This window comes from Culicoides brevitarsis, chromosome 1 (assembly GCF_036172545.1).
Source record: "Culicoides brevitarsis isolate CSIRO-B50_1 chromosome 1, AGI_CSIRO_Cbre_v1, whole genome shotgun sequence".
Taxonomy (NCBI): domain Eukaryota; kingdom Metazoa; phylum Arthropoda; class Insecta; order Diptera; family Ceratopogonidae; genus Culicoides; species Culicoides brevitarsis.
Window position 1 is genome coordinate 46,115,433 of NC_087085.1, and position 142,672 is coordinate 46,258,104.

The 142,672-nt window shown below is 30.7% G+C and overlaps 16 protein-coding genes across 24 annotated transcripts; 11 read left to right on the top strand and 5 right to left on the bottom strand.

Moving 5' to 3' along the window:
- Nucleotides 1-26,640: 26,640 nt before the first annotated feature.
- Nucleotides 26,641-48,302, top strand: LOC134837822 (protein unc-79 homolog). 4 transcript variants are annotated; one of them, XM_063853215.1, is made up of 18 exons: nt 26,641-26,976; nt 27,031-27,150; nt 27,214-27,375; nt 27,430-27,600; nt 27,661-27,936; nt 36,374-37,687; nt 37,754-37,899; nt 38,019-38,249; nt 38,403-38,550; nt 38,969-39,016; nt 39,756-39,835; nt 41,208-41,325; nt 41,386-41,570; nt 41,626-42,508; nt 42,567-42,638; nt 43,867-44,015; nt 44,077-44,192; nt 44,247-48,302. In XM_063853215.1, exons 1-18 carry the CDS (start codon nt 26,916-26,918, stop codon nt 48,187-48,189), a joined length of 8,223 nt encoding a protein of 2,740 aa, XP_063709285.1. In that variant the 5' UTR covers nt 26,641-26,915; the 3' UTR covers nt 48,190-48,302. The 4 variants fall into 4 exon arrangements, with proteins under 4 accessions (XP_063709285.1, XP_063709293.1, XP_063709300.1 ...); XM_063853223.1 differs by having other exon boundaries at nt 39,756-39,826; XM_063853230.1 differs by lacking the exon at nt 38,969-39,016.
- A 12-nt stretch (nt 48,303-48,314) lies between these two features.
- On the bottom strand, nt 48,315-49,548 carry LOC134837853 (DNA-directed RNA polymerase II subunit GRINL1A). The gene is made up of 2 exons (XM_063853249.1): nt 49,363-49,548; nt 48,315-49,302 (listed from the first exon to the last, which is right to left on the bottom strand). The coding sequence occupies exons 1-2, from the start codon at nt 49,512-49,514 to the stop codon at nt 48,357-48,359; spliced, it is 1,098 nt and encodes a 365-aa protein (XP_063709319.1). The 5' UTR covers nt 49,515-49,548; the 3' UTR covers nt 48,315-48,356.
- A 90-nt stretch (nt 49,549-49,638) lies between these two features.
- Nucleotides 49,639-51,555, bottom strand: LOC134831449 (cell division control protein 45 homolog). The gene is made up of 2 exons (XM_063845183.1): nt 51,101-51,555; nt 49,639-51,040 (listed from the first exon to the last, which is right to left on the bottom strand). Exons 1-2 carry the CDS (start codon nt 51,440-51,442, stop codon nt 49,700-49,702), a joined length of 1,683 nt encoding a protein of 560 aa, XP_063701253.1. The 5' UTR covers nt 51,443-51,555; the 3' UTR covers nt 49,639-49,699.
- Nucleotides 51,556-51,630: 75 nt separating this feature from the next.
- On the top strand, nt 51,631-52,623 carry LOC134827606 (cytochrome c oxidase assembly factor 7 homolog). Its single transcript, XM_063840330.1, has 2 exons — nt 51,631-51,860; nt 51,930-52,623. Exons 1-2 carry the CDS (start codon nt 51,761-51,763, stop codon nt 52,550-52,552), a joined length of 723 nt encoding a protein of 240 aa, XP_063696400.1. The 5' UTR covers nt 51,631-51,760; the 3' UTR covers nt 52,553-52,623.
- LOC134827585 (actin-related protein 10) lies at nt 52,614-53,848 on the bottom strand. Its single transcript, XM_063840306.1, has 2 exons — nt 53,720-53,848; nt 52,614-53,664 (listed from the first exon to the last, which is right to left on the bottom strand). Exons 1-2 carry the CDS (start codon nt 53,785-53,787, stop codon nt 52,614-52,616), a joined length of 1,119 nt encoding a protein of 372 aa, XP_063696376.1. The 5' UTR covers nt 53,788-53,848.
- Nucleotides 53,849-53,902: 54 nt separating this feature from the next.
- LOC134827596 (transcription initiation factor TFIID subunit 8) lies at nt 53,903-55,013 on the top strand. Its single transcript, XM_063840317.1, has 2 exons — nt 53,903-54,097; nt 54,157-55,013. Exons 1-2 carry the CDS (start codon nt 53,956-53,958, stop codon nt 54,930-54,932), a joined length of 918 nt encoding a protein of 305 aa, XP_063696387.1. The 5' UTR covers nt 53,903-53,955; the 3' UTR covers nt 54,933-55,013.
- A 478-nt stretch (nt 55,014-55,491) lies between these two features.
- On the top strand, nt 55,492-59,471 carry LOC134837912 (calcyphosin-like protein). Of its 2 annotated transcripts, none has more exons than XM_063853307.1 (5): nt 55,492-55,606; nt 58,503-58,780; nt 58,873-58,930; nt 59,004-59,098; nt 59,163-59,471. In XM_063853307.1, the coding sequence occupies exons 2-5, from the start codon at nt 58,503-58,505 to the stop codon at nt 59,377-59,379; spliced, it is 648 nt and encodes a 215-aa protein (XP_063709377.1). In that variant the 5' UTR covers nt 55,492-55,606; the 3' UTR covers nt 59,380-59,471. The 2 variants fall into 2 exon arrangements, with proteins under 2 accessions (XP_063709377.1, XP_063709376.1); XM_063853306.1 differs by lacking the exon at nt 55,492-55,606 and adding an exon at nt 57,882-58,118.
- A 989-nt stretch (nt 59,472-60,460) lies between these two features.
- On the top strand, nt 60,461-63,471 carry LOC134837940 (anoctamin-1-like). The gene is made up of 5 exons (XM_063853337.1): nt 60,461-60,848; nt 61,233-61,413; nt 61,468-61,861; nt 61,916-62,148; nt 62,205-63,471. Exons 1-5 carry the CDS (start codon nt 60,538-60,540, stop codon nt 63,465-63,467), a joined length of 2,382 nt encoding a protein of 793 aa, XP_063709407.1. The 5' UTR covers nt 60,461-60,537; the 3' UTR covers nt 63,468-63,471.
- Nucleotides 63,472-63,624: 153 nt separating this feature from the next.
- On the top strand, nt 63,625-64,607 carry LOC134837192 (vesicle transport through interaction with t-SNAREs homolog 1A-like). Its single transcript, XM_063852557.1, has 3 exons — nt 63,625-63,764; nt 63,830-63,888; nt 63,947-64,607. Exons 1-3 carry the CDS (start codon nt 63,674-63,676, stop codon nt 64,463-64,465), a joined length of 669 nt encoding a protein of 222 aa, XP_063708627.1. The 5' UTR covers nt 63,625-63,673; the 3' UTR covers nt 64,466-64,607.
- A 144-nt stretch (nt 64,608-64,751) lies between these two features.
- Nucleotides 64,752-71,896, top strand: LOC134837100 (anoctamin-1). 3 transcript variants are annotated; one of them, XM_063852417.1, is made up of 7 exons: nt 64,752-65,006; nt 66,115-66,581; nt 68,830-69,254; nt 69,313-69,484; nt 69,548-69,935; nt 69,990-70,243; nt 70,307-71,896. In XM_063852417.1, the coding sequence occupies exons 2-7, from the start codon at nt 66,162-66,164 to the stop codon at nt 71,696-71,698; spliced, it is 3,051 nt and encodes a 1,016-aa protein (XP_063708487.1). In that variant the 5' UTR covers nt 64,752-65,006; nt 66,115-66,161; the 3' UTR covers nt 71,699-71,896. The 3 variants fall into 3 exon arrangements, with proteins under 3 accessions (XP_063708487.1, XP_063708488.1, XP_063708489.1); XM_063852418.1 differs by having other exon boundaries at nt 66,115-66,461; XM_063852419.1 differs by lacking the exons at nt 64,752-65,006; nt 66,115-66,581 and adding an exon at nt 67,109-67,480.
- A 3,689-nt stretch (nt 71,897-75,585) lies between these two features.
- Nucleotides 75,586-78,372, top strand: LOC134838542 (SH3 domain-binding protein 5-like). Of its 2 annotated transcripts, XM_063854087.1 has the most exons (8): nt 75,586-75,715; nt 76,037-76,099; nt 76,163-76,231; nt 76,350-76,560; nt 76,628-76,766; nt 76,854-76,919; nt 77,018-77,923; nt 77,984-78,372. In XM_063854087.1, the coding sequence occupies exons 1-8, from the start codon at nt 75,674-75,676 to the stop codon at nt 78,105-78,107; spliced, it is 1,620 nt and encodes a 539-aa protein (XP_063710157.1). In that variant the 5' UTR covers nt 75,586-75,673; the 3' UTR covers nt 78,108-78,372. The 2 variants fall into 2 exon arrangements, with proteins under 2 accessions (XP_063710157.1, XP_063710158.1); XM_063854088.1 differs by lacking the exon at nt 76,854-76,919.
- A 6,336-nt stretch (nt 78,373-84,708) lies between these two features.
- Nucleotides 84,709-98,933, top strand: LOC134837941 (uncharacterized). The gene is made up of 4 exons (XM_063853338.1): nt 84,709-84,792; nt 96,814-97,051; nt 97,172-97,299; nt 97,365-98,933. The coding sequence occupies exons 1-4, from the start codon at nt 84,709-84,711 to the stop codon at nt 98,811-98,813; spliced, it is 1,899 nt and encodes a 632-aa protein (XP_063709408.1). The 3' UTR covers nt 98,814-98,933.
- Nucleotides 98,934-101,555: 2,622 nt separating this feature from the next.
- LOC134827379 (phospholipid-transporting ATPase ID) lies at nt 101,556-119,461 on the bottom strand. Its single transcript, XM_063839985.1, has 20 exons — nt 119,182-119,461; nt 115,082-115,629; nt 108,457-108,515; nt 108,174-108,386; nt 108,016-108,108; nt 107,502-107,945; nt 106,978-107,445; nt 106,045-106,521; nt 105,323-105,613; nt 104,980-105,153; nt 104,632-104,908; nt 104,401-104,553; nt 104,243-104,345; nt 103,198-103,499; nt 102,922-103,145; nt 102,790-102,859; nt 102,474-102,733; nt 102,164-102,412; nt 101,984-102,103; nt 101,556-101,923 (listed from the first exon to the last, which is right to left on the bottom strand). Exons 2-20 carry the CDS (start codon nt 115,332-115,334, stop codon nt 101,651-101,653), a joined length of 4,503 nt encoding a protein of 1,500 aa, XP_063696055.1. The 5' UTR covers nt 115,335-115,629; nt 119,182-119,461; the 3' UTR covers nt 101,556-101,650.
- Nucleotides 119,462-122,948: 3,487 nt separating this feature from the next.
- On the top strand, nt 122,949-134,024 carry LOC134837942 (fatty acid synthase-like). Its single transcript, XM_063853339.1, has 9 exons — nt 122,949-123,101; nt 125,127-125,235; nt 125,303-125,711; nt 125,768-127,585; nt 127,647-128,067; nt 128,130-129,404; nt 129,463-130,709; nt 130,773-132,532; nt 133,999-134,024. The coding sequence occupies exons 1-9, from the start codon at nt 122,949-122,951 to the stop codon at nt 134,022-134,024; spliced, it is 7,218 nt and encodes a 2,405-aa protein (XP_063709409.1).
- Nucleotides 134,025-135,727: 1,703 nt separating this feature from the next.
- Nucleotides 135,728-136,455, top strand: LOC134827394 (lipopolysaccharide-induced tumor necrosis factor-alpha factor homolog). Its single transcript, XM_063840009.1, has 2 exons — nt 135,728-136,201; nt 136,261-136,455. The coding sequence occupies exons 1-2, from the start codon at nt 135,819-135,821 to the stop codon at nt 136,364-136,366; spliced, it is 489 nt and encodes a 162-aa protein (XP_063696079.1). The 5' UTR covers nt 135,728-135,818; the 3' UTR covers nt 136,367-136,455.
- A 1,474-nt stretch (nt 136,456-137,929) lies between these two features.
- Nucleotides 137,930-138,694, bottom strand: LOC134827395 (lipopolysaccharide-induced tumor necrosis factor-alpha factor homolog). Of its 2 annotated transcripts, XM_063840011.1 has the most exons (4): nt 138,561-138,694; nt 138,352-138,490; nt 138,149-138,287; nt 137,930-138,092 (listed from the first exon to the last, which is right to left on the bottom strand). In XM_063840011.1, the coding sequence occupies exons 2-4, from the start codon at nt 138,470-138,472 to the stop codon at nt 137,993-137,995; spliced, it is 360 nt and encodes a 119-aa protein (XP_063696081.1). In that variant the 5' UTR covers nt 138,473-138,490; nt 138,561-138,694; the 3' UTR covers nt 137,930-137,992. The 2 variants fall into 2 exon arrangements, with proteins under 2 accessions (XP_063696081.1, XP_063696080.1); XM_063840010.1 differs by having other exon boundaries at nt 138,352-138,639.
- Between the last annotated feature and the right edge of the window lie 3,978 nt (nt 138,695-142,672).

The following is a 142,672-nucleotide window of genomic DNA, read 5'->3' on the forward strand; positions in this document are numbered from 1 at the left end:
TATTAATTTAAATTATAAAAGCATACGAACCTCGTCGCCATACAAATGTGCCTTTGAAAGATTTTGTATTTGCAATATGATGTTTTTCCATGCAAAAAATGCACACGTTCGTTCGATCAACAGGCTTCCGGAAATAGGAGGATAGATTTTTTTACCATAAAATATTCAAAGTGCTTGAAAGGTGCATCCATCTGCTGTTATTTGATCTGATTTTAGGCAAAAACTATATTTTGAGGAACATTCCGTGACACTGCCTTCGTGAAATGATGTTACTGCATTTTCGAACGACTCCAATACATTATTTGACGGAAGTAGAGCACATGCATGCACTTTGTATATTTGGATCTGTAATAAAAATAATAATAATAAATAATATTTTCGAAGCTACTTCTTTTGGGACATAAATTTTAATGATTTTCAGGAGAACAAACATGTCTTTTAGGAATAATAACAAACCAATGCAAGAAAACGCATTTCGTTAGACATAATTTAACCTTTAAATATGCACCCTAAACTAAATTAAACAACTTGTTTTTGTATTTTATGTTCGTTTTCGAGAGAATCTCAAACAACCAAAATTTTAAAAATATAATTTGTGGTCTAACTGAAGAGACACGACAACATGTTGCGATGCCATCATGTGTTTTGTTTACAGGTACACGCCATAAATGTGTTCCGGAACGTCAATTTGAGTTGGATTCACGGAAAAAATAAAGAGCAGAGTTTTGCAGATGGCACTTGACTTGTTGATCTCATTTATCGATTTGATTGAGTTATATAACGCAAGTGACACGAAACACATTTCGATTGGCAGGAAGAGTGACATTTTTATTATTATTGGGTCAACTGCAGTTAGAATATGGAACACATGTCTCTCCGCCTCTGTATGTGAAAATTTGCATATAGAACGTTTGTCAGAAAATGCAACGTGTTTTTGAATAAAAATTAGAAGGAAGCTTTTTTTGTAGAAAAGGCGCAAGATGAACATTGCTTCAAGACATCTGTTCATAATAATAATGCATCTGCCACACGACCATTCATCTTTCTTACAACAACAACAAAAAATACGCACTTTAGAAAAATATAAGGAGATCGAAGCACAAAACACATCATATTATCATCATATAATGCAGAAAGAACGAGAAAGACGAAAGAGAGAAGTAAAAGTAACAGCTTTTGTGTTTCTCTACGTATCTTTAGACATTAATAAGTTGTTTTGATCAAAATTAAGAAATATCATGATGGTTTGTTTGTACAAATAAATGGTGAGTTTAAGGATGATTTTTTAAAATTTATGATTTTTAGACCTGAATTTCTTCCTTTTCTCGCGACGTAACAGTAACATATTGTTAAAAGTCTCTCAATCACAAAGCTGTCTTTTTTAAACTTTTCAAGAACAAGATCAAGGCTAAATAAAAACAAATTTAAGTCATTAAATTATTTGTTTTTATGACTTGTTTTACAAAAAAACACGACGCTATGCATAATATTAATAACTTCTTTTTACTCGTTTTTCCAACAAAGTTAAAAAGGGAAGCAGGTGTAAAACTCACAAATACACACGAAGCAAGTGTTCGATCGATGTCAAAAATAAATTCGTTTTTGATGTAAAAACTTCGTTTCAACTCTTTTTTTTTTTAATTAACAAATTTCACATCCTTTTGACGAGCAATCGAAAATTTGAGTATTCAGTGCCCTCTGAACTTGCTCTGGTTTTATTTTTGTTGCAATTTTCGCAATTGTTTTGCTTTCATTCATTCACATGTTCATTGTTTGCATTGGTCAGTTTGCAATCTGTTCTCCGTTTTGCGCAACTTGTTTGCTTCGAGGGCTCTTGTCAAAAGTAATGGACAGTTGTTTCCGTTTTTTAGCCAACTTTTTCTTTTATTCACGAAACAGCGAGATAATAAAATGTCGGAGATAATAAGTTGAACTACTTTGTTACCGAAAATTAATCAATTAGACCATTTATGTCGTCGTCATCGAAGGACGTGATGCAACGAAGAATTTTGCATACTCGGAGTTTAACTTCATTAATTTTGCCAAATAGAGTCATAATCATACAACGCCGCTCATGAAAAACAAGTTTCGAGTGTTTGAATTGTCCTTTTTGACATATTTTATCAATTATTGAGAACTTTAAAGAGACAAAAAAAAAAGTTAATTTCGTAAAATTTACTTAATCGCATTTCAATTTTTGTTGATTTTTTTTTTTTAATATTTGAGGAACAAGTTTTTCTTGTTACTTTTTTTCGTAAGATTTTTGTCATAAAGTAATTTTTGTTCGATAGATCGAAAAATTAACTTCACAGACAATAAAACAAAGTTTTTGAAACTTTTTGAGGAACAAAAATGAAGTAAAAAAAGAAATTCGGCAGGTGAAAATTGACGATGAGAGACAAAGCTGCGTTAAATTTTAACAAAAAGTATTATTAAGTACGTAAGAGAACGACGACATGAGAAACATAAAACTATATTTTAGGGGATCAGGTGCATTTTTATTGTTTGTCTTCTCGTTCTATCGCTCGTACTCGTAATCCAATCGACTTTTTGGGCATGCAATCAATAATCGAGCGTAAAAACTTTTAATCTTAATGGAAGATTTTGATTTTTCAGACAGCGTTATGTGAAATGTCTTATTAGTGATGATTGCTCGTTCATTACAATTGAGATGTAAAAGAGAAATGCCTTAGATGAACATGATAAAAAAATTCTTGTAGGTCGCAAGAATTCGGGCTTCCCATGGAGAACAATTTGTAGCATCATAATAGTTTTTTCGTCTCGCTAATGTAACAACTTTCGTGGATCAAATCACTCATTTATTTAAACTGTAGTGTCGCGAGAACTTTATCATCGTCATCTAACATCGAACAAAAGAGACGTCAGAAAAGTCAAGTCATTCGTAGGTTTTTTTTTTGTGTTTTTTTCAAAGTTGACGGCGAACAAAAAAAAAAATAAAACACTGCATGCGCTTAAAGTATAATGATTACCCAAATAATAAAAGAAACTTTTCTCTTGTGTGTAAAAAAAAAGTTTTGTCGCTCATGTCGTCGTCTCCCCACATAAATTGTAACATCTCCATACATAAAAAAAGCCATACACAAAAACCGTGTCGTCTTTAATATATCATTTACTTGTCATCAATTCTGAGAAATGACAGAAGAACCTCTCTCTCTCACTTCTGCTGGACCTGTTTAAAGTCTTTTTTTGTGTGTCTGTGGACTGCAACATGATTTGTATCTTTGTATCACTTTTTATCATTTAAATCACACATAATAAAAGGAGACATAAGTGAAGTGAAAAGAAAAAAATGAGAAAAAAGCGTATACCTATGTTTTTCATCATCTCATTAAAAACAACGACATGAAGAATGACTGTGCGGTATGCTGTCATGTTTGTTTTTGAACTTTGTGTGTGCCTTATTTGCTGAGCACATCGTTTTTGTAACAATAAGTTTGTATCTTTTTTGTTTCAGCATGATGCAGTGACAAATTATGACAAATGAGCATCGATGCATCGATTTTGGATTTACACAAACAATGACTCAACGATCAAAAATATTACCCAAAAATCAAAATGCAAACCACAAACGCTTCACGGATATAAACAACATCAAAACCGCATTCAGTTCCGTTCTTTCTTCCCTTGTTTACTTTTTTTCTCCTAATTTCTTTGTTTATTTACGCTTTAGTCGCTGAACGAACGTTATCCTTCAAGTTCTGAAAAGAAACAAAAAACAAAACATTGGTCAGAATTTGTTAAAAGAATAAAATGACAACGAGTTCTATTGTTTCCCAAATGACATGACATGATCGTGAAAGGACTTTGATTAAAAACACAAGAAACATGCTTCAGTTCACTCTCACTTCTCACATTTGTAAACACATAAAAAAAAAAGAGTCTCGATGAAAAAAAATAATTTTCTTACGTGTGAGACGTGCAACAAAATAAATGATCGTAAAAATAGTGTGACGTGCCTCAAGCAATGGAGCAAACGTGCAACTAACATGAAGTAACACAAAAGTTGAGTGTGCAGTGCAAATCGGGCGATCGACGATCATGCTGTTAGTTTTATTGGATTAGATAATTAGTTAACAATTGAATGCATCTTTCTGCACGAAGTGTTCATAAAATTACGTGTAAACGAAATTTATACCATTAATGAGGTGATTTTTAATTAATAGAAGAAAAAAATGAAGACATGGAAGAGTGACCCGTTGTCTTGTCTCTGTTTTTGTTTCTGTGAGGTGTGTCAACTGTATGACATCATGTCACTCTCTCCCCGTGTTGTACATGCTTTGATGTTAATTTTGATTCACATAGAAGAAGTTTTTTTTTTGTCTGTTGATGTAAATCGCCAAACCGTGAAAGAAGACGGCAACTGAAATAATAGAAAAAAAACTACAGTAAAAAACAGTACACATTTACTTTTATGAATACAATAAATATTTGTGAAATATGATGGAGGAATTGTGTTATGGTCTGAAACACTCTTCGATAGTTCTATTCGTGTTCCTTATCACTAACTTCAACTTATTTCAAGGTAGCATAAAGTTCATTGCAAATTTGCGTTTTTATGATTTTTTGCACCTGATTTAGTATTTTAAACGCAGCAAGACAAACAGTTCAACAAACTTTTTTTTTTTTTTATTTGCCATCTTCATCAACTCTCAGATGAAAAAAATTTACAACTTCTTTTTTTTTCTCTTTTTCAGGTATCACACATGATGTTTCTTCATTATTATCATCCGTGTTATATTTATGTTTATTGTCATGCTAAAAATATTATTTATAACTTTGTTAAACCGTGCCTGAAATTATTCTCTCATGCGCGCACGATGCAAAAAAACGACAAAAAAACTAAACCTTAACTAATTAACATAATAAAGATTAAAAATTTCCTTGAAAATTGTTTTTTTTTCGTACATTGGTGCTTCTCTAAATGTTGTTTATGTTTAGTATCCTACTAAAAATGTCAATTCCTCATTATTCATAAACTTAAATAACTCCCAAGAAATAACAAACTTCATAATTTAAGTAAACGCACTATCTTGGAACACGGTTCACTTCTCACGAATTAATTTTACGAATTTCCTTCCATACTTTCTTATACAAGGCATACAAAAAAAAAACATTTTTTTATGATACAATGAATTTAATTAAAATTTTAGTGTGGTTGTTGTTGTTATTCGGATAATAATTCATAATTCGTTAGTAGGTTACCTGACGTTGCTTTACGAAAATATAATCCATTACATGTTGCATGGAAAATAATATATATTTAATAAATGCAACCAAACAAAGAGATTACTTACATAAAATTTAATGGCAACCGAAATGTTAATGTTTCCAAAAATACAACAATAAAGAAAATTTAAAAAAATATTTCGTGGGGAAAGAAGTAGCTGCTCATTATATTCCGCTAATTAATTTTTGAGAATGTCTTATTGCAAATTTGCAACTGAACTGGACTATTTGTTTAATAAAAAATAATATGATGTTTATGCAAGACACGTCATAATAAATATTAATTTGAGCCGAAAAAATGATACGTTTCACAAGTCAAATTAAAAATAAACTTTTACCGTTCTATTAAATACGAACGTAACGAGTGTATTGACCTAAACATCTTGTTTTGCCAATTAAAGTGCCGTCATGCTCGTAACTTTTATTGATCAAAAAAAATTTGTAACATCATTTATAACACTATTTCAACTGATATGTGTTAGAACAAAGGACTTCAACGTTGGAAAACGACGAACTTCACATCTGTCAAGATAAGTTTTGAATTAAAACATCATTAATTTTACACGGTCATTCAATAAAAACGACTATAATCGGGGATGATTTTTATTTGACAAATACATGACCATAAACATACCGCCCAAACAATCAATATTTTCTGATATAAAATTTATATTATTTAATGTTGTCCCATAATCGACGATGCACACAAAGGACTGTGACAGAATCTAATGAAAGGTGCTCGAAACGCGGCAAAATATTCTCACGAATTTGAAAAAAAAAGATAAAGTATGCTTCAAGTATGTGTTGAAGTCCCTCTTAAGATTTACGTTTTTTTTTTTTTTGTGTCATCAAAACGAATAAAATATAATAACAAACACGACAACAAAAACATCGGTCAACAATGAATGAAACTATTATGGCGTAAAACATTATTATAAAGCTATAAATAACGTCGTTGCAAGAAATTTTGCTTCCAATTCTATAGAAATATCGATTATAAGCCAAATGTATCAAAATATGAAGCAGCATCTTACGAAATATAATAAATAATAAAGAAAGCTTCTATGTACTTCATACTTCTATTGAAATCAATAACATAATTGATGACCCCTGCGACACTTAGGGTTGAAATTTTCCATTGTTACATTTCTTGTCGTTCATACATTTATGGATAGAGACAAAAACTGCATCAATTGCATTTCGTCCTTCAACAAAATTACACATTTCTGTCTATTGTATCTTATTTTTTGAACATCTTTCAATCGTTTCAAGACATTAAGTCACTCAACGCAATGAAAAATGATAAAATGCTCTTCACCCCGTGTCTTTAAGAGCTTGCACTTAAGATTTTCATTGAGAGACGAATATAATTAATCAATATCTTAACAGTTTAAGGGAGCTTGATTGATATGCGTCTCAACGAATCTACTCTTTAAAGAGATGGGGATGCATTTTTTTTTATTAATGACCTAAATCTCGATTTTTTTTTTTCAAAGATTTGTTTGAAGCTGTTTTGACTTAAAGATGAATTCTAATCCGATTATCTCCGTATTGTGTATGCAAAAACTGATGTTTTGAACTTTAATGATGATCCTTCGTCAAAACATTCGACATTCATTACAAAGGTCAGTCGAAAAAAAACTGTTAAATCTTCCTTCTATGAATAGATCTATTTCAAACCTACAAAAAAAAAATTAAAACGGAAATTAGTTTCGTTTTGAGGAGGAAGACAAAAAATTAAAGAAGTTCCTTGGGGTGTAATAAATAACGTCTTCAGTCAAGCGAGATTGTCGTCGTCGCACATCAGGGCATGTCACAGCTATAAAAACAAACAAATATTGTCAAATAACTAAAAAAATAAACTATTTCAAGTCCAAAATAGGCAGAGCATGATAAAATATTCATCTGTTGATCAAAAAAACTAAACAAATTCCTTTACTTACATTGCATCGGGCGATCAGGTAAGATAAAAGAATTGTTTAGTTCGAAACACATTTTGTATGGGAATTTCTATTTCACATTGTCATAAAAGCTCAAAAGAAGGATTAAAAATTTACATGCAACAAAAGCATGCGAAAGGGTTTCTTGTATTGTTATCATCAATTTTTTTAAAATTCATAAAAATTCTGACAATAATCACGTTTGACACGATCTACAAAAACACCTGGATCATAACTGTAAAAATTCCCTTGAAACTCAAAATTTATGAGTTTTAATAATTATTTTTTTCGAAAAGACATCAATTAAAAGTTGATAGAATCAGCAATTAAGGCAAATCACAAAACAGTTGAACAGCTACCGAGCTCGGTTTCGTTCACTTCTATTTCTTGCCATGGTTCATTACACTTCTGAACAATTACTTTTTTTGTTTTTTTTTGTGTTTTTTATACAGCTGTTGTGAAAATTTCATTTAATGAAATATTAACATTGTAAACACAACAGTTGAAAAAAAATGAAAGAGTTACTCAATAAAAATGCACAATTACAATCAATATGGCAACAGCACGACAATAAGTAATGACTCTTTTAATTAGAAAATTAAATTAGTTTTTAACAAGACAACCAAATCATACATTTTCATTGTTAATGGGGTTTATTGTTAAAAAGTTTTGTTTAAAAATGATTAAAAAAAAAGAAAAATTTAAAATTTGCGTAAATTTTGTCCTATTTTTACACAAAACTTTCAAAGAACTTCTTAAAAAAGATTATTATTACTTCTAATTAGTTCATTTTTTGACATAATAAGCTTAATTTACGAAAAATGGATCAAAACAGGTAAAATGTTCTAATTATTTAGGCAAATAAGATTTACCTTTAAAGATTAAAGTATTATAATGAGCAAGTAAATGGCAAAAGAAAGAAAATTAAAAACAATTATAATTAAATGGTTCACTAACCAAAGACACAACTGATCTTCAGTTCGTTCAGTGTAGTTATTATTGTGTATAAGCTTCAATGAGCACGCTTTATGATAAACTTTTTTTTCTTTCGCTCGCTCACTTGCCCTTATATAATAATAATAATATTTTTATGGCAGGTGTAACTTTGTTTTCACGTGCTTGCATTTTATATCGTTAATAAACATTATTGACACACATATGCCCAACATAATACTGCACTGTCGAGGTAACAATGTATGCAATTATTAGACTGTGGAATATCTTATCTGTCATTTTTTTACCCTTTTGGAAAAATTTAAGCGCACGACAGTGCATCGCAAGGTACGAAATATTATCGATAGTGCATGTGGGTTTAATTACCTTCGTTTATTTGTCGCGTGTGCTTCGTTATGTACTGTCAATCGATTAAATTTATTCCATGGCGAATGGTATATGAAACGATCGAGACAACAACGGTATGGCTTCTGATAAAATTACCTTTACTCGATTCATTTTGATAGGAGACAAAATTATAGGGGTCCTTTTTATGATGGTTGGTTTGACCTGAAAAAAAAATTAAATCAATTACAAATCAAGAACAGTTTGATTTTTTACGAAGTTTTTTGAATTCGTATTCAAAACATAAATTTATGTTTTTTTTTTAAACTTAAAGTAGGTATTGTTTTAATTAAAAAAAAATAAATTTTTAAATTTCATTCAGAAAAAGCAAAAAAAAATAGGTAAATTTTTAAATTTTATTCAGAAAAAGGAAAACAATTAAATTTTCAAAAAAAAAAAATAATAATAAAATAAATAAAAAATAAATAAATTTAAAAATTAAATTTTTTTCACTTTTTTCTGAATAAAATTTAATTTTTTTCCATATTTTTTTTTAATTTAAATTTTTTTTAAATTTAAAATAAGTAACTCAGTTCAATTCTCAGAACTCAAAAACAATCAACTTTTACGACTTTTCACATGTGTCGTAACTCCTCACGTATTAAAAATGTCGTTTTCGAAAGGATTGACATTGAACATCATAAAAGAAGCAGTTGTTGTGACACACAACGCATAAAAAAGTCTAAATTTATGATCTGGAAGATCCTTTTTACTTTACTTTTCTTCAATATGAGTAATAAAAAAAGATTCGATGCATGATGAAGATGATTCTTCTCCCAATAGTCATCATCTATTTTTGTTTCAAAGCATTGACAAAAAATAATTACATCTTTTAAAACATCTGTTCAAACGTTTTTTTTTTATTAAATTTTATTTTTAGTGATTTTCAGTGAATGAATGGAAATGCATGAAAAAACATATCATTAAAAAAGTTGCAGACTCACAAATTTTTAGAAGATTTTTTTAAAAATCACACCTGTAGAAAAAGTAAAAAAATGTTTAAAAAAGACAAAATTTTAAAAGAATTCAATATAAAATCAAAGACTAAAACCGCAATGGGAATAAATGCAAAAAAATCATTTATTTATAATTATAGAAAAAATTGTAGAAGAAGATGAATGAAGAATGAATTCCATCAGGGTCAGACATGGTCTGGCTTTTGTTTTATATAATTAAGTGTGTCGACGTGCGACGAGTTTTTGTCGACGAGTCTTGTTCGCGCGTGTTGTCTGAAAAAAGTGACATTGTCTGTTTGGTGCATTTAATGTAGAATATGAATGGTCATCTGTTTATTTTAACAAAAAATAATATTTCATCAAATCCATAATTTTTTTGATCAATCGCTGTTTATTTTTATTACTATTTTACATCTGTTTACATATTTTGATTGACACTTTCCTTTTCAACATTTCGTTCAATTGAGTCACATTACCCTTTTTGTTGGAGAAAACATATGCAATTTTGCTAATGAATACATCAAAAAATGTCATAAGTTTGCAGCAAAAAATCAATCCTTTCATTACATATGGATGAACATAAATTGTTCAATTTATACAAAAAAAAAAATGTTTGTACAATTGTTCAATATTTAAATATTATTATGTATGATAGTCGTAAATTGAATATTCAGCTGCTTTGATAAAATTATGAACGATCGACAGATGGATTTTATTCGTCAACTTTTTATATAATTTTTGTGTAAACATTTATAATCAATGCAACTGATCAAATCAAACACGAAGGAAATGTGACAACAATTTGAATAAATAAATTTAAAGATGTGTGAAACGAAAAATGATCGATCGCGTATGAAAATTTTTTGAATTTTACGATTTTTATAAAAATTATCCATAAAAATTATTTTCATTTTCTTATTTTTTTATAAACGAAGATAAATGACTCAAAGTTGTTACAATTAACAAAAATTCTGGCATAGAATTAATTTCCTTTTCAAATTTTTTTTTCATTATATAAAATAAAAATAATTAATTAAAAAAGCAGGAAGCTTGCTCTCTATTCATGTTATGGCGTTCTTGCATTAATACACATTCAGAGCATTAGAATGAAATTAAGTATTCATAGAAATTAAAAGACAGAACCATTTTATTCTAATTTGATAATAATAATAAAAAAAAGATGATTAATGGAATAGTTATGAAGCGTAAGTTATAAAATTTTAAGAATAATTAAGAAAAAATGTAACTTTTCTGTTTTCAATAGAAAGTTTTTTTTAAGAAACCTCTAATTAGCAGTTTATGTCGCCACAGAATTTGATATTTTCATACAAAAAAAATAATATAAAGATTGAATTTCTTATTAGTTTACTTGAAAACTACCCTTTTAACATGAAATAAGATGTCTGTAAGTTTAACCCTGAACTCAATTCGAATAAAAAAAACACATGTTCCCAATAAAACGTCACAAACCATATTTCACTTTAATTTTTCAAGAAAATGTTTGTTTATTTTTACTTTTGAGTAAGAAAAGTATGATGTATCAAGTCATGTTGAGAGTAATAAGAGATCGAAAAAGTATCTTTTTTACATGAAAAAACATAACTCTGACATAATTCGTCATTTAAAATCTAATTCGATTCCGTTTAGTGAGTGACTTATTGTATTTATTACGTTTTCATGACCTTTTTCTTTCATTTATACAATCATCATCGCTCCTCCTACTCTCACAGTATTTGCTTTTCTAAGCCACGAGTTCTATTTTTCATAAAGAACCTCTATACAAACACGAATGATGAAGACATCATGATTTAGCAGATAATCGATTAACTCATCTTTTTTCTGCTTGATTTGATGATTAAGATATTTTTCTTGCATGTAACAAGCACAACGACGAGCAACGAGCGACGACTTTTAAAAAATTTTAAATGGCATACGTCTAACTAACCAACTAAAAAAATCTATAAAAACCGAGCAGTTTATTTGTGTTTATTTGGTTGTCGTGCAAACCAATAGATACTTTTTTTTAACAGCAAATCGTGCTCAAACATCACATTTACCATTCATCAAACGTACGTTTTTTTCTTCGTTTTTATTTCATTTAATGATGACTATTTATTTTTAATGCTGTTAAATGAAATATTTTTCGTAGAGAGTTAGGTAGGTATGAAACACAAAATATTTTAAACTAATTTGTTTCATTTTATTTAATATTAAAACGTTTAAATTATAAAGGTACAAGATAAAAGAGGCGAAAATATCAAAAGCTGCACAGATTGAAGCGAGAAACGACTTGAAAAAAGGCTCTGAATTCCAAAACGTGTCAACATCACAAATTTTTACTTTGTTTCTGCACACAATCATTTAAGGCAGATTGGTAAATGGTTTCTACTGTGACATGATATTACTCCCAGTTTTTTTTTTCAACATTCAGGTAAAACACGTTAAAAATAATTTGAAATTCTCATGAATGGATGATGGAAAAAACAAAGCAAAAATGTACGTGACACTCATTTTTTATATTAAAATAACATTAAAATGAGCAGTATATATGAAAAAAATCATAGAATAATGAAGAAAAGAATTGAATAATTTGTTGAGTTATTTCAGTGTTGTTAACTTCAAATCTTTTATTACTCTCTTGTTGTTGTTGTTTGTGTCGACTGCGACGTTATTTACTGCTGATTTTTACTTCGAAACAGACAACGACTGAACTGACACGACAACGATACCAAATTGAAGAACAATTTCACGCTTATTCCTCATTTTATTTGAATATTAACAGTACCTCACATTATTTGATTACTCTTGCATGCAATATACTTTTTTTGTTTTACCCGTTTTTTTTATTGAAATTGAATGATTTCTAAACAAAAATTCAGTAAAAATCGATTTAAACGACACGTGATTGGAATTGTTGACGGTTTCCTGCACGTATTTTAAAAATGTGTGAAAAAATCGCGCCTAATGACTAATCGAATATTCATCTGTTACACAGGAAATTACAGCGTGAATTAATTATCCATCAATACGGTGATTTTTTCGGTAGAAAAAAAAACATGAAATTGAAATATTTCTCGGATTTCGAATCAACTGTGGGAAATATGCGATCAATGCTAAACCGTTTAAAAGGTCTTGAATTGTCTGATTTTTTGTTTTCTCTTCTCGTCTTATAACAACAACTATGCTCCATTCATCTCATTCCTAAAATGATGACAAAAATGTATGAGTTTGAGAAAAAAAAGAAGAAGTTTTAATTTCACCGAAAAATATGGTAGTCTAATTTGTGCGAGAGAAACAGTGACATGACACCAATACAATACCTTACACATCGCAGAAGAATTTGGTGCTGTTTTATTCTCTGTTGTTGTCGTTTTTTCCTCCTTCCTTCGCCTTGCACTGATGTTGCTGCTTGGGAGCTATATGACACACTGTAAAGATACACGAGAACATTTAAAATATTTTTATAGCTCAAATTATTTTCGCACAGACAGAACACTAATACGCGATGCTAAAACAAAAAAAAAACACCTCCAAAGACAAAGATGATGTTAATTTTTCTCTTCGCACATACGTTATGCACTTTTCAGGTATGTAGCTTCACGCAAAAGATCATCTCTTATTGTTTTTTATTGCTTTATCTCTTTTTTTATGCTCATGGAAAGATTTTTTTTGTCATGAATATTCATTCAGATTCAGAAAGACAAATTTGTCACAGGTTTCTAAAAATTGCGAAATAAAAATTTTTGTTTTACAGGTACAAATTAGTCAAGTTGTTCTTTTGGAGACGATGAAAGAAAATTTTAGATGGGAAACATTTGCTATGCGACTCTATTTCGTTACAAATTTCAAAAAAGACACAAAAAACATAAATAAGGGGGAAATCACACTTCTTAACGTATTTAATTTACTTCTCACTTAATTTCAAACACGCAAACATAAATGCCTTGCACGTGATAGTCATCAAATAACCGCGTATATCTCGCACTCGCCTTCATAGAGTTATTTTTCGAAGACATTCGACGTGAAAAAAAAAACTAAAACAAAATAACTACACACAGTGAGATAGTTATTATGGCAATTATGGTAGTGAAATCAAATACAACTTATTATTATGCTTGTGCCATTGATAGGTAAAATTGAATAAATTATTTCTCTCTCACTCCGAATCAGATTCAACTGTATTTGAGACATCGATAGGGTTTGGCTTTTTGTCCTACCCAACGAGTCTCTTGCTAATTTACACATATGTCTCAATACGCGATTAAAATGCGAGACAAGCCGTGGAATTTTTCTGTGTTGTATACATTTTTTTTCTCTCGCAGTCTGAAAAATTGACTGAAAAAGAGAATTATATCACGACTATACAATTTTCTATTGAAATAACATTTGATTACGGGAATTAAAATCGAAATGTCGCCCTAAATAATCCGATAATTTGAAAAAACGACACGAAACGAAACTTAAATTCTCACTCTTGTCAAATTCTTTGTCCATTTGAAACGATGTCGTAACGCCATCCTGCATTATCCAGATGGATTTGGAGCGTGCTAAGCGCATTACGTTGGACAATGCAATTAAAACGTTCTCAATTTTAAGGAATTCAATCGTAACTAATGAGACGGATATTCAAAAAGTCGCAAAAAATCTGAATTTTAAATTCACTTAAACACGCTTTCGCCCCCTTCTCGATAAATTAAATACAATAACAAACATTTCGTGCGTCGTTGTGGTTTTTATTATTTGAGAAGCAGTATCGGAAATTGTACATTTCCTTAAAACTCAACAACAAAAATTGCACAAAAGACATGACCAAACCACGCGCTTTATAGACAACAGCACGTTCCGTAGTTGTTGCTCCTCTTGCACTCGAACCAAATCGTGAGTTTTTGCTCAATTTGTTATAAATTTGGAATATTGTTTTGTTTTTCATGTTCAATAGTGCTCCTCAAATACTTTGTATGTTTGCATAAAAGCTAAATCATGTTAGTTTAAGGTTTGTAAAAATTGCACAAAATTCAGGGGTGTTCAATATACTTACGTGCTAATTGTTAAAATTTTGAGGGAGACTAAATCTATTGTTTAAATCACGCACTTATGGGACTTCAAAATACGATTTTTTTTTTGCATAATGAGAGTGCTTGAATGCACTAATTGAATGGTTTATGGTAAACTCTTAATCAAATTAAGGCATAATTTTATCAGATAACGATGTTTGTTTTTGTTCCTCGATGGCACTGTTTGTCTATGTTCTTTCGCAGTTGCTCGGGCATATAAAAACAAACATGATGTCCTTATCTAATGCAATAAATCTAATTAGTTTATTGTTATACATCATGATTATTACTATTTATTAATGTTTTATTGTACTTCAGCTACTGCAGTAGACTTTTTTTTTATTTAAATAAGCTTAGATAGAAGAACGGAAGCTTTTGTCGTTTAACGTTAACGTCTTTTCTGTTTTTGCTTATAAGACAATGTAAAAAGAGGAAAAAAGCATAATAAGATCATTATCATTAAAAGAAATATACAAGAGTACAATTTCACTTGTAACTTTTTTTTTTAGCTTGATTGGTAAGTAAGTTGTAGATATCTTTATAAACTTTTCATCGCGAATCGAAGAGAAACAATTTTTGTACAATTTTTCAAGAAATAATTAACGCAACATTGTCGCGTTTCAACAGACCAGACTACCATCATAATAATCATAATGTTGTCTGAATTATCGCCTTCTTCTTCGTCATTCCTCCCATACGCACACTCAATCTATATTTTGTTTATTTTATGACATATTTCTGGTAAACATTACTCGTCGTGTGTCTGCCTGAACGATATTGGATAGAAAAAGTATCTAAAAAGTTTGTTACTTGTGTGGTCCTTTTGCTTTATTTTTATCGTGCAGGAAGAAAAGACAAAATTTTTTTAGAGAGAAAGTAGTCATCTGTGTTTTAGAGATTCGATAAATGGAATTTGTTGAAATATTTAGTGAAATAAATTCATAAATTTTATTATTTAATGGATAATTATCGCTTTTGCTTATTCCTTCCTTTGTGTCAAATTTAGCCTTTAACCTATAAAAAACGGATGTTTCATATTTAATTACCGTATTGTTTAGCATTAACACATTTTACCCCAATTTTTCAGTCTATTACATAACGAGTGCACGCATATTGAAATCGAGGCACGTGAAGTCCGAAAACTTTTTTATTTATTAAAATAAAAAAAAATGAACAAAAACACAACTGGATAACAAAGGTGTTCGATGTCAAGGATAATAAATGACCGTATGGGGGTTAGATGAGTTATAGTGCTTTACCGTTATTGTTTCGAAACGTGAAATATCTAAAAAAAAAATTCATAAAATTGAAGTTTTTCTCAAGAAAAGAATCTTTGGCATTTTGTTTGACAAATAAATCGCGTCATGGTCGGTTGCTTGATTCATTGCGCCAAAACAATAAAAATAAATTATTTTATAACATGATGATAGTTTAACAAAAAAGACAGTAGAAATGACAAGAACATGATTAATTGACGCACTAAAATGAATAACAAAGTAGTTGACAGACTACTTTTTTGTTGGATGATTTTGGTGATTTAATGATCGCATTAGCTACGAACTTCTCGCGAAGAAAAAATGGAAGTCCTAAGTCACATATTCTTTTCTCATGTTTTGCTAATCACGTTAATTTATAAAAAATTTAACGAAAAAAGAAACATGAAGAATCAAGATTAACAAAATAAATATGATTATAGTGTTATCATAAAATAAAGTAGCGCAGTGCTATAATAATAATTACTTTATTCTTTTGTTTTGTGCATCTCATTATTTTTTTTCTTACTTTTTTTTATTATTTTCGTGTGCTTTTGTTTGCTTAACTTTTATGTCGTTATTTTTTTTTAAACGCATTAAACAAGAAAGAGATCCCTCTTTTTTATATTTAATTATTTACAGAATTTTGTTTTCTTAAGTAGTTACAAAGTTCCTTTTTTATTACTTCAGTACTTTTTATTGTTACACACAAAAAATTAATGTTGCGTTTCACATACACGATGAATCACAAAACCAACCAAAAAAAATATTATTTGATCATCAGAATCAAAGAAAGAAATAAAACGATTGTTGATAACTTTATCACGCAAATCGCCACAGAGACATACCAAAATAGGTCCTTTAAATTATATTTTTTTTGCTGTTTCACGATTTTTTTTATATTTGTGCTGAAACATGCAACTTTGACAATCAAACAGGGAAGACACAGAATTCATGTCATCAAAATGTTTTTTTTTATTTCGTCGTTATTGCTTTCGTGCAATGTCGTGCATTTACTAACAAAACAGACAATTTTTGTGTGATTTATGAATATTTTTGAATTCATGTCGCATTTTATTTTATCATCAAGTCGTCTTTTTTCGCATGAAAAAAATATAAAACTTTGGATAAAAACACAATTTTTTTTTGTTTCCTTTCGTTTTAATTATCAACTTTGTGCAAAAATTCTTTAAATGTTAATTCAATCCAAAAAAAACGACAAGGTAAAGTGTATAACGGAGAATTTTTTGTAAAAGACCTTGTAGTAAGTTTTTTGTCAGATTTTGGATGTTGGTCAACACAACACTGTAATTACTTAATTTCAGAGGAAAAAATATTTGGGCTTGATATAATAATTTATGCAGCTCCAATGATTAATATGTAAATTTTCGATACGTGTGTGACATAATTTGGCCAACAAATTTTACAAACTACTCTTATTTATCAGTCTTATGTAAGGTTGCATGTGCAAAGTCAGTGCATTAGGATTCAATAAATATCTAAACCAATAGAATTTGTAATTTTTTATTACACAGCAAGGCAAAAAAAAATAATTGTAATCACAGCGGTAATAAATAACCGTCACTGTTGTTGTAATGAGATAAATTTATCATTGCAATAATATCATAATAAAATAATAATAAAAAGTTGGTTCAATAGAAATAGCAAATGTTTGTGTATGCGAAACTACGGCAATAATATTAATAAATATAAAGGAAAATAAATATTTTATTTAAATTAATATCATTAAATAAAGAGAAAAAAAAATTAAAATAAGATTATTTGATCAAACTTATATTATCCGACGTTCGTTGACAATTTATGTGTGTAACGTCATGTGAGCGAGACTCAACATAACAACGAAATAGAACAAAACAAATAATAATTGCCGTGCTTCACAATGAACATATTTTCTTGATTGGATAGACGCACATCTTGCACGAAAATATTTCCGAAAGGTAATAAAATTTATTATAATAAAACTTTTTAATTACTTTACTTCATCATCATCTTCTTTCTTGTACAAGATGCTTTTAAAAGGAGGATCGAGGAATGCACCCGCACAATATTATCAATACATATCGGCAACATTGGTGGTCCGTTGATTAAAGTTTTGTTAACAGCTCTTCTTCTTCTTGTCTAGAATGTTTCTTTGGGTTTCCGACACACAACAAAAAAGTTCAACAAATCAAATTTCGGTTCGTGTGACGATTTTCACTGCGCTAAATGATGCAAAATTGAAATAAAAACACTTGTCACATCATTAAAAAGCCATACATTAATCAGTTACAGTTACTTACGATGCTTGCCATGCGATGTCTTTCAAGATAAAGTGCAGGCAAAAACATCGAGAGGAGAGAGATGAAAAAAAAAGAAGTACACATAAAATGAATTTTATATGCAAAATGTATCTATTTCGTCTCATGTTTTTCTTTTACTAACCTACTATTTATTTATATTTTTTCGTGTAAAAATATAATATAATAAATGCAACAATGAAAACGAGAACAAAAAAAAAAGAAAATGCGGTGACAGGAAATCAATGCTTTTTGTACGACTTTCGAACATTTATTTAAACATGACAATGGATTAGTTACCATTCACATTTTTTATGTCTGATACGAAGCTTATAGCGTGCTAACATTTTGCTCATGTCACTCGTAATTGCGAGGAAAATGTCCATTAACAAAGTTGCAATTTCATGACAAAAGAGATTTTCGTCGAAGATTCATCGATTTTCTCAAACTTTTTTTTTTATCATAACTGTAATATTTCCATTCGTCGAAAAAGAAGCGTTTGGGTGCATTGCCCTATTATTGCAAATTTCTTTTCCGTTTTTCAATTTATTTTGACAGTTTAACTATATAGATTGTCTATTGACTTTATGATTATGTTGTCGTTGTTAGTTACTGCTTGGTTGCTATTTACTTGCCATATAGAAATAGCTGAACATGCAATCCGTTTCATATCAAACAACATTGTAACGCACATTTTTTAAGGACATTAGCGAGGTTCTCTCTTGTTCCGGCATTTGCGGAATGTGTGCGATGATGTTTTTAGTCAATATAATCAACAAACTAATTCTCTGCGCTGTCTCATCATAAAAACTTTTGAAAGCATAAGTACGGGAAAAAAACTAGAAATATTTTTTGCAATTGAATGCTTAATTGATAGTAATGAAGCGTGTTATTGTCTTTTATTTTTCTGACTTGGGAGAATCTTGTGCGTGTGTTCTTTGACACAGGCATGGCATATTAGCGAAAAATGATCAAAGTAAAGTAAGTAATCAACATAAATACAAAATATTTACGACCGTAACATATTGTTCAATCAGCATCGTCGTAATTACTTTATTGCGATGCGATGTTTCGAAACACACAAGACACTATTGACGTGAGATGAGGACCACAGCGTTGCTTAAAAATGGCTTTTAATTACTCTCCGCATCTAACAAATGTTGTATTCTGTTATTGACAGCCGAATAGGGGTGAGTTGTGAACAAAAGGAAACGTTTAAACGATTAATCTAATTAAATTTTGATCATTTCTCAACAAATGACCCTTTCAATATGTTGTTCCTTTTTCGATCTCTTAATGTATATGTTGAGTTTGAAAATGTTTAGAGGGTTTCTAATGCGAGTGGCGACATAATGTTTAATCGCATGTTCCTAATCAATTAAACATCTACTGAAATATATCACGGGGTTTTTAATTAACTGTCGACTGTCTTTCATTTTTTTTTATTTAAGTATGTCATCTCTGTTCCCTTTTTTTCAATGCATTAAATTGAGTGTTTAACGGAATCCAATTGCATTGATATCACTTTCTTTCAATCAGTATTAAATCATTTTAACACCGCATTTATCACCCAACTCCATATATTTGTGAATAAATTTTGCACTTTACTCACATAAAACACATGCATGAGTCACATTCTTACTGCAGCAGGAGTTACCGCGCGCGCAATTACAATAATAAACGAGCTTTTTAAATAAAAGTGAACATAATTTACGTATTCGTCGTAACGATGATTGTTTTGCTCGCACATTTAAATATCAATTTTAAATTTATTTCTGAATTGATTTTTATTGAAAATGAATAAATTTCAATATTTACATTCGAGATTGACGGATTTTAAATAAAAAAAAATTAAAACAAAATTATGGGTTTTACGCTATAAATCGAAAAAAGGAAAAAAATCATTTTACCTCAATTCTGAAAATTGTGTCTAAATTAATAAAACAAATAAACGGTCTCTCGAGATGATTAATTGAGTAACAACAGATGAGCAAGCGCAACATAAACACCTGGAAGACGTAGCGTTAGAATTAATATTTTTAACAGCAAACAAGCAACAACACAGGAGATATTCTCTCGCAAAGTTGTAAAATTTCATGATCATGTACTTTCAATATTGCTTGATTAATTTTTAACAAGCCCGATACTGATTTAACAAATAATACGTGAATATAATAAAATACAAGCGCAGCAAAGTTTATTAATTAATAACTAATATATACGTGAAGTCATGCACTTTTGATTTGTTAGCCCGCCTAAAGTTCCTAATTAAAAAAGTTGCATGTTTACTTTCCAATACCAGCTAAAAACCATCTATTATCAAGTAGTTAACAGTGTTTCAAACGTGCAGTTTTGTTTTTTTGCCTTTGTTTTTCCTCAGCACATATAAAGACATTATCATTAACACAGACACTCTAATTACTGCGACACGATTTGACATAAATGATTTATTGTTTTATGTTCGAAATGTGTTCGAAGAAAAACGGATTGACCATAGGAAAAAGTTATGAATGTCGAGAAACCGTGTGAAACAAACACTTTCTTGTCTTGGATCAGTTCTAAAGTCTTCTTATCGGCTGTTATGAAACATTTTTTTTTTCAGCAAACATGACAAAAATCATGACTTGTTGCATATTAATTCGAAAATATGAACCAGTTTGTTAAATGTTGTCCTTATTGGCAGCAACTAAGCAAACATAACAGAAATTTCATAATAATTATTATTATAATTAAATTAAATATCGATACTATTTTGCTTTATTTAAAGTTATTCAATAAATTTAGTGAAATAAGTGAACAAGTGCACGCAATCCCACGACTCCGTGATATCATCAGGCAACCTGCTGTGCGCTAAAAGTGTTAAAACATTTGCAAGTTTTGATTTTTTTTTTCGTTCAGAAAACAAAAAACTCATTCTTGTCCTACTTCTGATGTAAAAGAGTCAAAAAGGGGGTAAACGATATCAACAATTCGGTTCCATTGACTGAAGAAAGTCATCTACCGGAACATCTTCTTCATATTGCACAACAATATTAAGCGCATTAACGAATTATAAATGTGTAAGAGGAAGAAAAAAGAAGCAAAACAGGTTCTTGTCTTCGTTTTATTATTATTATATCTCTTTTTTTTTATACATTATGAGTAAATAAAATAGATCTGGTTGTTCGATGGTTGAATGTCTGTTGTAATGAATGCATTTTATGTGATTTTAATAACATACACGACAACGTTTGCATATAAAAAAATGCAATTTTACCATCACCATTATATTAAACGTAAAGAGTTGTTAAATATTTAATGGGGTTTCTTTGAAAAAAGAAAGAAAAATCAGTGACTGGCATCCGTTAGACGATATCCATCTTCTTCAGTTCATCATAAAATCATAAAAAAGTGACGAACTTTAAAAAAATTTGAGAGATTATCATAAATATTGAAGAAGAGTAATAAATGTAAAGTTCTGCTTCTTATTTTTTTTTTTGTAGCAACAAACGACGGAAAAACACAATCGTACCATAAAACAATTATATTATTTTTGTATCAAGAACAATAAAAGTATATGATGGCAATTCAAATTAATATTTGAAGTTTGTTGGCTTCTAATTTTTTAAACAATTTTCTTAAGTCATAAAGATCTGGTTTCATTTCTCGTCGTCACTCATTATCATTTCTCTCTTACGATCTTCGATAATAATTAATTAATGAATACTTTCGAATTGTTAAAGAAAAAAAGAATAAAAATGAGAAGACAGGCACCAAATTAATTACATCTTGTTCACCATCTATTAAACGATTTCCTTTAACTCCGGTGTCTGTTTTATTAAATTATTTAAAGGGTCTGTTTTTTTCTGTTAGATAATTGTACTTATTAAAATCCCGCCGCCGCCGTGTTTGGGATAAAAATCCGAAGGTTCAATGACTTATTTGTTCAATTTCGAATCGTAGGTACCAAAAGAATGCTCTCTGGAATTCTTTTTATTTACCAAAAAAATATTTCTTATGTCAACAATAGTCAATCTGTTATGCTAAACAAGGTAATTTTCGAGACAATTGGTCCTCATATGTGTATATACCATGATTTGCATATATTAAAAGTAGGTGACTATTTAAAAATGATGCTTTGTGATACAAAGTTGCTTATTGTTTGGAATGTTTTGGCGTTAAATGGAATGTTTAGTACATGATGGTTTCAAAAATTTGACAAATAAACATCTTCTTCGGGTAAAGGAGGAAAATAAAAATGAATAACCATGTGTGGCATCAAAAAAAAGACGTCGCCTAATACGTGCTTGAACATTATTTTTATAAAACAATACATGAATCGGAAGAAAATTGTTATTTTTTTATGAGCACGTGCTGTCGTTAAATGTCTTTTGAGTTTTGTGAGAATTCATGAGGACTTCCGAATAATGCGTTTCTGTGGGTGATTTGAGAAAGAGATAAGAGGCGATCTCGAGCTTCGGTGGTCTAAAATTCAACTTACTGAATTCCTAAAAGAAATAAAAATAAAGGAAAACAAAAGTTTTAAAAGGTAGTTTGTTGCATGATTGCAACCAACCAATAAATTAGCAGTCATGTATTTGGCAACCTTAAAAATTTTCAGAGTACTCTATCATTATTTGCGTTAATAAATAATCAATCGGTTCATAAATTTAAATAAAATCACGATTGTAACACCCTTTTACCAACAAATCAAATGGTTAACTGGACTTGTGCGAATCAATATTTTCCTGTCTTGCTACTCTGTCGAAGTAGTAGTTAATAAGTAATAAAAGCGATCGCAGTGAGAATAACTATTAGCGATAAAAGCAAAATATAGACAGTAGAACGTGATCCTACTTTTTGTTGTTGTTCGTCGATTCACTTTTCAGATTCATGCTCTTAATAATTTTCTATTTTTATTTTAATAATATTAAACAAAAAAAAAGTTGTATCATGACGCAAGCAGAAAAAATCATCTTCCTCGTATTATCTGCGAGTGAACAGAGGAGGTGTTTTTTAATAAATAGTAGTTTTAACTACTTGTTCGTGTTGTGGGCTTCGAGTACGTTTCTTCTGCTTCATCGCCAACATTTCATTATAGTTTTGTAAAAAAAAAAAGTAAGACAACGAAAAAATGCTCCGTACATTTGAATGGCGAGATAAATAATAATAAAATTATGATTTATGCGTCTTGTTAACACACACATAAATAGAGCATTAATAAATGTTGAAATGGTCTATAATAAAAACGTCAAAATCAATAAATACGGAGCCTTTCTTTTTTTTCGCTTACCACGATCCAGAAATCGATCGTGAATTCTGAAGATTTCTATTTAAAAAATTGATTTAATAGCAATTAATGCTCAAACTATTAACTTTCCGTATCTTTCCTATCCGTTTCTTTGTTTTTTTTTCGGCGGTTCAATTGTCGGTTCAAATTCAAATGATGGAAAGTTTCAGAACTTTTCTGTTTGTTGCCGACAGCTCGTGACTCCTGCAAGATGTTAACTAATAATGATGCATTAATGACCTCCGTTTATCTCCGTTGTTTGGATAGCAATCCATTGTGTTCCATTTTAATGTTAAATGTTTACTAATTAGCGCCATGCGATGCCATTAAAGCGCCGTTTTTCATTGTCTACGTGTTTACCTCCGAAATTGGATGCGTTATTTGTTGATTTTCATGGTAAATATTGAACGAGTTTGCGGTACATAAATCAAAAGTTGTGTCGCACGAAAAGTCATTCGAGCAACTCATTTGATTGATTATACTTTTTAATTCGTATTTTTGCATGTTGTTGAGTTAACGTTGTGTAAAAAAGAAAAGCGAGAGATAAAAAAATAAACAAAATAATTAACAACACTCGCATTCATACGTTGTCTCGTTTGTTAATCTCGCAATCTCTTGTCTTAATATTATAATTAAATTAACTTCTTGTGTGTCGCTCAATGAATGACATTGCTTTAGTTATTGTGCACGGTGCACCAATTTCTGCGCTGCTTTAATTAAGTGAAATTATTTAACTTTTTTTTTTATTCAGTTTGACAATCGCGCATTCAGATCAGCAACAGCGGCAATGATCTTGTAGCTTCGGGTAATTATAAGGCGATAATTTTATGCTAGAAGCTCTTTAATTTGTTTCTTTTCTTATGACAGTTTTATTTAATTATCTGTGCAAGTGAAAACGGAGTAAAAGTCAAGCCCGTGTTTTTAATCTTTTTACTTTATAATTATGTTGATCAATTAGCAAACACTAACATTTTAATTAACAGATAATATGACCAAAGGGCGATTTTTTCATGATTGTTATTTTTCTTTAATTTTTATTTTCAATCGTTACTTCTCATTAAAATACGTGGAATTAATTAACACTTTGTCACATTATCAAACATTTTAATAGACATCAAGATGCTCTTTCTTCCTTGCTTTAAGTGAAGTAGACACATTTATTCATTGTTCATTGATGTAAAAACGTGACACAAAAGAAAAGAAGTGAAGGTGTAAACTGCATCATGTCATGTGAATTAGATATCAAAGAGCGACATCAACATTGCCGACACAGTGCATTTCTAACGAAAGGAAATATCCTTTCACAAAAATATTCGGGCAGATCAAAGAACTTTTTATCAAAAAAAAAAAAAGTTCGCAGGTACCGTAAAATGTCTCAAAAATGCAAAAACCACAAAAATCATTCATCGGTTGATCCACAAAATTTTAACAACTAAATTATTTTTATCCGACTTTTCATGTCTTGACGAGACTTTATTATTATGAATTGAACATCTCTTATTACATATTTTTTTTTTATCTAAAAGAAACTTCCGCTGTCTGAATGTACTTTACAATGTATAATAAAACCGCAAAACAATTGATTTTTTTTAATGCGAAAAGAAAGTAAAGAATCGCAAAGAAATCGACGAAGCTCACAAACTCAGAGGTACTTATTTAAAAAAAATATTTTTTAACGGTTGTCGTCTAATAACATCAATCAATAGAATCGACACAAATAAAAAAGTTATTTAGTCAGCTGATGCATTTTATTTACGGCGATACTTTTAACGCGTGACTTAATTGAATAATGATACTCTCCGTTGATTGACGAAGGCTAAGACACGTAAAAAAAAGACACACATGCCGACTGTCTGTTCCGTTTCTTCCTTTTCAACCCTTTGTACACAAACATTCAACCACGAAAAAAGTCATGTGTTGTCGTTTTTTATTATCCTTTTATTACTCAATAGTTTCTAATCCTCTGTATATCGATAAAACTAAACAACAAAGGAAGGATGTTAAGAAAAAAAATAATTTTTTATGTCTTGATAGAAAAAAAAAGTTGTTTTAAAATAAGTTTTTTTTGACAATTAAAAAACAACAGAAAACCACAAAAGGGGTGAAAAGCCAAGCAAATGGCAAAACTTCAAAAAAAAAAAAGTTTTTATTGCTTGCTTATAAAAAAGTTTCATACAGCTGTAACTTCTAAATTATAATAAAAAAAGACAAAAAAAAGGATATTCAATAAAAAATAAACAACCCACTAACAACCATTAAAAACGATGAGCTACAAAAAAACGTCATTTTCTTGTTTATGATACGATACGCTCATTAGTTTGACGTAATTTTAATTACAAAACTGAATGCAATGCACCTGACCTTTACATTCGTGAGACATTTTCAGAAGGTCGTAAAATTTGTTAAGGAAAGAGTTAAGAGAGACATTGACAAATGATTACAATTGAAATGCACAAAACTTGTTACATTTATGCATTGCAATTCAAGGAGGTCTTCTATTAAGTTAAAAGTGAAGTTTGTCATTTCATAGAACGAATTCGTTAATGTATGAATGCAATTTATAGAAAAAGTTCTTTTTGCATCCTTTTTACGCTGATTTTAAATGCAATGATGCGTCGGATTGCAAATGCAAAAATTATTAATTTTTTTCTGTCTACCATTCATTCAGGTTAATCGGCATTTGAATGATGACTCGTATTTTTTTTCTCAACTCAAGAAGTAGTGTGCTTTCAATTTTCCATTCATTAACTTTTGTTAAATCATTCATATCATTAGGTCTGAATAAAAAAGAGAAATAAATAATATGAGATTCCTTATCTGAACTGAGATTTTATGATCGATGCAGAAATAAAAAAAAACGAGTTACAATGTCTGTTCATACAAACACAAAACGGGGCATGACATCAAATTAATTACACACCTCATTAAGATAAAGAAAGAACGAGCACTTTGCAGTGTAACGAATGGACAAAAGTATTCCCACACGTAATGATAAGGCAAAAGATTCAATTATTCCATTTCAATCAAGTGCGAGAGAACAAATTGAGAGATTTTTTTTTATCAAATTGAACTGAAATGAACAAAAACATTCCCCTATTGCTTTGTTTACATCGGCGCAATGAGCTATAGCGCATAATTTGGCGACTTGTTGATATTGTTTACAATCCTTATCAGTCACCTGTTGCTTTCATAACAAACACTTGTTGCTTTTCCGAGCAGCTGATAACGTTCATTATCGATTTTCACACAGCTGATGAAAATTTTCACTCAGAGACGGACATCTTGGAAAAGTTGAAATTCCATCACAGAGAGAAAAATTCGAAAAGGTCTCTTATAAAACGAAAAATTCAATGAAAATGGGTTAAAAAGTGAAAAAGTGTCTCAAATATTAAGGAAATGATGAAGAATGAAAGAAATTCATCAAAATATAAAGAAAATTGACTTAAAAAAATTTTCTCACGACACACCCTACATAAAAGAGATTACATAACAAAAGAAAAATTTAAAAAAAGCCTCGAATAAAGCAATTAACAGTATTAAAAGTGCCAAAAACGATTAAATATGAATATGACAGGAAGTTTCAAAGTTCAACTAATCAATATGGGCACACGAGCAGCAGCTTGTAAGTATTTTTAATATGAAAATTGAACTCACCTGATCGAAGATTTTTTTTCAGTTCAAGCTAAATTACGTTCTCTCCATGACTTTCATCTCCGACTCTTACACAACGTTGTTCCTCCGCCATCAGGACTTGATATCGCAAATACCCTAAAATATTTTTCACAGACATTAATGAGTAAGAAAATTTTAGGAAAATTTTTAAAAAAGAAAAATGTAAAAAAAAACTTCTCTTTTTTAGCTGTTTTGAAAGATGTTCCGAATTCTCCTCTTTCGATCATCAAAGACCCAACAATGGATCACATGCGTATGAGCGGATATCCAAATTTAGAATATTCGAATCTCTATAATGCTCTTGCTATGTTGTTAGATGTTGCGCCAAGTATTCAATATGGAGTGCAAAGTAAGTTTTGTAAAATAAAAATAAAAAATTAAATTTTAATTTTTTGTCTTTTAGCATTTGGAAAAGCTGTTTTACAGTGCTTTGGATGCATTTTGCCCTTTTTAGACAAAGATTTGATTGATAACTTACCATATTTGTGCGCATCAGCAATTTCTGTGCTTCCTCCGGCATTACATCAGGACATTGTAAATTCGCTCTGTTATTACATTTTGCCGTTTACGATAAGTAAGTTTTTCTGAAATAAAAAAAAAAATCAATTTTAATGAATATAACTAAATTTTGTAGCACGTCAAAGTGAAGACGATCAAGAATCACAAGCAAGCCAATCTGTAGCTGCTGTTATCATGTTGATATTTCAATATTCGAACAATCCAGCACATCATTGTCAACTTCTTGAATGCCTCATGACTCTTAAACACAATGTTGCCAAAGACTTGTTATGCGTTATTGCTTATGGAACATCAAGTTCAAGATCAGCAGCAGCAAAATTACTATTTTACTATTGGCCTCCTTTTAACACAGATTTGTTCGATAGAAAAGTTCTATTGTGCAAGTATACAAGTAAGTTTTGTTATTTTTTAAACTTTTTACAAAAAAATTAATAAATATTCATTCTAAAGTTGATTTTCATTGATATCTGATCGATTTTTGATGAAATAAAAAAAAGTACGATTTTATCATATGAGGAGCAGAAATCGTACTTTTTTTCTCAAGTCAATTTTCAACCAACTTTTGATGGGTTTCAAAGCTAAAAGTTAATAAATATTCATTCTAAAGTTGATTTTCATTGATATCTGATCGATTTTTGACGAAATAAAAAAAAGTACGATTTTACCATATGAGGAGCAAAAATCGTACTTTTTTTCTCACGTCAATTTTCAACCAACTTTTGATGGGTTTCAAAGCTAAAAGTTAATAAATATTCATTCTAAAGTTCATTTCCATTGATATCTGATCGATTTTTGATGAAATAAAAAAAAGTACGATTTTATCATATGAGGAGCAAAAATCGTACTTTTTTTCTCAAGTCAATTTTCAACCAACTTTTGATGGGTTTTAAAGCTAAAAGTTAATAAATATTCATTCTAAAGTTGATTTTCATTGATATCTGATCGATTTTTGACGAAATAAAAAAAAGTACGATTTTACCATATGAGGAGCAAAAATCGTACTTTTTTTCTTCACGTCAATTTTCAACCAACTTTTGATGGGTTTCAAAGCTAAAAGTTAATAAATATTCATTCTAAAGTTCATTTCCATTGATATCTGATCGATTTTTGATGAAATAAAAAAAAGTACGATTTTATCATATGAGGAGCAAAAATCGTACTTTTTTTCTCAAGTCAATTTTCAACCAACTTTTGATGGGTTTCAAAGCTAAAAGTTAATAAATATTCATTCTAAAGTTGATTTTCATTGATATCTGATCGATTTTTGATGAAATAAAAAAAGTACGATTTTATCATATGAGGAGCAGAAATCGTACTTTTTTTTTCAAGTCACTTTTCAACCAATTTTTGATGGGTTTCAAAGCTAAAAGTTAATAAATATGCATTTTGAAGATGATTTGCATTCAAATCTCCTCGATTTTTGAAGACATAAAAAAAACAACGATTTTATCACATAAGGAGCAAAAATAGTACTTTTTTTCTCAAGTCACTTTTCAACCAATTTTTGATGGGTTTCAAAGCTAAAAGTTAATAAATATTCATTCTAAAGTTGATTTTCATTGATATCTGATCGATTTTTGATGAAATAAAAAAAAACGATTTTTTCATATGAGGAGCAAAAACCGTTGTTTTTTTCTCACGTCAAGTTTCAACCCATTTTTGATGGATTTCAAAGCTAAAAGTTAATAAATAAACATTCTAAAGTTGATTTCCATTGATATCTGCTCAATTTTTAATGAAATAAAAAAAAACAACGATTTTTTCATATGAGGAGCAAAAACCGTTGTTTTTTTCTCACGTCAAGTTTCAACCCATTTTTGATGGATTTCAAAACTGAAATTGAATAAATATTCATTCTGAAGATAATTTCCATGCAAATCTCTTCGATTTTTGAAGAAATAAAAAAAAAAGGTTTTTTCATATGAGGAGCAAAAACCGTTGTTTTTTTCTCACGTCAAGTTTCAACCCATTTTTGATGGATTTTAAAGCTAAAAGTTAATAAATATTCATTCTGAAGTTGATTCCCATTGATATCTGATCGATTTTTGAAGAAATAAAAAAACAACGATTTTATCATATGAGGAGCAAAAATCGTACTTTTTTCTCAAGTCACTTTTCAACCAATTTTTGATGGGTTTCAAAGCTAAAATTTAATAAATATTCATTCTAAAGTTGATTTCCATTTTTGATGAAATAAAAAAAAGTACGATTTTATCATATGAGGAGCAAAAATCGTACTTTTTTTCTCAAGTCAATTTTCAACCAACTTTTGATGGGTTTCAAAGCTTAAATTTAATAAATATTCATTCTAAAGTTGATTTCCATTGATATCTGATCGATTTTTGATGAAATAAAAAAAAGTACGATTTTATCATATGAGGAGCAGAAATCGTACTTTTTTTCTCAAGTCAATTTTCAACCAACTTTTGATGGGTTTAAAAGCTAAAAGTTAATAAGTATTCATTCTAAAGTTGATTTTCATTGATATCTGATCGATTTTTGACGAAATAAAAAAAAAGTACGATTTTACCATATGAGGAGCAAAAATCGTACTTTTTTTCTCAAGTCAATTTTCAACCAACTTTTGATGGGTTTCAAAGCTAAAAGTTAATAACAAATTCATTCTAAAGTCGATTTTCATTGCTATCTGATCGATTTTTGATGAAATAAAAAGAGTACGATTTTATCATTTCGTACAAAAATCGTACTTTTTTTCTCAAGTCAATTTTCAACCAACTTTTGATGGGTTTCAAAGCTAAAATTTAATAAATATTCATTCTAAAGTCAATTTCCATTGCTATCTGATCGATTTTTGATGAAATAAAAAAAAGTACGATTTTATCATATGAGGAGCAAAAATCGTACTTTTTTTCTCAAGTCAATTTTCAACCAACTTTTGATGGGTTTCAAAGCTAAAATTTAATAAATATTCATTCTAAAGTCAATTTCCATTGCTATCTGATCGATTTTTGATGAAATAAAAAAAGTACGATTTTATCATATGAGGAGCAGAAATCGTACTTTTTTTTTCAAGTCACTTTTCAACCAATTTTTGATGGGTTTCAAAGCTAAAAGTTAATAAATATGCATTTTGAAGATGATTTCCATTCAAATCTCCTCGATTTTTGAAGACATAAAAAAAACAACGATTTTATCACATAAGGAGCAAAAATCGTACTTTTTTTCTCAAGTCACTTTTCAACCAATTTTTGATGGGTTTCAAAGCTAAAAGTTAATAAATATTCATTCTAAAGTTGATTTTCATTGATATCTGATCGATTTTTGATGAAATAAAAAAAAACGATTTTTTCATATGAGGAGCAAAAACCGTTGTTTTTTTCTCACGTCAAGTTTCAACCCATTTTTGATGGATTTCAAAGCTAAAAGTTAATAAATAAACATTCTAAAGTTGATTTCCATTGATATCTGCTCGATTTTTAATGAAATAAAAAAAACAACGATTTTTTCATATGAGGAGCAAAAACCGTTGTTTTTTTCTCACGTCAAGTTTCAACCCATTTTTGATGGATTTCAAAGCTGAAATTGAATAAATATTCATTCTGAAGATAATTTCCATGCAAATCTCTTCGATTTTTGAAGAAATAAAAAAAAACGATTTTTTCATATGAGGAGCAAAAACCGTTGTTTTTTTCTCACGTCAAGTTTCAACCCATTTTTGATGGATTTTAAAGCTAAAAGTTAATAAATATTCATTCTGAAGATGATTTCCATGCATATCTCCTCGATTTTTGAAGAAATAAAAAAAAACGATTTTTTCATATGAGGAGCAAAAACCGTTGTTTTTTTCTCACGTCAAGTTTCAACCCATTTTTGATGGATTTCAAAGCTGAAATTGAATAAATATTCATTCTGAAGATAATTTCCATGCAAATCTCTTCGATTTTTGAAGAAATAAAAAAAAACGATTTTTTCATATGAGGAGCAAAAACCGTTGTTTTTTTCTCACGTCAAGTTTCAACCCATTTTTGATGGATTTTAAAGCTAAAAGTTAATAAATATTCATTCTGAAGTTGATTCCCATTGATATCTGATCGATTTTTGAAGAAATAAAAAAAACAACGATTTTATCATATGAGGAGCAAAAATCGTACTTTTTTCTCAAGTCACTTTTCAACCAATTTTTGATGGGTTTCAAAGCTAAAATTTAATAAATATGCATTCTAAAGTTGATTCCCATTAATATCTGATCGATTTTTGATGAAATAAAAAAAAGTACGATTTTATCATATGAGGAGCAAAAATCGTACTTTTTTTCTCAAGTCAATTTTCAACCAACTTTTGATGGGTTTCAAAGCTAAAATTCTAAATTATCATATGAGGAGCAAAAATCGTACTTTTTTTCTCAAGTCAATTTTCAACCAACTTTTGATGGGTTTCAAAGCTAAAAGTTAATAAATATTCATTCTAAAGTTGATTTTCATTGATATCTGATCGATTTTTGACGAAATAAAAAAAAGTACGATTTTACCATATGAGGAGCAAAAATCGTACTTTTTTTCTCACGTCAATTTTCAATCAACTTTTGATGGGTTTCAAAGCTAAAAGTTAATAACAAATTCATTCTAAAGTCGATTTTCATTGCTATCTGATCGATTTTTGATGAAATAAAAAGAGTACGATTTTATCATATGAGGAGCAAAAATCGTACTTTTTTTCTCAAGTCAATTTTCAACAAACTTTTGATGGGTTTCAAAGCTAAAATTTAATAAATATTCATTCTAAAGTTGATTTCCATTGCTATCTGATCGATTTTTGATGAAATAAAAAAAAGTACGATTTTATCATATGAGGAGCAAAAATCGTACTTTTTTTTTCAAGTCAATTTTCAACCAACTTTTGATGGGTTTCAAAGCTAAAATTTAATAAATATTCATTCTAAAGTTGATTTCCATTGCTATCTGATCGATTTTTGATGAAATAAAAAAAAGTACGATTTTATCATATGAGGAGCAAAAATCGTACTTTTTTTTCAAGTCAATTTTCAACCAACTTTTGATGGGTTTCAAAGCTAAAAGTTAATAAATATTCATTCTAAAGTCAATTTCCATTGCTATCTGATCGATTTTTGATGTTGATTTTATCATTGGAGCAGAAATCGTATCTGATCGATTTTTGAAAAGTTAATAAATATGCATTTTGAAGAATAAAAAAAAGTACGATTTTATCATATGAGGAGCAAAAATCGTACTTTTTTTCTCAAGTCAATTTTCAACCAACTTTTGATGGGTTTCAAAGCTAAAATTTAATAAATATTCATTCTAAAGTCGATTTCCATTGCTATCTGATCGATTTTTGATGAAATAAAAAAAACAACGATTTTATCATATGAGGAGCAAAAATCGTACTTTTTTCTCAAGTCAATTTTTAACCAACTTTTGATGGGTTTCAAAGCTAAAATTTAATAAATATTCATTCTAAAGTTGATTTCCATTGCTATCTGATCGATTTTTGATGAAATAAAAAAAAGTACGATTTTATCATATGAGGAGCAAAAATCGTACTTTTTTTCTCAAGTCAATTTTCAACCAACTTTTGATGGGTTTCAAAGCTAAAATTTAATAAATATTCATTCTAAAGTCAATTTCCATTGCTATCTGATCGATTTTTGATGAAATAAAAAAAGTACGATTTTATCATATGAGGAGCAAAAATCGTACTTTTTTTCTCAAGTCAATTTTCAACCAACTTTTGATGGGTTTCAAAGCTAAAAGTTAATAAATATTCATTCTAAAGTTGATTTTCATTGATATCTGATCGATTTTTGATGAAATAAAAAAAAAACGATTTTATCATATGAGGAGCAAAAATCGTACTTTTTTTCTCAAGTCAATTTTCAACCAACTTTTGATGGGTTTCAAAGCTAAAAGTTAATAAATATTCATTCTAAAGTTGATTTTCATTGATATCTGATCGATTTTTGATGAAATAAAAAAAAGTACGATTTTATCATATGAGGAGCAAAAATCGTACTTTTTTTCTCAAGTCAATTTTCAACCAACTTTTGATGGGTTTCAAAGCTAAAATTTAATAAATATTCATTCTAAAGTTGATTTCCATTGCTATCTGATCGATTTTTGATGAAATAAAAAAAAGTACGATTTTATCATATGAGGAGCAAAAATCGTACTTTTTTTCTCAAGTCAATTTTCAACCAACTTTTGATGGGTTTCAAAGCTAAAATTTAATAAATATTCATTCTAAAGTTGATTTCCATTGCTATCTGATCGATTTTTGATGAAATAAAAAAAAGTACGATTTTATCATATGAGGAGCAAAAATCGTACTTTTTTTCTCAAGTCAATTTTCAACCAACTTTTGATGGGTTTCAAAGCTAAAAGTTAATAAATATTCATTCTAAAGTTGATTTTCATTGATATCTGATCGATTTTTGATGAAATAAAAAAAAGTACGATTTTATCATATGAGGAGCAAAAATCGTACTTTTTTTTCAAGTCAATTTTCAACCAACTTTTGATGGGTTTCAAAGCTAAAATTTAATAAATATTCATTCTAAAGTTGATTTTCATTGATATCTGATCGATTTTTGATGAAATAAAAAAAAGTACGATTTTATCATATGAGGAGCAAAAATCGTACTTTTTTTCTCAAGTCAATTTTCAACCAACTTTTGATGGGTTTCAAAGCTAAAATTTAATAAATATTCATTCTAAAGTTGATTTTCATTGCTATCTGATCGATTTTTGATGAAATAAAAAAAAGTACGATTTTATCATATGAGGAGCAAAAATCGTACTTTTTTTCTCAAGTCAATTTTCAACCAACTTTTGATGGGTTTCAAAGCTAAAAGTTAATAAATATTCATTCTAAAGTTGATTTTCATTGATATCTGATCGATTTTTGATGAAATAAAAAAAAGTACGATTTTATCATATGAGGAGCAAAAATCGTACTTTTTTTCTCAAGTCAATTTTCAACCAACTTTTGATGGGTTTCAAAGCTAAAAGTTAATAAATATTCATTCTAAAGTTGATTTTCATTGCTATCTGATCGATTTTTGATGAAATAAAAAAAAGTACGATTTTATCATATGAGGAGCAAAAATCGTACTTTTTTTCTCAAGTTAATTTTCAACCAACTTTTGATGGGTTTCAAAGCTAAAATTTAATAAATATTCATTCTAAAGTCAATTTCCATTGCTATCTGATCGATTTTTGATGAAATAAAAAAAGTACGATTTTATCATATGAGGAGCAAAAATCGTACTTTTTTTCTCAAGTCACTTTTCAACCAATTTTTGATGGGTTTTAAAGCTAAAATTTAATAAATATTCATTCTAAAGTTGATTTTCATTGATATCTGATCGATTTTTGATGAAATAAAAAAAGTACGATTTTATCATATGAGGAGCAAAAATCGTACTTTTTTTCTCAAGTCAATTTTCAACCAACTTTTGATGGGTTTCAAAGCTAAAAGTTAATAAATATTCATTCTAAAGTTGATTTTCATTGATATCTGATCGATTTTTGATGAAATAAAAAAAAGTACGATTTTATCATATGAGGAGCAAAAATCGTACTTTTTTTCTCAAGTCAATTTTCAACCAACTTTTGATGGGTTTCAAAGCTAAAAGTTAATAAATATTCATTCTAAAGTTGATTTTCATTGATATCTGATCGATTTTTGATGAAATAAAAAAAAGTACGATTTTATCATATGAGGAGCAAAAATCGTACTTTTTTTCTCAAGTCAATTTTCAACCAACTTTTGATGGGTTTCAAAGCTAAAATTTAATAAATATTCATTCTAAAGTCAATTTCCATTGCTATCTGATCGATTTTTGATGAAATAAAAAAAAGTACGATTTTATCATATGAGGAGCAAAAATCGTACTTTTTTTCTCAAGTCAATTTTCAACCAACTTTTGATGGGTTTTAAAGCTAAAAGTTAATAAATATTCATTCTAAAGTCGATTTTCATTGCTATCTGATCGATTTTTGATGAAATAAAAAAAGTACGATTTTATCATATGAGGAGCAAAAATCGTACTTTTTTTCTCAAGTCAATTTTCAACCAACTTTTGATGGGTTTCAAAGCTAAAATTTAATAAATATTCATTCTAAAGTCAATTTCCATTGCTATCTGATCGATTTTTGATGAAATAAAAAAAGTACGATTTTATCATATGAGGAGCAGAAATCGTACTTTTTTCTCAAGTCACTTTTTAACCAATTTTTGATGGGTTTCAAAGCTAAAAGTTAATAAATATGCATTTTGAAGATGATTTCCATTCAAATCTCCTCGATTTTTGAAGATATAAAAAAACAACGATTTTATCATATAAGGAGCAAAAATCGTACTTTTTTTCTCAAGTCAATTTTCAACCAACTTTTGATGGGTTTCAAAGCTAAAATTCTAAATTATCATATGAGGAGCAAAAATCGTACTTTTTTTCTCAAGTCAATTTTCAACCAACTTTTGATGGGTTTTAAAGCTAAAATTTAATAAATATTCATTCTAAAGTTGATTTCCATTGATATCTGATAGATTTTTGATGAAATAAAAAAAAGTACGATTTTATCATATGAGGAGCAAAAATTGTACTTTTTTTCTCAAGTCAATTTTCAACCAATTTTTGATGGGTTTTAAAGCTAAAAGTTAATAAAAATTCATTCTGAAGTTGATTTCCATTGATATCTGATCGATTTTTGATCAAATAAAAAAAAATTTTGGGGCACAGCGTTATTGACACACACACACACACAGACGACAAGTCGAATTTAATACCGCATTTTTTCTTCGAAATGCGATAAAAATAATTTATTAAAATTTTGCTTACCTTCTTTCAGATGATTTGATACCGTTTGTATGTCAACGTGATCAATGTCCAAACGCAGGAAATGCAGAAGCAGCAAAAGTTTGTTACGATCATCGAACATCCATTCTTTATGCATCAGATACGCCTCCTCCATTGTATCTTTGTATCGAATGTGCGAACGAAATTCATCGCGAACACTCAGATTTGACTTTTGGCGATTTGCTCCATCCAATGCAACAAGTTTCCATGATTTGTGAAAACAAGAATTGTCGTGCAACGGAAAAACAAGCAATTTCCATTTGTTTCGCGCAAGAATGTGCAAGTTACAATGGCAATCATCCAATTCGTTACTGTGCACAATGTCACGGAAATCGACACAACAATCGACGAGGAGGAGATCATATTGTTCACAAATCATTGCCCTCTGCATGGTTAATGGATCCTGAAATGCAAACGTACATGATTGAATCTGTAATTAGTCTTTTGCGAGAAGCCAAACCTTTGAGTTTAGATTTCCAAAAAGATTCGACAATTGATTCGAAACAATCTGTTGGAAATGCACCGCAAGATAACATTTCGCTTGAAGAACGTCAACAATTAGGGCGATATGGAATTTGGCTTCTCGTAGGGCGATGTACGCCAACATCCGAAACTCCCATCGAAATATTGGGACGACTTTTGTCAATGCTTTTCCATTGGTTTCACATTACAGCATATTCGTACGATGGACCCGCAGAGAGCAATATTGAAAAATTGAAAATGGATCATGTCTGTGGATGGTTGAGAGATATCAGTAAAAATCATTATAAAGATTTCATTGCATGTCTCTTACCTCATCCGCCCGAATATTCGAGAGTTGGAGGGCATTGGGATACTCTTGCTTCTCGAACGTCACATTTGCGTGAAGGTCTTCAACGATTGATTTGTTTAGTGCCCTATGAAGTCATTACACAAGATATTTGGGATGTTGTTATGCCGCATTGGATGGAAGCTATCACAAATGATGTCCCTGAAAAAGAATTGGGAGAGTTGAAAATCGTATTAAATAAAATTTTGGATCATGATATGTCACCTTTGGGCTTTGATGCGCAAGCTATGTACAATTTCGTGCGCATACGCTTCGAAAAAACAACGGCAAAAGTGCAACAACAAGCATTACATTGGCTTCAAATACTTTCGAAATTGGAAATTCTTATCCCGTTGCCTCAATTGTTTTCCATGTTTGGAGATGGCGTGCGAATAATGAAAGTTGGCGTTCAACATGAACTCAGGAAAGATGGAAGACATCATCAAAAAGTGAGAGATAACGAATTAGTTCCCCCAATGCCTCGAAGAAGTTCAATATGTAAATATAAAATATAACTCACGTGTAATTATAAATTTTTTTCAATTAAAATTACTTTTTTTACAGCTCCTGTCGTCGAAGATGATTCTGGAAATACATCTGCTATTTCTGATGATGAAGCGCCTGCAGCTTCAAGAAATAACGAATTTTCGAGCGATTCAGAGCACAATTTAACGTGTTGCATTTTGATGCTTGATATTCTTCTGAAGCAGGTAATTTAATCCCTAACAGACATAAATTACCCTAATAGATTTTAACATAACCTAAAAAAACAAAATATTTTAATATAACCTCAAAATTTAAAATTTTCTTTACCTTTTGTTTGTTTTAGATGGAGCTTCAAGATGTTGAGCAACACATGGGCATTAGCACAACAGTTTGCGAAAACGTTTGTCGCTTACTCAAATGCATGGTAACTGCGGCACGCGTTGGTTTGGGCTCCCATGTTTGTGCTCTGAAAGTCTCCGAATGCGGATATTGCGAAGCATCTGTAATGTGGCATCAATTATCGGCAAAATTAGTGCAATTCATGGCTCCTGAAGCGCCTGTTCGCCCGCCGGATGTAAGAAAGCCAATTGGTAATGTAAAACAAGAGTAAATTTTATTTCACGTATCATTTTTTCCCCATATCCGATTGCCCGATTGTTCTTGATGTTTTCCCCGAAAATGCAATACTACAAAAAAATGCACTTTCCATCACGTAACCATCACACAGCCTCCTCTCGAAGAGACAATTATAGAGGATGAAAAAACAGCACGAAAAAGTCCGCCTGAAACGGAAAAGGAAAATAAACGTGACAAAGATATGCAATCTCTTGCAATGGCACCCCTTCCTATCCCCATGGGTATTGGTGGTTTAGCAGGTAAAATTTCTGTTTCTTGCATGCATTCACAGTTGTGTATAAAAAAAATAGCACTCAGATCAAACGTTTTTTCTTTTTATATGAATCACAATGATTTAGTTTTTCTCAATGTTTTTGTTATACTTTTTTCTTTTCATTTTGAGAGAAATTAATGAAAATCTAAGTACCTAACGAAAACGAAACTTTGGAGATTATATTTTTTCTAACTGTCTAAAAAATAACTTTTTTTCTTCTTTCCATTTTTGTGCCTTTCTACTAAACCACGCTCGCTATCCACTACCTGTGTTATGTAATGTTTAAATTGTTTAAAAATAACCATAAATATCTGAAAAAAAATAATTATAAATAAAACACTTTTACTTCAATATATCAAAAAAATACAAACCAAAATAAAAACACAAAAATTACAAAAAAAAAGTCATTTCTTCGGTTCTTGATGATATCGGAAAAATAATGATTATGACAGGTGATTATCATTCCATGCCTCTTTTTCTGTTGACACTCAAAACTAAAAATTATGGAATGAAAGAAACGTTAAACAATTTTATTATAGTAGATTTGCTTATTTTTTGAATCTCGTTAATAATAAATATATTTATTGAAATTGTTAATTTTAGTTTGTACACAAACTCAAAAGTTTGCACAAAACATAAAAAAACATACATAAACAGATCAACACGAAGCAATCAATGAAACAAAGACACAAACACTTAACACAGTTTTAGTAGATAGTAAAGATTCGCTCACTAAGCTTACGCACTTACACTTTTCTATTGTTTCGCGAATGAATGATCGCCTAATGAAGAAATTGCACTCAACTCTTTCGCTTTTGTTTGAATGCCATTAATTTTTTTTTTTGCTTCTCTTCTTTGACCTTTTTGTCGTCTACTTATCGTTATCGTTTCGTAAAAATATAATTAACTATCGCATCCTTTAATATATTTATTATCATATCTCAATTTTAATGGAGACGCATTGATCAATGTGTTAAATAAAAAATCAATCAAAAAAACAGGTAAAATTCGGATCCTTTGATTGTTGCGTCTTCCAAAGTTGCCGATGTAAATAACGCTAAATTTCTTTTTGTTTTGTTCCATTCATCAATAATCCTAATGATCTTTGTTAACTTTTTTCTATAAAACTAAAATATTTTTTTTCTCATCCTTTTTTTTATCTCTCACTAATGAAAAAAACTATTCACACAGGACCAATGCCTCTTGCTGTCCCGCAACCTGAACAACACTCGATCGGAGGAGTTTTGGTACATATGCCTCACGTATGTTCTGTATGTATTTGTTCGCAATGACGCCAATTTCGAAACACATATATATTCATACAATTTTTTCTACTTATCAAGAGAAATTTGCTACTTTTTACTGCTTTCAAAAAAATATATATTTCCATTGATTGGCAAACATTTCTTCCTTTTAGCTGAATTTTCTTACTTTTTTGCTAATTACCGCTTTTTTCTATAATATACTATAAACGAAAATACATCACATATATATGTGTTAAAAATTTATGAAAAATATTGGCTTGCAGATCATTAAAAGTTGATTTTTGAGTTAAAAAAATTTTTAATGATAAAGTTATATCGAAAATAAAAATTTAAAAATTGTTTTCTATGTAACTTCAAAAGTAGAATATCTAAATTATTTACACATTTCAACTTGATTTGAAGACAAAATCATATCTATCTAAAAATGATCAATAATTTCAAGTTTTCCTATCTAAAACTGTCTCTATAAAGATTTTTCATCTATCTAAAAAACAATACACAAATCAACACGTTTCCTATTAATCTGTAAAAACAATCACACTGATATATGACTCTTGTCTTTCATTTCGAAACATCGACTTTTTTTTTGAAAAAAAATCTAAAAAAAAAATCACAAAAATATATAAACAGATGTCTGAACAAGGACGTGAAAAGGAAATTGCCCGTTTTATTTATGCGACAGACGAGGTATTTTGTTCAATTTTAATTGATTTTTAACTTATGGTTGTTAATTGTTTTCAAATATTATTAATACAATTGATTGTTTGATCCCTGATTTCGACTTTCTTTTAGTAACTTTTTTTTAAACGAATTTCTGAGTCCTGTCCGTCGTTCTTTCTGTGTCATGTAATCTTATACATGAGTGTAAATGTAATATAAATATATCTTGCTATTAATTTATATTCCTTGTTATATGTTGTGTACAGCAAACTTCACCTTTTTATATACTTTTACGATCATGTTGAATATGAATCAATGTTCTTCTCTTACTAAACGCAATGCCTGAAAGACAATTTTCAGTCAAAAAAGATTTGAGTTTTTTTACGATTTTTGTTATTTGGTTTTAGTTTTTGTCTGATTTGGTATTTTAACCTTTTACTTCCTTCACGTCATCTTTCTGCGAACTACAAATAAAGAAATCTTTACATATTAAAACAATATCATGCATCCAAATATTGCATTCAATTCAACATATTATGCACACTTACTTCAGTAAATATATATATTTTGATTTTGCTAGCATAAACTTTATAATTTTTGATGTTTCCCTAAAAGTATAAAAGTAATGAATAATGATTGTATGTCTATGTAAAGTACTTGTCGATCACATAAAAACCAAACTACCTCATTTTAATGCGAAATTTCTCTTCAAAATTAGATTATGACAGCTACAGTTGAAACTGTAGCAGAGCCTCTTGACTTGGCTGCTATCATGCCTTCGGAAAACGTCGTATCAGCAATTGCGAGAAGTGTAACGTTGACAGATACGGATGTTGGTAAGAATTTTCATAATTTTTTTTTGAAATTTTTTTTATAAAAAAAATTAATTTTTACAGCAACAGCAACTGCTTCAGTAGCAAGACCACAAATCATTGGAGATTCAGCTGAAACAATTGACGGAGTGCCCGAAGATGAAGAATTAGAAGATGGAGAAGAGTTTTGGCAAACATCCGTTGGAAGATTCAAATTTTCAATTGATCAACTTCCGCAGCCATTGCAATATATTCATCAACTATTGACAGTAAGTTTTTTGTTTTACATCTAAAAAATGTAAAATAAAATAATTTTTTTTTTAGGAAATTTCAAATATCGACAAACCTGATATTTTGTACTATATGCTACAATGTTTGAATGTTCTCGTGTTACATGGCGATGCTTTGACAAAAGCTGCTCGAGATCATCGCGGGTTCTTCATTTGGTGTCAAGAGAACTTGTTGATAAAAAGTCTTTGGGGCTTATGTAACTCTCAACATTCGCATATTTGTGAAGTTAGTGTCCCGTTATTACTTCACGCAATCACTTTACCATTGGGATCTGATGTCTTTTGGCGCATTATTAATGATGCTTTCAATGATTCGGATTGGCGTGTTCGTTTTCAATCTGTTGAAAGAGTCACCGTTATTGCGAGATTTATGGATTCGACTCCTTTGAGATCAGAAGTTGGTTTACAAGCATCATTGGCAGCTGCTTTTTGTCACTTGATTGCAAGCGTTGATGATATAAATGTTCAAGTAGCACAACGAGCAACGCTTTATATTGGAACAATACATGATAGTGCAATTCACAAGTTGTTGTATTGTTTGGAGTCGCAATTCGATATGTTTATTGTTGATCGTCCTGTTGTTCTTCAGTCGATCTATCAATTGCATAATCTGTTGTGTGATCGAAAAATATTGACTTGGGAGTTTTTCTTGAATCGTTTCGACACACTTTTTGTCGAAGCACAAATTAGTTTGGAAAAAACGGGAGAATTGTCGTATTTGAGAGATTTGAGAAATTCTGAAAATGGAAGTGAGTTTTTGTCAACAAAAATTAACAAAGCACGTGAAGCATTGAACCAAAGTGATTCGAGCGGAAGTATGACAAAAACGTTGAGTGCATCATTTGGCGGAAAATATCCATATAAACGAACGATGTCAGCTCCCGCAACGATTATTCCGAGACAAGAATCAAAAATTGGTTAGATTTTTTTAAATTTGAATTTGATGAATGAAATATTAATAAATTTTCGTTACAGAAAAGGAAAAAACGTATGCCCGTCAACAATCAGCTCCGATATTGAAACGCAAAAGTTCGCGCTTTGGCTTGGGTCAGTTAATAGCAGGATCTAATCATATAACTTCTACTGCATCTATCGCTTCATCTCATCACGATCCGCATCATTCTCATGCACCATCTCATTCACATCATCTCACAGTCAATCCCAATAATCATCCTTCCCAACCGAATTCCCCGCGTATCGGAAAACCCTCCTTTTTCGATACATTTTCACATCCAAGCACACCTTCACAACAAAACATTAACGAGGCATTTCGACTCGCTGGACAAGCTAATTCAACAGGTAAGTGCATGAAAAAATTTTTTTTTCTTTTCGTACACAACTCAACACACACATTTTTCATCCAAAAATTGTACTAAAGTAGAATTAGAAATTTTCGTAACCTTTGTAAAAGTATTTTCAGGTGCTTTGTGATGGAGAACTCGTATCTTCCGACATTTCTCGTTCTATCTCTCCTCATTTTCGTTCTTTTAAAAACCAAAATTTCTTCAACATTTTCTTTTATACTATCGTATTTGGCTTTTAGTGTTTTGATTTCCAATTTTTATTTTTTGTAGAAAAACATTTCTGAAAACAATTCTGATTTCGCTTTAATTTCAAAGAACACTTCAATTTCAACTACATTAAAAAATAAATTTTAAAAAATTTTGAATTTTTCAAAAAATTATACTTTTGACATTCAAAACTATCAAATAGACATTAAAAAAATTTTCCGATTGTAATTTAAAAATTTACGTATTTTTTACGTATTTTTTTACGTAAAAAATCCGTATTTTTTCCTTATTTTTATATAAAAATTATTTAGTTTCAAAAAAATTTTTTTTTTATTTTTCAACTGCATATATGTCGACATAAATGATTAAAATTTTTAGGTCAACATGTAAATGTGAAAACATTAAAAAATTATAATTCTATGATAAATAAGGCGGAAAAAGAAAAGTTTTTGGAAAATATTTAGAGACCAAAAATATGTTTTATGTTACAAAAATTTGATAATTTTATTGTTTGGTAATATATTAAAAGAAGTCCTGATACGAACAATTTGACTTTGTCAATCCAATGTAAATATCTGGTATGTTAACATAAGATGGAGTTATATTAATTTTTTTTGCACGTATTTAGTAGAATCATCATTCTGTAGATAACACACAAACAGAATTAAATTTGAAACTTTTTACCAAAGTTTTAAATTTTTGAAATTATTATTAAAAATATTGTCTAAATTTTTTTATTATTTTTTTTTTCTGTCTTATTATAGAAAGTCATTTTCACTCAATAGGCGGAGGATTGGATGAAATTAACGCAATGAACGTTATTTATCGCATAATTGATATTGAAGAATCAGATAAGGAGACAATCCATCTTCTTGTCTTTCTTTTGATGCAATTTATGTCACGATCTGATTTGGTAAAAAATTTTTGAATTTTCTTATCAAAATTTTTTTTTAAATAAAAAATAATTTTTACAGGCCTATCCTACTGATGAGAAACCAAAATGTAAAATTCAAGCAATAGTATTGAAACATCTTTATCTGTTGTTAGGATACACAGAAAAATCTTTTCATACAATTCCATTGAAACTTCGGTAAGAAAAAAAAATCTTTAATTTTCAAGATTCATGATTTTTAAATTTTTTTAGATGCTCGGCGGTATTTAATGCTTTTCTATCAAACTTACCGCAAGTACTTGATCAAAACTCTACAATGGGTATGATGATGGTACCAACAATAATTCAAGTTCTCTTATTTGCTCCAAGTCCTTGCAATCAAGTCGGAGGAGGAATGGAATCTATGCACAATATTTCTCTGACATACTCTTTGTGGTATTTAGAGCCTCATGCTCGTCGAAATTGGTTAATGTCGATTCTCGTCATTCTTTACAAATACAATTACGTCATTCCGCCGTTACTTGAACCAATGCAGAATGCAGTTCGTATCATAATGAATTCGATCGAAGCACAATTTCACGTTTGTCGTCGAATTCCAGCGACAGTTATGATGGATTTTCCATCGTCTCGTTCACGTGATTTAAGTCAACCTTCATTAGGTCCCGATATAAATGATGAAAAAGACGAAAAATCAAGTCCTCCAGCAAGCCCAATGCCTGAAGCAAGTAGCGCAAGTGCTGCACAACTCAAAGCAAATGCCGCGAAAAAAGCTTTCAAGAAGTACAACGATTCAAGTTTAGAAAATGACGAAACTGAATCGGAGCTCGTTGCAATTCCCGAAAGCGAATCAGATAGTACGCTTGCAGGACATAGTGCGGGAACATCTTTCGATGATACGACAAATTTCGAAGAAGTTTGTACTCCATTGCGACTCGAACAAATTCCGAAAAATAAAAATCTCGCACATGAAGGAGGAAATTACAAAATTCACGATAAAGGAGAAGATCGTGTCGAAGTAAATCGTAAAGTTACAAAGTTGAGTGCTCATAGCAAAAGTGTTGATTTGACAGATAGGAAGATTAACATCACGACAAGTTCAACAACTGTCGAAGCGATCGTTCAAACAACAGTTCAAACGAAATGCAGTGTTCAAGAAGGCATGCGAATGATGGTTTCGTCAGCTTTGATGCCCGATAAGGCAACTGTTAACCCTCCAGCGAACGTACAAAAGGCAGTTGTTGTAACACAATCGACAAAAACAAGTCCAAAAGAACCTACATCGATGACAAATATGATGGCAAGTATTGCACAAAATCAGGCAAAAGCATTTGGAGCATTTGCCGGATCAATTGAGAAGAAACCAAGCGTTGATATGTCATCAACATCTTCATCGTCGATTAGTTCAGAAGAAAAGAAAGAAAAACCAAGAGCATTAGTTAGTCCAACTCAACAACAACCATGGCAAGATCATCGAGGATCGAGTTCTCCGCGTCATTTGGGAAGACAAAAACGAGTAATTGATCCAACTGTTCCCATATCATCAACTATTGTTCCGTCATCATCTACAGAAGGAGAACAATTCAAAGTTGTTACGTCAAAACCTCCTCACAAGAAGAGTTTTAAAAATGTTGAACGCACAAATTACGGATCTCCCGAAAGTCCTCTTTCTAAAATGGATATAATGAGTCCTCCAACTTCTTCAGGCGATGTTACTGAAACACTCATGTCTCCCAAAAGCATTGCATCTTTGGAAATTCCAACACAAGAGAGACTTCTTCCCATTGGATCAGGCAAAGATAATATCGCAACTTTAGCTGATCGTGTTCGTGAAGCTCTCGTCATACCCGATATTAGTCATTTGCGTCAAGATAGTACGGAGAAATCTGAAAGTACGACAAGCCCAAAGGAAGATATTACGCCAACAAGTCGAGGAACATCGCCTCGACGTTTGAAAAAGCAATTTGCATTGCACGAATCTCCGCCAAATGTAGGACATTCAGATGATGTTCATTCAACTCTCGTTAAATCCGTGACACATGACATCAAAGTCGAAAAACACAATGGAAGTATTAAAGGATCTCGTCAACGTTTGCGAAAAGTAGGTCCTTTTGCAATTGGATCACAAACAATCCCCGATTCGAAAGCTCGTTACGCTGGATCATGGGCGCCACAAAACAAAGACGATTCTGACATGGAAGATGAAGCGCCTGCAAGTAACATTATGAATGAAATCAAACAAAGTACATTACGTGTTGGCGAAGATACCGTTTGCGATCGTTGTATGGAGTGCGGAGCAATTAAGGAAATTTACACTGACGAAGAAATGGGATTATTTTTAATTACAATTGGAACATTCATTCATCGTGAACCTGCAATAGCAGCTCCGTATCTTCCTGATATTTTGCAAATTGTATCAAAAGTCGCATTACATGTTCCCTTCCCATGGCAAAGCGAAAGTTTAACACACTTACCCGGAAATTCACAATTAGTAGCTTATCAATTTATAAGATGTGTTTTGCATCAACTCGCTCCCAATGGAGTATTTTATCAAATATTCTTGACTCAAGCAAACGAAAATGTTCGTAAAAAGTTTTATCGAAGTGTAGCACAAGCATTATTGGATTTTGCTGATTTGAATACATCGAGTCCCGTACATTTCTTATGCGAATCTTTGAATACACGAAAAAATCTTCCTGTCGATGTTTTGCCCGTTATTATTCGAAATTTGTCAGAATATTTGCACGCTGTTCCAAATGATAGTGTCGGAGCGAATATGTGGGTACAAGCTGTTCAGGGTATCGAAGGATTATATCGACGAATTTTGTTAATTTTGCCGAGTTTGGATGATGCTGAGTATTTATTGACAATTATGATATCCATTTTGAAAGTACCCGGATTGAATAAGAATGTTTTGGATCCTTTCTCAAAAGTATTGAGCTTTTCCATTCAGAATTTGACGTTGAAGCATAAAACGTTGCATGATTTGTGCATATTGAATACACGAGCATTCACGAAAGATCGTGATAAATTCCAACTTTGTCGACAAATCGTCTTTGAATTAGTACAAGCGCTGAAATTCAAAACGAGTATTCCTGATTCGAATCTCTTGTTGATGGTAGGAATGGTTTTACAAGATGCTGGAGGCGCATTACCTCCTAATTTCGCAGAAGGTTTACCTGATGAGCCTCCAACTTATTCGAATTACATGGCAGAAAATATGCGTCAATATTTGGGCGATGTAATGGAGTTTTTAACAGATTTCCATACCTTGAGCAAAATAAAGAATTTCAAAACTGTCGCACAAACAACAGGTTTAAGCGAAGACACAATTGGAGGATGTTTGAAAGGAGCAATTGCACAATATTTGGCTTTAGAAATGTCGAGAGGAAATTCTCGTGATAATCGAGCAATTTCGCGATATCTTCCATGGTTGTATAATGCTCCATCATCATTACAACAAGGTCCCAAAGAGTTCACAGAATGTGTTGGGCATATGCGTATCATCTCATGGCTTTTAATGGGATCATTAACGCATACCGCATTAACGCAACACAAAGGAGGACATACAACAATCCATGGAGCAGCAGTTCATTATCACGGGCAAACTTATGCAACGCCTGTTCCGCAAGAAGCAAGTTGTCACATTGCTGATCACATTCAAGTCATTTTTGCGGGATTTGCTGAACAATCAAAGACATCCGTTTTGCACATGTCTTCGTTCTTCCATGTCTTTACACTTTGTCAATTATGGACTGTGTATTTGGAGCAAATAGCAAATGCCTCGTCGCCCGCAAGTGAAGCACATAATATCACAATGTCGATTCTGTTTGAGTTTTGGGCAAAAGTTACGCCATGTATCTTGCAACTTATTTCAACGGCAAAATCTGAAATGGTGAATCGTCTCTCAGAAATGGTAAATTTGCACTTTTTGAGTATGTTGGAAGCTTTGATGGAAACACGATCGACTATTTTGAGCAAACTTTTGCCAATGTGGGGTCCGATTCTTACATCAAATACGCCATTGTCAGGAACACTTTTGGTTAGATTACAAACAGTTCGCGATATGGCTCCTAATTTGGAAGAAGCAGATCAAACTGTTTCAGATGCTCTCTTGAAATGGTTACAACGATTACAATTCAAAATGGGGCAAATCGAGTTACAATCATCGACAGCAACGCAATTTTACTCCATTTAAACGGACATAATGATAATCCAAAAAACATATTTATGAATGTTAGAAGACGATTTTTGTCTAAAAAAAAATAGAAAATGTTATTAACAAATTTGATGAAATTTAACCAAATAAAAGATGTCTATTATAAAAACATTTTTTTTTATTTAGTACGTTTCACGATTTCTTTTTTATGAGCTTCCTTCGACAACATAAATAACGCCTCCTTTGTCTTCTGGTTCGTCATGCACTTCATCGTCGCTATTGAACTCTTGTTCGCTATCAGATTCTTCATTCGGATCTCGATAATCACTGAAAAACGGAGCATCGTTGACCAAATTATCGACTAACATTCTATCTCTTGCCCGTATTTCACGTTGAGCAAGACGTTCTTTCGCTTGTTCCTCTTGTACTTTTTTCACATGTTCAATTTGTTGTCGTTGAACGTCAATAGATTCCTCGAGAGTTAATGTTTTGACGCCTCCATGTTTCAATAAGGGAGGCGTTGCTGCAGTTGGCTCCCAATTTCTTTGAACTTTACGTGTTTTTTCCCTCTCCGGATTATGAACATCTGATTTTGTCGTTCTGCTTGGCAGAAATTTCGTCCGAGGACTTTTAGATTTATCGTGTTCGATGTTACACAAGTATATGGCATGAGGTTCTAAAATTTCAGCAACTTTGTTGAGTTCATTGTCGTCACTTACGATTTTATCATCCATTTTTTGAAGGATTTTTTGGAAACGATTTTTATTTTTGATACCAACAACTTCGACAACTGCAGGTTTTTCCTCATTTTTGAATGATTCAATTTCCTTTAGATCTTCTTCAGTTATGAGAGGCTCTTCCGGAGGAATTACTTTGACAATTTTTTCCGCTTCATTTGATTTTGCGATGATTTTCAACGGGTCGTCTTCTTGTTCATCATCGCTATCGACTGTAACTTCGGGCTTATCAAGTCTCGTATCTTTTGTCCATTCGAGATTTTTGAGTGCTTTTTGACCAATTGACGCAATATTCAATTTGGAGAATTGCTCAGCAGCTTTATCGATTTCATTACGATTGTCCAATTCAGCTTTTACTTTGGCGAAATATTCTCGAATCTTTTGACCTTTATCGGGAAGTTTGTCAAGTTTCGATCTAAAAGAGAGAAAAATGTTTTAACAATTAAGAAAAGAATGAAAACAAAAAAAAACTTACTGATTTTTTAACAACTTTTCTTCCCGCTCATAAATTTCAAGTAACTCGACTTTGCTGATCTTCTTGAGATCCTTTCGATATGATTTGCCTTCTGAGTGTGATGGAAGTCCCGGTTGATTCGTTAAACGATTAATTCGTGATAAATTGTGCATTTTCTTTGAGAAAATTGAAAAAACCGACTCTTGCGAAATTGTAAACAATGGAGGAAAGTGACATAAAATTTTGAATTTCATTGTGAAATCCAGTTACGAGTTTTGAAAAAATTATCCGTTTAACATACAATTGAACACTAATTTTTATTCTTATTCTATTTCATGCGCTTACAGAATCATGATTTCTAACTTAATACAACTGTTAGGGCGTCTAAAAACTTTGTTTGATCATTTTGTCGAATTTGTATAATTGATTCTTCGAAAGAGTCTTGTGAAATCATGACTCGACTCTTATTTGCCGCTTCCTCAAATGCTCTGCCAAACAAATTTCGCGCATCTAAACTAACGGGAGGAACGCCAACCATGAGACACAATCCTCGTTCAGCATCAAGAACAGATGAAAGCACAAGAGGTAGTTGAATTGCTCTTCGATTCCTTGAGACAGCGACATATGCGCGTAATACAAATTTCGCCAACATCGTGATACCATAAGGGCATGAAAAGAAGCTATTTTCCTCTTGCAAAATGTAGTACAGAAATGGACCAGCCGATTTAACTTGATGCATATCGAGGCACGATTGCAATTGCTTTACAATAACGTTCAACATCTGTTTTGCTTTGTTAATGCCTGTTTCGAGGAGTGGTTTACTCAAACGACTTAACGAGTCAAATGTCTCGAGAAAACACTGTTCAGGTGACTTTTCCTTCGAAATTGATTCTAATGAGGCAATCATTGAATAAACGTAATCTGCAGCAGAAAAACGATTTCTGTATCCATATTGGAGTGTAAAAGATCCGTAAATCAAGTCAGGCATCCCATATTTATCTGCAAGACCTTCCAACATTTTGTAAAATTCCTTTCGCAACGTCAAATCCATACTGCTGAAAGATTGTCGAGCTTGAACCAATGGCAAACCCATTTCAACAAGTAATTCGTTCATTCGTTTTTCGCCGCGTGCAGTCCAAAGTTTCAATTGACACGCAGGATACATGGAGTGTTTGAGCGAATCCTGAACATTCCAATGTCGATATAGAGCGAGATGCAAATCATTTTCATATAAAATTTTAACAGTTGTGTGTACAGATTGATCACTCGTTCGATTCATGAGACGCGAACAATGAGCTTGAATTTTAGCACTTTCGAGTGTGTACGTTGCGCTTTCGATTTTTCCCAAGATAAGTTGTTCTGTTGCTCCGACAATCGCAAACCAAAGCAAATCCATCGATTCTTTGCACAATTTCCATGCGAGTTCATATAGAGTGAGTGCTGTGCTTCTGCCATAATAGTTATATTGTGTGTATTGAAACATCACTTCGTCACGTTTTTGCTCCCATTTTCGACGAGCACGACGTTTGAGAGCTTGTCTTTCGATACGTTCCATTCGAGTTTCGCCTTCTTGTTCGCTATCTGATCCATTTTCTTGTCCCGAATCGTCATCTTGTTCTTCTTCTGTCTCTGAATCTTGAAAAATCTCCTCGAATTCGGGAATTCTGTCGTCTTCGTCAGCAGTACCAATTATTTGAACCTTTAAATTAAATGAAAAAATTGAAATTTTTTGACTTTTAAGGAAATTTTTAACTTTTACCTGTCCATTACTGTAAACATTACAAACGTTATAAGGTCTGTGGCTGTCACACACATAAAACACAACATCTTCGTCGGGCTGTAAAACATCTACTAAATCAATGCCGCCTCCGCAATTGACCAACAACACATGTTTCACGTCATTGCGATGCTCGTTGAAGGCTCGCTCAAGACCCGATCTTCCCATTACGGGTATCAACGAGTACAGCATATTGTCAAACTTGAACAGGGTTATGAGTATCTTACTCGCACAAATCGCATCCAAGTCATAATTCACAATTAATAAAATACGTTTTCCGATTAAAAGTTTGTAGAAGTCGTCATGAAGGTTCTCGATAAACATCTTGGTCACTGTTTGGATATACTTTTACTCTTTTTCTCTTATTCTGGACATGAAATTTAGCCTTTTTCTACTCTAGATGAACTCTCCTTTGTTATTGATGGACTCTGTTTCGCGCTATTTCTCGAGTCCCTTCATAAATTATCCAGTTCACAATTGAAAAGTTTGACAATCAGCTGGTTGGTGAGACGAATGATTGTTTAATGGGTCGACAAATGTGAATTTTGTGAATTGAATAACCACAATAAGGACAAAAATACGGATTAATTACATCATAATATCGTATTTACTCAAAGACATTCACTGAAACACGTCGAAAAGATGGCATATAACTTGAAAGAAGAAGGAGAAGTCAAAGAATATCTCGATAACTTGGGCACGGAATATCGATTTGGTTGTTTTAGCGAAAAAAATCCTGAAGGTACATTTGTCTTCTTATCAATTTTTTCACTTTTTAACAAACTTTTACAAAATATCATCATTTTTGCAGTGTGTCATCTTCTCGGCGACTTTCTTGAAGCCATCAAAAAGGATTTCGACAAAGCTTCCAAAGTGTACAAATCCAATTGCGACGATTACAATTATGGAAAATCGTGCCTCAAATTTGGGCATTACAGTTTTCTCGCCAAAGGAAAAGCATCGACAAAAAGTGATCCGGTTCAAGCATTGAAATACTATGAGAAAGGATGTGATTTAAAAGTTTCGGAATCGTGTTTGAATTCTGGATTGTTATTGATTTCAAAAAATCGGCCATCAACTATGGAGCGTGATGTTCCAAGATCCTTAGAATACCTGTCGAAAAGTTGCGATTTGGATAATGCACTTGGATGTTATTATCTCTCGGGCATGTACATTTCGGGCGTGAAGAAAACTGAAGATGTAACGGAAAACGATTACATTATCCCGAAAAATATGGAAAAGGCGTTTGTTCTTGCACAGAAAGCATGTAATTTGGGAAATATGTATGCTTGTGCAAATGTGAGTCAGATGTATGCGAAGGGCGATGGAACGGCAAAAGATGAAACATTATCGGCAAAGTACAAAAATATGGCATTGGAAATGCAAGAAGAACTGAAGAGACAACAAACGTTACAGTTCCAACAGGGACTTTAGACACCCTGAAAAAGCTTAGTTTTATTATATAGTAAATTGGTTGACGATTAAATGCATTAAATTACGCTGCACGTGCTTCTTCTTCATAAAAGTTTGTCCAATCAGGCAATTTTCTTGTCTTCAAGTACGTTTCTTTCGACAACCCGTTTTGATTGAGCAAATCTGTGTTTCCGTAAATTGCTCCGCCTAACCATCCCGTGAAATTTGGCTGCGAAATTCCATTGTGAAATTTGAACTCTTTGATTGGCAATTTATCCTTATAGAGGTCGGATTGCACGAGTTCAAGTAATTCGTGTTTCAAACGATCTGCTAATCCCATTATCATGCTACTTCCTCCAATAATGAAAATATTTTGTGCCAACTCGCGTCGCATATCAATTGGGCATTTGAGAATCGAATCGAGAATGATGTAAGGTAATCCAAGATGATCTTCGTCTTCAGGAAAGATAACTTCAAATGCTGTTTCTCTCAAAACTCCCGGAATTTTGATGATTTCTTCTCCTTTTATTGGATAATCTACATCTGGGCATGCAGTTGGAGGGCTTTTTTCACGATATTTGCGAGAACGTTGTAAATTTGTGACAAAACATAAACGAACTTTTACATCTTCGATCACTTTTGGAGTCAAATGTTCCTCTTTAATACCATTTAATATCAATTGTCCTTTTATTTCATCGTGAACAGCTTCTGCTCCCAATGCTTGTGCTTGCCAAGCGTTTAAAACTTGAACGCCGCTAAAAACAGGAATTACTACAGATTCTTTGTAACCAATATCTACGACGAGTGCTGTGTCAATTGCCAACGTCGACAAAGCAGCCAAATGCAAGGGAACGAAAAAAATACTGTTGACTTCGAAATGACAATAAAGAGCTTTTGCAAATGTTTCACGAACAATTGTGGGACAGAGAATCGATTCTACCATCACAACTTTCTTCTCTTTCGGATTCACAAGAATGTATTTGAAAAAGAGTTTCTGAATGAAAGTGATAACTTGCTCATAAAACTCTTTTGAATCCTGATATTCGAATAAATCTTTCGTACTTCCATCGCTCAAGTTTTCAACTCTTGTTGGAATGATGAATCTTGGGGCGGATTCTGCAGCGAAACCAATTCTAAAATGAAAAATATTAAAAAAAGATTTTAAAGAAGCAATTTCTTAAAACTTACTTTGTGTAAGCATTTCCTATCTCCAAAACGATCGCCTTTTCCTGTAATGCTGTGTCGAAAAGAGGCATTTTTATTTTTTAATTTAGAGAATTTTTCACCAACAACAACAAAAACTGTTCGGTGATGATGTCACATTTTGTTATTTATCATTTTCAGCCGACTCATTTGAAGTTGCGTGAACGAACCCAAATTGAAAATCATAACAAACAAATTTCGTGAAAGAAAATTGCGTGAAAATGGAAGTTACGCCGCCCGTAACGGGAGGAAATCCTCGCCGGAAGATTCTTCAAATGGCTGTGTCAACAATTTTATTGGAATCGGGTTTTGATGCTGTTGATCGTGATGCTCTTGAGACATTGACAGAAATGTTACAAAGCTGTAAGTAAAAATTTTATGTTTTTTTTCGAAATTTTTTTATAATTTTAATATTTTTTCAGTATTGGTTGAAATTGGTCATTCAGCTCGTTGTTTTTATGAACTCTCAGGAAGAATTGAACCTGTTATTGGCGATATTGTTGTATCTCTCGTGAATATGGGCATCAAATTAGATGGCATCGAGTCTTATGGGAAACGAGAGAAGCGTCATATGATTCCGACGCCTCAACAAGCAACACAAACAAAGCCTTTAAGCATTTTACAAGCAGGTCAAAAACAACCTCATCCAAGTCATATACCGAATCACTTGCCCGAACTCCCCGATCCTCATGCTTACATTCGAACACCGACATATAAACAACCCATTACCGAATATGAGGCAATTCGCGAAAAAGCCGCAAACCAAAAACGCGATATCGAAAAAGCACTTACAAAATTCCTCGCAAAAACGGGCGATACACATTCATTGTTCGAAACGGAAGATAATTTGTTCCCCTTGATAGCGCCGAAACCCGCATTTCCAACGTACATGGCAGCTCTAAATCCAACAGATCAAGTATTCGATTTCGAAGAATTGGAATATTACTATCAAGTTGCGAATCGAAAGGAAGACATTACGGATACGAATGAGGAGGAAATGGAAGGCGAAGGAAGCGACAATGAGACAGATCATAATATAAGCAAAGATGAAATTGACGAGAAAAAGCCTGTTAAAGAAGAAGAAAATCTCGCGACGAAAGAAGAATCAAATAGCGGGCACGATAGATCTCATTCAATTGATAATCCGTATTTGAAAGCAGCTTCAATGCCACACAAACTCAAAAATGAGCACACGTAGAGCAAATTTTCTCAAGAATCAGGTTAAGTCAATAAAAAAATTATATTTTTTAAGAGGCAAAAAACATCGTTTCACTTGAATTACTTCGAATATTAACGAATTTTATTGTAAATTCGATACATTGATCTTCATAAGATTTATAGATGCTTCCGACACGAGTTCTAACATGTAATAAATGAATAATTATTTCAACGAAATTCATGAAAAAATTACTATTGGTGAAACATTACATTAAATGATATGATTATTATTTATCTAATGACAATTATTGCTCTACATAAATTATAAACAAGCCTTCGAAACGTGTGTGATAAAAAGCATTGGCATTGTTTGAGTTCATGCGTATTGATACGTTGTCTTATAACATTAGTCTGTCTCGTTTTACACATATTCTTATGAATACTTTGAAAAATTGTCTCCGCAAATGTCCATTTATTTATTTATCTTGTAGGAAAATGTATGAAAATACTGAGAGTACCTGTATATCATTGAGTATCGTGTGTTTTTTTGTATTCGTGTGTCATTCGAGCTGAGTAAAATTTTTCTCAGTTCAGTTTAAGTTGTCGGTTGAATCAGACGAGGCGGAAAAAAATTAAACCGTAATATCTCTCCAAATAATAAAAAAAAAATAATTTTATACAAAAACTGTGAATTAATTAAAAATTTAATATAAAGTAAGTGTTAATTGATCAACGAAACCGAATTTCAGACAAAAAATTTTTTTAAAAAAATATGAGTCATATACGATAATTTTTTTCAATTGCTTATCTACTGTAAAGTGAATCATTTTTAATGGAATTGCATGATAACCTAATGGAAACTCTCACAGATTTAATGTTCAAACATGAATTTTTCATTTCAAAATTTTCAAGTTAGTTTCTCTTATGTGACACGAACTCAACTCAGAAATGCTAATTGCATGATGTAATGAAAATGTGAAATGAAGCATTAAATTTAACGTTTTTTTTTTGTTTTCAGGGTGTGTTTTATGGGTTTTCATTTTTGTTTTAATTTGCTTATCTCTGATGGGAAATCTTGTTTTATAATGGAAAAAGGTAGAGCAACTTGAAAATGACTTCTTCCGTTGAATAATGTACCTCGTATTTCCTTTTCAATTTTGGATTATTTAATTATTTTTGAATAAATTGACTTCAGGATTTCTTCAAACACTTATACAGTTACAAAATATTTGGTGACATGAAAAAAAGTTACAACAATTATATTTAGGTAATCAAATACCAATCAAAGATAGTGCTGATAGCTTATTTTGGGTATAATTATCCTAAATAGAGTGTCTAACAACCAAAACAAATTGAAACAAAATTTTGAATGTCGATCTATTCAATTAAACATTTTTTCATGTGTCACACTAATATAAATATTTTAGCTTTAATTATTCTTAGCCTTATAAAAAAGTCATATTTCTCATAAAAATTTAATTATATCGTTAGGATTTCTTCAGAAAGGAAAATCAATTGTAATGAATCGACTGATTTAATATAATGTGAAGTAATTTTATATGTCACATTATATAGAAGGACTTCAAACAGCGACAGTAAGTGCGTTAAAGTGTATTATGTTGCTGACTTGCTTTATAGATAATTAGATTCAAAAGTACTGCATTGAATTATGTCTTTAAAAAGTACCTCGTTGTCATTTGGAAAGAAGCCAAATTTCAAGTTATGCTCCAAAAATAGGATTCAAGTCACGTAAGATTTTTTTTCGCAATTTGTCATTTAAACAAAACTTAAAACATAAAGTTTCAAACAAAAATTTAAAAAAAATGCAAAAGTTTATTGATTATTATATTTTTTTTCCGCACATATATAAAAAAAATCCAGATTCTTTAAAAATTTAAAGATGATTTTGCAAAAAAAAAAAAGTTGGTTACGATAAGAAAATTTTAAATTAAAATTAAAAGAAATCTGTTGAATTTGTACAAAAAACATGCATGTTGAATATTTTCATACGATAAAAATATAGGTACATAAGCATTGAAAAAGTAGGTCACAAATGAACCTAATTACAACACGGAAAAATAATTCTATGAAAAAATCAGGAACGAAATAGTGAAAGTTTGAGATAAGTGAATATAATTAACTTGCATATCATAACATCTTTTCGTACAAAAAATTATAAAATAAAAATCATGTTTTATTTCCAATTTCCTTCATTTATGCACTTTTGTAAGGATACGTAACAATTATAGTTCATCAGTGCAGTTCACGAAGGTTTAAAAGAGTCTGAATGGATTATTAAATGTTCGTGTGTGCGTTTTCCCGACACACATATAACCCATTTAAAGAAGCAGTTGTGTTAAAAAATAATAATAATAAACACAGTCATTAGTGAGGAGTTGTATATTGATTTCCTGTCGTGCTCCTTCAATAAAAACTTTTTCGATAAAATGATGGAGTGTGCTTTTAATGTTTGGTCGGCTTTTGAACCGAAATTACACATGAATTGTTTATAGATTTATTGTGACAATCCAAAAGTAGGGCGTTTGTTAAGTTAGTTCCCTATGCATGAGGAAGCAATCAAACTAATTTTCATCGCATTGAATAAAATTAAACGTTATCATGCATAGTATCATAAACGTACAAAGGATATGTTATCGACTAACTCTTTAAAATCAATGAAATTTTTCAATATTGAACAAAACAAAAAAAAAACACTTACCTTAATTTATTTATTTTTTTGAGGATTCTTATTCGGAGTCTTCACTTTCACTTTGTACGTTTGTATTTTTCATTCACAGAATTTAATACCCAAACGAGGCTCCATAGCTGAAAGAAAAAAAAACATTTGTTTGTACACTTTTTTACAATCTAGCTCGTTTCATTCATTTCAGTCATGATTAAACTTTGAACAAGTTCGCGCGTTATTTTTTTCGATAAAAAATTTTAATTCACTGTTTTAATAGTTTTTCCTACATTGTGATAATAAAACGATAAAATGTATTTCCTTAAAGTGTTTTCACTTTTGACGAAATTAAAAATCACAAGAAAATACTTGAACAATCAAAATCTCACTTGAACTAAACCAAAAACTTTTTTCATAAAAGTGATGAAATTTAAAAGTGACGTCAATTAGATAAATAATTAACATTTTGATAGCAAAAGTAATTGAAGAGTCATGCATAGACAACCGCTGATGAGACATTATAACAGGCGAATACCATTGCAGGTGAAGAAAGGCGTAATTTTCTGTCTGTTGAGTTACAAAAAAAAGCAAAAGTTGAGATCGTGTCTAATTCTGATAACAAAGTGATGGCATTAACTGTCAATTATTTACAGTTTAAATCGCGTGAAAGTTTGTTTGATTGTCTGAAATCGATTGCATGAGACAATTGATGGATTTTTCAAAATCTCGCTTGATATTACAAAGTCAATAATTTTTTATCGATTTTTTTTTTCTTGAACCCACACACACACACACAAATACTGATAAAAGGATTTCCGGCGAAGGTCGTTTCCTTCATATGGATGACTTTCATGATTTTTGATATTTCGTGTTCGTGACTTTCCCTTGTTTCATCCTTTTGATAAATTGTTTTTATTTTGCTTACAGATGGCAAATCGACCAACAAGTGCAATGTCTCGCCATGAATGTGACATGATAAGCAAAGCGAATCGCGCAGTTCAATCGGGACAAATTACGGATCCCATCGATAAATTACGTCAACTTTGTTTAGCACGCGGCGCAGGAGGAATTTTAGGTTTGGGTCGTTGTTTTCGACGCATGGATGATGATGGTAACAAACAATTGAATTTGGAGGAATTTACCAAAGGTCTTCAAGACTCGGGACTTCCTATCGACGATTCTGAAGCAGCAGAAATGTTTTCGAGGTATTTATTAATTTAGTACAAACATCATGTAAACAAATGTATAACAACAACCTAATGAATAATTTCTTTCACACGCGCCTTGACCTCAATAGATTCGATAAAGATGGAAGCGGCGGCATTGACATGACGGAGTTCTTAGTTGCAATTAGAGTATCGATTGTTCTGAAAAACATTAATTATTCACGTGAATTTATTTATTAATCAGATGTTTTCTATTTTGCAGCCAAGCATGTCGCAATCCCGCAAAAATATCGTCGATCAAGCATTTAAAAAGTTGGATAAAACAGGCGATGGATACATCACATTAGATGATTTGAAGTAATTTTTTTTTTCTTTTAACACAAAATTTTAAGAAAATTAACTTTAATTTTATTCCCTTCAGAAACGTTTATTCCGTTCGAAGTCATCCGAAATACCAAAGCGGCGAAATGACGGAAGAGCAAATTTTGAACAAGTTTTTGGGAAATTTCGAAGAAGGCGGCGTTGTTGATGGAAAAGTTACAGAAGAGGAATTCAATAATTATTATTCAGCTATTAGTGCCTCCATCGATCATGATGCTTACTTCGATTTGATGATGCGACAATCGTACAAGTTGTAAATGAAGCTGTGAGAATCCTCGAGAAGAGAGACGATATATTGCACAAAATTTTTTATTCACGTTCCTTTCACACCGTTTTCTAAAGTAAATAACGAAAATTAATGAACAAGTTTTGAAAATCAAACTGCCTAAGAGTGTGACAATTGTATCCAATGAATGTTAAATGTGTCAGATTATAAAATATTTTTCTGTATAGGGTTTAAAATTGCACACTCGTAGACCCAAAGATTAATTGTTACATAAAATTAATGCTAAAAAAAATTTAACGTACTTAAAATATGAAAAATTATTAATAAATTTTTAAAATTAACAAAGAAAAGTTTTAATTTAGTAAAAAGTATCAGGCGTTTCCATCGAGAAACTCTCAAAATTATGACGTCGCAGAATTCTCATGCTCTTACAAATGAAATTAGCATACTGACAAAACTTCAAACGAATCTCCTCACAACTTCACGTTGGGCACTATATAATATATTGAACAGGTATTTAATAAATAACAAATATTGGTCGTTGGACAAAATATAGGTATATCGTAGATGTAAGAGATAATCGTGCGTGGTTGATCTTGAATCGATGAGGTAATTTCTGTTGACTTAACAAAGATTCTCTTTTCCATTCATATTCACACATTCAGTCGCGAATCAGCATCCAATGAATCGGGAGCTTCCGTAGTTTTAACTGATAATAAAATTAATAGTTTTAAGATCTGAACTGAAATATGGCAAAATATCGTCAAAAAAGTTGTCAGTTGTGCGAAGAGCCTAACTGTGATGGAAATGTAAGTTTAAAAAATTCAAAGGGAAGCAGTAAATTTTTAGAAATATTAACCAGTTGTCACTGAAAAAAAGAAACTTTTGAACGAATGATTAATTCATTGTTATTTTTAGTCATACTCTTCTAATCGGTCTACATTTACTCTATACGTCATTATCAAGTTTCGATTCAAAACTTCTTTTTTTTCTTCCCTCTTCTCTTCTCTTACTTAATTCTCTCGAATGTCATGAATCAACGTATCTCATTTCAAAACAAATGCCGGTCTCTCAACAATTTTTTATTTTGAAGATTCTCCGTTCCTTTTTGGATGGTCAACGACAAGTAGATTTTGTTCTGGCATATCCCAAAAGCAGCTTAAATGAAAAACATCGACAGAAACGAGAAATGTTTTGTCAAAACCTCGAGTTGGAAGGACTTGAACTCGAACATGATTCGTCCCACGCAATGCAGCAATTTATAAAAATTCATGTTCCACAAAATGTGCTTATACGGTTTTGTGAAATTTTGAAGTTTCGTATGCCAATTCGGGAGAAATACTTGAGCGAAGTGAAACGAAAAAAGAAAAAAATCAGTTTATGGGATCAGTTTAAGGCATGGATGTTGAGTCCATTTGAATGTGTCGAATTGCAAACGAATCTCAAGCCCGGAACAGAGTTTAAGGTTTATCATGAGTTCGAGAGACAAAAGGAATTTTTGTAAGTTATAATTTTTTTTATTAAAATTGAATAATTTTGTTATTTTTTTCTCAAAAATAATTTTTAAAAAAATTAATTTTGATATTTTGTTAATTTTTTCTTGAAAAAAAAAATTAAAAATTAGTTTGAAATTTTTTTGTTACCTAATTTTTTCTTGAAAAAAATATTTTTTAAAATTAATTTGTAATTTTTTTTTGTTATTTTTTTCTTAAAAATAATTTTCAAAAAAATTAATTTTGATATTTTTGTTAATTTTTTGTTGAAAATATTTTTTTAAAATGAATTTGGAAATTTTTTTTTTTTTTTTTTTCTTACAAAAAAAAAAAAATTTTTTTTTAAATTAATTTGAATTTTTGTTAATTTTTTTTTAAAAAACCTTTTTAGATTCGACATGAACGATCCAAAATTTTTCACACAATCTGTTCGTATATCCGTTGTTTCGTACATTCTTGAAAGGACTCGATTCACGGGAATTTTAGATGTTTCGAATTTATCTCGAAATGTTGTTGGTATTGAAAAACTTTTGCAAGATAAAGTTTTTAGAGCTGCTTTTCCATTACATGATGTAAGTAATTTATTTGCAATTTTTAGATGAAAATTTCATAAAATTTATTTTCAGGGCGATACTTCCGAGCATAGGAGTAAACGTCATTTGTTATTAAAAGAATGGGCTTCCATTAAGCATTGGATGCGATATCAACCCCTTGATGAAGTTAAGGAATATTTTGGTGCTCAAATCGCTCTTTATTTCGCATGGATCGGATATTATTGCCAAATGTTAATTGTTCCTTCAATTTTTGGCATTATTTGTGTTTTGTATGGGCTTTCAACGATGTTCAGTAATCAAATAAGCAAGGAGATTTGTTCTGCTAATAATACAATTGTTGTATGCCCGCAATGCGATGAACAGTGTGATTATTGGAAATTAGATGAAACTTGCTTGTATTCTCGATTGAAAAATATGTTTGACAATAAGTTGACTGTAATATTTGCCATTTTCATGTCTGTTTGGGGTAAGTATAAAATTTATCAAATTGAAATTTTTTTCACGAAGCATATTTTTTTAGCGACTGTATATCTTGAACTATGGAAACGATACAGTGCAAGACTCGTTCATAATTGGGGACTTTCTAATTATACAAAACGAGGAGAACATCCTCGCCCGCAATATCTTTCACGATTGAAAAATGTCAAGAAAATCGAAGTAAATGTTGAAACTTTGATGAAGGAACCAAAATTGTCGTATTGGAAGTCAAGATTTCCTCGTTACTTTTTGAGTTATACAACAATTATCCTATTGGTAAGAAAATTTTATGTTACAAAAGCTAAAATTTCATTTTTTTAATTTTTTTTTAGATAATTTTGTCTTTAATTGCAATGGGCAGTATCATAGTTTTTCGCATGGCAGCAATTAAAGCTCAACATTTCTACGATAAGAAACGTTCGATGACACAACAATCGCTTTTCCTTCCAATAACAACTGCCATAATTGATTTAGTCGTTATTACAATGCTCAATTACGCTTACAAATATCTTGCCATAGTTCTGACCAACTTGGAGTTGAAAAGAACGCAAATCGAGTACGACGAAAGTGTCTCGATAAAAATTTATTTGTTCCAATTCGTCAATTATTACAGCTCGATGTTCTACATTTCTTTCATCAAAGGAAAGCTCATTGGATATCCCGCGAAATACAATCGAATCTTCGGTTTGAGACAAGAAGAATGCAATCCGGGAGGATGTATGACTGAATTGTGCATCGAATTAGCTGTTTTAATGATAGGCAAACAAGTTATCAACACTGTGATGGAAAATATGATCCCATTTATAAGAAAAACTTACAACAAAATTGCTTTGCGAGCTCAAAAATCGAAGAAACGCTTTTCAGTTATAACGCCAACTTTGACACACACCCAATGGGAAGAAGATTACGCATTACTGAAATGGGATTCGCAATACATCTACAAAGAACATTTGGAGCTCGTCATTCAATTTGGATTTGTGATGCTTTTTATCGTTGCATTTCCGCTTTCGCCGTTACTTGCATTGATCAACAACGTTTTTGAAATGCGTTTGGATGCCAAAAAGTATCTTCTCCATTTCCGTCGTCCCGTACCAAAACGCGTAAAGGATATCGGACATTGGAATAACATTCTCCAATTGATTTGTCGCATGTCAGTCATAACAAACGCCATATTAATCGCATTTTCTTCAGATTTCATACCTCAAATGGTATACCAACAATTTCACAGTCACTCAACAAGTTACTTGAATTTCACGTACGCTGCCTTCAATGTGACAGATTTTCAAGAAGGATCTGCTCCTCTAACAACACAATTCAGTAATTTGGAAATTTGTCATTACGAGAGCTTCCGAAATGGACCAAATGTTGATCCGAAGTATAAAAAATCCTTAATTTATTGGCAAATTTTGGCTGTGAGAGTAATTTTTGTTGTTCTCTATACGAATCTTGTATCAACAGTTCGATTAATTGTGAATTGGTTGATACCCAAAGTGCCTGATGATGTGAAAAAAGATCAAAAATGGGGAGAAAACTTGATAAGTACGATTGTAATGAATCAAGGAGTAGAAATGGTTGATTTAGGAAATAATAATTAAATAATTGCTCAATAAACGAAATTTTTTAACGTCTGAAGAAACATGTTTTTTTTCAAATTCTCGTATGGAAGAATGGAAATTTCTTTGAGGTGAGTTTCATTTTTATGAAATACTCTGAAAATGAACGTGCCAAATTGTTTTGTTTTGACAAATGCATTTTCTGGAAAAAGTATTGCAACATTAGTTATTGAATTAAAACAATCAAAATGGGATTAATTGACGATTATGAGCAACAATATTCACAGCTAACGGCAGAAGCAACTGCTCTAATTGGTAGATTATCTGTAGCGAGCGGAGGTAAGAAGAAAATTCGAATAATATGGTAGAAAAAAAATTAAAAATTTTGTTTTTTTTTTCTTCAGGAGACAAACGCCAATTAATACAAAATATTGATACACTTTTACAAGAAGCTGGAGAGACAGTAAGTTTTCTAAAAATGAGTAAAAAACATAAATTTTCAAATAAAATTTCATTTGTAGCTTGAACAGATCGGTTTGGAGATTCGTGATTCTGATCCGGGAGCTCGTCCCGGGTTAACATACAAACTCAATTGTTATAATGCCGAATTGAAACGACTGCAGAACGAATTTACCATGGCAAAGTCAAATAAGAACACGGTAAACGCGGGATTCGATGACGACGAATACGATGATGTGAATGTCACGGAAGACCAAAAACGACGATTGCTCGATAATTCTGAGCGATTGGAGCGTTCAGGCAATCAACTTACGAATGCGTATCGCATTGCTGTTGAAACTGAGGAAATTGGCAATAGTGTTTTACGCGATTTGGAAAACCAAAGAGAAACCTTGACACGAGCTCGAGGCAGACTAAGAGATACAGATGCCGAACTCGGAAGATCCGGAAGACTTTTAAACACGATGATAATGAGACACATGCGAGATAAATTCGTGTTGATTGGCATCGGAGCAGTTTTCTTGTTGGTCATTTGCGTGAGCGTTTATTTCTCGTTCACGAAAAAAGAGAAAACGCATTAAAAGGGTTTTATGTTATGCCAGCATTTGCTTCGTTTTGATGTAAATTTATACGAATTATTCCTGTCTGTAATATAATATATCGATAATTGGCTATACCTAAACAAAATGATGATAATAATAAACGCAGATATTCAATATTCTATTCCGAACCCGTCTTTTTTTTCCAAAACCATCAACAGAAAATGTTGAAAATGGAATGTATGAAGGCTACTCATTCATCTTTTTTTTTTGCTTTCGTGTAGAAGGCAATTCAGTCTACATCATACTTTTCAGCGTAATAGTCATATGAAATAAGTTAATTCTACGAGTAACAATTGATTAGTTCAACCCCATAATTTTTACTGAAATAAAACCGGAAAAAGATTCTGAAATAGAAGAAAAACGAGTTACAAGAAATATTGAATTGAATGATTTGTGATAAAATACATTTAAAATGGCAAAAGTAATCTAATGAACAGATGTGAAAAGTAGAAAAATATTTTAGGATTAAAAAGTACTTTAGACAAATCACTGCAGAATTATTTTTTTATTGAATTAACAGGTAGGTTGTCGCTGAATATTGTATCTGACACGAAACAGGGCATCTGTATCAACCTCATCTCTGTACAAATAAATATTGATGAGATAATAAATACGTCTGTATTGACATTTTTTACCACACAAACAAAAAAGTGATTAAGCTAGACAATTGACATGCTTCAATGAAGGTACGACAATTTATGAGGTTGCTATTCGAATTGGGTGATAAGTTTTTCCATCCATGACAAAACCTTAATTATCAAAGTGTGTCTACTTCAGTTCAATGAACTATAATTTCTGAAAAATTAAAAAAAAAAGTTAAATTTTTAGAACAATTCCATGTGAAATACAAAAAAAAAATACAGTGTGCGAAACGAGAAGATCATAAAAAGTGATGACTTCACTGTTTACGCTTATTTTAGTCGAAACAAGGCAAGAATATGAATAAACACAAAGTTCAACAACGTATATGATATTTACCGAAAGACCTACTATTCTACGCGTGAATGTCAGTCGTCGTATCAGAAATTGAATGGAATACACGAAAAAAAAATCTCTCCAGTTTGAATAAATTTTATAACTTTTTGCCTACGACCGACATTCGTTTGTTAGCATTGCCGGTTTTTGTAGACAGTAACCGGCGTTAATCATCACAACAAACGATACACTTATATACAATAGAAAAATAGCTCACACATGCATTGAGGTAATATCAAATACAATATTGTTATGTGAACTTTGCGGGCGAACATGTATTTGAATAAATTAAAATGTTTTAGTTACTTTCTGTGCATTTCGTGATGTTTTTTTTTATGAGTGTGTGGCATGTCATAAATTGTGAAGTAAAAACGGAAAATAAACAGGAAGATGTTTGAACAGTGTTTATGACAACAGGCTAGACAAAATTTTCTCTTCTTGATAAAAAATAATCTTGAATTTGCTCAAGAATTTTGTCATAAAAAATAGCAATAAAATAATCAGACAAAAAATGTTTTAAGAAAATTACTTAAAATCGATTATTATACTCATCAGACAGTAACTAAACTACCTCATAAATAATATATTGACTCGTGTACATACTCAAATTACCTGATGTCTAACGATATTTTATTCTTTTTTTACTGTTCCAGAAACCCTCTTAATATATTTTCAAAGTAAACATCAAGTTACCATCATCATGTCGAGTGACACCGATAGAGATAGCATTTACCTCGATACATTGAGTATGCAGTCAGGAAGTACAAATTACAACAATCGAAAATCAATAGCTTTATCCCAACAAACGATTTATCATTCAACTGAAGACCTTCCGAGCACTGTTGCTGCCTCCGCAACTCTCAAGGGATACAACAATGACTTTTTTCTTGACTCACAAAAATTTCACAGCGACATTGGTTTGAATGATTTCGAGGAATTGGATAGCGGAGATGTGCCGTTACGAGGAACGAGACCCCGAAGCGAAATTTTACAGGAAGAGGTCTCTGCTTTACTACTTGATAGTAATAATTGTTCCAACAGCATACATTCATTACCTACGACTAAAAACAAACAAACAAAAACGAAACAAATCGTAACATATAATGAATGGAAATCTAGGGTAAAACCTGCTTTACTTTATCATGTGTTTAATTTTACGATATTTTTCTTCCTTTAACAATATTTTTGTTTCTTCTTTTGTTTTTCTATCATATATCACAGCTTTTCTCTTTCCAATGGGCTTTTTGGCTTTTATTGCTTAATTCATGTTTTTTCCTAAAAAAAATTATTTTATTATGTTTTTCTGTCAAAATAGCCTTGTAAGCAAAATATTACAGACGATAAGAGCGCCGAAAAATGTTTTTCGTTTTTTTTATGTGTCGCGAAAATGACACTTGAACGGTTTCAGAATCAATATTTATGCGAAACAAGATATTTATTTACATTTATCGTCAAGAAAGGCTTTGACGCGATGACGCAAGATGATTTTCTTTGATTTACGGATGTTTTTGAGGTGCGGTGTCATTTTATTAACATATATTTTATTAGATGTTAAAAATGGCACGAATCCTTCCTATGACAAAGACAAAAGTCTTCTAATGAATAAATAACAAATAAACTTTATTTTTGCAAATATTTGCACTATTGATAAAACACCGGTAGAAAATGTCTCTTCAGACGAGTAATAAAAATTGTATATCTCTACATGCTCATCGTTTTATCGCTCACACTCAGTCTTTTTGCTGAGTATAATATTTTATTTATTTAAACACTTTTCACTGCCTCAGTGTGAATATCAGTTTAGTTTAAAAAGAGCGGTTGACGTGTAAAGACAGTTTTCCCAAACGATACGCGACGAATATTCTCTGGATAAAAATAAAATAGTAAAAATCGCAGACAAATTTCAATGAAAAGCGAATCTCTCGCGAATTATCCGTAAAAACGATGAATGGCAATGGAAAAGTTATGGATTCAACAAGAATTTGCTTTTTGTGTCGTGTGCCAGGATGCAAGGAAAAAGTTAGTTAAAGAGTTCATTAAACTATATGTTTTGCATTTTTCGTGTCAATTTTATAAGTTCATAAAGATTCATGAACAGACAAAGTGTCTTCCAAAAATAACCCACAGAAATTTTTTAAACAAAAAAAAAATATCAGTGTCATTAAAAAAATTCAAAAATTTTATTTTTCACGCGACGACATAAATTCGAAGAATACTCATAAGGTCCTCGACTTGAATTTTATTAAGAAAAAAAAAAAGTTCAAAAAGAACGTGTGCAAATAATCATTCAATTTTCAGAACTACGCAAAACTTGGCTGTCACGAAATATTAAGAAAGATCATTATTTTTGTGGTTAATGTTCGGGAAATTCTCTAAAAATAAATGACAAAACAAGAGGTCAATATGTGTGTTGACGAAAATGATAATTAAATTTTGTTTTTTTTTTAATATCGGAGAATTTTGTGAGTCACTATTTTCTTTGCAGTAATAAATTAAAATATAAAAACTTTTTTACGGAGAATATGATCGTTAATCTTACAATGAAAATTTTGTTAATCCGTGTTAATATATCTTTCTGAAGAAAAATTTTGTTTTCTTTAAATTCAACAAAAAAAATAAAGTTCGCGGAAACAAAAAAAAATTAAACAAGGGTCAAATTCAAACAAATTATGTATTACAACAGATTGATGATTATTATTAAAAGTAAAATAAAAATAAATATTGAGTCATAAATGATCGTGAATAGTAAAATAACGACCTTGTCTCGTAAAAAAACTTTAAAACTGGTATTTTAAATTGTTTGTTTATTTATTTATATCGTAATATCATGAGAAATTTGCCATGTTCGATCGTTACTGACGACGAAAATTCCAATAGGAATTTTTTACTGCAGTCCTTTAATTGTTTTTTAATGAAGATCGTCTGTTTTACGATGTTTACATTGTTTTATCTGTATTTGTTTCTTTATTTTTTTATTCCTAAATGCACTTTTTATATTTCTTACTTTGTTATTTCTTTATCATTTTTATTTGTTTTGAAAGGTTTTACCTATACAATATCCAATTTCACATTTTTTTGCACGTCACATCGTAGAATGGGATTTTGTCACTATTCAGCAGTTATCAAGTTCTAATTATAAGTTATTTACAACATCATTTCAAAATGCCAACTTAAACTGTTGGATGATTGAAATGATAATCAACATGTAAATATTTAATATATTATGAAGTAACTGCGAAACACATGTTTTACACACATTCACAATACAATTTTACAGTTTTACTCACTTCACATGTTCAATTAATTTGCACACAAATTACTCCGTTGATAATTTTCCTATAATGCATTTTTTTTCTTTATTACTTTAGGTTTGGCGCACCTTTACCGATGGCGAGCGAAATGTAGATTTTGTTCTGTCGTATCCCGCAATTCCGTTGTCGCCCGGAAAAGAAAATGCAAATGAAGCAGCTGACGAGAAACGCCAATTGTTTTGTGCCAACCTTGAAAAGGAAGGACTCGAACTTGAGTACGAGAAGACACAATCGATTCATTTTGTGAAAATTCACGCGCCGAAACATGTTTTGTGCAAATACGCCGAATTGCTCAAATGGGAAATGCCAATTAAAAGGTCTCTATGGAAAAAGGAAGATGTTGATTATAATGAATATCGCTTACTGACAAACATGAAATCGTTCTTTGGAAGACCTTTTAGATTTGTGAAATTAGATCCTGTTAAATTTCCTCACAGACCGAAGGAAATGTATCACGAATTCTCAAGAGATAAGGACTATTTGTAAGTTTACTTTTAAATTTAACGACATTTAAATATAAATATTTACCTTTTTTCATAGATTTGATATTGATGATAAAGATTTCTTTACACAAGATGTTAGAATAGCAGTTGTTAGTTTCATATTAGAAAGATGCGCATTTACAGATGAGCCTGAATCGTCAAATGCTTGTGTTGGAATACAAAAACTTTTAGATGATAAAATTTACAAAGGAGCTTATCCATTGCATGATGTATGTTTTAACTAAAAATTTCAAAATTTTAAAAAATATTATCAAAAATTATTTTTTTTTCAGGGAGATCCCAACGACGTAAAAAGCAAACGTGGATTATTGCTTGCTGAATGGGCTTCAATTAGTAAATGGATACGACATCAACCATTAACAGAAATTAAGGAATACTTTGGAGCTCATATTGCTTTGTACTTTGCTTGGTTAGGATTTTATACTCACATGTTGATTCCTGCATCGATATTTGGCATCATTGTCGTATTATTTGGCTTATCAACGATGTTCAGCAACAATTTTAGCAAGGAAATTTGTTCAGAAAATAGAATTATGTGTCCGCAGTGCGATCGTAAATGTGATTATTGGAATTTCAATGAAACTTGTGTGTATTCAAGATTGAGCAACCTTTTTGATAATCAACTGACGTTTGTATGGGCAGTTTTTATGTCGATTTGGGGTAATTTTTTTAAATTTAATATTAAGAAATTTTTTAATAAAATGTATTTTTTAGCAACTTTGTATTTGGAATTATGGCAACGATATTCAGCAAGTTTGATTCATTCATGGGGACTCACAAATTATACAAAGAAAACGGAGCCTCCTCGACCTCAATATTTAGCTCGTTTAAAAAACTTCAAAGATCAGTTTATGAAAAATCGTATACAACAAAATGTCGAAGGAGGAGCTGTGCTTGAACCTGCTGTTCCTTTTTGGAGATTCAAATTTCCACGCTATCTAGTCAGTTATTCAATCATATTTTTATTTGTAAGTTTTTTTTAAATTAATGCAAAAAAATAATTTTTAAGAATTTTTTTAAATTTTTTTTAGATTTGTCTCGCTGTATCTGCTGTATTTGGTGTTATTCTTTACCGCATGTCTCTGAATACAGCTCAAAATATTTATGGCAATCAAGATTCAATGACGTATAAAATAACAGTGTTACCCGTAACTGCAGCTTGCATCAATTTGTTCGTCATTACTGTTTTGAATTACGTTTACGATTATTTGGCGGTTATTCTCACAAACATGGAAATGAAGAGAACACAAGCAGAATTTGACGAGAGTTTATCGTTGAAAATTTATCTTTTCCAATTCATCAATTATTACAGTTCGATTTTCTACATTGCCTTCATTAAAGGTAAATTTCCCGGATATCCAGCGAAATACAATCGCATCTTTGGATTGCGACAAGAAGAATGCAATGCGGGTAATTGCATGTTTGAATTGTGTATCCAACTTGTAATTATAATGGTTGGCAAGCAAATCATGAATTCCGTGATGGAAATGACACTCCCCATATTGACAAAAACATTGACGAACATTTGGAATCACATTGGAGTTCGACGCACATGGTCTGACACAGATGTCAATATTCGTACTCACAACCAATGGACTGAAGACTACAAACTCTTGCCATGGCAGTTTATGTCAATGTTCAGCGAATACTTGGAGATGGTAATTCAATATGGATTTATCACGTTATTCGTTGTTGCTTTTCCGCTTGCCCCATTTTTCGCTTTGCTGAATAACGTTTTTGAGATGCGATTGGATGCGAAGAAATTCCTTCTGTACTATCGTCGTGCTGTTCCGAAACGAGTTCGAGATATTGGTTCATGGTATGGCATTATGCAAGTGATTTGTCGTCTCTCAGTAATGTCAAATGCCTTCATTATTGCATTTTCCTCAAATTTCATACCTGAATTGGTATACTCGATTTACGTCAAAAAAGAATTAATTGAACCAAGTTACTTGAATTTTACATTGGCTCGATTTGATGTAAATGACTTTGAAGAAAAAGCAGCTCCTTTGAATTCATCGTTTGAAAATGTCACGATATGTCATTACACGGAATTCAGAAATCCGCCAGAAGTTGATCCCAAATATAAGAAAAATCAAGTTTATTGGCATGTGCTTGCTGCGAGATTAGCTTTTATTGTTGTCTTTCAAAATGTCGTCGGTTTGGTACAATTGCTCGTTGATACTCTAATTCCTGATGTCCCGAGAAGAATACGAGAAAGAATCAAGCGTGAAGATTATTTGTTAAGTCACGTCATTTTGGATGAAGAAAAGCGGCGATATAAGAAAGATGCGTACACGGGAGCGGGAAAGAAAATTATGAATGTCCTTACAAACATTCAAAATGGAAAAGGCATTCGAAAAAGGTCGCAACAACACCAAAGTCAGGAACGAATACACGAGCACGTCGAGAGAGTTGTATGAAACGTAATTCTGAAAGATACGTTACTTTAGAGAAATTTTTTAATTTGAATTTATTTATATGTGTAAGTGTAAAAAGTATAAGGCTAAACTATGTGTTAGATGTCACTAACAAGTAAATGCAGCTAAATGTGAAAATATTCGTGAAATAAAGTGCCTTTTTATGAAAACTTTCTTTTTTTTAATATTCCAAAATTTCACTTCTACTATGTTGCACGAAAACTCTTCCCAAATCAGTTTCAATATATGTTTCTGAATCCAGAAAACTAAATTCTGTTTGAGTTACCATCGCTACCATGAAATCTTTTAGAGGATCGTTAGCTCTTAAATTTACCATGACTTCAAGTTTTTCATATGGAAAATTATTTTTCTTGACAAAAATTTTAACTTCGTTAAACGTCTCGTCCGTGATCAAATGTTGAGAGTCTTCGCCAACGATCTCCATCAAATCTGCATGTAACTGACATTGACTCTTTTTGCTTTTTACTTCAATGGTTTTTTCATCATCGTTTTGTTGCTCAATGCTTACAGTTGCATTACACAATCCCAAAGGAAGATTTGTTTCAAAATTTTCTACTGATTCGTTCAAATTCGTCAATGCACTATAATCTCTCAATATGTGTTTCATGAGATCATACACGTATCTCACGCCTTTGTTCTCCCAACCATCAGGCACAAATATCTTCAAAATTTGTTGTTTCTCCTTGTCGAATTCAACCAAAAATGATCCTTCAAGATTTCCTTTGTTATTCAAATTTCCATATTGATAAGATCTCGCAAATTCAGCTACAAAAACATCATTTGCCACAGACAAATGCAATTCTCCTTCAAAAACGACGTCAACAGGAGGAACTACTTTTCCACGAAAATTAAAAGCTGAAAAATGTTGATCCTTAACATGAAACACGTATTTTTTGCCATTTTCGAAATATGCTGTTATGTTATGAATTAAAACAACAAATAAAAGTGTTTGAAAGATTTTCATCTTTATAGCAAGAAGTACGAAATAAAACTGAATAAAATTATTTTGCATGAGCTTCTCTTATCACATTTCAGAAAATAGAACAAAAACAATTTTTTATTTTGAAGGTCAACTTTTGAATTACGAAAAGATAATCGTTTATTCTGTACTTTTGTGTAAATCGAGAATCTCCTCGTTGGTCATCGTCAAAACTTTTTTCGTATCTACTAATTTAATAGTAACGTCTCCCGTCATTTCAATCAATTCGTCATCTTGAGGTAATCGAATCGCCAAATTAATTTCAACTTGAACGGGATTATTCTTCTTATATGAGATTTTTATTTTGTTGTAACTTGAATCGTCAATTTCAGCATCTCCCAATATACGATGCTCGTCATCAGTGTAAGTGCAACGATCTTTTGTACTGAATGCTTGAATGGATTTTTTGTCTTTAGTAATTTCGGCTTCACACTGTCCTAATGACATATAAACGCTTTGTTTTGTATTCTTCTTTTTGTTTGCAACGAATTTTGTGATATCACTCCTGTCTGTTAATACAGCTTTCATCATTGCATGTGCGTGTAAAATTTCATCTTTGCCCCATGATGATGGAAAGGAAAGACTTTTAATTCGTGATTCATTCATAACAACTGAAAATGGTTTTTTAAGTTCATCATTTTTCGATTCTTGTACGATAATGTTGTAAAATTGGCAATGAAACGTATTTGCGCTTTCCTTTTGTACTCGTAAGTCAGCGTCGAAAGTAACAGTTTTTGTGTTGTTAGAACCAGCTTCATACGTTATATGGAGATCATATGTCATATCGTTTTGAAAGTTGAATACATTTCCATATGAAACCCCAAAAAGGGATATGATTAACAAAAAATGAAGATTTCTGAACATCTTCTAAAATATATCACTGCTAATAAGGAATAAATTAAAAAAAATTAAATTAAAGGAAATTTTTGAAAATTACCAATTAATTTCTTTGAAACTATCAGATACGATCTTCACGAAAAATGAAACTAAAATGTATCTAATATCGTTTTGAGACTAATTTATATTTAATGCAATACGAAAAATAAGTAAAGACGTCAATTTAAACAACTGTATTTTTTTCTACGCGTAATTGGGTTTTTGATTTTTTGCAATAATATTTTTAATTATACATATCATTTTTTCCGCTACTATTTTTGTCAACAATCATAGTTTTTATAAAAATCATGCAAAATTAAAAATTTCACCCAATCTTTTCGAAATTATAGATTCTGAACTGATACATCAAAAATTTATAAAAATATTTTTTGAAAATATTAAATTATTAAAATTTTTAAACTTTTCACTTTCACTGTTTCAACACAAATTTAAAATTCAACATAAGCAAATTCAACGTTATCAATTTTTGAACATAAAAGTCAATGTTTTCTTATTATTTTTCAAGGTCACTTTTTATAATTAAATTTGTAGATAACAGTTCAAATACATAATCTATTCCATATTTTTATGTAAATCAAGAATTTCGTCTTTAGTAATTGTCGAAGTTTTCATTCCCTCAATTTTTGTTTCAATTTCTTTTGTATACTCCAATTTGACTGTAAGTTCTGCTACATTGTCGATCATTTCTCCATCATCGCCTTCGGGTAATCGAAGCACTAATTTAATATAAAGTTCAACGGGAATATCCGAGTTATAAGAGATTTTTACTTCGGCGTTACTTGAATCTTCAACCATATCTATATAATGTCTCAGAATGCGTCGTTCTTCCTCAGTAAATTCGCAATTATCTTTCGTACTAACGGCTTGAATCGTAAATAATTTTTCGTTTTGTTTTATTGTTGAAAAAGTACTTATATTAGCCATACATTGTCCTAATGGCATTGTAACATTTTGTTTTGTTTTGAAGTTCTCCTCATCAAAAAATTTCGTTAGATCACTTCTGTCTATCAATACTCCTTTTACCATTCCATGCACGTGTAAAATCTCTTCCGTGCCCCATGTTGATGGATATACAAGACTTCCGATGCGTGTTTCGTTCATAACAATTGCAAATGGCTTTAAAATTTCATCATTTCCTGATTCAGGCACGTTAATATTGCTAAATTGACAATGAAACTCGTTTTCGCCTTCTTTCTGTACTTGCAAATCTGTCTCGAAAATCAGATTTTTTGATAAAATTCCGGTCGCGTTGTTTCCCGCAAAATATGTTAAATGGAAATCATATTCCAAATCGTTTTGAATGTTGAAGGGATTTCCATAAGAAGCTCTTAAAAGGGCGATGATAATTAAAAAATGTAGAATTTTGAGCATCTTTGACGTCTATTTTTAAACAAGATTCTTCGTAAACTGAAATGAAAACAGAGATTACCAGATTTATTTATATGAAGGTTATCAAATTTAGCGAGGTTGATGTCATGCGACGTAAAATTTTGCAGAAATAACAAAGAACACACCTTCGAGACGGGATTGAAAAAAATCTAAAAATGATAAATCTGTTTTTTAATCTGTCATTGTTTGATCGAAGTTTAAAACATTTTTTGCAAAAAAACCTGTTAACGGCATTTTTTCTATTGGCGACTTGTTTTTCCATCACTCAATAAAAGGTGAATTCATCTTCCATTTTGTTCATGAAAAATGAAACATACATCATCACATATGTTTTTCCGTATGTTTCACTCGCCTCGTCAGCATGACATCTGTGTAAACATTCGTCAGTGAGTTGTTCATTTTCTTTGCATTAACATCATTGGTAACAACTTTACTGCAAGAAAATGCGAAAAATAAGTAAATATTTCCTTTACGCAACAAGAAAAATGTAAAAATAAAAGCAAAGTTTCTCTATGTTCCGTTCTCAAAATGTAAAAGTGCAATAATAATTTAAAATTAAAACAGAAATGAAGCAATAATTTGTAGAAAGTATTATTATTAGCAAAACAAAAGAAAGTTGGCACTAAATTTATTATTAAATATTTACAATTTACGAGTAAAAAAACAAAGCAACAATAAACACACAAAATAAGATGTCTGTTGATAGCACTGGCGGAGTTGATCCACGAATTAAGGTAATGAAGTGTTAAAAATGATTTCATCTTTTACACACAACACAAACCAGTTGACTCTCTTCTGCTAAATATTTATCGTGAAAAAAATAGAGAAGATATTTTATGTGTTCGCTCATGTGATATCGACTGGATCGATATTGCTTGATTGATTGTCTTCGAGATACGACAGATAAGGAAAAATAGTTTTAATTTTTTATACTTACTTCTTTTTTTTCATGTTCTGCTTCCTTATGTAATAACTCCAATGTTGACAACAATGTCCTTTTCTTGTTGATTCATCGTTCGCCCACACATCCATTAAACGCAAACAACGTTCTGCAGATTGAATTGGAAAGATTAAACACAGCAACGGAGACTATTAATCAATATGAGATACAAGTAGATGTAAGTTCAGCGTACGAACCATCGAAGGATTAATTTTTTTTTAATTTGAAACCGTTTTCACAGGAAGCTCGACGTGAATTCCATGCATTGTTGAAGGAGAGCATTGACAAGATAAAGCAATCAGCTACGAAGGTTTGTATACATTTCATATTGAACGATGATAACAATTTTATTATTATTTTGTTATTATCATAGCGTTACACAATATATAAGAGCTAATATTACTTAACATAAATTTTTATATTTTTAGATAGGAAATGCGATTGAAATTGCAAAACCATATTATGAAGCTCGTCTTTACTGCAATCAGGTTGGAAAGGAAGTTCTTGAAGCGCAGGCGACATATGACAAGAGCAAATCTACGTTAGCAGCAGCAAAGGAAATGGTCAATTTGGCGGAACAGGGTTTAGGAGAGAAAAATACGCTTGATGTTGCTTGTCAGGAGATGCTCAGTCATGCAAGTAAGAATTAAAAATTAAATTTGATTTTTGAAAAAATATAAATTAATTTTTTTTTTTGTTTGAATAGCATCGAGAGTCAACGAATCACAAGCAGAATGTACAGAAGCAAGAAATAATCTGAAAATGTGTGAATTGAAGCAAGATGTCGCAAATACGAGAGTCACAAAGTTACAAACGCAATTGAAAGGAGCAATAAGAGCTTCGAGGTAAAAATATTTGTGGAAAATTTAGTTTTGAGCACCATTTGAGTTGATTTTGCATGGATTTTTGTTATAAATAGTTTTATTTTTTAGTTTTCGAATGCGCCGTTACCTTCTTTTAATGAACATTGTTGCGTATCAGCACGAATTATTGTTTTTGTAAGTTTTGGTTTTATTTTTTTTTTTAATGATTTTTTGAAACACAAAAAAGTTTTTTGTTTTAAGAATGATTTTTTTGATAATTTTCATTTTTTTAGACCGTATTACGAAACTCGAGCTAATTGCAATGGATTGTTGAAGGCACAAAAAGCAAAAATACTCGAAATGGAATCAAAAATTCTGAATGCCAAAATGACATATAATGAAGCTTTAAAGAACCTCGAAGAAATATCCGAAGAAATTCATCGTTTGCGTGAAGAGACAAAAACTAAGTTAGAAGAGTATGATTCGAGTAAAAAGCCATTAATAGCAAAAAATAAAGAAAATGCGCCATCGCTCAATGACAAACAGGAATTATCTAGTCAAATAAATTCCACAGATGAGTACCTTGAATTCCCGCCAAAGTTAAGTTTGAAAAGTAGCCCGATAAAGCAGCAAATTATGGATAAGCATGAATGTCCCCATTTATTACGTGACTTTGATTTTGGAAGAGCATCAACTGCAGCAACAGTATCTTCAGCAACGAGCTCTCCCAACAAATATGGCTGTGATCGTACATTTAGACAAGATGATAGTGACGGAGAGATGTTTTCGCCGAGCCAAACAGACATGACAAATCTCTCTGACATCGAGCATTGGACCGAAATTCGTTTATCGCATTCGAATAGCAATACAAGTACTGAACATTCCGCCGTCGAGGATATTCAATCGCCCGTGAGCAATTACTCTGAAACGTCTTCCGAACGTTCTGACAACGCACGAAGGAAAGTTATTACAAAAGTGATACGATACGATGAGGATCTTGTTGACAAGGAACCCAAAAAGGCAGAAGGATTGTCATCTTGGTTATCGAGATCAAGTTTCAAAGCTGAAGGAAGACGTCAAAGCTTCGATTTGCTACTCGACAATACAAAAGAAATATTTTCGGGTATCACAAAAACATTGGAGCGACGAAATAGTGAATCCGAAATGACAGTTAATAACGATTTCTTCAGTTTTGGAAAGTAAGATTTTTTTTATTTCTTTAAAATTTCAATATAATACACAAAAATTTTTCTTTTTAGACAAGCTTTAACTGACGAGCAAGTTGAAAACTTACAACTTGATGCTGAGCATCCTGAACTCGAACAAGGTTTTAAACTATCGACTTCGAAACACAAAATGTTGGACATATCTAAATCGAAATAATTGATGTCTAAAACTGATATTGACGTTACATTCGACAAACGTATAAATATATTTATTAATCGTGTAGACAAAGGCAGCTATTTTGTATTATTAATTTTGGTCTAAATTTGCCTTAATAGGGGAATCAGATATCAAAAAGGAGTCCAATTTTATCGAATTTCGTGTGTTATTGGAAAGACAAAAAAGTAACTATTTTACACTTTAAGATATTTTAAATCAAATTCAATGCTATACTTGTGCAATAAATTACAACAATAATTTTTAAGTGCTTCGCAGTTATTTAGTCTAGTTTTAGTCAAAAGTTGGCTTGTGTCCAAAAAAAAACTTGATTTTTGTGAGAAAAAAATATTCTTGTTACAACGAGTGACTTGAGACAAACTTATTGATTCAAATGTCAAGGTCATCGTAAGAATTTTTTTGGGAGAGGTTTTTTATAGAAAGGGAAGATGAAATATTTAAGAAAAGAAAACTATATATTTAAATAAACCAAAAAATAGTAAAATATTGACAAACACACAAAACAGTTGTTAGTAGGTTTTAATCTTATGCAATTTTGGAAAAATATGACACAATAAACAAAATATTAAAAGCAAAAATAAAATAAATGAAGATGTTACCAATATTAAACGAGCTTTTCTTTCAATATTTATAATTATTCTGTTACAGGAAGCGTTATTCTCACCGTAATTGATTGATTTAATTAAAGAGTAGTTTAATTAGCACTTACCGATTCTTCCTTTAACAATCACTCGAGCAATTATTTGTTTCAATCACTCTTCTCTTTTGAACAAAGCCTCAAGTTGCAAACAATACACCATATATCGACCTACTCGCAAACCTTGAGTCAATATTGACACCATTGTTTTCCATTTTCTTTCATTAGAACCAACGATTAAATATTTGCCAAGAGAGTCAAATCGATATTGACACTACTTCGCTCGATTATATAACGTAAACAGTTCAGATTCGGATCAAAGCAACTCGTGTGAGATCGACAACGTGACTCGAAATACTTCCCGATGATGTCGACAAAACGCAAGAAGTGTTTCTGTGCCAAAATGATAATGATTGGGTTTCATCTCTTGCAACGACGACATGGTTTTAATTGATTTTGATGCGAACGCCTCCTACTGCATTGCCGTAAATTATCAGTTGTAGGCAAATATCACGAATTAAAGAGGCAAATGATGGTTTGTTTGTTGTCGTCGTTACTTGAGACGTTTTGAAAGGAGATTAAAGTGAGATTAAAGTAGCAAATTATGCTGTTAGTAATATTTGTACCAACAGTACAAGGACAGTATTTTACCATTTAAACATCTTTTTTTTGTATTCATCAAAGGTAAGTGCTGTCATTACAAGAAGAATTACATTTCACAAAAGACAATTATTTATACTATAATTATTTTATAAGATGTGTAAATTGCGTTTTATTTAAAGTTTTATGTTAAGTCGCGCAAATTTATAGCTTTTATTCATTGAGTTACAATCTCAACCTGCAACATATTGTCAAACTGTCATCGACTCACACAATAAATAACGTTAGAGAATAATTTATTAGCTGAATTAAACTAAAAATTCAAGTGCACGAAAAAAACAAAATATTTCTTCTTCATAATTCGAACCAATAAATCAATCAAAAAGCCACGTTTATAGAGCAATTATTCAAATAAATTCGTTGACCTTCAACATTTACTTCTTTTTTGGCAATACAAGCATCATATTTGAATATGGGTAATAACTTGTCAACAGGTAGAGACAAATTTCCTAAACTCGTGCAAAATTTTTGTCTGCACAAAGGCGAGGTTTTTTTTCATGTATTGAAAAATTTCTAATTTCCTATATTTTTTTTTGGTTCACACGCGTGTCCTTCACCTTCGTCATACTTTCGAGTAAATATTATTGTAAAAATATATTTAATTTAATTATAAACTGCGTGATTGAATTTTATTTATTGTTATACTATCAAAAAGCAAAGTTGTAAGGAAGTGAAAAAAAATGTTTTTATCATTTTTAACTTTTATATATATTTTGTTAACCTTTATGCTTGCACACAAATAAATTTGTCCAACATTCCAGAATTTTAAATAATAAAATATTCATGTAATTCATGATCTTAACCTCGTAGACAAATTATGCAAGCAGAAGCCTTGATATCTATGCTTCAATATTTGTAACTGTTTTTCAATTGTTGAATTTTTGATTTAAAGCGTCGTAAAAATGCGATTGTCATAAAAAATGTTCGTGATTACTTCTCTCACTTATTCGATCAAGATATATTTTTCAACTCTCATTGTTTTGAATGATTTGAAAGAAGATCCTTAACATAAAATGCCTTAATTGAATAAAATCTCGTTGAAACATCTTGCCTGAAGTTTTGTGACGACATAACAAAATATGTATTAAATTAATGTAAATATACTAAATGCATCTAAACATCCTCCCACACATCATAAATATCAAGTTCCCTGCATAATATTTTAATTTGTGTCGATGTGATGCGTCTCTAAATTAAAATATTCAAAACAAAATGTTTGTTTAGAGACTTTAAAACAATCCATAGAGCTCGTGTTGTTCTTAATGATGCTTGAAGTTGAGAATATTTATGCAAATTTGAGGACCATTGAATATCGACACAGAGAATGAAGCGCCAAAAGATTGACAGAAAGATAAAAAAAAACTTTTGTTTGACTTTGAAACTCATAATTCATTCCGTCGCCTCATTTAAAGACACAATTTTTGTTTCAAATTTGTTCTGAGAGCAATTTGATCGAATTATTTCCTCAAAGGTCAATGATTGGATTGCCATTAGTATTAATTTTTTTAATGAGTCGTTAAGATAATCGAATTGCCATTGAATTTCTCACATGATTTGCATTTTACCTGACAAAAATGGACTTGAGTACATCAAATTGGTCATATGTACGTGAGTTACTTTATTTGTATATATTATTAATAATTTTATTTTACACGAAAAGGTAGCACCTACATTCATAATTTCGCAATTTTCTTTGCAAGACGCCCATCTATGATTTTTTTCGTTTGTTTTTGCTTTGTACATATTTTGAGCACACGCCATATACAGAAATTTAGATATTAAATGCAAATTTTTGCACAAATTTATCGTCTTCGATGCCAAAATTGGTTGTTACATTTATAATATCGGAGAAAGGTGATCAACCTTGATGACTGAATTTGGCACGGAATTAATGATGAGACGCCTTCGAATGCATTTAGAATACGTGTCACAAGAACTTTACTCATAATATCTCGCCAAATTTTCATTTAAGAAATATCTCGGAATTCTAACGTAGCTTGAACGACCATAACTTCTGTCGTAACGACGTCGAGGAGAAACTATTTCTGCCATGGGAACACGGAAAAGCTCAGGTTCGACGCGTTGTTGTCTTCTGTGACGTCGAGATTCAACAAGTCTCGCCAAACGTGGATTTATTTCCAACGGAGGATACATTTGTTCAAACATCGGAGCAACAAGACGACTTTTTTTGTAACGCGCTTTTGGAGTTGATGTTGCATATGTTTCCTTGAATCGGGAACTCGACAGAGGCTTTTTGTACGGTGAAAATGGAATATTGTCTTCTAACACGTAAACAGGTCTCGGTTCTTCAACACGATTTTGTCGCTGAAAATTTCTTCGTCTTCGTTCAAAATACCTTCGACGAGGAGAATCCAAAGCAGCATCTTGACGATCAGCAATTTCCTGAAAAAATAATTGCAATTGTGGATCAATTTCTTGTCTGTGTCGAAGAGAAACCATTTTTTTCAATTTAAATCACAAAAATTTATCTTTTTCAATGAAAAAAAAGTGACAAAATACTCCAAAGCCTCCTATCATAAACGAAAAATTCCGTATACGAATAAAAACTTACGAACATGAATTCGCCAGTTTACATCAAGTTTACTCAATGGTACGTACCTCGGTTTACAGCAACACACGAAAAAAGTCATCCCGCAGCTTTGTACGCTAAATATATGCAACAATTTACTATTTTTATTGTTTAGCATTTCATACTGCATATGTTTAAGGCGAATTCAACTATTCATACGGCACGAACGTAGATGCAGATGATTTTATTTTATGAACGAAAGAGCGGGCGGTAAGTTGTTCAGTTTAGGATAGATCTTCAATTGAATCGGTTCGGTTTTTTTTTCTCTTGCGCGATTTTTTTTTATTTTTAAATTTTAAAGTTAATGTGAAAAAGAGTAAGTTATAAAAAATTCTTGAAGGAGGAAATTTAATTCTATGGGGGTGTACCATTTAAAAGAGAGATTAAAATTAAATATGCAAGAAAAATAAAATTTAAATTAAAATAATAATTTGAGACGAATAAAAAAAATATAAAATTAAGTGCAAATATTTTACTGCAAGTTCAATGTGGGAGCAGCTTTAAAAGTGAATAATAATTTCAACTTCAAAAAAATATTTTTTGAATGGTTGAGTGTTAAAAGTCAACAATTTGAAAACTATGAAAGAGTGTGCCCAACAAATTTTGCAATAAATAAAAATTTTACTTTCGACAAATTTCTTATCTTTTTCACCCAAAAACTAAATTCAAATCCTTGACCATGATAAAAAAAAATGACAAAATGCAATTCATCACTTTTAATGACCGATAAGTATGTATCGATCGAACGAAATTGGATTAAAATAATAATAAATTCATCTTTGGATAAATCCGTTTTTTTATAAAAAATATTGGATTTCATGCAACTTTTAAAAAATATTCAGAAACTGTTAAAATCACACGTTTTTATGTTTTTTTCTTTATTTCATAACATCACGGCGATTTAATGTCCGCCAAAGCAACATCTGTATCTCACTCCAACTGTGCAAAAATATTTTTGTTTTTATGATTATTATTGCCTATAAAGTTATTGTGATCGCACAATTAAGTTATCCATCATTTTGATATGGCGCTAAAGTGTTATGGGAGTGACATTTAGATGAATATTATAACACTGATGACCATTTCTCATAATGACGAACGAGGTGAAAGTTTAAATTTTGGGTAAATTTCATAAAATTCGTTTTTGGCTTGATTAATTTTATAACAGCTTCTATATTAAGCAACTGTTATAAAAAATTATATAAGATAAAATGCGCAAAATTTTTTTATGAATGTTATAGAAAGAATATTTTAAAATAAAATTTTTATAAAAAAAAATCTCGTCAATCAAATTTTAAAGGTTTTTAAGTTCGTTCGTAATACAAATCGTGACAGCTAATTATTTTACGAAATGTGGGAGGACATGCGTTACTTTTTATGAGCGGATGATTCTAAACTTCTATATAGAAAAGATGACGACATCTTTTTACATGTACTTTAAAATATATTTTTTTCTACGTTTTAACAGTTCATTTCATGACATTGCTTTTAGGATTGAATATCAATCAAGTTGACGCCTTTCTTACCTTAGTTATCATAATAAATTATTTTTTAAGTTTAAAAAAGTTCAAATTATTTTCAAAGCAAGTTATTTTAATGATTATAATCAATTTCAAGCGTATAAGATTCATCCTTGATATTGGCCCAGATTTTACTTTTACTTTTGTCAACACTTCCAAATCGATAAAAATTGTTTTTTAAACCTGAAAATCGCCCATTTTATGTAAATCAACCGTCATTTTTTTATTTATTTTTTTGCATGTCGCAGATGTTCAAATGATATGTAAAGATGCATGAGAACGAATTTAAATTATTGTTATTGATGATTTTTGATGTTGTCATTATCATAAAGCTTAAACTTGAACTTGAAATGAGGATGAGCCATGTAAAAATTACGTAAAAGCTGCTTATCGCAAGTTTGAATAAAATTTCCTTAAGAAATTACCGGAAAATTTATTTTACAAATCTCCGACATCCTGTTCTCATACGTGTTTTTAATCTAGTTATATGGCGCTTGACGTGTTGAATATTTTATTCATTCGACCAAACAAAACGTAATTTACATAATTTGAGCAATAATAATAATAACAATAACGTTGAATGATATTTCGTGTTTGTATTTTTTTTTCGTTATTATTTCATGAACGTAAGAGAGTCAATCTCCTTTAAATTTTACAAAATAATCTAAATAAAACCACAAGTTCATATTTATTTGCTACTGTTATTATTATTTTATTAATTTATTCATTCAATTTTTATATATGTTTGTCTTTTCCTCATATTTATGGGAAATTCGCAAATCAAGCCCTTGTATCTTGAATGCAAATTTGCGTTGTTAGACAATAACACTTTCGACAGTTTGTTATTCTGAATTATTTACTATTTCGTCATTACTTCACTTGTGTATGTAGTAATTACTTTGCTTTACTTACTTCAATCACATGGCAATTGTTTTGTCTCTAACACCCAACGTAATGCGGAATAATAAGTCAATGCACACTCTTTCGAAATTTTTTGGACTTGCTGATTAAAATATTAAGAAACACTTTAAGAATAATTGCACAAAATACTTTAAAAAAATTATTTCAGTACTTTATACAGATAAAAACGTCATCGTGTCAATATTTGCAGACAGAATTGTAAATAAATCATTGTAAAAAGAAGAAAAAAAAATAAAACACAATAAAAGAAGAATTATGAAACAAAAATTGTCCTTTGGCCTTTGTTGGCTGTTAATATTAACACTTGATGCAGCAATTGGATTACCGCAGCCAAGAGACGTAAGTATACTTGATCTGCTATTCTTTAAAAAATTAATATGAAATATAGGATAATTTCGAGTGAATTTATTAGTTATTATATATTGAGGTGAAGTACAATCAATTTTCGAGTTGTTGTTTATGAAAAAAACGATAAATTTGAAGTGATTATTATGAATATTTGCGTTGATGAAAGATGGTTAAAGGCCGTTTTTGAATGAAACGTGATTCATCTCCTGTGACGGCATATTTTTTGTGCGATACAACAAAAAATATTCTTCAAGTAATTAAATAATAGTAACATACAATGTTCATGTTATTTGTTTTTGTTATAAAAGTCATGCAAAATTTCGTTTAAAATGCCAAAAGGTAACATGGGTTCATAATTTGATAATTATATCACAAGTTTTTTTTTGTTATACTTTCCATGAAAAGGAAATCCTTTGTTTTGCTCTAATTGTCACGTTCGATTAAACTTGAGATGAAGATTGTATCAAGCTCGCACAAACATAATTTATCAAAGCAATTGACGGTGACATGCGAACACGCAAAATTATTGCACTTAAAAAAAATTACACAATGATACATTTTATTATCGCGGACAATAAATATTGGAGTATTTCGCGCGCTCATTGTTACAAGAATTAAAATTATATAATATGAAATGTGCTGTAATAATATTTGGAAAATTAAGACGAATTGTTTGTTTAGTTTCCATCATCATTAATATTTTTTTTGTAAATACCTGCTGAGTTAAGATGTGCGTTAAATGTCAAAAAGATGATTTATTAGCATAATTTTGCATAGAAGCACTTACCAACTAATTAACCTCATGTAATAAAATTACTCGCGAGTAAAGTACTTTACTTTCTTCACACTTGAAACAATTTCCGTTTATAATTATTAATAGTTTTCAACAATAACTCTTCATTTTACATTGTGAATTTTAAATTTTTAATAATTTTTTTTATAAACTTCCAATTTTTTTGACGAATAAAATTCTATAAAAATTTAAAAAATCCAAAAATGAAAAAAAAATTAAAAATCAATTAATAAAAATATATGAAATAAAATTAAAAAAAAAATAAATAAATAAAAATAAAAATTAAAAAAAAAATTTTTTTTTAATTTAATTTTTTTCATTTCAATGATGAAAAATAAAAGTAGAAAAGTATTATAAAAAATTTACAAATCACTCTGTATTTTAATCCAAACGGAAGATTTATTGTCATTTTATAAGATAAACGATCATAATTGCGTTTTGAATGCACTTTAAAACAATGCGCGTGATGAATATGACATAATAATATAGTGACCAACACAGTTTCACTTTTCTTTGAATATATTATGTTGATCATATAAAACATCGCGTATCTCGTCAGAACAATGAACTAAGATTGTAACAAATGTTTATTGTGAGATCAAGATGATGCCGGCTTATATCTTTATTAACAGTCTTTTATATAGATGTTTGTCTTATTGTTTTTTTTTTATTTGACGTTAAAGAAGGTTAAAATGTAGGTCGAAACTTATATTAAGCGATTTCTCACGTGGTTGAAAATAAAAGATGCAACATCAAATGCAATAAATTTTTTGATAGAAAATATCTTCTAATGTTGCTAAAAGGCAAGAATGAATGTCAAGGCAATTCTAATTTTGAAACATTGTTTAAAAACAAATAAGTATGAATTGTTAAACGTATTCAAACATTATCTGCATAATTACAACATAATAGTCAAACATCCTCTGCACACGATTCTCTGTCGCACGACCAAAAACGATGACAGACTTTACAGTGTGAAATATTGTTTACCTTACATGATGTTGTTTGATGACTCAACGTATGTGATGTTGCTTCTCAATACATAACGAACTTGAAAAAATTCAAATTGCAAGTTAGATGTCGGATGTAACAATCGCTTAAATAGAAAATGGACTACAGGTTGCAAAGGTGTTCCTCATTAAAATTACAGATGAAATGACGCGTTTAAGGGATCGTTGATATCAGCTAAACAACCAAAGAAAGTTCGATCAGTCACGATTTCATTAATTGCCTAAAATATTTAAAATAAAATAAATAAGGAAACAACAATTAATGAAAATTATACAATTACCATTTTTGGCAAACACAAATCACGTGCGATGTTCTTATTATTTTTTTTTTTTCAAAAAGTGTTGACCTCGCAGTTTCTACTTCTTAATTACATTTTTCACGACTTCCAATGATCTCGGTCCGAAACAAAAGTAAAAGTGTATCGCTGTGCCGTGTCGAACATATTGTATCAATAATATTTGATTGATGTCTACCGTTTAGACACGTTTTTAAATTGCGCTCGTCAAGATGACTCTATTGTGTCAAGCATTGGATGCCATTCAAGGTCCAATATGTCATTAAAAAAAACTCAAAATAAATACACGAGAAAATTAATGAAAACGACAGAATTTTTGCTACTTAATGTCGTTTTTTTTTGTTCATCATAATATTTATTGACTTGAGTTGAATGGAATTTACGAATGCCGAGAGTTTATTGTACTCTTTTAATTTTGCTTTTGTTAGAAAATTGGATTTTCGTGACGAAACTGTCATTGCATGCCAAAAGCGCATTCTGTTTTAATTATTATTCTTAATGACAAACTTCTGATAAGTTGAAATATTTTTAAAAACTTTTTTTTTTAAAGTAAATCTCAGTTTTATTTCATTTATTTGCACAACAAAACAAATTTCATTGTATTTCATCGTCACATTTTTGTTGAAGATGGCGCATAGATAATCTACTCATTGTACGAAGTAGTTGCTTTTAAATGCAACTGTGTCATAGTTACATTAGATGATTAATGCCAGTGAGGTCGCCTATTCTCACAGTTAACAAAAATAAATATAAAATGAATTCAAATGAGAGATCTTGTCTATTCACTTTTTCAGCTTTTTTGAGATATCTTACTCTTCTCATCGCGGGTCAATTAATTAAAGGTGTAACAATAAATTTAGTTTTTATATACTTATACGAGAGTTCAGTGTGCATCGTCAAAAAAGTATCATAGACATGTCACGAAAACGAGCATATTTTCTCACATGCATGTCTAATTGCACCTACATGTTTGAATTCCGCAAGTTAGACGTGCCTCTAACAATAAATTTTGTGTAACATTGTAGTAAAAATATTGTCACGTTAAAAAAGGTTTTTAAAGGATAAATTGAGATTTTGTTAGAATCATCAGCTCGAGTCTTATTGAGTATTCCATGCCATTCATGATCATTTTGCTCGTTTTAAAGGTGCGCAGACAGAATCACTTTTGCTTTTATAACAATTTATGTTTCACGGAAAACCTGTATGGACACACAAAAAGATACAGTAGTTGCTCGTCTTACCCATAAAATGTATACTCTGATTCACAAAAATATTTATTTTTGCCTCACAGCAAGAAGATGAAGTCGGAGAAGAGAATGAAATACTTTGCAATAAATACATAAATTCACGATTACTGTTATATTTTGTTATTGTTGTTGTTGTTGTTATTGCATAACATTAAAATTTAAATATTTTTCAATAAATGATTCTGCATCTGAAAGATGTTCAAGTCAGAATCGTCTTGAATTCAATACAAAATGAAGAAGAAACTTTGTTGAATATCTCTTCGAAACTGGTTTTTTGTATTTCGTCGTCATATTCTTAACCTTACACTTTTGTTGTAATAAAAGGTAAAATTTACACAGAAAATAATAATTCATCACATGATGATTTATGGAGCGAGAAAAAAATCGAATATTTTTTATTGTTATTAATTTAAATATGAATTTTATGCAGAAAACCCACTGCGAAGATTTTTTGATATCGTTTTAATGAAGTTGTTGTTTCCTTGTCACGTCGTGAGACATCAAGAATTATCGCCATGTAACTTGTTAGTAGCTCATTGATTTACTGTCGATTTATTATTTTCTTTTCTTTTCATGCGATGCGACAACGATTGAATGCACAAAATACTTAATAACATCAATAATCGATATTGCATAAGACCTTTAATCCTCTTTTGAATACTAAAGCGATATGGCGTGCGATTCTCATTTCATTTTATGATATCAATTTCGTTACATTGTTAAGCTGCGGAAAGCAAGCAATAAACTTCGACACGAAACAATAACGATATCGAGACGAAAAATGGAGTGAGAGAAGGAAAGAAAGATTTTGCCGTAAAACGACAACAAACAATAAAAAATGAGACACCTACAGACTGTGTCGACATTTAGCCATTTACGAAAGGCAGGAATCTTAAATCTTCCGTAATGTCCGTATCACGACGACGACGCGTTTTTTTTTCGAAAGTAGTTCAACGGACTAATAAACCAGAAATAAAACTAAAAATTTTGAATGGAGTGCGCAAATCTAAACAAATAGTAATTAACATAAAAGTTGCATAACATCAAGATTCTGCATCAGCAAAATCATTAATTTTCATAATTGAATTCAAAATTGTTCAGTTAATACAAGTTCACATCGCAATTATGAATGTTTGAAACATATTTTTGTGATGTCGTTGCCCCGTTCGTTAATGTGTCAGTAGTCTACGCTTAACATTTGACACAGTTTTTTTTCACGACATTATTTGTTAATGTTTGGTACTCACGCGCGAGATGAATGATGTGTTTTTTGTTTTGGTTTCTGTGTGGGCTTAACATTTCTTAAAAAAATTTTTGGTCATTATACTAAAAATGTATCGCATGTTTCATTCATAAGAAACAGAACAATTAATAGTGCATATCACTTTTTTCTATTTTTGATGTTTTTGTTTTGGTTGAACAAACTTTTTAAATTTATTTTTTTTTTAGAACTAAAAAAGTAAAATTCTTAAAAAATTGTTAAAATTTAATGAAAGAAACAATAAATCACAATTAAAGAAACAAAAAAAAAAATAAATGCGAAAAATGGACTTGATCCATAGATACAACACGTGATGAACCAAATAATGGATGAGAAATTGTATCATCATCGCTGCCCGTCGTTTTTGTTGTTGTTATTATTATTTTTCTTGTGTATTTATAAATAAATCTCTTATTTTGCAACGAATTTTATACAATATTGTTGAAATTTTTTATTTAAATTTTACATGCTTTTATTGTTATTTGTTGGTCTTTTTGCTGCCTTCAAAAAAGACGACTGTAATTCATCTGGATGAACGATGATATAATTCCATCAGTAGTTAAACTATATAAAATGTAAATCAGCGCTCTTAAAAATACATTTCTTTTATGGCTTTTTAACGATGTTTGTGTGGCCCTATGAAACTATGAAAGATCTCAATGATCGATCAAGAGACGAACGAGCGTTTTATGTTAATATGGCATAATTTCCGATAATTTTTTTCATCTTATTTTCTCTATGAAACAATTCAATTTAGCAGATTACCTTAAATATTTGTATTTTAGCGAAATCAGATTGTTTCAACAAAGGTGAAAAGTCATTTGGGAAGTCGAAGGTGAAAGTTATGTATCATCATATTACTCGATCGTGCACAATATCGGTTGTTGTTGTTTGTTTGTATTTTTGAATTTTCCGTTCATGAAGTTATAGGATGACGATTTGCTCAAAAGTAATCGATGGACCTGCAATTGAAAAAGAATAAAAAACTTTAAGGCATCCTATTTTAGAAAAGAAATATAAACTAAAGATGAATTTATATATTTTATCTATTCGATATCTTGACTTCCTCGTTGAAAATTGAATAAGATACAGATGCAATCCAAAACCTGTAACAAATCAACAACTCTTTCGCTTGCTTGCTTGTGCAGAACGATGTTCTGATCGTAAATAATACAATTATGCAACAAAAACTTGTTTTTTTTTGTCACGGCACGTCATCCAGAGGTGTTTGCTTTTAATTACAAAAATGAACTTTAAAAGGTTGTGCGAATCTTCTTCTCTTAATTACAATTTTCTCATTCCATATCACTTTACCCTTGAAAAAAATTATGTTTTGCCATCCTTCAGATCAATTTGTTTCGTTTCAATCAAGCAAGGTTTTCGGACAAGAAGAAGAAGCACGCATGTCACACTTTTTGGTTTTAATGAAGAAGAACCATCTCTGATTTGCGATGTGTTTTTAATTGGATTTTAATTTTCCATTAAAATTAATCATCCCAAATGAGGTTTAATGATGAACGGAAATATAAGATGATCGTTAAACATAAAATTCATAACATAGGTCATTTTACGAGCGAAATGTCAACATTCCAAAAAAGCCTTTCCTTCACATTCCAACAATAATAATTTCAGTTTTAAAATATCGAAACGACTTTTGTCTCACCCAAATGCTTAATTTTGCACAATATTTACATGAACATATAAAACAAAGCAATGTAATGTGATGGTGAATGGTTTTTTTTCTTCTCTCGTTTTATATTCTCGTACAAAAAAAAAATGGCAAAAGTCTCGATACGTCGATTAACTAAATTTACAAAAAAGTTGTTATAAAGACATCTTTAAGGAAATATGTTAATCTTCACGTTTCTACTGTTTCTGTTTACCAAAAAATATGATGTTGAGACGAAAACACAACCTTGTCTTCCATATTAGGCGAGAAATCACATGAGGGCGTTCAAAAAATGTTTTTTTTTGGTTCATTGACTTGATATTTTAAAGTGTTGCAAAAAAAAATGCAATGTGATGAAACATGTGTTCGAAATACATTTTATACGATGCTCGACTAGACTATAAAAATAATAAAAACAGACAGAAACCAATATATTTGTGTAGCAAGAATGAGGTTACGATTAACACGATTATTTACTATCGTTTCCATTTGTTCTTCGTTGCTTGTTGATGATGATGTCGTTGTTACAAATAATTTGCGCTTACATTCATGCGGTTGCAATTTCCGTACTTCTTTAAAAAAATACATTTTTCTGGAAAAAAAATAAAATTAAATGGTAAACATGAGAGATCGAATGTTATCTGAAATCTTTTGGCATGCAATCTAAATAAACATGTTTTTTTTTGTGGTAAAAAAAATTAAAAAAAAAAATCAGAACCAATCAATTGATTTTCAATAACATTTTATTACATTATGAATAATGTTGCAGTTTGTTATACAAATTTATCGAAGTTGACGATCTTGAGCAATATTTTTGATGCAATTACAACCAGTTTACACGAAGATGGCAAATGTGACATTTGTCACAAATTTGCTAAATTACATTCACAAAAATATTTAAGCATATTAAAAGTTATTTTGACGCCTTAATCTACTTCTGTTTATTTTTTCACATTGAAACCAAACAAACATTGACCATTTAAATGCCAATAATATTTTTATAAAGTACAATAAAACAACGAGACAGACAATAAATTTTAACTTCACATCTGAGTCAAGGGGAGTTTTTTATGAAGCTCATCTTACTATATTCGTCATAATATTGATGAATTTGTAAAAGACACTTGTTGACGCCTACATGCCGGACAACAAAGAGAAAGGATGATACAATCCACGCATTTTTCTAACAAAAGTGTAACACTTGCATTTGATATTTCTTCATTTTTACACTTTGCTCATGAATATTTTTTTTTAACTTTATTTATTACCGCAAGTCAATCTCATCAATAAATAACTCTTCAATATTTCGCTATAATTGCAGCTCAAACGCCATTTGTGGATTCCAAGACTCATTTACTTCATTAATCAATTTGAAAAAAAAAGTTAACTATTATCGTTTACACACTCCCCGATTAATGTCAAGTTTACGTACTTTTTTGCACATCATCATACCTAAAAAATTATATTTATCTGGGTCATATTTTAATATTAGACCCAAAAGTTCAGAAATAACATTTTAAAGCGATAAATTAGAGAGAAACAAAACGGCGTGTCGTGTGACTTGAGTTCATTAATCTCTTTGTATTTTTTAGTTTTCATCATAGTCGACGTGTTTATTTACAATTTCAATTATTGCTAAATTTTAAACCTGACTTTAATTACGTTAATTTTTTGTGTTTGAAATCTTTATTTTTCATACAAGAAGGGTAATGATGGCCTTAATGTATGAGAAATTTTATTTTTTTTATTAGATTAATTCCAACAATTTCAAACAATGGGCGTGAGATTGATCTTCTTTTTTTCCATTTAATTCACTCAACACATTGCAATTTTGCATTGAATGACGTCTTAAATTTCTTTAATAATCAATTAACCTTGTCTGATGAAACAAAACAATTTCTTCAAGACAAAAACATTTAAAATTTGTAATCTCAATAAGTGTGACTCAAGGTTAGAGTTGAAAATATTAAAATTGTCATCATTAAATATAATTTTTTTTCATACCTACCAAAAAAATAATTTTGACATTTAAATAAATGTAAAATGACATAATTACCCTTATTAATCTCTTAATCATGATAATTTGATGGGATTCATGTCATATTTATGTTTTGAGTACAACAAAAATATTAAAGAAAATTTTGAGTTACAAGTTTATTCGTTGAAAGAGAACAGGAAACATTTTGTATTAACCGCAATCTACTTGAATAATCTCACACTTGTTGTTTTGAAATTTAAATAGTGTGAATGCAGTTGCACATGCTTCAATTGCAAAATCATCTTTAATTACATAGTTTTGTTTATTTAAATGAAAATTCCAATCGAGTATTATTCTATCGCATTTCAAGAGGGAAAAACTTAATTGATGACTAAACTTAACATTTTTTTTGTAACTTGAGGCTTACATTTGATTTATTCAGCATTTGATGTAAGTTTATTTAAATTATCCTGTGACAAATGTTTCAATGCTTCAATAAAACATTAGAATTTACAACTTTTATTTTCAAAATTGTCATAAAAATACGTTGAAAAGGCAAACATGTCTCCTTACTAAGATCAAGGTTATTTGTACTCTCGGAACTGAAATCGATGAGGCATTATATTACAATAAATAAGCAATAATTTTAAATTAATTACTACTTTCAGCGATTACTCTATTATTAGAAGCAATAATCTAACTGTTGTAATTAACGTTAGTTAGGATGAGTAATTTATTGCATCTTATGTCACATCGAATGAAACATAAGAATACGAAATTGAAAAAACGTTTAAAATAACTTTAAATTTTAACTCACGTCGCTATGAAAAAATTTGCGTGTTTGCATAAATTTGAAATTTTTCAACAATGTAAAAAAAAAATTGAATGACCTTCAACTTTTTTTGATGATTTTTTGCGTGTGTTTGATTTTCACAAAAGCGTTGAGATGCACCTGAGCAATGTATACCAAAAAATAAAAAAAAAAGTAGAGCACTTTTTTATGAATCATTGACCTTCACAAGCCCCCGTTATTTCACAACCTCCTTTGTCTTTATCGATTTTCGCTCCTATTGTTGTAGACTATTGACATACAGTTATTTGGAAATTTCAAAACGCGAATAATTTTTTCCCTTTTTGGTCATCTTTTTGTTCGCGTCGCTCTACTGTGCGTCGCTATGAAAAAATAAATTTAGCGCGCCCGTTAATTTTGACGATGATGCAGAAGTTTAGATGAACCAAAGGTAATTATTGCGGTTCAAGGCCCATGCCGGAAGATGAAAAAAAGAAGAAAAAAAAATCCATTATACAACAGACGAGGAAGCGTTCATTTGTCACTTTCATCCACGAAGCTTCGACACCTTTTAAAGAACGCATAATTTGATGAGCACGAAATCATCTAATAGAACAACAAACATTTCTTAAATAACTTCCAGATATGGCTTGACACATTATGTTACCAAACAAAAGTCCGAGCGTATCGCATTTCAAGGTTTGACTCACGTTTCGTATTTTTTTTTTTTATTTACTTACAGTTTTGTATTGAAAGCGTTCTATTGTTCGACGCTGCGATTCACTCAACAAAATATTCCTTGTTTAGTCCATAAAAAAGTGTATCTATGACATAACAATAGCACCATAATCATGTTTACATTATGCCATGCTTGGTAACAGATCATGAAACAGTTTCGTGAAAGATCAGTAGATTTTTATTTGAGTTGTAAATCTTCCTTTAGGCAAGATATTCGAAGAGTAATTATATTTTGCAGTTGAAGCTACTTTAGATGCAAGACATTCTAATTACTAACATTCAATTAGTTAATGTTCTGAGTTAATATCAATTATCGTCTCCCTTGAAGCAACTTTAATTAACTATTTCAATTTATCAGGAACAAAGGGACAGAAAGATAAATCTCGAACATTTATGATTTACAAGAAAAATATGTAAAAATTTTATTTAGACATAAGCCATGACCTTTTGTTCGCTCAGTACTCAATCCCTTAGGTATCTTGTCTCGTATTTTATTCGTTTTTATTATAAAAATAAATGTTGTAAATACACTTGTTCGTTATTTGCATACAAACTATATGTCGAGTTGTTTTCAATTTTTTTTTACATGACTCGACTTGATTGTCACCGCAATTTGTCTTTTTATGGCTATTTAGATTTCTGCAGAATAAAAGGTTAAAAATGAGTTTGCATGTTTTATTGTGTGTTCTATCTGAAAAAAAAAATTAAAAGGAGTGAAAGACATTCATTAAAATTGATTGAGAGAGCTTCGTGGGATGAAATTACAGTTGACTTACAAGAATTTTTCTGTAATGGCAAATAGGAAACATTAACATTAATGTTCTTTCAGAAGAGTCCGTGGGTAGTAATTACATGCATTTAACATTTCCAGATTGTTCACATGTTGAAAAACAGACAGCAACATACCCCTTGAGATGTGAAAAAGGCTCTTAACTCGAAAAAAATCGACAAAATAGATTCATGGAGACACTAAACATGAAATATAGACTTGACACAACTCATTGTTCTATGGCATAACTTGTTACGTGTGTTGGCTTATGCTAAATTTACATTGATGTAACTGACAACAACCGAACAATATTCCGACAAATTCAACAAAATTCAGATATTTCACCTTTAGGGTATTAATTATGAGTCTTGTGTGTGTGTAATAACCTAATTCACATTAAAAATGCACTTTTATGGAAATACTTCGTTGTTACATACGTGCTAACATAAGTTTATAAATATTCTGTTAATGTCTCTTGTAAATGTAAATGATTCAATTTCTTGTGTGAATTTGCTTTGTCTAGATTTTCAATTCTATTGTTTCTGACTTCGGAGTGTTTTATGGAAAATACATCAGGAAGTAATAAAGTCTTCTATAAAAAAAAAACAACTTTTTTTTAATCGAAATTGAAGTTTAATTGACGACCTGAGGCGAAAATTTGTCATCAAATTGCATATTTGTCAATTTAGAGAATATGCAAGAATGAGTACAGTAATTAATCATTTTGCAAAAATGTAAAGAATGATGTAATTTAGTACTTAACGAATTGCATATCTTATTATTTTGCTGAAAACCTTGTGCCTTATGGTCTTAATGAAATGCATATTTGTGGTGAAAATATCAATAATATAGCCATAAATCGTTAACATTGTATTCGAACATTTATCATTTTACGTGTTTTTATGATGAGTTTTATGCCAAACTTACGAAGTATATGTTCAATAATGTTCAACTTTGTTTTTGGTGCATGCCTATTTTGTGATATCTTTCAAAATTTCAAAAAACTGTGCAATTTTTGATTTTGCATAATTTTTTTTTTTTTTTTTGAAATACAAAATTATTCTTTAATTGTCTATTGTATAGTTGAGATTTTGAAGATTGAAAATTTATCATATAAAAATATGTAAAAAATACGTAAAAAATACGTAAAAATTACGTAAAAAAATACGTAAAAAATACGTAAAAAAATACAAAATTTTCTTTGAATGCTATCTGATAGTTTTGATACATGTACTGATACATAAATCTAACTTTAAAAAAAATTTTTTTTTTTTATTTTTTAAATTATTAATTTTTTAAATAATTTATGTGCTTAAAATTGACATCCGAAATAAAAATACAAATATATACAACAATTTGAATTTGCATGTAAATTCAAGTTATTTTTACCTCACATTGATTTATGAACCAATTTCAAATTTTAATCGATTTTTATGATGAATAATTTATATTTAATTGCAGGATCGATTACGAAATTTCCCGAGAACGAAGTTTTCGTGTGTTGGTCGACCAGCGGGATATTACGCCGATATCGAAACGGGATGTCAACTTTATCACATGTGCGATGGACAAGGAAGGCAGTTTACTAACATTTGCCCGAATGCGACATTATTTCAACAACGAATGCTCATTTGCGATCATTGGTATATGGTCGATTGTGACAGAGCTGAAAGTAATTATGATGCTAATTTATTAATAGGTGGGTTGGTGCATTACATGGTATGGCGATTTAACTTGGAAAAGAAACCTAACATCAATGCTTGTTTATGTTTTTTGATATTTTTAAGAATTTTTTTGATAACTTTTCTTTTTAACATAGGTCAACGTGATTTGCCATTCGTTACTGAAGAAGAACGTTTTCATGAAATTCGAACTCCAAGACCTGATATTTTAGATAGGCCTTATGCTCCTGATTATTCAGGAGAATCTTTCCGAAAGAATTTTAAGGTAAATATATTTTTTTTTTTTCAAATTTTTTAATATGATTAATTTTTCATTTTCCTTTTTAATAGAATCCTTTCCCATCGCCTCAAAACAGCATTGATCCAATTCCTCAATTGAGACAACCAAAACCTTTCAGTGTTCCGAATCAAGATATCTTTCTTGAAAGCGAGTCGAGTCACGGAGCAAAACCTGTACATGTACAAGCCTCGAACATAATCGATGACATCAAGAAAACCATCAAAGAGAATAATGTTGAACAAACTTTGACAACAGCTGAATCGCGTACAGATTCAAAAGGTTTAACATCTGTAACATCAGAAAATCCAAAAGCGATTGTTCCTCCATCAAAATACTATTCGCCGCCGTTTTTGGAGCCCATTTACAATCGTGAATACACAGAAGAGAATAACAAAATTGCGCGAACACCCGCAGATCAATCTACTCGACGAACATATCCAACAACAACCAAATCGCCCTATGATAAATATGATTTTAGTGCATTCGATAGTATTTTGAAAGCTGTTCGAAAGGGAAATCGAGAAGATTATGATTTTTCAAAATACATCCGAAACAAAGACGGAACATTAACTCCTCGAAGAACAACTCAATCGAAAGTTATGAGCAAAAATTCAGGATTTCAAGCAACAACGAAGAAAAATAATTTGTTCGCTGTAACACAAGCTCCTGTCAGATCAACACAAACAAAACAACGTCCTCCAATAATTCAGAATCCTTCTGGATTTGTTCAAAGTACGGTATTACCAACAACAACGACACAAAGGACGACAACAAGAGCATCGACAACAACGACGAGAAAACCAATTTCAACGACAACGACAAGACGATCAACAACTCGACGCCCTGTTTCAACGACGATACGAGCTATTGTCGCAAAACCTCAACTTTCGAGTATATCTGCGCCTTCTTTGAACATAATTCCTCCCATTTCCGAGCCTCGTCCTTTTGCTCAACAAAACAATAAAGTAACATCTATCAGTAAGGGAAGTGTATCAAGTGCATCGAAACCAATCGTTCCGCCATTAGCTCTCGAATTATTGCCTCCATTCGAAAAGGAAACATATCATGACGTTGCGACAACATTAGGACCTCCAATTTATTACGAATGGAAATCTCAAGTACCCGCTTCTGAACTTTTGCCTCCATTTGAGGCAAATCCCGAAAACGCAGATAACTTTGGAGCACATTCACAAGCAACGCGATCTGTCAGCGGACAAACCACAATTTTATTGGAAAGTGCATTAGAAAAATTGATCAAAAGTAATTGGACTGAATTGAGAAATATTCATGCGATACCCGAATTCAATTTCCCTCTCGAACGAGAAGAGCTGCGAACGGGTTACGACAACAATGAACGAGTTAATTCGTTTCAATTGAAAATTCCGGATAAAAGTTTACAAGGCAAGGAATGGTATGGCGAAAATCCAAAATGTCCCGAATGCCATCCAAGTTTCCTCAAGCCAGGATTATGTTCGCCATGCATTAAAATTAGAGAATAAATTGTTTGCTTGCTTGATGTGTGTATTTGCGTGTGAGAAAATTTGAAGGATATTTTAACATTAAGCCATTTTTGTAAACGTTTAGAGGTAAAATTGATCAAATGTTACAAAGACTCCTTTCGAGAGATCTTTATTTTCTAATTTTTAAGTTAATTGAATAAACGACGAATGATTGTCTACAGTTGTGAATTCTTGTGAATGAAATAATTAATAAAATAAACATGTAGCAATAACTAATTTCTTTAAATTTTCGATTTCAATCTTTTAATGCTCATATTTTTTTTTTATTGCATAGTTTGTAAAACAGCAAATACAGAATAGGATGATCTCATTATCTAAAAAATCAAAGAAAAATGTATCAAATCTTTTTAATGTTTTATTATCTTACCAGAATGAAATTCTCTATATTGAGAGTTATTTTGAAAATTGCTTGTGCATCAATTCCAATGTCACGTTTGGCTCTAAAAATCAAAGTAAAACTAAAAACTCTTTAATATAATAAAAAAAATTAAACTTACTTTTCCATGAAAAATAATAAAATTTTGATAGTTCGTTTATCAAAAGTCATGAAATTAGATCGAAACATAGCATAAAGTAGTTTTTTTGACTAAAAAATTAAAAAAAATTATTAATTGAAAATATTTTGTACAAAAATTTCTTACAGCAAAAGTAAGTTCATTTCCGGTATAACAAAGAAGATAAATTTGAAGAGATAAAATGATAAAATAAGGTAAACCGGTTACAAAAAGTAAAAAACTTTGCTTTAACAACATAACCATTTGAAGTTCTGTCATGCAAAGAATGAAACAAGTTGCCACGAGTTGAACAAAAAGGGATTCTTTAAATACTGCTTGAAGTTCTTTGCAATATCTATAAAAATAAATTTTAGAATTGTATGAAAATGACTGCAAAAAACAAAACTTACGAAAGAATCTCCTTATGATGCATTATTTGTGACAACAAATCGTTATAGTTCTGTTTATCCACAAAACTTTTGAGCACAACATTTTTCGAAATTTCCTTCTCGAATCTATCTTCAGCATGATGACCTACTTTAGCAATACGATGACCCAAAATTTCAACTTGAGATGCTAAAAAGAATTATTTTTATGTAATTTGATGATTATTAAAATTTTTGTTTTTTAAAAGACCTGCATGAAAAATCAATCCAGTTGCCATCGTATCAGTTGTCATATGAGTTGTTCCCGTGTATAAAATTGCAAATAACTGATAAAAATAAGCAAAGTAATAAAGAGCTTCATTATCTGTGTTGAAAGGAAAGTTAGCTGGAATCAAATATATTTTATCCGAATGATTTTTATGCCCAATAATCGCAGAAACAGCCCACATAATGATCGTTGGATAAGTTAATGCCAATAAAAATCGATGGAAAAATGTTGTTCGTTGCATTGCAATAGTTATGAATCTAAAAAAAATATTTAAAAATTTTAATTTTTGAATTTAATATTTTACCTTTCTTCTTCTTCATTTTTCGGCAAAAATCTCGGCGATTCCAAAGTTTTAATAACTTTTTTGATGCGATCATTATTTTTTCGATAATAATATAGTTTCGGTAAAAGCATTAATTCATTAAGAAAGAAGAAACAAGCGTCAGCAACATCCTGTAAATTGTTATATAATATTTTTTTTTCGTCGCAAAAAAAAAACTGAAATCTTACCATAACTGAAGAAACCGTGATAAAAAATAAAATTTGAGTAAGCAAGAAGAACATTACCCAACAAATGGTACAAAAGCTGTTATACATCCAATAAATACGGGCATAAACCTTATTTTCCGGAGCCCATAATCCTACAATTCGAAGAAATATCAAATGTAGCCAAAAAGAATTCAGAGGCTTTTTTGGATCATGTTTCAGGAATTTTTTTATAGAACTAAACATGATTTTTCAAGATAATTCTTTTTTCAACTTCACTCAACAATAATTAAATTAAAAGTGAAATTAGATGTAAGCTTCTACCCTTTATATACCTTAATATTTTTAGTTAAAAGCGCACACTTTGAACAGTTCTCCGCCCATATTCTTACCAAAAATTTTGTAATTGAATAATTTAATTAGAACGCCTTTCATATTATGTAAGTCATGTTTTCCCGATTTTAAAAAGTTAAATTGAAAATTTAACTTCAAGGACAAACTTTGAATCCAAAATATGAAACTTAAAAAAAACTGTTTTACGCAAAAAAATAAAATAAATTTTATTTCTTTAATTCATATTTCATTACATGTTAATTTTATTTTATTAAATTATTTTTGGCTATGTTTGCTTTTTTTATTTTTTATAACTTTTCATATAATTGAATATTGTTTTCTTCGTTTGATTTTTTTAGTTTTTTAATAATTCACTATTTAACATTTTTGATCAATTTGTCATGTTTGTGTTTTGATACACAAGTAAAAAATTCTAAAATATAGTTTTTTATATTCCATAAAAAGTTACACAACATACAGTTTTTTTATAGAAAACATTATCATTTATCAATTTTTTATAAATTTCTGTATCTTAAGTCCAACATTAAAACTTAGTTTTGTTCTAAAGATGTAAGTGTGAAAACATCTAACTTTAAATTTAATTAAAAGCGTCATCATAGGTTTTTTTTTTCTTATGTATAACTTACTTATGCTTAACGGTAACATATTATAAATAAATGATTTTCTCTTGTTTTTAACATAAAAAATATTTGTTACACAATTAAATCACATTCTCTTTTAGAAATTCTGGCTTTGTATTAATGTATTTACAGTTTTTTCACTAATTATCTTGAGCTCTAAAGCAACTTGCTACTTTTACGAACAAATTTTTGTATCAAAATTCCATTTTTACAAGTTTATGGTATCCAAATCTTGATATGGGGCACGAGGACTTGAATCGCTATTTGAACTTCCCGGCAGATCTGTCGTGCTAATATCGTTACTGTTACTGATGTGATGGTTATTGTTGAGTGTCGTTATAACAGCTGATGTTTGATTTCGAACTTCCTTCGCACTTTCGACAGAATGTTGTTTTTTGCTACCTAAGCCCAAGGGGAATGCAAATTCTTGCGGTAATTTTCGCATAATTTTGCCAGATGTAATGAGACGACCAAAGCCTTCCTAAAAAAGTAAAAAGAGATGTTTTAGAAACGAAAATTTAAATTTTTTGATCTGTTTTACTTGATGAGCAAATGCATATCCTGATCGTAATGATCGACGTTGTCGTCTTGCAGAAGGCGTTCGTAACACATCACGGCTTGCGCGTGAACTCAAACGATGTACTCGTTGTTTCATTCGGATCTGAAAGAAAAAAAATGTTGTATTCCATTCGAAAAATTTGATTTTCGTTAAAATACTCACTCTATCAGCCAAACTTGGATAACAATCAAATACATAAAATCTAAATGCTAAAATTGGTAGCATTAATACAATTACTGTAATGACTGTCGTAAACCAAAATGTAGCTTCTTCCATTGCTTTTGTCAGAGAACCAACATATGGACCTCCAATGACGTAATTGTAAAAGTAATCAAGTACAAAATACCATACGAGACTTCCCCAAATCATGATGTGATTAAAGACAGTCCAATATGACGTATCAAGAGCGATCTACAAATCAAAGAAAATCAATATACATTTTTGTTTAAAAGCGAAAACTGCAAATTCTTACTTGGGCAGTGTTATCTAAGATAAGAATGGTTGCAACAACAGAACCTAACAACATGTGATCAGACAAAACATATCCATTTGGCGATATTCCATCTTTATAGGTTCCGTATGGGATGAGAAATAGGATTAACGAACTAAATACGCCATGTAGAACACTTCGAATGAATTCTGTTGTATTGAATAAGGCATTTGTTAGGCCCGGTGTGTATAATTTTGGATATTCGACACTCATTTTGTCCGAAACATCTTGTTCGAAAATTCCTAAAAAAATATTTTTTTAAGTTTTTGTGTAAAATATAAAAAATTTAAAATCTTACCTAACGCTAAAACGGGTAAAGCAGTATAAAAGAGATTGTATACCGAAATGAACATCGGATCAAACACCGTCTGTTGAGAAAAAAATTTTATATTAAAAAAAAGTTTTGATACATTTAAAAAAATAAACTTACTTGCGCACTAAATCCACAAAAGAACGCAAACCAATAATGGCACAACGTGAATGCAAAGTTCTTGTAGAAAAAATATCGTAAAAATTTGCTCATCCTATAATACGACCATCTACCATGTACTAAAAGTAAACGTTCTAAAAACTTGAATTGAGCTATTGAATAATCAGAGGCGAGAACAGCTTGCATTCCTTCTTGTCCCGAAATTCCGACGCCAACATGAGCAGCTAAAAGAAAATTCATGTTAAACAAATTCAAATACATTTCACAAGTCTTTACTTTTTATCATCGAAACATCATTTGCTCCATCTCCAATAGCCAATGTAACAGCATTTTTTGTTCGTTTGATTAAATCGACAACAAGTGCTTTCTGTAAAGGCGTTACTCGACAACATATAACAGCTTTACATTGCGCCGCAATATCCAAGAATTTTTCTTCCATTTCAGGCGTAAGACAATGCACCAAGGAATGACCATTTATCACAATTGCAAAACCCGTGTTATCTTCGACGTCAAACACGTTCGAAGGAAATGTTATATTTGACTTTTCTGTGTTGTCGAGCATCGTGTCACATTCGGCGCTGCAAATGTTTCAAAGTAAAACATGTTATAAAAAATTAAAAAAAGGAAAAATGTTAACAGCTTCTACATATCATGCACTGCACATGCTTTCAAAAGAAGCCTAATCTAATGGAAAATGATTTTTAAACTATCACCCCTGTTTCTGTATTGAGGTTAATTAAACTTACTATTAACTTCTATTTTCTATATTAATTAACAGTGTTAAAAATGGTAATACTTTACGAGGCAGCATCTAGATCAAATAGAGAGGGTGCATTTTACAGTTTTTGATGTCAACGCTTTACTCTGAAAGAATGTTTTTTTTTACAGAAACCAAAAAGCGTGTTTTGTGTTGAAAATATTGTATAATGATGAAAATTCCTCGTAAGGTTTGTTTAACGAATCACTTTTTGTTCCTTTACCATGTTGGGCGACTTTGTATAAAATTTGTATGAAGTGTTTAAAAAACTAAAAATAATAAAATAAAAATAGTGCGCGAACTGAAAAGTGTAATTTGTGTGCGTTTAAGTACAAAATAAAAACCATCCCCATGAACGAAAAAATTTTCTACAAAAAAAAAAACAAAATAAAAGATAGAGTAATATGTAAAGTATGGGGATTGAAAGATACTTTTTACAAGCGTTAGTTAGACGACAGAATAAAAAGGCGATAAATGCAATCAAATATCTTTCGGTATTGTTTGTTTGTTCCTCTCTACCTGTCTGGATAACCTCTATTTTTTCTATATTTATTACTATCCCACCTAAATGTAACGACAGAAATTGCCGGCGGGGATTTTTGATTCGAATCAACTAAAGCAGATGTTGGAATTTGTGTATGCCCAATATTATCTTGGGCTCCATTAGCTGTAAATAAAAAGTTGAATAAGTCAAATGCGTTTAATTGATATGCAACACTTACAGTTGGGATGATATGTATTGACAATTTTGATTGATTCTCTGTACTTTTTCAATTGTTGATCTACTTCCTGTTTTGTGACGCCATCAACAATAAATACATCAATCATATCGTCGGTCAACAATTGACATGAATAACCGATATTTATAGCAGTTTCTACAGAAATTTCATGTAACGAAAGAAAATGTAGGTTAATGAATTTTTGAGGAATATCAAATCAATAAAAAAAATTACCTTGCTTATCACCCGTCAATACCCAAATTTTGATTCCTGCCATTTGTAAATTCGCAATCGTCTGTGGTACGCCATCTTGTAGTTTATCTTCGATTGCTGTGACGCCAACGAGTTGCATATCACACTCTATTTCTTCGTAAATTGCTCCTAATTTATCCTCACGCCCATCGAGAGCAAGAGCAGCTTCTTGTTGCTTTTGTCTCCAAACATTGAAAAAATCCTCATCTAATTCTCTTTCAGCTAATACTAATGTTCGCAAGCCCTCGCCAGCGAATTTCTGTTTAAACAATAAAATAAAACTTTTGAAAATGAGATTTAAAGTGATTCAAAATGTTAAAAGTTTCTTACGTTCAAGTGTTCTTGCGTTCGTTGTCGGATATCGTATTGATTTGGTCCCAATCTATCATATATCACATTGTCAGCTCCCTTACAGTATAACATAAGCTTATTATTACGTTTTAGTATAACAGACATCCGCTTTCGAACATTGTTAAAATCAAGGATGCTCAATAATTCATATTCCTGAGACACGAAATGGAAAAAAGAGGAAAAATTATGTACTTTAATATTGATTTTTTTTCCTTCGAAACGTTGATGGGTCCCTCATTTTGTACGCACATATATAATATACGTTCGACAAAACGCGTGTAACCTCATTTGATAGACACTAAACTTATATTTATTTACTCACTTCTACGTTTCCCATAACTTCTATCGTAATACTATTAGGAGTACGTGCTTTAAAGACAAAGCCAAAGTTTCGTGCTGCTCCAACGAGCGCTGATTCATCGGGACTCTGAGCTTGATACTCTAAACGCCCATTTTTCTCTTCAGGCATCACAGTGTGACACAGAGCGAGAAGTCGAAAAAAGCTATGGGCATGTTGTTCATCAGAGCGCACGGCATCTAAAAGCCCTTGATCGTACCATTTGAATTCGGGCTCATAATAAGGATTAAAGGAAAAGTCAACAGGTTCAGTTATCTGAAAAATTTTTGAAAATTAGAATATTTTATCAGAAAAAATAAAATTTTTATGATGAGAAAATGAGGTAAGCATCCCAATTTTTAATTTGTGCAGCAATTTGACCATGAAATGAAAAATTTTTCAAAATATAGGAATGAACTTAATATTATAATAAAAGTGTAAGAAAACATTAGACAAACAAAAAAGCAGGCAATAAACCAATCAAACATTAACATCTAAAAAAAATTTTTTTTTTGAGCAAGCAAAAGATGCAAGTTAGTATTGTTATCTTCTGTTATGAATGTAATTTATGTAAAACCAATTATTTTAAATCAACAGTATTTAGAACAAATCTAAATTTTGTTGATTTTTGCAATAAATTAGAATTTTGTTAGTATTGAGTAGGTTACTAAATGATAAAATATTATTGTGTTTAAAATCATGCATACATGCGATTTTTGATCATTTGAACTGTTTTCAGGTTCTGACGTCGTTGACATCATAGATCCCCGTTTTTTGCCCATTTCCAAATCGTTAAGGGCTTCCATACTACGAGTTACAGCCGACATCGTTGGTCTGAGAAAATTGTTATTGTCTGAATTTGGTTTTGAATCAGACATTTTATTTTTTTTCTCGTTATTTGATTCGTTGTTGAATCTCACAATCGTGGGTCGTTTTTTGGCTGATTCGCTTTGCGAGGCTTGTCTAAATGCTTTCCGTTTTTGATGATCACTTAAAATGAGCAAGTCATTGTTATTGTCAGCATTCTCATCAACGTGTTTCGCTGACTTCGGAGTACTTGTGTAAAAGTTTTCAATTTCCGCAGATGTATCATCGCCATTTAATTCGGCAGTTGTTGCTGCTGTCGACGTGTCTTCATCCGCCATGAGCAAAAGTGATGTTTGACTGACGTTTAAGGGTTTTGGCTAAATATATTTCAAGAAATTTTACCTAAAAAATTGGCTCAGATTCCAAAGTAGTGTATATTATGTTTCATAAAGGTTTAGTTTCATGGCAACAAAGGAGTTACATTTATATGAAAAAAACTTAAAACATGTTAATCCAATTTAAAAAAAAAAATAAAAATTACACTATTTAAAGTTAATTAAATATTTTTTTAAAAAAATATTTTATCCACACAAAAAGTTTCATTGATCTATAAGATGATTTTTAAATGTTAATTTGTCTCTCTATCTATATAGATAAATGAAAGTAAAACTTAAAAAATTCTGTGGAAGACACTTCTAAAGAAATGCATTTGTCATATATGTAATAATAATTCTAATCAAACCACAAACAACGAACTAACATTAAAACTGTGCATTACTTTTTAATAGAAAACAATTCAACTTTCATAAATTATTCAACAGAAAAGCATTTACCTCACTCAATTCTACAACTTCTCCCGTTTTGAGATCGATGACGTCTCCATAAGCGCGTCCCGATATGCTACATTTATTGAATGTCATTATATTTTGCGTGAGAGTTCCCGTTTTATCGGAAAATATGTATTGGATTTGACCCAATTCTTCATTAAGAGTCGTTGTTCGGGCTTTGGCATGTGTATTGGAGTCTTTATGGTACATTTTGTCATCCCAGTTTATTTGAAATGATTGAGCAAAACGAATAACTTCAACAGAAACGTATAAGGAAATCGGCACAACTGTGTTCATGACGATGGCATAAGAAAAGAAAACCAAAAATCCGAGAACTGTTGCGCCTTGAAAAGGATGATCAGGTATAATTTTATCCCACGGAAGATAAACACGAAAATCATATCCAACGAGGCCTTCCCAAATTGCTGATGCAATTGAACAAAACCCACAAATCGAAAGGAGAAAGAAAACGATCTATAAAAAAAAGGATTTTTGTTTATAATACGAGTAGAAGGTTTTTTTTATCTTACCCCGATAATGATGAAATTCAGTAATCTATCAATAGTTGTTCGCTTAAAAGTTGCTTTTCCTGAATTTTGCATCAATTTCGTATCCTTTCCAGCAAAGACAACAACTCCATAACACCATTGCGTGTTACGAATCACACATCCTCTTAACAATATTTTCTCATTATCCAATGCGAAACGTTGATTTCTCCAATATAACGTCCCCTCGAACTTGTTCAAGAGATTATTTGGCGGTTCACAGATTATTTCTCCGTTAAATTGCCACAATAGATCTTCTTGACATCCCATTTCCGCAGTTTCCGTAAGACATTGCTTTATTTTTAGGTTTGTTTCGCCATCAAGCTCCGCTGTTTCAATGAAACATAGCCCATTGGGCTCACTTGATGACAAAAGGAGAATATCAGCAGCAACGAATTGATCATTATCCATACGAACAACGTCGCCAACCTATTTTTAAAACAAAAATTTATGATAAGAAGAGTTAACCAAAAATAAAAGACGTGTCACAAAAACGTACTTGAACACCTGACCATTTCTCATCTACCAACTTCCCATTCCGAAGTGCTTTTGATCGTCTATTATTAACCTGAGAATCCGACATGTGACGTTGCTGCGTGAAAGAAGTAAGCACAAAATATAAATATCATAAAATTTAAAAAAAAATTTAAAACTCACAAAATCATCATAAGCATCTTTAGCAGCTGTTAACATCAACACACCTATCAATGGAATGGCTGTCGTTACGGGAGTCAATGACGAAATTGCCGGTATTAATTGCAATATCAGCAGACAGAGAAAATAAAAATTGGCAAGACGTTGAAATTGTTCTAACAAATTTAGCGGTAAAAATGATAGTACAGAATATTTGGATGTTTTTATATAATTATTCTGCAAAGAAAAAAAAAATAAAACAATTAGTAACTTCCTGATTTAAAAATTATAGAGACAATTAACTTACAGCATATTTAAACTGAGAATTGTATATTCTATCGTTGGCCCGTATTCTTCGTTCGTTTTCTGAAAAATGTAAGACATCATCGTTATTCATAACTTCCATGATAATTTTTTCAACTTGGCATGTTTTGTCTCAATATTTTTTTTTTGTTGAATATTCTTTTTTCAACGTGTTGATTCTTTTTTAATATTTTAATGATCAATTCAATGAACAATCCACAAAAAAAAAAACAAACAAATACTTCCAACGAAGTTATTTACCGCAAAACAAAAACTTTCCATCAACTTTTCACGGTTGTTATTAGTTACGAAATTATCAAAGTTGGCTTATAACAACGCAAATCACATTCAAACCGTAAATACAGATAATTTCATACCACATCAAAAATACTCGAGTGTTTAAAAGTTTTCTTAACTGCAGGCTTCATTCATCGCAATGACGTTTTATCGGAAAATCTAAGAGCAAGTTAGATTAAACACGCGCCTGTCTCTCTCGTGTATGTGTCAGAAAGATTATCTCGAGATGAATGAAAATTTCACACTTCGACTCATTTGTTATTCAATGTGTGTGGCAACATTTCAATGAAATTACGGAATTACTTGAGTAATATAAGATCAATTTTTGATGATGCATGACAAAAACGAAGCAAATAAGATAAGATTTAAAGACTCATGAGAAATAAAAAAATGACATACCGGGAAAAAATGCACTAAAGTATTTACTTCCGGATCGTATCGATCTCGATGGCAAGGGCGGAGGTTGATTTGGATCCAACGACTTTTCCTCTGTCGTGCTATCTTGCTGATTTAAAACTCCTAATTTACTAAGTACACTTATCAATGACGTTTTGAAACCGCTTGTTGATCCATTCAAGTTATTGTTCATCGTATTACTGAACTGTGCTGTCGATAATTGATCGTTTCGCAGGGAATCTAAACTTGCCATCGCAAGTGTGTCGTCAGTTCCTTTGAGCGAATCAAAGCTGTAATCAACATTAATTTGTACTGTTCCGCCATCCTTGATATTTGGCTCGAAATGAACAATCGGTTCTGATGCTTGACTATTGATGGAAGGACGAGCTGAGGTCAAACTATACATACTTCCGCAACTTTGTGTCTTTGATTTTCGACGAATTTGTGTTTTGCGAAAACGACGACGTTTCGGAGGCGGCGTATTGTCATATTTGAAGCCTGTATTTGGCGAAATTTCTTCGTCGGAATCTGTTTCTGCGTCTAATTTTTCTAAATCGGCGGATTTTATGTTGGCAGGCATACTTTATATTCTCGAATTTATATTTTTAATTTTTCAACATCTCTTTCTTTTTCACTTTTCAACACGAAATCTTGATCGCTGCGATAAATAATTAAGTAGAGTAATTAAATAAAATAACTGCATTAATATTTCAACACTTATTTTCGTGACACTGTAGTTTTAACAAATTATATTAACACTTTTCTCTTTGTATTATCCATTATATGTTTTGACACTTGAAAGTCCTTGTTGTTAACGCTACTCAAATTAAGACACACTTTATTGAAGATTCTGACGTACCGCACTTTAAAATGTTTGTCCTTACTTTCGATCTCATTCCCCGATAGACATTGTTCGCTGTCACGAAAACACTTTTATTTGTCTATTTTCACTTCCTTTGAAATTTTTCAAGACAAAATCGATTTTGGTCGAAGAAAAGTTTATTGTTTGTTTGTTTGAAACGATGAGCTTATGGATAAACGGGAAAATACTGATTGTTATCGACACATTTCTAAATTCTCACGAGTACGTCGTTATACTTTAATATATTGAATGATTTATTAACACAAGTCTAAAATATTATTAGTAATATTGATTTGGTATTATTATAGTACTTTTGTGGTTCGTCTTAAATTTGAAGTGTTTTGAGGACAAATAAAGTTTTTCTTCGAAAAAAGTTCTTGAAAAAAATTTTTTTTTCTCGAACAAAATTTTTTATATATATTTTTAGGATTTAAATGACGTAAAAATAATAAAGTTTTAAAGAAAAGTACTTGAAAAAGATTTAAAAAATTACGATTTTAAAGATCATATTAACAAATTACTTTAATTGTCATAAGATTTTGATTCATAATCTGTTTCATCCCCAATCAAGTGTAAAACAACACAATATTTTTAAATTAACTCGTATTTGTCTCGGATCAATTGACACGTTGACACTTGCTATTGTCATCGTACAATAGATGCCTAACTCTGCATGGCAAAATATTTTCATGTAATTGCTATTGATTGAATAATGAAAGCAGAAAAATTGATCAATTAAATCAATGAAGCGTGAGAGACGCCCGCCCGCCAACCATTAATACACACACAACTTTCGTCATTTATTATATCGAAAACACTGCTCTTCATCATATTTTAGTAGTATTGCACAGAAAATTGGAAAATATTCGTCTCATGTGTTTTTTTTATTTTTTGAATGCTTGCCATGAACGTTGCAACGATGATGATGATTACGGGCAAATTTATTTATTTATTAATGGTGTTCTCAACTCAAGCGCACGATGTTCTTATTATCAAGGTGCTAATAAATTTGTAAATATCGGCAAATATTAAATAAATAAGTCGGTCCATTTTATTACAGATTTGTGTATATGAGATGCGCATACGATCGGAATGCAACAATAAATTTTCCACAAAATGCATGTATATAAAAGCAATTAAATGCATGTAAATTAAAATACCTTAGATGATTATTAGCTGCATTAATTCCTTTTGGCATCTTGCCCTTGAAAGATCGAAATTTTTTATTTTTTGTAAAATTTTTAATTAAAAAAGATTTTTTAACCTTTCACATTAAAGGTAACAAAAATCGCATGTGTTGCATTTTTCGCACACACACACAAAAAGTATTATGTCAGTTTTCAACATACACTTGAACAATATGTTACTGTGTCATGTCACAAATTTAAAAGTGTAAATGCCAACAATGTGTGCATTAATATTGAATGTTTGCGTATAAAATGGGTGCTTTTAACCTGATGACAAAATTTTCATGTTATATACATAACAAAACAGTTTACAGACATTTATTTTTGGCTTCATCACGTTTATGTTATATTATAACGTATAATATATTTTTTTATCTATTTTTAGCTAATAATGCAGCGTAAGTAGGTACGAAAAAAGAAAAATATTTTTCTATGTGTTTTTTCGTCTGTACTTTTATTGTAAGTACACTTTTATAATAAAAATATGATGGAAAAAGGATAAAAATAACAACTTTCACGAAACATTTTAATAATATTGACACACAGTACAATTGTTATTCGTCTTGTAAAATGAACAAGTGTTAACAAATTGTTGAATTGTGAGTGATATTCTTTCATGTAATTTTTTTTATGAAAACCGAAAGCAGATCATTTTTGAAAAATAAGCTTTATAATCCGGAAAATATAAATTTTTTTTTACCAAAAATATTTCAACTGGTTTGTTTAAAAAAAAAATTGTATCAATTTCCTGTGTTTGATAATAAAAAAATATTTGTCTTCGTTGATGAAATATGACTGACAGGCTCATAATCTGGATATTCTCAAAAAATGTTTAAAAACGCAAAGATTTTCCAGATGTTGAATTAAACATAAAAAAAGAATATCAATGATTTATGATGTCTACCGTCTTCAATATTTATTTTGTCTTGAGTTTTTTTTTCTACTGAACTTGAATTGTCTATGTTAAATATCGATTTCTTCGTTTTCATACTAAAATTTTTTTTATTGAAATCATACCTTTTCCTTTGTTTAAGTAGACTGTGCTTTGAAATGCATGATTGAATTTATTAGCACTTTGAACAGTTTTGATGGCAACTTTTGTTGCATGTTCCGCTATAAATAAATCAATCATCTTCAACTTCCATGAATTACAAATGGGTTTATAATGAAAATAAATAAAATGAACTTCTTCCGTATTTAAAGTTTGTCTTAAATAACGCATTTTGGAAAATTGTTGCATACCTATACAAAAAAATTAAACATTAAATAATTTTTTTATATATTCGAACAAACACAAAACCAGCATTTTCATTAGCATCTCAACCAACATACTTTTTTTTTGTTCAATTCAATGTTTCGTTGTTAACCTTGACATTGGCCCAAATAATTTTCATTCACATTTTTGTCATGAAACAGGAAAAAAAACTTTGCTAACAAAACGGGTGTAAAAAAAAAAGAAAGACGTCACACGTTTGCGACAACATGGGAAAGTTACAATTGATTGAATTTAATAGGATTATTAGACGACGCATTGTTATTTATGTTTACAAAGTATTGTGTATACCTAATCTGTCATCGTTGTTATGTTTTAATTACTTCACAATGTCATTGTCAGACTTACTGTCGCACATTCTATCTTTCCGCTCATGTTCAAACATTTAATACCAATACGAAAAAAGGAGGCGCCTTGTTTTTTTTCATATTATTCCTTGTTGTAACCTACTTTCACAGTAACTTTTCTTCGTATCAAATTATTCTGTTTTTTGAAAACAGTTGAGAACCAACATCTGTACGTAATTGAAACATAAACTTCAGCAAATTTTGTACAATACACAAACAGGAAAACCAATAATTTCCAATCATTACCCACAAAGCATATACGTTATATGTATCGTAGAAATTGTCCAGTAATGCAAAATAAAACCTCTTAATATAGTACAACTGAAAATCTATTTTTACAATGTCTTTTCATTCATTGTCTATGTCATGTTCGACTCATGTTTACGATCGTAATAATTATTATTATTATAGAAATGCTTCTATTTCAGGGCAAATAAGCAGATAAAATGAAATAATTTTCTCTATTTTTATTTGTTTCATCATCAGATCAGCATTTTAAGTGGGTACGTTATTGGAATATTAATGCAGTACTTTTTTTTATTTAATTTAGTGCACTTCACAATTTTTTTCGTAATTAATTTTTCGTTTATTCTCTTTTTCGTAATATTCTTTATTCACTTTTTTTTATTACTCCTGCCTTTTTAATTGTTTTAACTGAATTATTATGTCACACCATGTAGAATAAATTTTATCGAAAAAAGGCAATATATATGTCTACAAGAAGAGAGTTGTCACGACGGATATAGAGCAACACGAAAAACGCTTAATTCCTCTGTGTTTACAGCACATATTTGGAGCGGCGAAAATACGAAGCGACAGACTGGAGCTGAAGACAGAAACTCTAATACTGACTGATTGAGTCAGCAGAATTTGTTTTGTAGTGTCGTTGCTGTTTCATGCGAGAGATCGATAAAGTTAGAGAGATAAGGCGATTTTACAGCAAAATAATAAGAATTTTCACAAAGTATTAAAGCAAAATTAACGAAAATTGTCTTTTGTTGTTTCGAAGCATATTTCCGGCTTAGATCAAACAACTTTTCAGTCAAAAATTTTTGTTTAAAATTTATTCTCTCTCACTCGATTGCAGGTATTTTCTCATATTTTTCAATTTTCATCGTGAGAATAGACGCATGCGTCAGAATAAATCATCATGAACAGTTTTGTCGCGCCAAATGCTCGTTATGTCTCCGTTATAGAAGATATATGAGGTAATTTTTCACAACTCCATAGTATCGAAAGGGGGATTAAAGACACATTAACGCGATGTGATTTAAAACGAAAAACCCCGTTTGTACGCCCCTGAATTCATTTCAAACATATTGTGCATACACGAAATGGTATCAGCTGCTCAAGTCATTCATTTTATGTATTTTGTCGTAACTGCATACGAGAAATATTTACAAAAATGAATTGGATGGATATTAATTGTACGCCGGCTTGTTTGTCGTTAATAACCGTTACTCGTGTTTCTATAGTGAGCAGAATGGGCAAACAATTCAACGAAATTTGTAATAACGACAATTTATTTCATGGAGAAAAGCCAGGCGTTTCCATTTAATGTTTCGTCACACATCATATTCGTTCCAACAAAAAATTGCTGTAAAAATTTTTTTTTAAATTTTTCCGAGAAATATCTCTTACTCAACAATATTTTTGAATTTTCCTAAAAATTATGTTTTCTCATTGAGCGAATTTACTGTTTATTATTTACAAACATGATGTTACACGAAGATAGGCGGCACAAATGTGTCATTCAATGGTAAATATTCGATGATTTATTTGACTTTCATGCACAAAAATTTTTCGGTTTTGACCTAAATACTTTTGGAACAACTTATGTTAAATTGTACTTTACATGTAGATTTTCAAAAATATTACAATCAAATTTGGGATAGAAGTTCAACAACTTAACATCCGTCCTGAATTCATTAACACATTTTTTATGCAAATCAGGTTAATTCGTCTATTTTTGCTAAAATACTTATCGTGACGATAAACGAGTCAAATATTTGCTCGAAATATTACTCATACCTCTCGAAAAGGGCTCTCACGACAAACAAAAAATTCAACTCGAACGTTTGTAGGTTAGCAACCTTGACTCAGTTATGAATGGTGTCCGAAAGTAATATGCGTAATGTGAATATTAATAGCGAACAAACGGATCTGAGGTTAAATTTGTTTTGAATCACGATTGTTATTACATAAGAATTAGACTAAAACATGCCAGTTTGGTTTTTTTTTCGAATAAAAAAAATTTTTTTACTCACGTGTATTAAAGTCTTCTGTTTTATTGCTTGTATTCCCCATATTGATGGCTGTCTCAAATGCAGGAGGAGGAGTTTCTATTCTAGATGATTTCTTTCGAAATAATTCTTGTTGTGTGTTTTCTGCTTCTTTTTCCTTTTTGTGGATATTTCCGTTTTGAAGGATGCCGTTTTGATGTTGATTTCGCTGATCTTTTGGTGCAGCAGCAGATACAGTGTTGGCATTTGAATAAATTATATTTGATCCCAGATACATTCAGGATTCGTTTTTGATCCCTTTGACTTGAGCACAAACACTTAAATTATTTTTTTTGTGATATTTTTAAGGACACTTATTTGCAACTTTTTGCATATAAGACACTTTTTTGTTCGATTTTTCTGATATGTATTTTTTTAAAAATTTTTTGTTAATTTCTTATTTATTTCACTAACATTTTTAAGCGTTTCAAACGCGGAATCCACAGCCAATGTGTAAAAGGAGGCGGAGTAGAATCTTGTCTCATTACATTTTCCATTAGAATTTCTTTTCACTAATATCCAAAATAATTTATCTGAAAAGAAAAAAAAATTATGAATTAATTGATTTTTTCAAAATAAATAAAAGTCATTCTTGCTAATAGATAAAAATAATTTGAATTGATTAAATATTTTCTTGTTCGATAAAATCACTTTCAATTCTTCGTTTGTGGGTTTTTCTTGTCTGTTTTCATTGTTGTCGGCACAATTTTTTACACGCTATTCATTCTTTCAAATTAAAGGGAATTGGGAACATCAAGATAAGCATACTTTTATTATATTTTATATCGTTCTTTTCTTCGCTACCATACTAATTTGATATTTCTTCCTTTTTTGTTGCCTTATTTTCATAAACGCGATCGTGTAAAGTAAATTTATTCCTTTTCATCGTACTTTTATTGTTAACTATTGTTGTTAACCTCCTTTTTGGACTCTCTTGCTTGATAAATATACCTCTTTTACTATCAAAAAGTGTTTGTCTTTTATTTATGTTGCACGTGTTTCTTTCATCGTTGTTTGTGTCAGTAAAAAAAAATTCAGTAAGAAAGGGCACGTGGTTAGTTATTAATTTATTACTATTAATAGAGTTATGAATGAGCATTTCGATGGTATTCGTTGAGAATGGGCTATTTGTTTATCTTGAAGATTTAAATTGAACTTGAACACTTTTTTCAAACAGATAAAAAAATATGATAATTTTTTTCTAAATCCTATTTCAATTGAACTTCAACCTTAATGGAAGTTACTCACGATTACAAATAATTGTACGATTCGATACAAATGACTTTGCTATCTATACAGTAATGCAAGGACAAGTTCAATATAAAAAGGCAAACTTCCACGTATTTGTTCATTACTCCTTCTATTTACTTTATGTTTAATTAATAACCTGAATAATTGATAAAATCTAGATACTTTCACTTGCAATGTTCGCATGCATAAAGTTCATTTAAATCATACACGAGAATATTTTATGAATGAAGTTGTGTTTTGAATTTTCACAATGCATCGAAATGCAATTTTTCATCTTGTTTTGAGTTATTGAAAGAAACTTTTATCAATTCATGTGTTTTTACAATCATGCTTTGCAATGTCTTTCGTGCTCCAGACATTAAAGTAATTTATAATTTAAGAACACATGGTTATTTTCCTACGAGTTTTTCCAGTTTTTAACATTGAAAAATTGATTGGTTGTGAGAAAAGAGCGCTTTATATAAAACACGGGTAAAAGTAACGTCATCGAACAAGGAGGTCTCTGTATGATAGATTGACAGTTTTGCTCTCGTCCAATTTGTAAACGATGGTCAAAATCGATTTCTTTTCATGCTGTCATGCATTGAAAAGGAACTTTTTTGAAGGATAAAGCTGATATCGACACGGTTAAAGTTAAGGACAATCGATGTTCAATCAAAGTTTGAGTAAATGAAACTTTTTAACTGCTTGATACTTTTTTACGCGATAAAATCTCATTAGATAAATTCTACGAAATATTTAATTGTTTAATCAATAATTATTCATGACATTCAGTAAATCGAATGACATGTCTGCCCCATTTTAGAAAATAAATCAGGCGAAACAGACATGTCTCATAAATATATTGGTCAGACAATTATTCCTTCTTTTTTGTATATTTTGGTATTTTACCTAATATTCAATGTTAACAGAGAAGGAGGAGGACATAAAGTTAACGTCGAAATAATTACATACAATTTTCCTCACAAACAAAAAACCCCAAAATTATTTTACTTTTTTAGATAATATGAGTGACTGATTTTTTTTATGAATCAGACGATAAAATGAAATTGTGAACACCTACACATTGGTCAAGGTTCATTCGTGATTGTAATTGTTCCTGCTTTCTATGACCCATAATTACAATAATATCCAATGAAAAATCATACAACCGTGAGTTCATTAGAGAAACATTGAATCAACATGAATGGCTAAACAAATCTTTCTCGACCTTTTTTGTTTGGAAAATTCTTGAAGGTATTTTTTTTATTTTTTCATTCAATTTAATATTCAAATTTTTAAACATGTCTGTTACATAAGAAGACATGTTTATAACTTATAACAGAATATTTTTTTTTATAAAAAAATGTTCTTTGCAAAATATACAATTTTTTTCTTCATTTTATTACTTGAAGAACTATCAAAATAGGAGAGACGATTCTTGAGGAGTCGTAAAGTACGTAAGGAAGTCGTAAAAGAAAATAATTTCATTAATTTTTATTTTATTTGTAGGCTTAATGTTCGAGAAGAATGCTGAAAGAGTCATTAAAGTAGATTTGATAAGGTTTTATTGCAGTATGACGTCAATGTACAAACAATTTTTGATGAATCATTTTTTGCACATCGGTCAATGAACGTCAAAATTCTTCAAATCTCCTCTATTTGTTACATTGCACTTGTATATCTTCAAATATAATAATTCATCTAAAAGTTATACACACACAAACCAGATGATTTGATGACTTAACAACGTCATGGCTTGTGATTTCTGTGCTTTCGTGCCAAACTATGCAATTGCATACCTATTATTTACGAATTTAAAATTAAATAATACGTTACATCTGCTACAACTATGTGGCAATCATTCAAGTAATCAAATGTTCATACATCGAACTTTTATCAGGCAAAAGGTGTTCATGCAAAAAAAAAGTTTTCTCTGAACTGCCATTGTTTTCAAAATACTCGTCTGTATTTTGTTTAAATAAATAATAATAAAAACAACAAACAAACCAACAAAGAGTTGTTTTTTTTTTGTTGTTTGAAATCACTTGAAAAGTAAATATTTTCAAGTTTTCAAGGTCTCTCATAATGGCAATTACACAGAGGAGAGACACAACGTTGGTCAAAGCTTCATGAACTTTCTACTTGTAAAATATTTGCATTGTTTACATTGGAAAAGAACAGTCAAATTGCATGACCCGTTTTTAAAATTCACATGTGATAATTAAAACAGTACATATACAATATAATTAACATAATACTTATTATTAGTTATTTTGTTTGAACTATATAATATGACAAGAGGTGCGTTTTTTACAACTAAATAAACACAAATAGTCAACAATGATGGCCTACAATAATGCGATCATAAAATTTCAAGTAAATTTTAGTTTTCTGCGAAAAAAATTTAGATAATGCAATTGTTCTCTCTTTATAGACTAAATAAAATAAACAAATGTAATAAAATTACATCGTAAAGTAATTAAAATACAATGTTTATTTAGAAGAGAATCTGAAACGATCGTCCTTCATGATGCATATGAACTCGATATCTCTTGTTTCAGTTCAGTAGTACCCGGAATCGCAATGCTAACACAGTAATAATAATTATAATTACATCTTATGTAAGATTGTATGAGAGTAAAATATACACATATCACTAACTTGTGGTTGTGAGTTATTCAAATGAACGGGAATTCCATAAAAATGTAAAAATATGATATAAAAATTATTAAAAAGATGAGTAAACTGCATCATTAGTCACGAACTTCTTGAAAATATTATCAAAATGCGTCATACCCGCAGCATCATTTGTGAGTTTTACTATTTTTAAAAGATAAGAATATTTATTTTACCTGATTATGAATGAAAAATGTTAATCCTAATGTCGCTGAATCATTCCTTTGGTTACAATTTGAGTAATTTATATAAATAAGTTTGTATCTAATACGAATACTAATAGTATACTATTATAATTTTTGATCTCCGTGATCATATCTTGTCTTTATTTATTGGTTAAGATTCTCACTTCGCACGATTAAGTCTCATGTCATGTTTCAAAGTTATTTTTTTATGAATATGTTACAATAGTAACAAACAGCTCTTTGTATTCCATTCAGTTCCTTGCTAAATAATAATGGTTTCAATTCAAGGTTTTTGTTCACTTTGTTTCAGCTGTCTGAAATTTGAGATAAAAATTCAGTTTTGAGTAAGAATTAGTAACATGAAATCACAATTAGCACTTTTTGATGAGATAATTATTGTTGTAGCACTAATTGATGCATTTTTCTCCTTCGGAATTTTTTATTTTTTCAAAATTTTGATTTTATAAACACAAATTTTCTTAAAGAAAACCTTGAAATATTTTTAAAAATCATAAGTAAATGAATAATCTATGTGAGTAATATCAGTCATTATAAAAATTGTCGTTATTTTTTCTTCGTGAGAACACATAAATCAATCATTGTTTGCTCACAATATATTTTTTGTTACTTAAAATCGACAATAAGAGAAGCAAACTAGTTTTATATGGGTTTCTCTTTGCTTTTTACAACCTTTACGCACATTTTTTCATACGAATTTGTTTGTGAATGAAATTTATCATGCGGATTTTTTATGATGATTCATTGAGTGAACAATTAGCGCGTCGCGATTTCAATTTTTTTTTCGTGTTATATACATTTTTTTTTAAGAAACGCCGTTATTTGTGATCCGGTTCACATAAAATTATTATTATTTATAAAATTGTAATTAAAGTACTTTTTCTCTTTTTCACAACCGATCATACCAAGACGTTACGCCAGACTAATAGAAACGTGTATTAACCACAAGTTACAAAGCCGACAATTCATCGCGCGGTGTCAGAAGGTAAGCAGCTGTTTCTTATTTGCTGTCTACTATACTGTTCGTTTGTACGTTTCTGTGTGATTGTTTGTTGCAATGAAGTACAGGTATGAAAATGTGAAACAAGTTAATGACATCACAGCTTCGTGTCTATACATTGCTCATTTTCATTTCGTTCGCGCGTTAGAAAAAACCCGATACACACACACTCACGAGCCTAATTGTTTTTGACAGTCTCTACGGCGCGGTTGCTTTTGTGGCGGAATTCTATCGGGTTTTCGTAGAAGGGTGTACAGCGTTGTGTGAAAAAGCGGAAATTTTCAATGGAAACGTAAATAAATTACGAGTTACCATATTAAACCGTCGCATACAAAAATGTTTGGACAAATAATATACTGTTGGATAATAACAACAATCATTGTGCAGCGCGTACACAATACAAAAAAACTAAGCTTTATGCATGTATTGTAGTCAACAATAAATAAAGTTGTGGTTTTTTGTGTCTACCGACATTGAAAGGAAGAAATGCTTGACGAGTGTGCTTCCGCTTTTCCGATATATTTGTGCCCAAAATTGACCTTTTAGAATTTTGTAAGTTTTTTTTTCCTTTTTTTTTCAAGAACTTCAAAGCTTATAAATATATTAATGTTCGACATTTTGGTCATGCAATACAACGTTATGAACTTTAGGAAATTGTTAACATTGACCTAAAAATTACAGTTATTAGAATCAAACACAATAATAATCAATGACAATCTAAAACTATATAATTATCAGTTAGGACAAACGAAAAGAAAAAATCCTTGATTATCAAGAGAAAACAAAAAATCAAAGCGTAAGGATTATTCACATCCATTAAATTCTCCTCCCTTTACATTCAGTGACAAAGTTCAATGTTAACGTGGCTCGAGTACCAAATAAAAGTAAAATAAAACAAAAAAGCACATACGTGTCTCCCTCACACAAATCAATCAATATTCATTTATTATAAATAAAGAAGTAACAAATCATTATAACATACATTTGTTCAACGTATGACCTATACTGACTTATTAATGAACTTACTTTTAAAATGTACTTTTTACGTTTCAAGGAAGTTTTTTAAAAAAATATATGACAAAATCATATTCAATAGATTTTAAAAAATTCTTTATTTGAAGCAAAAAGATCTAATAAGCCTTGAAACAATCAAAGGCAAAATAAAATTTTCATTTTTCTATAACAGATGTTACAATTTCCATAAGATAGAATCACCTGTTATCGATGTAGATACATTATATTACGTTATATAAGTGAACATGACATTCATTTCAAAAGGCAATTAAAAATTAAAAGAAACATTTTGTTGCTGATAAAATCGAGAAAATGTAAATATGAATTTTTAACTCTTATGTGGAAATAATAATCGAAAATTTTGAATAATTAATTAGACTAGACTTGACAACTTTTGATCGTAAATCACAATTGCTGCATAAGACGAATCCATTTCATAAACTTTTTTAACTTCAGAGTTCTTTTTTCGTTAGATTTTTTTTTGTACCGTACTTGCAATAATTTTAATGAAAAATTCTAACTTTTATTGGTTTCAATTAAAAAAAGAATTATTTATTCATCGAGTAACCCTTTGATTGTTTGAACTGTCTCTTCCGATATCACTGCACGATGTCAGAACGTGCCGCCAAAGTATTTATGTAAATAAAAGGCGTTTGCTGTTCAACACAAAAATATGTAAGCAACACAGTTCGATTTTATTTTTATCACAGAAACAATTTATTTGCATCGATTAATTCAATAGTTCTTTTTTTTCGCTGTTTGTACGTTGACCGTGCACATCTATTGATTTGGCAACACAAACAAACAAAAAATGGAAGAACAACAATCAATTGATTATTCTTTTGCAAACATTTTTTTTCTTTCAAAAAATAAACTTTTTTTAATAAATTGACTTTCAAGGTCAGTTACCGAGAATTCCGTTGCATTTATTTTTTTGTGGTTAACCATTACATCTTGAACCATTAATTTTATAAAAAATACAAAAATTCTAACATGTTTGAAAATTCTAAAATTGATTGTAAAGGCATTTTGAGCTAATGTTGTTTTTCATTATTTTAATCACTAATTATTTTACTTTAAATATTTTTTCGCGATTTTCCGGCATCAGATCGGTTCGACATCTAAATAATAACTAACGATAGATATTCTCGATACATTGTTTGATACATCAAATTATTGTTTATTGTCTGTTGAGTTGAACAGAACTTACAGCTATACAAATTGTGGGAAAATTTCATTAAAGGTAAAGTATCGCCTTTTGTCGACATAAAGACTTGCATTGCTTTAAGAAAATTCAATATTGGTATTCGTTAAGGTTAAATTTTTTTAAAAATATTTTTGTACATTTCAAACGATTTTCTCACGAACTAAAAACAAAAGAAAAGTTCATGACATTTTAGTACTTAGAATTAAAAATTTCATTTAAAAAGCAAATTTTGGGCACACGCATGGTAACATATTAGAAGTTAATTAAAGCAAATTGATTAAAACACTTTTTATACAAAATTATGTAAATACTAAGTGCGCTAAACAGGAACTCGAATTAGTATAAAAGAAGTAAAAATCAATTGAAAGGTTCATTCGGTAAAAAGTCGTTAGACAATCCGGATGATACAGTGCAAACTATTTAAAAAAAAAGTGAAAAGAAATAATTATTTGTGACAGTTATTCTATATTGAAGGATTAAAGTGACATAAAAATCAATTTTTGTTGAATTTTTAATAAAATGGCAACTTTTAACGAGGAGGATCATAAAAAACGTTCATATTCAAGAATTCATCCAATCTCTGATGATGACGAAATTGTCATTACAGGAATGTCGGGAAGATTTCCGAATTCCGATAATGTTGCTGAGTTTAGCAATAACCTTTATAACAAGGTAATAAAAAATATAAATAAATTGAGAACTTGCTATTTATTTTTTCTCTTATGTATGTTGTGAATTAGGCTGTTCCAAATGAAACTTTTTTCACACAAAATGCCAAATTTAAAAAAATTTTGATTGTTTTGAGTTGATATTTCGGTATTAATAAAAAGTAAATTAAAAACATTTTAATTAAAATTGGAAAAAATAGAGAAAGTAGTCGTCTAAAGAACGACAAACTATACCGCATTTCGATGTCAAAGAAAATTTTTTTTTCAGTTTCAATTTTTTAGCAATTTTAAGTTATAAAATGATTAAAAATGATAAATTAGAGCCCTCTGACAAATTTTTATCCATTTGGAGCAAGATTTGACAAAATTTGCTTTGACACAGTTTTTGACACAGTTTTTGACATAGTTTTTGTCTTGATTTAGTTTTTAAAATAAAACTATGTCAAAGGAAAAATTTTTTTCAGTTTGAATTTTTTGGCAGTTTTGAGTTATAAAATGATTAAAAATGATAAATTAGAGTCCTCTGACAAATTTTTATCCATTTGGAACAAGATTTGACAAAAATTGCTTTGACACAGTTTTTGACACAGTTTTTTTGCTCTTGATTTAGTTTTTAAAACAAAACTGTGTCAAAGAAAAAAATTTTTTTCAGTTTCAATTTTTTAGCAGTTTTCAGTTATAAAATGATTAAAAATGATAAATTAGAGCCCTCTGACAAATTTTTATCCATGATAGATTAAAAATGATAAATTAGAAAACTCTGAAAAATTTTTTTCAAGATTTGATAAAAATTCAATTTTTTTGCAGTTTTTAGTTTTTAAAACAAAACTATGTTTTTTTTCATTTTCAATTCTTTGGCAGTTTTAAGTTATAAAATGATTAAAAATGATAAATTAGAGCCCTTTGATAAATTTTTATCCATTTGGAATAAGATTTGACAAAAATTGCTTTGACACAGTTTTTGACACAGTTTTTTTGCTCTTGATTTAGTTTTTAAAACAAAACTATGTCAAATAAAAAATTTTTTTTCATTTTCAATTTTTTGGCAGTTTTGAGTTATAAAATGATTAAAAATGATAAATTAGAGCCCCTCTGACAAATTTTTATCCATTAGGAGCAAGATTTGACAAAATTTGCTTTGACACAGTTTTTGACACAGTTTTTGACATAGTTTTTGTCTTGATTTAGTTTTTAAAATAAAACTATGTTTTTTTTCAGTTTCAATTTTTTGGCAGTTTTGAGTTATAAGACGATTAAAAATGATAAATTAGAGCCCTCTGACAAATTTTTATCCATTTGGAGCAAGATTTGACAAAAATTGCTTTGACACAGTTTTTGATTTAGTTTTGCTCTTGATTTAGTTTTCAAAACAAAACTATGTCAAAGAAAAAATTTTTTTTTTCATTTTCAATTTTTTGGCAGTTTTGAGTTATAAAATGATTAAAAATGATAAATTAGAGCCCTCTGACAAATTTTTATCCATTTGGAGCAAGATTTGACAAAATTGCTTTGACACAGTTTTTGACACAGTTTTTGAGTTTTTTAGTTTTTAAAATAAAACTATGTAAAAGGAAATTTTTTTTTCTTTCAATTTTTTGGCAGTTTTGAAAACAAAACCATTTGTTTGTCAAAAATGGGACACAGTTTTTGATTTTTTTGCTCTTCAATTTTTTTTCAATTTCATTTTTTAGGCCCAGAGACCCTTAGGGTACTCAAATAACTAAGAATTACTTACAAAAATTTTGGGGCACACCGGAACACACACACACACACGACAAGTCGTTTTTAATACCGCATTTTTTCTTCGAAATGCGGTAAAAAATGAATATCATAAAAAATAATGGTCAATTTTTTTTTTCTATAAATTTATTTTTTTATGAAAATCATTTTTTTTTTTAAAGAAAAACTTCATGTCAAAATTCGATTTTTAATACAAAAATTGAAAATTTTCATGATTCATTTTTCTTGAAAAATTATGACGGTCATTTTTGATAAAAGTTTTAACTTTTTTTTTTTTTTTTTTGAATAGGTTGACATGGTTGATGATGCTGAAATCCGATGGAGGCATACGAATCCAGAAATTCCAAAGAGAATGGGAAATATTGGTCGTCTTGAAAAATTCGATTCAGCATTTTTTGGTAAGTAAAAAAAATCATTTTTTTAATTATATTAATTTTTTAAATTATTTTTTCGTAAATTTTACAGGAGTTCATTTTAGACAAGCTCATAGTATGGATCCACAATGTCGTTTATTATTGGAGCACGCATACGAAAGTGTGTTAGATGCGGGAATTAATCCGAAGTCTCTTCGCGGGACACGAACGGGAGTTTTTATTGGTGCTTGTTTTGCGGAATCTGAGAAAACTTGGTTTTATGAAAAAGTTCCTGCTGGAGGTATTGGTTTAACGGGATGCGCAAGAACTATGTTAGCAAATCGTATTTCATATACAATGGGTTTAACGGGTCCTTCATTTTTGATGGATACTGCTTGCAGTTCAAGTATGTATGCTCTGGATTTGGCTTTTAATGCATTACGAAACGGTGAATGTGACGCTGCTTTGGTTGGCGGCGTAAATTTATTATTACATCCTCATGTGACATTACAATTTGCAAGGTAATTTTTTTTTATTAAAAATTTAATTTTTTTTTAACAAATTTTTATTCAATTAGATTGGGTGTTCTTTCGGAAGATGGATATTGTCGTCCTTTCGATGAAAACGCGAATGGATATACGAGATCAGAAGCTGTTTGTGTACTTTTTTTGCAAAGAGCACGTGATGCGAAACGTGTTTACGGCACTTTGGTATACTCAAAAGCTAATTGCGATGGATTCAAAGAAGAAGGTATCACATATCCATCAGGAAAAATTCAACGTCAACTTTTGACAGAATTTTATAAAGAAATTGATATTGATCCTCGTACAATCGATTATGTCGAAGCGCATGCAACGGGAACTGTTGTTGGAGATCCTGAAGAGTGTTATGCAATCGATCAAGTTTTTTGTCAAGGGCGTGAGAAGCCTCTTTCTATTGGTTCTGTAAAATCCAATATTGGACACAGTGAATCAACATCAGGTTGTTGTTCTGTCGCAAAAGCTTTGCTTGCATTTCATAAAAGTTTGATCCCGCCAAATATCAATTTTGAGAAAGTTCGATCGACAATTCCTGCGTTAACTGAAGGCCGTTTGAGTGTCATAACTGAACCGACGCCATTGGAAGGTCCTTTGATAGCAATTAATTCATTCGGTTTTGGAGGAGCTAATGCACATGCATTGTTGCGAGGAAATATGAAGCACAAAGTAAATCATGGAATACCTGAAGATACGTTACCTCGTCTTCTTGTTTGGTCTGGAAGAACAGAACTCGCATGTAATACTATAATTGATGATGTTTGCAAACGCCCATTAGATGCTGAATACATCGCATTATTGAATAACATCCAAAGCGATACGATTCCTGCTAATTTGTTCCGTTCTTATGGTGTTTACGTAAATGACAATGGGAAAAATGCACTTTGTGTAGCAAGAGAAGTTCAACATCATACAGGTCTTAAACGCCCGATTGTTTTTGTCTTCTCCGGAATGGGATCTCAATGGATCGGGATGGGAACATCACTCATGCAAATACCTATTTTCCGTGATGCAATTTACGAATGTCATGAAACATTGAAACCTCATGGATTAGATTTGCTCAATATTATTACCTCAAACGATCCTCAAACGTTTGACAATATTTTACACTCATTTGTGGGAATTGCTGCAATTCAAATCGGGCTTGTTGATATCTTAAACGCTTTAAATATCGTTCCTGATTATATCATTGGTCATAGCGTTGGCGAATTGGGATGCGCTTACTCCGATGGATGTCTTTCACGTGCTGAAATGATACTTTGTGCGTATTCCAGAGGTATGGCGAGTTTAGAAACGGAAGTTGTATTTGGATCAATGGCTGCTGTAGGGTTAGGATATAAAAAGATACGCTCAATTTTACCAATAGGAGTTGAAGTTGCTTGTCACAATAGTGCAGATTCATGTACTATTTCGGGACCCGCAGAAAATATTTCCAATTTTGTAAAAGAACTCAAATCAAAAGGAGTTTTTGCAAAGGAAGTACCAACGTCAAATATTGCATATCACAGTAAATATATATCGGAAATGGGACCAAAGCTTATGACACGTTTAAAAGAAGTTATTAAGTCTCCAAAGAAACGTTCAGAAAAATGGTTGAGTTCGAGTGTACCAAAAACAAAATGGGATAAGCACGAAAGTCAATATTGCTCGGCTGAATATCAAACTAATAATTTGTTAAGTCCCGTTTTGTTTGAAGAAACAGCTGCTCTTTTGCCTGAGAATGCATTGACTATTGAAATTGCTCCCCATGGTTTGTTACAAGCGATCTTGAAAAAGAGCATGACTTCCGCCGTTCATGTAAATCTAACGCAAAGAGACAACAAAGACAATATCAATGTTTTGTTCACAGGTTTAGGAAAGTAAGTACTTGTTATTTTTTCATTCAGCTATTTAAATATTCATGAAAAAAATCGTTTTTAGACTGTATATGAATGGCGTTGATATTCCAATAGAGAAAATGTATCCGCCTGTTGAATATCCTGTATCGGCAAGCACTCCGTTGATTTCCCCTCTTATCAAATGGGATCACAGTGAAGATTGGTTCTTGGCGAAATTCGATACAGTGAAGGATAGTCGAAGCGGAGAGAGAACATGTAAAATCTCCTTGACAGATCACGATTATGAATATGTTACAGGACACGTAATTGATGGAAGAGTGCTATTTCCTGCAACTGCATATCTCTTTTTAGTTTGGGAGACTGTTGCACTCATGCATGGAAAGTTCTATGCTGATGTTCAACTCGAATTTCAAGATGTCAAATTCTTACGTGCTACTGCAATGCAAAAAGATACAGAAGTCGTTTTTATTGTTATGGTTCACAGAGGAACAGGACAATTTGAGGTAAATTTTTTAAAATTTATTTATGTTTGTATGTAACTATTTCTTAATAATTCTGTATATAGATTACGGAAGGAAATAGTCCTGTTGTTACAGGAACAGTAAACATTTTGGAACAAGCTAAATTTACTGAACTTCCCGAAACTCCAACTATTAATCCCAATGACACAATTTTCAATACACGTGATTTTTACAAAGAACTTCGTCTTCGTGGTTATCATTACGATGGCGAATTTAAATCTGTTATTGAAGCACGTACTGATGGTTTATCGGGCAAAGTCAAATGGAATCTCAATTTTGCATCTTTTATGGATTGCATGTTGCAACTCTTGATTGTCGCAAAAGATACAAGACATTTAATTATTCCAACGGGAATTGATCGTATTGTAGTAGATCCCTTGAAACATTTCAACATGGCTAAAGCACTCGGGGATGTAGAAAATACAGTTTTCGATGTGAAAGTTTGCAATGAATTAAAAATTATTCAAAGCGGAGGAATTGAAATTCATGGTCTTCGTGCAAATGCAATTGCTCGTCGAAAACCTCCAGGTATTCCCGTTCTTGAATCGTATGAGTTCATCTCTCATTTACCATCACGAAAACTTGCTGTTGAAGATGCTGCTCGAGTTTTGGTCCAACTTGGTTTCGAAAATGCTTATTCGTTGAAAGTAAAATCTGTTGAAGTTGATGACGACAAAAGAAAACCCATTATTCAATTCTTTAACGATGCATTGGGAGACTTACCATTAGTGTCTTCAGAAGCAATGTACTTGACAAATAACGAATGTGAACTGTCGGGTGTTCATGTTGAAGATGGAAAATTATCCTCTCTCACAAATTGTTCTTTTGTTATTGCATCAAAATGGACCAACAATGCGACATTTGTCGAAACCGCTATTGGATGCATAAAGGATAAGGGTTATTTAATATCTCGTGAAGATCTTTCAACAGATTTTACAAAACTTACCGTTCCTGCATCATGTAGACTTGTTTGTGCAATCCCAACTGATACAGAATTGTTTGTTATGTTCCAATATGTGAAACGAAAGATCTTTGAAACAACATCTGTTATTAAAGTTAGTTCACAAGATATCGAATATAGTTGGATTGATGAAGTTAAAACTACAGTTGCTAATGGAAATGGTCAAGTAATGATCGTTGCAGAAAAAGAATCTTATTCAGGAATTCTTGGATTAGTAAATTGTTTAAGAAGAGAACCTTTTGGGCAAACAGTGACTTGTGTATTTGTTGCTGATCCAGATGCTCCTGCTTTCGATTCTGAACATCCATTATACAAAGCTCAATTGAAATTAGGCCTCGCAATTAATGTTTATCAAAATGTAAGATATATTATTAACTCATAATAACTTTTAATAATGATTTGATTTTGATTTTTAGGGAAAATGGGGTTCTTATCGTCATCTAAAAATTAAACAAGAAACAGAACTAAAGCCTGAATCGAGAGAATGGTTTGTTGATGCACTGACACGCGGTGACTTATCATCATTTAAATGTCTTCAACGAAATCCTTACGATATAAATGAAATGGAAAATTTGCCTCTTAAAATAGTTTACTCATCTCTCAACTTCCGTGATGTGATGTTGGCATCTGGAAAATTATCTGACAATTATTTAAACAAGAAACGAGATTTTAATGATTGTTCACTCGGTTTGGAGTTTTCTGGAGTTACAGAATGCGGCACTCGCATTATGGGAATGATCAAAAGCGGAGCAATGACAAGCAATTTAAGAGCCGATCCTGTTTTAACATGGGAAGTTCCTGCTCATTGGACATTAGAAGAAGCTGCTACAATTCCTGTCGTTTATTCAACCGTTTATCATGCGCTTTTCCAAACAGTTTCCATAAAAAAAGGCAAAAAAATTTTGATTCATTCAGGTACGGGAGGTATTGGATTAGCTGCAATTCGCGTATCACTCGCATACGGTTTGGAAGTTTTCACAACAGTCAGTTCGCAAGAAAAACGTAAATTCTTGTTGAACACTTTCCCTCAATTACAAAATTCTCATATTGGTTATTCGAGAGATACAAGTTTCTATGACATGGTTATGATTCAAACGAATGGAAAAGGAGTTGATTATGTTTTAAATTCATTGGCGGAAGAAAAACTTCGTACTTCTATCAAATGTTTGGGAAATGAAGGACACTTCCTTGAGATTGGAAAGTTTGATATGGCAAACGACAATAAAATTGGTTTGAGTCATTTCTTAAATGAAATATCTTTCCATGCAGTATTGCTCGATAATCTTTTCCAAGGCACAGTAGAGCGTAAAAAAGCACTTGCAGTAAATATTGATCGTGATATACGCAACGGCATCATAGTTCCTTTAAAAACAACAGTTTTTCCAATTAATGAAGTAGAACAAGCATTCCGTTTCTTAGCAACTGGAAAACATATAGGAAAAGTTCTTCTTAAAGTACGAGAAAGTGAATTCGATAAGCAAACTTTACCCATTAACTTCCATCCGAGAATTTATTTCAATCCAAACTTGACATATGTCATTCCCGGAGGATTAGGAGGCTTTGGTCTTGAATTAGCAGATTGGATGATCATCAGAGGATGTCGCAAATTAGTTTTGAGCTCAAGTAGAGGAATATCTCGCCCTTATCAATCTTATAGAATTAAGTAAGTTTCATTATACATATATTGAAAATCAGTTTTTTTTATTTCATATCATGTTTTTTATAGCTTATGGAAATCATACGGAGCAAAAGTAATTGTTAGCACAAGCGATATAACAACACAAAACGGTTGTTTAGAGCTCATTCAAGAAGCAACAAAATTGGGTCCTGTTGGAGGAATTTTCAATCTTGCTGTAAGACTTCGCGATGCCATTTTCGAAAATCAAGATCCTGTCAAATTTGCTGAAAGTATTGCTGTAAAAGCAAATGCTACAAAATATTTGGATGAAATATCAAGACGACTTTGTCCAAAATTGGAATACTTTGTCGTCTTTTCTTCCGTATCTTGTGGACGAGGAAATGCAGGTCAAACAAATTATGGAATGGCAAACTCCATTATGGAACGTATCATTGAAGCGAGATATAAAAAAGGTCTTCCCGGAATCGCTATTCAATGGGGAGCAATTGGAGAAGTTGGTTTAGTTGCGGATATGCATGAAAATTCAAACATTGATATGGAAATTGGCGGAACATTGCAACAAAGAATTTCGTCTTGTTTACAAGAACTTGATACTCTTTTGAGTGCTAACAAGCCTGTTGTTAGTTGCATGGTTGTAGCAGAGAAGAAATTTAAAGGTAGCGGAAAGGGAGGCGTTTTAGAAGCTGTAATGAATATCATGAGCATTCGCGATATAAAATCCGTTAGTTTCGACACAAAATTAAGTGAGCTCGGAATGGATTCATTAATGGCAGTTGAAATTAAACAAACTTTAGAACGAGAATTCGAAATATTTCTCAGTGCAATCGATGTTAGAACGTTAACTTTCTCCAAGTTACAAACACTTGCTGATGAGAAAAATAACGAAAAAGAAGAGGTACATTTGAAATATGCTAAAAGCGATTCGCCTCAAGGCGTTGGAATGTTAATGCGTAATTTTGGCGACGAATCACATTGTGAACAAACGTTACTTCGACTAAATAGTCAAAACAACAGCGAAAACATCGTAAGTGGTTTAGTTCTGATTCCTGGAATAGAAGGAGTTGCGGGAGATATATATCGACAAGTTGCCAATGATCTAACATTACCATCGTTCATTTTACAATCGACAAACAAGGGACATATGACATCTTCAAAGGAAATTGCTGAATCTGTTTTTAATGAAATTTTCCAAACTGTCTTCAAAAACACAGAATTTTATTATTTGGTAGGATATTCTTTCGGAGCAGCTGTCACACTCGAGCTTGCAAGAATGCTTGAAGAACAGGGTTTGAAAGGTCATGTAATATTAATTGATGGCTCTCCTCAATTTTTGAAACAACTTGCTTTGGATCAAATAAAATTAGTTTCCGACAGCAGCGAAGATGAAGACAAGAAATTCCAAAATATAATTCTTATGGCGTCATTAGGAGTCATATTTCCGGGAGAAGAACTTGAATATTGGAATACAATTGAAACAGTTGGTTCAGATTGGAATAAACGACTTGACAAACTTGTTGAAGTTGGCGTCAACCACAATATTTACAGCGGAGATTATACGAGAAAAATGTTGAATGCTTTGATAAATCGTTTCAAAATGGCTGCTGAATTCTCTACTGACGATGCTTTCCAAATCGAGTCAGATATAACTCTTGTTAGACCGACAGAAGTTTCTGTAATGGATATAGATGAAGATTATGGTCTATCTTCTTACACAAAAGGACATGTAAATTTGAAATTCATCGATGGCAATCACTCTACAATGTTAGAAAATCCAAAACTCATTCAAATTATCAACGAGTTTGATCCGTTCCTTCAATCTGAACGTACATTTGTAAGTTACATGAAAGGATAAATTCAACGAAAATAATCTAAAAACTTTAATACTGTCACAAAACTTTGAAATATATTTTACGAATAATGAAAAAAAAAGTTTTATTTCAATATCAACTCAGTCATTTGTCTTTTCTGATACCTCATAAATCATTCAAAACGCAAGTGTCAATTAAAAAGGGTATCTATGTCACTCGTGTGTTAATTTAGTCGATTAAAAGTATTATTAGACTTAACACGATGTTCTACAAACGACCTCAACATTTTTTCCAAAAAATTCATAACATTATCGTGAGGTTATCAATTTTCATAATACGACTTTTAGGATACTCTTGCATTCAACGAAATTCTGAACTAAATATCAAAAATTTAAGAAAAGGCGATATTCAAGGAATTATTGTTTCACTTTTCATAATCGCATCAACTCTTTGTATTACATTTATGGATTTCATAGCTGTTAGTTTAATTTATAAACACAAGATTGATATAGTTTTGACGAATCTTACATCAATTGTAACAGTTTTAAGTACATTAATTGCAAGTATTATTCCTGTTTACAAAAAACATGAATTTCTTTGTGTTTACAAAACAGCAAATGAACTAAAAAAATTGATTTTACCGTTCAAATCAAATATAAAAATGGATAGAAAATTTATATACAAAGTTGCTTTAAGGATTGTCAACGATATATTATACATTTCAGTTTACACTTTGATCATTATTTTTGGCAAAAACAGCACTCATATACATGGATATTATGAACTTTTGGCATTTCGAATTTTATTTTTGTTGCCACAATTCTTCACTCTTATGTTTCCTTTAACAATTCTTTTGATAGCTTTTACATTTGCTGCTCACTTAATAAAAATAATATCCTTGCAAGTAAGGAAAATTGTATCAAATGTTAAACATATTCAAAGCGAAAACGAAAAAAATGTCACAAGCGCACGTTTAATGATGAATTTTTGCAGTTTGAGTGATGATTTGGAATACTTTTCCGAATGCTATATTAAAGTTATGAGATTTGCAAATAACATTATGAAAATGCTCCAAATTTATTTGTTATTTTTTTGTTTGAGTATCTTCTTGATGATTATCACACATGCAACAAGTATATATAGCGGAGTTTTTGGCAGGAACAAGGAAGCAAATTTTATGCAAATGTTACTTTTTATACTGACCTTAAATTTATTGCACTTTCTTGTTTATGGACCACAGAAGATCGTTAAGCGAAGCAGAAAATTACAGGAAATTATAAATTCACTTTTGTTGGAAGAAACAGAACCAAGATTAGATAAAAGTGTAAGACGATAAATTATCTTTACGAATTAATTTTTTCAAAAAATTTTTTTCTCCATTTTTAGATTGATGTCTTTATTTTGCGGATGTTGCACACAAATCCAAAACTTTCAATTTTTGGGTTATTTGAATGCAATGAAACATTTTTATGGATGGTAAAAATTTTCTAATATAATTTGAATCAATATAAAAAACATTATTCCTTTGTAGATACTTTCTGCGACAATCAGTTACGTTATTGTGTATGTTCAAGTTAACCTGAATTAAATTCAATTAACAGTCAATTAATGTTATTGAATTACAGAGAAAGATATTCAGATTACTATCTTTTGATTTCATTTAAATTTTTTGGAGATGTTATTCATGTTAAAATACAAAAATGTTTATTTTTCGTGTTTTAACTTTTGTAAGAATGACATTCACTTACGCGAATCCTCAAAATAATTTACAAAAGCTTCAAAATGTTTTTACCGAATTCATTATTGGAATAGGAATTATTTTGGGCTTTTTTTCATACAAATGGAGTGTAAATCGTGAAAAATATATTTTTCGATCAAAAATAGTTGTTAATATTCAATCCATTTGTATATTTCTCTCTGTGTGCAGTGCAATATATTACATATACATGTTCCAACAAACACTTCTTACTTCTGTTATTAAATTATCTGTACTTGATAAAGTTCTAAATTTGTTGGCAATATCACAATTTTACATGTCTGTTATTTTATCGTGTCTAATTGCGTTTTTTAATCGTTTGAAAATCTTAAAATTGTTTAATCAAATAATTTTGTTGAAACGTATCGTGTTCAAGTTGAGCCATGATCCAACATTGGACTCAAAATTTTTTAAATTCTTTATGTTACGCTTCGCAATGGGCTTGGTTGTTGTTGTTTCTGTCTGCTATCTCATGGAAGAAACATTTTCGGTTTTCATGGAGCAAAATTGGAGTAGTGTTGGATTCCAAATTTTATCAAAAGTAATGTTTTCAATACAATACACTTGGTTTACAGCGCCTGTTACTTCTTTATTATGCGGATCATTGTTTTCGGCACATTTGATACGAATTATGACAATTGAACTAAAAGATGTATTGAAAAATTTATGTTGGTTAAAAAAGGTTAAGCATATGAAAGCAGGACAAAGAATTTTTGAACTTTCACAATTGAGTGATCGAATCGATTACTTGAGTATTTGTCACTTGGAAATCATAAAATTGAATAAACTGATGATCATATTGGCGGAAATTGCTTTACTTGGGATTTCTCTTACCATATTTACGTCGATAATAACAGACACGGGAAATATTTATACGAAAATTGTTTCAAATGATGCAATAATCGACAACAAGATCCGAATTGAAGTTCGGGTAGCAATTGTATATCTTTATTTTGCTTTCAATGAATTGTATTTCATGAGTGTTGGTCCGCAAAAGTTATTGGAACGAATGTTGAAATTTCAACGACTTGTCGGAAAAATCGCATTTGTATATGAAAATAGTGATTGTCATGTCAACAAAAGCGTAAGTTTCATTTTTGGTTTAATTTTTTCATAACTTAATATATTTTTTTATTTTTAGATTGAAAGACTTTCTTTGCAATTGATGCATTTGAGTCCTAAAATGTTCATATATAACTCCTTCGAGATCAATAGAAAATTAGCTTTTTTGGTAAATATAATTTTTTTTTACCAAATGTCTTAACAATATGTAAATAATTTCAGATGATTCTAAAAACTACAGATTATATTGTTATTTATTTCCAAAATAACATGAAAAATAATCGATAAAAGTTTCATATTAATTACTCAAACCAAAACTCACACATTATCGCATTATCAATGACGTGTGAAATACAATGATAAGATATAATGTACACAAAAACTTGTTGTTGAGATACGGCAACTGTTCAGTTTTATACGAGCAATTACGAAATACAGACATTTGTATAAAAACTTGAATATTGAAAGTGTATTTTGTGACTCAGCACTTGACTTATTATTGATAAAATGACAAAGGAAATCAATGTTACAGTAGATCCCCGTCCCTTGGATGCTTCAGGAAATCCACAAGACTTTACGCACAATCCTCCGCCATATTCTACAATTGGAGCACAACCGTATCCGCATCCGCAGCAAGGATATCCGCAACCTTCTTCAAATCCATATCCAAATATGGGATGGAATCCGCCGCCAACACAACAGCCAATGCCTCAAGCTGGTCAAGTAATCATTACGTCGCCGATTGTAGTTCAACCCGTCAGAGTTATGCCAACGGGAGCATCTCCTTTTGTCACTGTTTGTCCAAATTGTCAACAACAAATTACAACGAGAACGGATTCAGAAACGTCTATAGCACAACATTTATGGGCAATGGGTTTATGTATCATCGGGTAAGATTTTTTTAATTTTATACTTTATTTTACATTAAAATGTTTTTCTTTTTCAATAGATGTTGGCCTTGTTGTTTAATCCCTTACTGCATGAAAGACTGTCAAAATACGACACATTATTGTTCGAACTGTGGACAATTCATTGGCAGACACGGAACTTGTTAATTATCATTAAATATTCCAAAGACTTATTACTTGCATGAATTATCTTTTTTTCATAAAAGGCGTTTTAATAAAGAAATATTCTTCACGTACATTTTGTTTGAGTTTTATCTTATCAGATCAGATAAAGAGTGCAAATAACAATGCTTCAAGTATTGAATTAGATTTTTTTCTGTTGGTACGATTTTACAGTTTTAGTATTTTAAAGCATGATGCAACCAAAAGCAGTAATAAGACCTACAAGCGTTGTAGAAATTCCAATTTCAAATATTCCATCAGAACGGGAGATCTTCATTCAAGAAAGTGTTTGTATTCAAAGTATTCTTCCTCGTGCTCAGACAGTTGAACAAATACAAATTTCAAACACACGTACAGAAAATGAAGACAAACAAATACAAACAAAAGTTATTCGTACGAATAATTTTCAAGAATTTCCAATACAAAATCAACCTCTGAGTGTTTCTTCATTGACGTCAACAACGATCTCAATAAGTTCACAAAAACCATCAGGTTTGTTCAAATTTTTTATCTAATTTTCGTTCAATTAATTAGCGTTTTCCAGATGATCAGATACAAAAAAAGTCACTTCAGCAAATCCTCAGACACAAATCGACTTCTGTTAAATGCCCGCAATGTTATCAACAAGTCATGACAAAAGTTGAATATGAGCCGAATATGACGACACACTGTTTAGCCTTTCTTTTGTGTATTTTTCTCTGTTGGTGCTGTTGTTTCATTCCATATTGCGTCAAAGGATCAAGAAATGCTCATCATTCGTGTCCTGTTTGTGGAGTATTTTTAGGATTACATGAAGCAACGTTATGTTAACATATATGTACTTATTATAAATTTTTTTATGAATCATTCATACTAATTAAACTATTTCGCAAGGCAATGATTCATACACAAATAATCTTATCAAACATCAAGAGATAACGCAGTAATTATAACAAACAAAAATATTAAATCACACTCGTTCTCGATTCGTAGAAGTAAACTCTCGACAATAATTTTTCAAAAAAATGCAATTTGTAAAAGGCATTGCTTTAGCTCCAATTGCTCCGATCGCTACTTTATCGTATGTTAATACTAATAGTTGTGATCAAAGTACGCAAAGAGAAACTATAGTTCCTTCCGCGCCGCCTTTGTTTGAACAAACCATCAATAGAAATCAACAAGTTCCTCAATATGCGGGACAATTCGTTATCACACAAGCACCTACATCGATAAATATACCGCCAAGCAAGTTTTTATCAAATATATTTTACTCAAGTATTGATTTTTTTTCTTATCCGAAGTTGTCACAAACAGCATTGCACCGTTAAGCGATCAACCAAGTTTAACAAAATGCTTGAAATGCAATTCACAGATAGTTACAACGGTCGAATATTACAACAGCAATATGACACACTTGATCGCAGGACTTCTTTGTTTGACAGCAGGATGTTTTTGTTGTTGTTTTTTGCCATATTGCATAAAAGGAACCAAAGACGTTCGACATTATTGCCCGCAATGCAAAACATTAATTGGATCGTATCAGCGAAAAATGTGTTAAAAAACTTAAAATTTCTATCACACAATAAATTCAAATTTATTCAAAATCCAAAATGACGTCATCTTTCATTTTTTTCAATTCTTATAAGCACCCAAATAGGCATCACAATAGGGACAATAGTGATTGACATCTTTGCAAGAATCCATTGTGTAAGGCAACCATACGCAAGGCCAGCTAAAAAATAAACTTTTAAATGAGCTTTTTGGAAAGCTTTGTTATCGACAACTTACAAGATAAGACAACACAACAACGCAAAAAGATGAGTTTTCGTCGCATTTTCATGTTTGATATTTGTCGTTATTTGCTGATGGCACGACGGACATTTAACGTTGGAAGGTTTCGGACCCAAAGGAATCGAAGTAACAACAGCTAAAATATAATTTGACAAAATTTGATTTAAATGTAGAATTGAAACAAAGTTAATTTTACTTACTTTGAACGACAGCTGTTGTTTGTGGGTTTGTTTGCTCATAACTTGGGGGATTCATTGGAGGAACGCTTGGATACATATTTTGTTGTTGTTGCTGTTCAGGATGCGGATATTTTGAATCCATAATTACTTGATAATTACCCTTTCAAAGTAAAAATATGTTCTGAAGAAATAAATATTTTGCGCAAACAGAATAATTTGTCAATACAAACGTTATCGCTCGAGTAAAAATGAGTAATTAATGTACAAAGCACTATTAAAAAATGTGTTTGAAACAGTTGAAAGCTGAATTTGAACTGACAAATAAAATTCTTTCTGTATCAAACTACATATATATGAAGACAGTATACATTCACTTTACACAAGGGAAGTACTCTTACTGCTTCTATAAAATATAATTTTACTCTAATCGACTTTTAAAGATGTCATTAGCAGCTTAATGATAGAAATGACTTTTTGTAACATCTACGTTTTATAAGAACGTTGTATAGCAAATTTATCATATTTGACAAATATCAAAAAAAAACTTATTTGATCAAAATTTCAGAAAAATATAAAACAATTAATTTCTGTAAGAGCCCAAATACGCATTACAAGAGGAACAGTAATGATTGACATCCTTGCAAGACCCTATTGCATAAGGTATCCAGAAACATGGAAAACTAAAACAAAAAATTAAGAATTTTTCAGTTTTGTTATCAAAAACTTACATGATAAGACAGCACAACAACGCAAAAAGATGAGTCTTGGTTGTATTTTCATGTTTTATATATGACGTCATTTGCTGTTGACAAGATGAACATTTAACATTTATGGGTTTAGGACCCAAAGGAGGCGTAATAGAAATAGCTGAAATTGAGATTAAGATAATTGATAAAAAAACCTCAAAAATATATTTTGACTTACTTTGAACGGGCATTGTTTGCTGTTGCTCTGATGTGAGTATACTGACTTGAAATTCATATCAAACCTTTTTAGTTAATTTCATTTTTGCATGATAATGTAATTGATACATTTTTTTATAAAATGTTTTTTTTCTGAATTGCGCATAATTTCTTTATATTGCATTGACTATAATTTTGAAAAAATTAAATTACATTTTTTTACATTAAAAATCATTAACACTTTAGTTGTAATATATTTATAAATTTTACAAGCAAAAATTTTTCAGATAACAAAACTTCGAGATCGATTTCATGAATTGAATTTAACGAACTCTCGAAAGGAATTCATTTAGTATATTCGTTAACTACTTGGTAAGGTAACTTTTTTTTATTCTAAATAGAGTTCTATTAATCAACATGTGTATTTTCAGGTAACTTCATGCGCAGCAGAGTTTTATATAATCATCGTGCATTTCAAATTAAGCTAAAAATAAATCAACTAATGGAGTTTAGTCTCAATTACTTGATTAGTATTAATTCGATGAAAGCGGAACTACATTTAGTTACTTTTGAATTGTCATCAAAGCATGTTCGTCATAACTCCCCTAAAGTTTATCCTTTACGAGGGTCTTCTTTTCGGCCACACAACGTTCTTTTATTGTAATGCAAGAAAAGGATTTTTCACTCATAGATACATCAAATATTGGTGCTATTTGTTATGCTTTGCAAGTGTAATTCAAAATTTAAACTTAAGTTTAACGATGACAATCAATTATTTGGGAGGATATGAGAACGACTTGTTGCTTATTTTTCTAAATGTTACACAAGATGGATTCTTTCAACTGCAGACGTTAGTTATAAGTGTGCTGATAATCTTTTATCGCAATCGTGTTGTCAAATGGTTGAATCTCGGCTTTCTTCAGTTCAAAAAATTAACTGAAAACGATAAGAAAAATATAAATAAATTAGTGAGAAATCAAATATTTTTTCGATATTTTTCGCTATTATTAACTCTTTTGCTTTACAAGTCCGTGTATGACAAAACAATTCCAAATTTTCAACTAATTTGCTCATCAATAAGCTTCAATACAAATCTTTTCGTTATCGAGGCTTATCAAATGTTGTATTTTAGTACTGTCAAAGTACTGAAAACAGCTTCAAATGATTTTTTAGAAAACAAAGATTTTCTGCAGATATCCAATTTTTTGATTGAAACAGATAAGGTATTAAAACATGTAGAAAAATTTTTTAGTAAATCAACATTAGTAGTTTTTGGTTTAATTTTTCTTGGAGGTATATGTAATGTAAGTAGAAACTTTTCTAATATATTAAAACATATTAACAAAAATATTTTTTTTATTATTATTTCAGTTTACCGCATTTTTGATTCATCTTCGCCAAGAGGATAAGAAATTCACTTTGTACAAAATAGATGCAAATAAGAGACTTTTAGATTCAATAACATGTATTTTTATGATTTTTATTTTATCCGTTTTCTTATACATGCTTGTATCTGGTCCAAATAACTACATGCGAGAAGTGTGTTAAATATCATTTATTTTTGAAACAAATTTTTGAAATATTTTTTTTAGAAATATCGAATTTCGAAAATAATCCATGAAGAAAATTTTCGTGATGATTTGGCGAAGCAAGTAAGGATTCGAATTTTTGAAAAACAAAGCTTTCTGTAAAATCTTTCTTTAGATTGAGAATTTGTCTTTGCAACTCTTGCATCAAAATGTTCCTCTGAAAGTTTGTGGGCTGTTTCAGAGTGATAATACCACATTTTTTCGAGTAAGTTGTCTAAATTTCATTACAAAGTTTTTAAACTTTTTTTTTTAATTTTTAGCTTGTTTCTGCTATCGTATCATATTGTATCATCGTCGTTCAATTTAGATTAGAACATCCTAAAGAATGAAATTCAATAACTTTCACTTTTTGTATGTGAATTTCACAAATAGTTTTAAAGTGATTAATTTTTTTTATAAAGTTTCAATGCGAAAACCAGTTTTGAAACATCGTTTCCCCAAAGAAAGTTCTTATACTTTCTTGTCTAGACAATTTTAATTGTTACAAAATTTGAATATAAAAGGAAGTGTTATTTGTCTTTGCAATTCATTATCAAATTGTAATTCATACAAAGCATATCCAAGCAAAAAAAAATAATTCAAAATGTTTCGTCAAACTCTATTGTCAGTTACATTAGTTCTTTATGCGATTAACTCATCATCAGGTTTCGCAATCTCGCCGGAATCTGTTGCCTTGCAAACAGCAGCTATTGGATCGCACATTTCGGATATTCGAGATCATGTCGCTGAAGCAACACACAAAGCTGGAGAGACAATTCAAGAAAGAGTTAACGCAGCTGTTGATCGAGTGAATAAAGCATCAGCTACTGCAACAGCTACTCTCAATAAAGCATTCGCTCATGGTCATCATGCTGTAAAAGAAGTCGTTACTCCTATTCAACACGCTGTTCACGGAGCTGTTTCAGCCACACAAAAAGTTGTCGGAAATACTGTTGAAAGAGCTTCAAATGCCATGCATAAGGCTGCAAATGTTGTTTTAACTCCTTTCCGTGTTGCCGGACAACGTGTTTCAGATCATTTTGTGTTGATTTCCAACAAATTATACAAAATCGTTCATCCTGATCTTGAACAAGAAGTCGTTTATGTACCTGTTTCGCCATCAACGTATGTGCATCCGGGAGTCGTTGTTCCAACAAATCATCATGTGCAATACACCGACGCTCTTAACCCATCTTACGCCTACAAGAGCGACGTTCTTGAAGAATATCTTCCATCTGGATCTGAAAATGTTGAAAACATCGTCGTTCCTGAAACATCAAAGAACGTAGATGAAGGTAAGATTGTTGAAAATGGTTTTGAACCTTTAAAGATTCAACTTCCAACATCAACAAACATTAATTCGTGAGTCATATACTTTCATAAATATGATATCTAATGAGTTATTTGTTTCTTTTTTACAGAATTAATCGCCACAGAAGCTTAATTCAACTGACAGATCCTTCCCATGAACCATTAGATAGCAATTTCTCTTATGATGAACAAGAATTTGACACTACACAAGTAATTCGCACAAAAAGAGTCGTTCCGGGAGTTGTCAAACGTGTTCCTGAATCTGAATGAGAAACAAGAATCAAGCATTGTATCTTATACTTTTACTTTTTATTTATTTTTCGTTTTTAAATAAATTATTATGAAACAATTTAAACTTAACAAGTTCGATTTTTGTATAGATTTAAACATTTTCTTGTGAAACAATGTCATTATTTTAGCAGACAATGATTTGAAATTCGATAATCAATTTATTTCTTGTGTTTTATAATACATTTCGTGAAATTTGAGTTGTTTTTGTCAAAGTTGATTGATTATTGTGCGTAAATTTGTTTTTGTCTCATGAAAAATGTATCATCTTCA

Coding starts and splice junctions, on each gene's coding strand:
- LOC134837822 (XM_063853215.1), top strand. CDS start 26,916: ATGAATATGACAGGAAGTTTCAAAGTTCAACTAATCAATATGGGCACA. Junction 38,250..38,402: donor CGCCTGTTCGCCCGCCGGAT/GTAAGAAAGCCA, acceptor ACCATCACACAG/CCTCCTCTCGAAGAGACAAT. Junction 44,193..44,246: donor ACAATTCCATTGAAACTTCG/GTAAGAAAAAAA, acceptor AAATTTTTTTAG/ATGCTCGGCGGTATTTAATG.
- LOC134837853 (XM_063853249.1), bottom strand. CDS start 49,514: ATGCACAATTTATCACGAATTAATCGTTTAACGAATCAACCGGGACTT. Junction 49,303..49,362: donor GAAAAGTTGTTAAAAAATCA/GTAAGTTTTTTT, acceptor TCTCTCTTTTAG/ATCGAAACTTGACAAACTTC.
- LOC134831449 (XM_063845183.1), bottom strand. CDS start 51,442: ATGTTTATCGAGAACCTTCATGACGACTTCTACAAACTTTTAATCGGA. Junction 51,041..51,100: donor ATGTTTACAGTAATGGACAG/GTAAAAGTTAAA, acceptor TTTAATTTAAAG/GTTCAAATAATTGGTACTGC.
- LOC134827606 (XM_063840330.1), top strand. CDS start 51,761: ATGGCATATAACTTGAAAGAAGAAGGAGAAGTCAAAGAATATCTCGAT. Junction 51,861..51,929: donor TAGCGAAAAAAATCCTGAAG/GTACATTTGTCT, acceptor TCATTTTTGCAG/TGTGTCATCTTCTCGGCGAC.
- LOC134827585 (XM_063840306.1), bottom strand. CDS start 53,787: ATGCCTCTTTTCGACACAGCATTACAGGAAAAGGCGATCGTTTTGGAG. Junction 53,665..53,719: donor ATAGGAAATGCTTACACAAA/GTAAGTTTTAAG, acceptor TTTTCATTTTAG/AATTGGTTTCGCTGCAGAAT.
- LOC134827596 (XM_063840317.1), top strand. CDS start 53,956: ATGGAAGTTACGCCGCCCGTAACGGGAGGAAATCCTCGCCGGAAGATT. Junction 54,098..54,156: donor GACAGAAATGTTACAAAGCT/GTAAGTAAAAAT, acceptor ATATTTTTTCAG/TATTGGTTGAAATTGGTCAT.
- LOC134837912 (XM_063853306.1), top strand. CDS start 58,068: ATGCATAGACAACCGCTGATGAGACATTATAACAGGCGAATACCATTG. Junction 58,119..58,502: donor ACAGGCGAATACCATTGCAG/GTGAAGAAAGGC, acceptor TTTTGCTTACAG/ATGGCAAATCGACCAACAAG. Junction 58,781..58,872: donor GCAGCAGAAATGTTTTCGAG/GTATTTATTAAT, acceptor TGACCTCAATAG/ATTCGATAAAGATGGAAGCG.
- LOC134837940 (XM_063853337.1), top strand. CDS start 60,538: ATGTTTTGTCAAAACCTCGAGTTGGAAGGACTTGAACTCGAACATGAT. Junction 61,414..61,467: donor CTGCTTTTCCATTACATGAT/GTAAGTAATTTA, acceptor ATTTATTTTCAG/GGCGATACTTCCGAGCATAG. Junction 62,149..62,204: donor ATACAACAATTATCCTATTG/GTAAGAAAATTT, acceptor ATTTTTTTTTAG/ATAATTTTGTCTTTAATTGC.
- LOC134837192 (XM_063852557.1), top strand. CDS start 63,674: ATGGGATTAATTGACGATTATGAGCAACAATATTCACAGCTAACGGCA. Junction 63,765..63,829: donor ATTATCTGTAGCGAGCGGAG/GTAAGAAGAAAA, acceptor TTTTTTCTTCAG/GAGACAAACGCCAATTAATA. Junction 63,889..63,946: donor TACAAGAAGCTGGAGAGACA/GTAAGTTTTCTA, acceptor TTTCATTTGTAG/CTTGAACAGATCGGTTTGGA.
- LOC134837100 (XM_063852417.1), top strand. CDS start 66,162: ATGTCGAGTGACACCGATAGAGATAGCATTTACCTCGATACATTGAGT. Junction 69,485..69,547: donor GAGCTTATCCATTGCATGAT/GTATGTTTTAAC, acceptor TTTTTTTTTCAG/GGAGATCCCAACGACGTAAA. Junction 70,244..70,306: donor ATTCAATCATATTTTTATTT/GTAAGTTTTTTT, acceptor AATTTTTTTTAG/ATTTGTCTCGCTGTATCTGC.
- LOC134838542 (XM_063854087.1), top strand. CDS start 75,674: ATGTCTGTTGATAGCACTGGCGGAGTTGATCCACGAATTAAG. Junction 75,716..76,036: donor GAGTTGATCCACGAATTAAG/GTAATGAAGTGT, acceptor AACGTTCTGCAG/ATTGAATTGGAAAGATTAAA. Junction 77,924..77,983: donor GATTTCTTCAGTTTTGGAAA/GTAAGATTTTTT, acceptor TTTTCTTTTTAG/ACAAGCTTTAACTGACGAGC.
- LOC134837941 (XM_063853338.1), top strand. CDS start 84,709: ATGAAACAAAAATTGTCCTTTGGCCTTTGTTGGCTGTTAATATTAACA. Junction 84,793..96,813: donor GATTACCGCAGCCAAGAGAC/GTAAGTATACTT, acceptor ATTTAATTGCAG/GATCGATTACGAAATTTCCC. Junction 97,052..97,171: donor TGATGCTAATTTATTAATAG/GTGGGTTGGTGC, acceptor TTTTTAACATAG/GTCAACGTGATTTGCCATTC.
- LOC134827379 (XM_063839985.1), bottom strand. CDS start 115,334: ATGTATCTGGGATCAAATATAATTTATTCAAATGCCAACACTGTATCT. Junction 104,346..104,400: donor CAATACATATCATCCCAACT/GTAAGTGTTGCA, acceptor TTTTATTTACAG/CTAATGGAGCCCAAGATAAT. Junction 103,500..104,242: donor ATTTCTGTCGTTACATTTAG/GTGGGATAGTAA, acceptor AAACATTTGCAG/CGCCGAATGTGACACGATGC.
- LOC134837942 (XM_063853339.1), top strand. CDS start 122,949: ATGGCAACTTTTAACGAGGAGGATCATAAAAAACGTTCATATTCAAGA. Junction 123,102..125,126: donor GCAATAACCTTTATAACAAG/GTAATAAAAAAT, acceptor TTTTTTGAATAG/GTTGACATGGTTGATGATGC. Junction 132,533..133,998: donor ATTTGTAAGTTACATGAAAG/GATAAATTCAAC, acceptor TAATTTGAATCA/ATATAAAAAACATTATTCCT.
- LOC134827394 (XM_063840009.1), top strand. CDS start 135,819: ATGACAAAGGAAATCAATGTTACAGTAGATCCCCGTCCCTTGGATGCT. Junction 136,202..136,260: donor ATGGGTTTATGTATCATCGG/GTAAGATTTTTT, acceptor CTTTTTCAATAG/ATGTTGGCCTTGTTGTTTAA.
- LOC134827395 (XM_063840011.1), bottom strand. CDS start 138,472: ATGGATTCAAAATATCCGCATCCTGAACAGCAACAACAACAAAATATG. Junction 138,288..138,351: donor AACAACAGCTGTCGTTCAAA/GTAAGTAAAATT, acceptor ATTATATTTTAG/CTGTTGTTACTTCGATTCCT. Junction 138,093..138,148: donor TTGTTGTGTTGTCTTATCTT/GTAAGTTGTCGA, acceptor TTTATTTTTTAG/CTGGCCTTGCGTATGGTTGC.